The sequence below is a fragment of the Hyla sarda genome, chromosome 7 (assembly GCF_029499605.1).
Source record: "Hyla sarda isolate aHylSar1 chromosome 7, aHylSar1.hap1, whole genome shotgun sequence".
NCBI classification, from domain to species: domain Eukaryota; kingdom Metazoa; phylum Chordata; class Amphibia; order Anura; family Hylidae; genus Hyla; species Hyla sarda.
The window spans coordinates 189,546,854-189,691,032 of NC_079195.1; the positions used below are offsets into that span (position 1 = coordinate 189,546,854).

General features: G+C 42.9%; 1 protein-coding gene and 1 long non-coding RNA gene across 2 annotated transcripts; one reads left to right on the forward strand and one right to left on the reverse strand.

Annotated features, from left to right (window-relative positions):
- The first annotated feature begins 44,144 nt into the window (after positions 1–44,144).
- On the forward strand, positions 44,145–49,176 carry RGS16 (regulator of G protein signaling 16). Its single transcript, XM_056531931.1, has 4 exons — positions 44,145–44,877; positions 46,140–46,201; positions 46,724–46,890; positions 48,209–49,176. Exons 1-4 carry the CDS (start codon positions 44,729–44,731, stop codon positions 48,404–48,406), a joined length of 576 nt encoding a protein of 191 aa, XP_056387906.1. The 5' UTR covers positions 44,145–44,728; the 3' UTR covers positions 48,407–49,176.
- On the reverse strand, positions 45,014–115,595 carry LOC130282931 (uncharacterized). Its single transcript, XR_008846555.1, has 5 exons — positions 115,467–115,595; positions 115,298–115,361; positions 75,759–76,598; positions 58,074–58,160; positions 45,014–45,653 (listed from the first exon to the last, which is right to left on the reverse strand). It is a non-coding gene; the product is annotated as an uncharacterized LOC130282931 (long non-coding RNA).
- Positions 115,596–144,179: the final 28,584 nt, after the last annotated feature.

Here is a 144,179-nt window from a genome sequence, read left to right on the forward strand (position 1 = left end):
TCCACATGGATGTTTTTAAAATGGTATGGTTCCTGCATACATTCAGTTAGAGGCAATATGCCCAAAAGAGATGAGTAGAATGAGCATGTTAGGGACCCATCTGAAGTGAGGTTACCTCCATGTGGGGGATTAGGGACACGTTTGTTAAAAAAAAGTGAGCCAAGAGCTTACTTTTGTGATCAGACATAGAGTGATGCTGCAAATCTTTTTGTGTATTTTTTATTTGCCATAGCACACACACCCATGTGGTTGAAGGTGGTGCTGGCTATCTGTGTGTGAAAAGGGGAAAAAAAGGGGAAAAAAACTAACACAAAAATCTTTAATATAGCTTTAATAATGGCAAAAATAAACAAAGAAAAAATCACAACAACCTATACTACAGTATAAAGCCACCTTGTTTTCCTATCTTTGCTTCTATTTCCTGTTTCTTGCTGTGCTGAAAACTACAAATCCCAGCATGCCACATGCCTTGCTGGTTTGGGGCGGCTCCTTTTTTTTGTTTGTTTGTTCCACCCTTTACCCATCCTACTATTTTCCCGGGTCAGCCCCCTTATACACAGCACACTAATATAATCAGCCTTGGTTGGGATACACTGTTACACACACAAAAGGGACTACAACTCCCAGCATGTGTCATTCAGGAGTTTTCAGTCTGTGGTTTAACACCAGCATGCTGCCTCTGTAGTCTCCTGGGGGTTGTAGTTCACCAAACCTCTATAGGGCATACACCAGTGTTTCCCAACCAGGGTGCCTCCAGGTGTTGCAAAACTACAACTCCCAGCATGCCCTGAAAGCCTTTGGGCATGCTAGGAGTTGTAGTTTTGCAACAGATGAAGGCACACTGGTTGGGAAACACTGGTGTAACATGATGTGCATGCTGAATAGGATAGAAAAGTGCTTCCTGCCCAGTGTGCCTCCAGCTGTTGCAAATCTACAACTCCCAGCATGCCCAAAGTTTGTCAGGGCATGCTGGGAGTTGTAGTTTTGCAACAGCTGGAGGCACACTGGTTTGTAAACACTAGCATACACACACACACAACAGGGACTACAACTCCCAGCATGTTTCATTCAGGTGTACCCCCTCACATATAGAGATCATTCCCAGTATGAGATTTATTCCCCTGCAGTCCATACATCCCCAGCACCTTGTCATCCTCCCCTTCAGATAACACACTTATCTTATCTGTGTTCCTTCTCCTATGCAGACCTGCGTCTTCAGAATACAGAACAGGGGGAGGGGAGGAGCTGTGTACTCACCTGGATGAGATGAGGGGGCGTGGCCTATTTCTCATGCAGACAGAGAAAAAAAAAGCTATGACATCTTGTCCACAGCAGACTCAGAACATGGCCGACTGTGGACAACAGTAAAAGAAAACACTCTGAACTACAGAACTTCCTGCCCAACAAACAGGTAAGCAAATCACACATGCTGCCAAAACATATAACACATGTATATTGCGAAAAAACAAAACTTACAAATAAGAGGCCGTATAGTCAAAAAAATTAACCACCGGAGTACCCCTTTAATCACAGCCTCTGAAGGGCTCATCTTTTGCTACCCCAAATCCAAAGCCTTTTCAAGGCTCATACCTGCACCTGAATAGAACAGTGTTCCTAAACCAGCTACAGTAGCCAGTGAGGTGCAGTGATCTCTGCCACCCACAAAGCGTATTCAAGTGGCACCTATATATGCCTATAGGGCCTGTGAAAACAGTAGTGAATTCAATAGATTTTCGCTAAACTTTCAGTACTCATTGTGCTGTCATCCCTGCCACCCAAACAGTGTTCAAAGTGTTGAAACTTAGATTTGACAAGTAGGTTGGTGAAAATTCACCCAAAAAGCATAAAAGTAACCATAAAAAAACCTGTCTGGAAAAGGAGTTGGTGGACAGGGTAGAATGCAGAAGATCCCCGCTATGTTCTCTGCCATGTTCATGGCAGTACTTGTACAGCTAGTGGCAATGGCAGCCAGGTGTCGTGTTGTAGCCGCATCAGCCTTCGCAAGTTCTGACTGCCTGAAAGAGGTTATGGGGTTTCACAGGATGATCCGGCTTTACTGGAGGAGTTGTGTGGGGACTGTCAAGCTTTGGAGTATGTTGGCTAGCTGGTTGAGGTAGAATCAATGGGGGACTGGTGGTGGTGGGGGACTGGTGGTGGTAGGCGTGGTGGGGATACTGTAAGGTGTCAAGGTGGCTATGCTGAAGGGGATCAAGAAGCCCAAGAAGTCCACGCAGAAAGGAGTAGCATGGACGATGAGGAGTTTGATGTTGACGATTATGTTGTGTTGGACAGGACGTGGGACCCACCAGGGCATGATGTCTTCAGAACAGGATGGTAGGATATGTCAGCAAGGAAAACAGTTGCATTGGCCATGTGATGTCTTTGATATTTCTTTTGGAGCAGACACTGATGGCTATGATGTTAGAAGGAGGGATGGAGGAGACTTCACATCTTGATGTGATGTTTCCCTTCAGGAGGAGGAGTGTGATGAGGAGGTAGTGAGAGCTGAGGAGGAGGATTTGGAGAAGGACTCTATGGAAGAGAGAGGGGACGAGGACCTTACTCAAGGCTAAAGTGATGAAGACGAGGAGGAGCATGACCAGAGGAGGAACAAGCTGGGTCCTCAGAAAAGCTGGCAAGGATGGCTAGGTGAATGGTTTCCTGCTTGCACAATAATAAGAGATGAGTACTGGATAGCCACACTCTTAGACCCTCGGTATAAACCCAAAATGGGGGAATTTTTCTCACCTTCTGAGAAGGAGGCTAAATTGGATTTGCATAAGGAAAGGCTATGCAGCCAGCTTATCACGGCTTTCCAGCAACACACAGCTGCTGAACGGGGCTCCAGTCAACGCTCCATTGCCTCTGCCAGCGTGAGACAGGATCATCAGCAGCAGCTGTGGCGGCAATTTGACGTTTGAGCACATGATGGCGAAGTTTCTGCATCCTGTATGCTCCCCTGAGATGAGTCATTAAACAACCTCAACCTTAACAACCAGGTTGAGGCCTACCTCAGCAGTGCTCTTTCTCTGACAGACACCATGAGCCAAGACCCCACAGACTTCTGGCTCACCAGATAAGACCATTGGCCAGAACTTGCCCAGTTTGCCATGAGTGTTCTGTCTTGTTCACCTTCTACTGTGGCTTTTTTTTTTTTTTTATCAACTGGTGCCAGAAAGTTAAACAGATTTGGAAATTTCTTCTATTTAAAAATCTTAATCCTTCCAGTACTTATGGGCCTCTGTATAATACAGAGGAAGATCTTTTCTTTTTGAATTTCTTTTCTGTCTGTCCACAGTGCTATCTGCTGACACCTCTGTCCATGTCAGGAACTGTCCAGAGCAGGAACAATTCCCCATAGCAAACCTCTCCTCTCTTAACAGTTCCTGACATGGACAGAGGTGTCAGCAGAGAGCACTGTGGACAAACAGAAAAGAAATTCAAAAAGACGAGTACTGATCGATAATGTGGATGGTAATTTATGTTAATTCTGGAAGCTATATAACCTGTGAACTATGCCGTAATAAAATGAGAGAATTGCTTTACCTGTAAAGAGTGTCAGTGTCTGTCATTTCCCTCCGATGCATGCATCAAACTTTACTTTGATATTCAATTTGGACCGGGAACAGATATGCACTGAGTATCTGAAGAAGTCATTCCACTTCACTGCCACAATATTCCTCCAAGGTGAACCACAGGATTAAACAGGCACCAGGTAGTGGTAAGAAGCAGTTAGTTTATTTTACCTACAATGCAATGTGTTTTGCGGTGAAAACGGCTTCATCAGGCATATGCCTGATGAAGCGGTTTTCACCGCGAAACGTGTTGCATTGTGGGTGTAATAAACTAACTGCTTCTTACCACTACCTGGCGCCTGTTTAATCCTGTGGTTCACCTATATGCCTGATGAAGCTGTTTTCACCGCAAAACGCATTGCATTGTGGGTAAAATAAACTAACTGCTTCTTAACACTACCTGGCACCTGTTTAATCCTGTGGTTCACCTTGGAGGAATATTGTGGCTGTTTGCATCTATCCCAGGAGCGGCTGCCGGATCTGAGAATTTCATTTCTCTGTATGTCTTTACCATTGTTGTGCTTGGCTGAGTACAACCATTGCGGGTGAGCACAATCATTACTGTTCATTGTTTCTTTTATATCTACGGTATCATGCTATGGAGCGCTTTCCTTTGTTTTAGCATTCCACTTCAATGGCCCCAGTTGATTTAAAAAAAAATGTTTTCCACCAGAGTACCTCTTTAAACCTCCTGTGCCAGTGATTAGGCAGGACTAACACCATCCCTGCTGGACGCTAATGACATCTGTCCACCATCTCATGCTGTACAATAGTAACATCAGTTAGCCACCAGCCCACCATCAGTATGCCATCTCATGCTGTATACTATTAATATCAGTCAGCCACCACTTGTTGTATACAGGTTACCAGTAGTAACACCAATCCACCATCACCCTACTTCCTGCCAGGCCTACACATACACAACCCATTATCCCCAGAAAAGGGATATCTTTTTTTGGTTTTTCATACAAGAGCTATTTCTTCTTCACTATTTTAGAATGCCAATTCTGTTCCTACTCCCAGAAAGGGATAATTTTTGGAATGCTTAGAAAAATCCATGCCGTCTTCTTCACTTGCTAGACTAAGAACCTGTTGCTAATCCCTAAAAGGGATAATTTTTGGAACGCTGGGATAAAGCCACGGTGTCTTCCCATGCCTCTGTGTTCATATTAAAGGCGTATTCCGGGCAAAAATATTTTATCCCCTATCCAAAGGATAGGGAATAAGATGTCTGATCGCGGGGGGCCCACCACTGGGACCCCCCACGATCTCCCTGCAGCACCCGCATTCTATGTGGGAGCTGCATCTCCAGTTTCGTAAACCTCCGGGTTTCTGGGACTGGGGACGTGACGTCACGCCACGCCCCTCCATTCGGAGGTTTCCGAAACTGGAGACGCAGTTCCCGCATAGAATGCGGATGTTGCAGGAAGATCGCAGGGGGGTCCCAACGGCAGGCCCCCCGCTATCAGACATCTTATCTCCTATCCTTTGCATAAGGGATAAAATATTTTTGCCCGCAATACCCCTTTAACACTGGCAGGCATCTACCAACAACCAGAAATACTTTATGCCTCTTTATTTTGGTGTGAATAAGCCTAAAAAATTGGCGAGCTCTAATAGTTACCATGGGTTACCGCATGTTGGCATAACTGAAAAAGCCTTAAAAACAATTTAAAACTACTTGATTACATTCCCAACAGTGTTAGACAAAGGTTCAGAGCTGTTTGGCAGTGTTATAGAAGTAGGGGCCTATTTCATTACACTATTTCCGAAAAGTTCGGCAAGTCCAGCGAACCAAACTTTTCAAAAGTCCGCCCAACTCTAATTAGCATAGCTGCGCAAAAGAAGTAAAATGTTCCTATCTACCACTGAAATCAATTAAAGTAGAGGTTGGAGTGACACCACATGGTTTTAATGCATACAAATTGGTGCAGTTTCCATTTCAAAAACCATGTGGTTGTAATGTGTGTAAATAGGCTTTAAAACACATTATATATTTTGCAAGGAAAATGTATAAACAATTAAAAAGGGTAAAACAATGTCGTCAGTGATCAGACATTAACAAATGAAAATTAAATCCTGCTCTATAAAAGCAAACTCTTGCACAGATCAATTAATGGAAAAAGTGACATACATATATACATAAAAATTATTATTGACCATCAGAATAAAGGTAATGCATTATTTATACCACAATATGAACATTTAAAACATTAAACAAACAATGTCAGACTTGTCAACCCCCCCCCAGGAAGAGTTATTAAAATTTAATCAAAAAGTATATATCCCCCAAAAGGCCATGGAAAAATGAAACCTACAACACAGGAACGAGCCAATAATTCAAAAATGTGGATGTAAAATCTATTGCCGTCATAGAGTATGATGTCCTTCCAGTTTTTGTGGAACGTGCATTAAGAAGAAAAAGTGTTAACTACTGTTCACAATGGGCTAAGAGTGTTACCTCTTTTCAATATGAATTAAAGTGTCACATCCCTGATACACTACATCTCCCAGTCCTGGGAAAACCAACCTAAATGAATTGTAAAAAGCCGTGCCCACCTCCCAACAAGTGTAAGGGTACCTTCACAGGCACAGGATGTGGTGCATCAAAAAAACAAACTGAACAAAAGAAAAGTGATAAAAATCAAGTGTCAATACACGGATCGTTCAGCCTTAGTTTGCAGTTGATGTCACTTGCTTAAAGAAGCTGTTCTATTACATGGACATGTCACATGGGGGTAGAGGTGTTACGAAGGCTAGGTTCACACTACGGAATTTCCGCCTGCAATTCCGCTTTGAAATTGCAGGCAGAAATTCTGCTTACTAAAATGTATAGTATAGTGAATGGGTTTCCATTCACAAATTTGTACTTCAGAATTTTTGAAGTGTAATTTGTGAACGGAAAATCCGCTTAAAAATTTCCGCCTGAAGAATGGCGTGGCTCATTCTTCAGGCGGAAATACTCGGGGGAACACATTGCAGTCTATTGGTAACTGCGAAAATTTTCTGCCCGGAGAACCTAGCCTAAGAGTTCTTGGAACACAATTCAAAATATGTAACTAGGGGTTTGATTTGGGCTCCTCAGGCAACTGCTATCTCTGCACTCCCTATAACTGTGCCCTATAGCCTGCGGGCTATTTTAATTGTTCAATGTCATGAATCCCTATGTAAAAAGCATTAAATGGGTTCATTTTTTTCCAACTCACTTTTCTGGTCTCTCATTACTGCTATTCTAGTCACTGGGTCCATGCTGATCATCACCTTCTGGTCCTACCTTGACACAAAGAAGAGTCCACTTAGCCAATCATTACCTACAGAGGACAACTAGACAATCCACACCATGACCCCCTATGGCAGTGGTCCCCAACCCAGTTCTCAAGGCCCACGAGCATTTCTGTTTTTTCCAGTTACTCTACTGGAATAGTACTGGAAAAGATTCAAATCCTGGACTATTGGTGGGCCTTAAAGGGGTACTCCGCTGCTCAGCATTTGGAACAAACAGCTCTGAACGCTGGAGCCGGCACCGGGAGCTTGTGACATCATAGCCCCGCCCCCTCCAAACCCAGAGCAGCAGAGTACCCCTTTAAGAACTGGGTTGGGGATCTATGCTCTACGGTGTGGTTTTTACCATAAAAAATTGGGGCAAATTTATAGAGTATCTGTGACCAAATCGTGATAAATAACAAACGTGTAGCTAGATAACAAGGTTGTTTTTGACACAATTGGTGAAAACTCTACAAAAAAACGAATTGCAATTAATGTGGAAAAGATCGAGCATTGCGCCCTGAATGAATTATGTTTTTGACACTTTTTAAAAGCATCTTGTAATAGATACTAGTATAAATGTATGCCAGGCATGTAAAGAAGAGAAAAGTGTTTGCCATGCTTAGTGAGTTACACCATATTTAATGCTCTTCATTTCTTGTATTGTACTTTTCTACAGCATTCAGAAATCTTCCTCAAAGTAAATACTAAAATAACTTCCATATTTGAAGAATCTTGCAAGTTGCCCCTAAAGGTTCCCATACATTTTAGTGAAAAGTTGGTGACCCTGCGTTTTTTCATGAATTGACGTTTCTGGGGGCCTTTTGATTTGTCTCTGACAGATGATGTTGGGGGAGAGAAGGATCCGGCATGTTGGAATTCTGACTGCCCCACCCTATTGTTTTCTGGGAGGTAAGCCGCTGCCAGAGCTGTCCTAGAGTGAAGGGGAGAGATAGCTGTCAATTGACAACTTATTGAAAGTGTATGGGCACATTTAATAGCTATCTCTTTTTGTGCCTTAGGCAAGAACAGAAAATTGCACATCCCAAATCCCCTCCTTTTCTTTTTATCTGGCTCAGACCACCATGAAAATGACCTCCAAACATGACTCTGCAGAATCTGCCAGACAAAAACCAACTTAGGCTCTGCACATACCCCACCTTTTTCTTGCTCCCAGTGCCCTAAATAATGCCTCCATTAGTGCTTTGCATTGTATGAGTGAGTAGATAAGAGTAGGGAAAGGGCACTGGGAATGGGTGTTTGCAGGTAGGTAGTTTCTCCCTATTAGGTAGAAGTCCCCGGTAGGAAGATAGGTAATTACCCCTTCTCTATTAGGTAGAAGCCCCCAGTAGGTAGGTAGGAAGGTAGGTAATTTTTCCTCCTCTATTAGGTATAAGGCCCTAGCAAGTAGGTACGTAGGGACCCCCCCCCCCCCCACTAGGTAGAAGCCCACAGTAGGTAGGTAGCTAATCCTCCCTATTAAGTTGAAGCCCCCAGCAGGTGGGTAGCTAGGGAATCCCCCCTATTAGTTAAATACCCCCAGAAGGTAGGTAGAGAACCCCCAATTAGCTTAAATCCCAAAGTAGGTAGGGAATCCCTGCTATTAGCCTGAATCTCCGATAGCTAGGTAATTCTCCTCCCTTTCCCTATTAGCTAGAAGCCGCCATTGGGTGAATAGATATGAACCCTCCCCATTCTACCTAATTAGGTAGAAGATCCCAGAAGGTAGGTAGGTAATCCCCCTTCCCCAGTAGGTAGTTTCCCACAAATAGATGCTCCCCCCAAAAAAATCTCACTTACTTTCCTCGCCTTCCACGCTGAGTCCAGGTCCTCTTCTTCCACCCGGACTTCTTCTGCAGGCCATGCAATGAAATGACGCCATTAGTGATGAGCAGCAGGGGCTATATTTGAATTTGCGATATTTTGCGAATATATTGACAATTATTCGTTATGTTCGTTCACTTTTTTTTCCAATGTGAAAATTCCCATGGAAAATTTGCATAAAAATGCGCATGTGAAAAACAAACAAACAAAAAACTGTTAATATTCGTCTTTCCGAATATACAGCACTATATTCTAAATATTCGCAAAATTGCAAAGTGACGATATTCGCGATAAGAACTCGTATTACGAATATTCGTACTCAACACTAGACGCCATCACTCGGTCTGCAATGTAAGAACAACACACTGTACAAGTATAGGCCCTGCTTCTGTACATACAATGCGTAGTGTACATTACGTTGCGGACTCCCAGTTCCTGTGCAGCCTCTGCTGCAAGTGAGGGTGTTTGTGTGATTTGCAATAAATCACCAATTTTATTTATTTTTTTAAATGTGGTGCATTTCCAAAGCTTTTTATGGCTGTGGATTAACTCGTCTGTCCCATTTTAATAGATTGAACCCACCATCATACATTGTTGTACGGTATGTATGGTATTGTACAGCTACCAGACTCATCCAAGTGTCTGATCTGCAGGTGGTAAGGAATGGTTTTGATCTATTGAGCCCCTCACATTTGCTTGTTAAATGCCACCAGTTTGGCTTAAAATCCATATGGTTAGTTATATTGGCAAATGTACAAAAGTCTAAACATGATGTGACCATTGTAAAGCTACATTGGGGAGAGAAGTCACAATGTTCTTTTTTTTTTTTTTTATTGAATAGTTTTTAATTTATTTTAGAATTTCATCCATTGTATTATTTGCAGAACTGTATACTTTGCAGGACCATGCTGGCCGTATGACTAACAGAACACTTGTTGCTCAACCAGCGTATGGTCTAGCATATTCTCTGCTATTTCTTGTATTTTTTTTTATTTTAATACATAATTATAAAAGGTAAACATACAACAGATCATTATTTAAATTACGGTATTTATCTTTTCTTCCCCCCCCTCCCACCTCCTCCACAGGCAACACAAATCTTCTCTCTTTTCCTTCTCTTTCTTTCTCCTTATCCTTCTCTCTTTCCTTTTAGATTGTGGAAAACGGGGGATCTGACCAATAACTGTTTCCAATTCTACAATAATATGTAAATTAATATGTACATTATAAGTCACAATGTTCAATCCTGTGCTTCACAACCAGGGTGCCTCCAGCTGTTGCAAAACTACGACTCCCAGCATGCCCGGACAGCCTTTGGCTGTCCGGGCATGCTGGGATTTGTAGTTTTACAACTGCTGTAGGCACACTGGTTGGGAAACACTGCTTTAACCCACTTTATTATCAGAATGCATCTATTATATTCCAGCAGTGTTTCAAAGACCGGTTTCTCTCAAGGGTCTCCTTTTGGTACGTGCATTTTGCTGGGATTCACCAGAAACCCCCATCCTAAAGGTATAAAAAAAAAGGGCTGTCTACTGAGATTTACTATACAACTGTATTCAAAAAAGCCCATAATACAATGGTATACTGGTCTTTTTGGTAGATGTTTGGTTACAGTTGAATACAAGAACCAAAGAAACAAAAGGCGTTTATGAATCAATTGTACACGTTATTAATTTACCATAGTAAAAATAAACATACATTTAAAAATCCATAAAATACATATATGGGGAGAATGAAACTGGTGGAAAACAGAACAAAGGATGGGAGCATATATAGGAAATATGACCACAATGTTGACAAGTACCACAGACAGGATTTCAATCTACATGCTAAGAAATAATAAAGGCAAAAAAATGCCAAAGGTAAAGGCAAAAAGGTGCAAAAAAGTGCTGAGCAAAGTAGATAAATAAAGTAGATAAATAAGCATGTAAAACACAGAGTAAAGGTGTACAATAGATAATAGTAATTAGGCTCTTTTCACACTAGTGATTTTACCGTTATTGAAGTTTCGTCGCCTGTTCCGTCACGATTTTCGGCGAAACGCGGCCGTTACAAAACCCCTGACGGCCGAGATTAAATCGCATTGCAGCCTATGGGATTTTGTAACTGCCCGTTTGCACCCGTATATGCCCGTAATTCATTACGGACGTCATACGTTAGTCTCGGCCGTCAGGGGTTTTGTAACGGCCGCGTTTCGCCGAAAATCGTGACGGAACAGGCGACGGAACTTCAATAACGGTAAAATCACTAGTGTGAAAAGAGGCTTACCAAGTGGACCAGGTACAGACAATACGCTCCCACCACCCGACGTTTCGCTCAAGGCTTCTTGAATACAAACAACAAATAGAGGATTCTAAATGTTTTTAAGCCAAATGCCCCCTACTGAAATAAATAACATCAATGTACCCCCAGGGCTGTGACCATACACTGTGATCAACATTAAAAGCACAGCATGGGGACAGTGTGCATATTATTATAGACACGGAATGTACCACCTGGGTTATACATAGCACAGGTGAGAAGCCAGGGGCTACATGGGCACAGTGTGAACCAGCCCTAAGGGATATTTTATTTTATAAAGATCACACCTCTTTAAATGAACGTTTAGACCTATAGACATAGCCTCTAATTCCTTGCTTGCATACTTTGTTTATTTGGCAGAAACCTGTAGGTTTAATTTCCAGAATTATGGTCATATATATATATATATATATATATATATATATATATATATGTCCACATTCAGGACAGAAGATCTTTTCAGTTACCTTTCTGCTGCCCTACGTTAACCGTAAAAGGAAGACCGCTGGAAGGTGGTGCACGCAGGCACGTCACTGACGTCCCATCCGTGTGCCCAAAGGAACAGAGCAGAGCGAAGCAGGAGGACACACGCATGGTAAGTCACCAGTGGCACATCATCTTCTGTGCTCTGACCACCGCTCCTCCAGTCCCGGGACCTGCTGCTATGGCCTATAGGAGCAGTGGACGGAGCACTGAAGTGGGGCAGTACACAGACATATAGCCTCCAGCCATACACACTGTATATGGCTGAAGGCTGTATGTTTGTCTGCCTACCAAATGTGGGGGAAACTATACTGCCAACCTAATGTGGGGGAACTATACGGCCAACCTAATGTGGGGGAACTATACTGCCAACCTAATGTGGGGGAACTATACTGACAACCTAATGTGGGGGAACTATACTGCCAACCTAATGTGGGGGAACTATACTGCCAACCTAATGTGGGGGAACTATACTGCCAACCTAATGTGGGGGGGGGAACAATACTTCCAACCTAACATGGGGAAAACTATACTGCCCACCTAATGTGGGGGGGACTATACTGCCAACCTAATGTGTTGGGGAACTATACTGCCAACCGAATGTAGGGAAAACTATACTGCCAACCTAATGTGGGGGAACTATACTGACAACTTAATGTGGGGGGAACTGCACTGCCAACCTAATGTGGGGGGAACAATACTGCGAACCTAATTTTTGGGGAACTATACTTGCTGACAACCTGATGTGGGGGAACTATACATCCAACCTAATATGGGGGAACTATGCTGACAACCTAATATGGGGGAAGTATGCTGATAACCTAATGTGGGGGAACTATGCTGACAACCTAATGAGGGGGAACTATGCTGACAACCTAATGTGGGGAACTATGCTGACAACCTAATCTGGGGGAACTATTCTGACAACCTAATGTGGGGGAACTATGCTGATAACCTAATGTGGGGAACTATGCTGACAACCTAATGTGGGGGGAACAATACTGCCAACCTAATTTTTGGGGAACTATACTTGCTGACAACCTGATGTGGGGGAACTATATATCCAACCTAATATGGGGGAACTATGCTGACAACCTAATATGGGGGAACTATGCTGATAACCTAATGTGGGGGAACTATGCTGACAACCTAATGAGGGGGAACTATGCTGACAACCTAATGTGGGGAACTATGCTGACAACCTAATCTGGGGGAACTATACTGCCAACCTAATGTGGGGGAACTATACTGCCAACCTAATGTGGGGGGGGGGGAAACAATACTTCCAACCTAATGTGGGGGAACTATACTGCCAACCTAATGTGGGGGAACCATACTACCAACATAATGTGGGGGAACTATACTGCCAACCTAATGTGGGGGGAACTGTACTGCCAACCTAACATGGGGAAAACTATACTGCCCACCTAATGTGGGGGGGACTATACTGCCAACCTAATGTGTTGGGGAACTATACTGCCAACCGAATGTAGGGAAAACTATACTGCCAACCTAATGTGGGGGAACTATACTGACAACTTAATGTGGGGGGAACTGCACTGCCAACCTAATGTGGGGGGAACAATACTGCGAACCTAATTTTTGGGGAACTATACTTGCTGACAACCTGATGTGGGAGAACTATACATCCAACCTAATATGGGGGAACTATGCTGACAACCTAATATGGGGGAAGTATGCTGATAACCTAATGTGGGGGAACTATGCTGACAACCTAATGAGGGGGAACTATGCTGACAACCTAATGTGGGGAACTATGCTGACAACCTAATCTGGGGGAACTATTCTGACAACCTAATGTGGGGGAACTATGCTGACAACCTAATGTGGGGAACTATGCTGACAACCTAATGTGGGGGGAACAATACTGCCAACCTAATTTTTGGGGAACTATACTTGCTGACAACCTGATGTGGGGGAACTATATATCCAACCTAATATGGGGGAACTATGCTGACAACCTAATATGGGGGAACTATGCTGATAACCTAATGTGGGGGATCTATGCTGACAACCTAATGAGGGGGAACTATGCTGACAACCTAATGTGGGGAACTATGCTGACAACCTAATCTGGGGGAACTATTCTGAAAACCTAATGTGGGGGAACTATGCTGACAACCTAATGTGGGGAACTATGCTGACAACCTAATGTGGGGGGAACTATGCTGACAACCTAATGTTGGTGGAACTATGCTGGCAACCTAATGTGGGGGAACTATGCTAACAACCCAATGTGTTGGAAAACTATGCTGACAACCTAATGTGGGGGGAACTATGCTGACAACCTAATTTTTGGGGAACTACGCTGACAACCTAATGTGGGGGAACTATGCTGACAAACTAATGTGGGGAAGTATGTTGACAACCTAATGTGGGGGAACTATGCTGACAACCTAATTTCTGGGGAACTATGCTGACAACCTAATATGGTGGAACTATGCTGACAACCTAATATGGGGGAACTATGCTGACAACCTAATGTGGGGGAACTATGCTGACAACCTAGTGAGGGGAAACTATGCTGCATACTTAAAGGGGTACTCCACTGCCTCAGCATTTGGAACATTTTGTTCCGAACTCTGAGTGCGGCCTGCAGGGGTTGTGACATCACAACCATGCCCCTTGGGATGTAACACCATGCCCCCTAAATGCAAGTCTATGGGAGGGGGGTGTTTTGACCACCACACAATACTTTGATAGTGCCCCTCCCGAGACTAGACTCTGGATCCACCCCTGATCCCATCCTCATGTCCTGTCTTTCTACGCCAGCCTTTTATCCTGTCCTCATATCTCATCCTCATATCCCATCCTTATATCCTGTCACAATATTCCAACCTCATATCTTGTCCTCATATGCCATCCTCATAGCTCATCTTCATATCTTGTCCTCATATCCTGATCCTCATATCTTGCCCTCATATCCTGACTTCATATATCATTCTCAAATCCCATCCTCATATTCCTTCCTCATTTCCTATCTTTTCAGATCCCATCCTCATATTTCACTTTTATATCCTGTCCTCATACCGCGTCTTCATATCCAAACGTCATATCCTGTCTTTATATCCAAACTAGGGATGTCCCGATACCGATACTATTATCGGTATCTGGGCCGATACCCGGCATTTTCATGGTCTTGGGGACTCGTTTCATGTCCCCAATACCAAGGCCGATACCTGCTGCACTGGCTGCATCCCCGTTCTGCAATCCGCATCCCCATCCTGCCATCCACATCATGGCGTCCTATGGAGGAACATGTGACACACACGTCACTCCACCTCCTCCCCTGCGCCCAGCGTAACGCTACGGAGGAAGGAGGAGTGACGTATATGTCACATGCTCCTCCATAGGAGGCTATGATTCTGACGGCAGAACGGGGATACAGGCAGTGGGGCGGCAACTGCAGGTGAGCAACTACGGGGGGAGGGGAGCTGCTGCTTACAAGGGGGGGCTGCTGCTGTTTACAAGGGGGCACTGTGTACAGGGGGGTCTGCTGCTGCTGTTTACAAGGGGCCACTGTGTACAAGGGGGGGTGCTGCTGTTTACAAGGGGGCACTGTCTACAAGGGGGGGCTGCTCTTTACAAGGGGGCACTGTGTACAAGGGGGGGCTGCTGCCGTTTACAAGGGGGCACTGTCTACAGGGGGGGCTGCTGCTATTTACAAGGGGGCACTGTCTACAAGGGGGGACTGCTGCTATTTACAAGGGGGCACTGTCTACAAGGGGGGGCTGCTGGTATTTACAAGGGGGCACTGTGTACAAGGGGGGGGCTGCTGCTGTTAACAAGGGGGCACTGTCTACAAGGGGGGGCTGCTGCTGTTTACAAGGGGGCACTGTCTACAGGGGGGGCTGCTGCTGTTTACAAGGGAGCACTGTCTACAAAGGGGCACTGTCTACAAGGGGGCACTGTCTACTCGGGGGGGGTCTGCGGTCTACAGGGGGGCTGCAACTATCTATACTACTTACAAGGGTTTCCTACCTACTATTAAAGGCAATCTTACAGTAGGTGACCCGGTTTCTATCGTTGCTCACCATGTGAACATCAGCACAATCGCTCCGGAGACATCGTTCTCGACGCCAATGCAAATTTCCTGTTCTGTCCAATGGAGAAGAGAGAAATCTAGGCTCATACTACAGCAGCCGCCTCCATTGTACACAACAAGGAACCTACATATCATAAGCAGCGCCAGAAACCGCGTCACCCTGCTGTGATATTCCCTTTAATATAAAAGTACTTGTACTTGGTATCGGCGAGTACTAGAATTAAAGCATCGGTACTCGTACTCGGTCTTAAAAAAATGGTATCGGGACATCCCTGATCCAAACCTCACATAACATCCTCATATCCTGTTTTTATATCCAAACCTCATATAACATCCTCATATTCCATCCTCATGGAATATTCGAAGTGCAATTTTTTACCGTGAATATCGGCACTTAACGATTTCGGAAATATTTAGAATATAACGGAATATATTCGTAATGGCGAATATTCGTTTTTGTTTTTTTCCTTCACAGTACACATCACAACAATGATGTGTACTGTGTAAACAAAAAACTGATCATCCCTCCGTGCTTCCAATATTATTTACTGTGTGAGTCGGTGTGGAGCGCAAATATTCGAATATGCAAATATTCACGAATATCGGCACTTCCAGCTGATCCCTCCTTCTTTTAGGTGAAAGATCGAATCGTGCATGCGCTTTATGCGAATTTCATTACGATTTTCACATGACAAAAAAAGTGAATGAACATAATGAATATGCAAATTTTACGAACATAGGACGAATCTTCATCCATATATTCGCGAAATAATGAGAATTCAAATATGGCCCCTGCCGCACATCACTACTCCTCACATCCCGTCCTCATATCTTTCTACCTAAATCTTTTGAGAGAGGAAGAGGAACAATAACTCTCTTGTCTTTTTATACTAACCTGAGATCCCTTCCTCATATCCCATCCTCATACACCTCCAAAACAACCAATACTTTGCCAAAGAAGCTGAAGGTAAAGGTGATGGACTTGCCAAACATGTCTCCAGACCTAAATCCTATTGAGCATCTGTGGGACATCCTCGTATGGAAGGTGATATTGTCATGGAGGTGTAGAAGAGGACTCCAGTGACAACCTGTCAAGCTCTGGTGAACTCAATATCAGAGAGGCTTAAATGGTCACTCTCATTAAAACAAATTTTTGCTATTGCACTCTTTATGGTAAAAAAAAAATATTTCTAGTGTACTTTGTTTAAAAAAATTAAGTTATTCTATGTTTTATTTGTGCTTAAAAAAGCTCAAGAGCACATTTTCCCCCGTCTTATACACAGTCTTTGGACTCAGGACACAGCACAAACACAGGAAGTGCAGCTTGCAGTGCTGAGGGGGGTGGGGTGTCCAGCCTCATCCAATCATCGCTCCTCTCACACTTCTGTTGGTTGGAACCCCCCTCAGCACTCCAGGCTGCACTTCCTGTGTTTGGGCTTCGGTCCGAAGATGGGGGAAAATGTGCTCTTGAGCTTTTTTAAACACAAATAAAACATAGAAAGCTTCATTATTTAAAAAAAAAAAGTATATTAGAAATATTTTTTATTTACCACAAGGAGGACAATAGCAAAAACATTTTTTTTAATGAGAGTTAGCATTTAAGGCAGTGCTGGAAAATAATGCTGGCCACACAAAATATAGACACTTTGGACAACTTAGTGGTGTACTCACTTTTGTTGCCAAGGTTTAGACATTAATGGTTGTGTGTTGAGTTATTTTAATAGGACACAACATTATACACCGTTATACAAACTGTGCACTCTCTAGTGTACATTGTAGCAGGGTGTCATTCCTTCAGTATTGTTACATGTAACGGTATAATAAAATATTTACAAATATGTGAGCGGTGTACTTACTTATGAGAGATGCTACATCACTGCTATAAGGCTCTGGGCAGCTGAACTTGGAGGAAAGACGAGGATTGAACAAGTTGATCCTTTTGTTTGAAAGGGTATCAGGGGCATTAGATTGCAGTTGGTAGTTCCAATGGGTATAGATGCTCCACCCTCAAGAATCTGTTGGTAGAATGAACAGGAGTCCTCTATTGTTTATATTATAATAATAATTACATTATACTTTTAGTATATATTTGGAGAATAGGTACTTAACAGATATTTATTTGAGCTGATCCCCTACCCTAGGCCGCAATTCCCTCCCCCGGTTACTCTGTCTATAGGATATCAACATTGAGCCAATTGTTGGTATCCATTGCTGGCAACATCCCAGCTGACAATTATCTATGTATATGACCAATATGTGCTTTTTGTCACAATATGAAACTGTTGCAAGAAATTTAGATTTTTCTCCAGGTTACCAGTTTTCAGGCTTTTTCGTCATCATTTACAATGCAGGATACAGAATGGTGTATAAAATTGACCAGAACACTGTGTATCTTATCCCAATGACATGAATCCTATGACTAGGATTATTTTCTCAGTTTTTCAATAAAACCATTTTCTAGTGTAATATTTTTACAAGTGCTTTAATGTGATATTGTGTAAAATAAAATGGAACACCGAGGTTTATTTCTCTTGGAACATCTTGGCTATCAATAGTTGTTCAGGAAAACCTGCTCTGAGCACTGCACCATCTATTTATGGAGGATTAGGAGGGTGTTATTAGGAGACATAAATGAGATATCTGATAGACACAATGTACAGTTAGTACGTATTGGTTATACAGGTGGGGACATGTTACACAAACCTTCACACTATTTGGTGAGGATATAGTTTTTCTTTTTTTTTTTGCATACAGCATACACTTGATTGTCATAAGATTAATTTGTCAAGCTGTACCCTTCTTGACTGAAATGTCAAGAAGGGGGGCTCAGCTCAGGATGACATGTGATAAAGAAACAGCCAGAGGGTAATATTGCCTCCTTCTTCTACAAATGATTTAAATAACAAAAAAATGTTGGGCATTCCTTGTACTGATGTAATGGAGTAAAGGTTTTGCAATTGAGGGCCCCTAAAGAGGAGGTGTCCGAACCAGGCTGCCTATTGCATCACTTAATTTAATTCATGGTAAAAATCTGGACAAGGATCTCCTCTTTTACGATCTCACAAACAAGCAGTGGGGAATTAAAGGGGTACTCCGGTGGAAAATAATTATTTTCAAATCAACTGGTGCCAGAAAGTTATACAGATTTGTAAATGATTAAATGAAATCCTTCTAGTACTTATCATTTGCTGTTCTTTTCAGTCTGACTACAGTGCTCTCTGCTGACACCTCTGTCCATGTCAGGAACTGCACAGAGCAGGAGAGAATTGCTATGTGGATTTTCTCCTACTCTAGACAGTTCCTGATACAGACAGGTGTCAGCAGAGAGCACTGTGGTCAGACTGAGAAGAACTACACAACTTCCTCTGTAGTATACAGCAGCTGATAAGTACTGTAAGGATTGAGATTTCTTAATAGAAGTTATTTACAAATCTGCATAACTTTCTGGAACCAATTAATTTAAAAAATATTATTTTTTCTACCCCAGTACCCCTTTAACGCCTTAAGGACCAAGGATGTACCGGTACGTCCTTGGTCCTGCTCCCGTGATATAATGCGGGGTTACACAGTAATCCCGCATCATATCACGGTGGGCCCGGCGTCATAGTGAAGCTGGGACCCGCCGCTAATAGCGCGCAGCGCCGATCATGGCGCCGGGTGCTATTAACCCTTTAGCCTCACGCTCAGAGCTGAGCCGCGCGGCTAAAAGCGAAAGTAAAAAGTGCCGGTTAAGTGCCGGTGAACAGCTTACAGGACAGCAGGAGGGCCCCTACCTGCCTCCCCGCTGTCCGATCGCCGAATGACTGCTCAGTGCCTGAGATTCAGGCATGAGCAGTCAAGCGGCAGAATCATCGATCACTGGTTTCCTATGAGAAACCAGTGATCAATGATGAAGATCAGTGTGTGCAGTGTTATAGCTCCCTATGGGACCTATAACACTGCAAAAAAAAAGTGGAAAAAAAAAAAGTGAATGAATATCATTTAACCCCTCCCCTATTAAAAGTTTGAATCACCCCCCTTTTCCCATAAAAAAAAAAAACACAGTGTAAATAAAAATAAACATATATGGTATCACCGCGTGCGGAAATGTCCGAATTATAAAAATATATTGTTAATTAAACAGCTCGGTCAATGGCATACGCGCCAAAAACTTCCAAAGTCCAAAATAGTGCATTTTTGGTCACTTTTTATATCATTTAAAAATGAATAACAAGCGATCAATAAGTCCTATCAATGCAAAAATGGTACCGTTAAAAACTTCAGATCACGGCGCAAAAAATGAGCCCTCATACCGCCCCATATACGGAAAAATAAAAAGTTATAGGGGTCAGAAGATGACAATTTTAAACGTATTAATTTTCCTGCATGTAGTTATGATTTTTTCCAGAAGTACGACAAAATCAAACCTATATAAGTAGGGTATCATTTTAATTGTATGGACCTACAGAATAAAGATAAGGTGTCATTTTTACCGAGAAATGTACTACGTAGAAACGGAAGCCCCCAAAAGTTACAAAACTGCGTTTTTTTTTTCAATTTTGTCGCACATTGATTTTTTTTCCGTTTCACCGTCGATTTTTGGGCAAAATGACTGACACCATTACAAAGTAGAATTGGTGGCGCAAAAAAATAAGCCATCATATGGATTTTTAGGTGCAAAATTGAAAGAGTTATGATTTTTTAAAGGCAAGGAGCAAAAAGCGAAAATGCAAAAACAGAAAAAAAAAACGGTCCTTAAGGGGTTAAACCCAACGATCATGGAAAGGAGATGTTGCAATCCAGGATCAGAGGAGAACCTTATCGAAGTAAAACTAAAAAGTTTCAGCCATTTTTTAGAGGAAATGTTTTTTTTTTCTCCTTTAAAGGCTGAATATATGGATGACTTCAGCTGTGCGTGTAGCCTAAGACTGTGGTTGGGAAAGAAAAGCTTTACAAAAGTTGGAGAACTGTTGGTTGTAGACCAATGCTGTAAGAGAACATAGGTGCCCTAAAATGACCTTCATAATGCCTTTTGTATACTCAGTTCACATGCAATCCAGTCCGTCTTCTCTTCATTTTTTATTACCCTTAATGTATGTGGAGTAGGAGGCAATAGGAAGGCAGAGATCACATTGTTCTGTCTTCTGCATTCCACTGACATCCCAAGCATGTTTGTACAATCCCTAAAGCAAGTGTTGACTTTGTTTGTTCTCATTCCAGTTGGTGTTTTCATTATTCTATATAATAATGATCTGCTCCTGTACAAGAACAGTATAGCCACGCTTATTCTAGGAGAGTTTATTTATTTTGCAGGGGATGTTCCAGGGAGGATATTTCGAGATGAAGAACAGTACAACAGGTACAAATATGTAAAAAGAACACAGCACCCAAAACCTGTAATTTACTTTGTTATTTTATGCCTAATAAACTGCTGGGAATGAGAACTAAAAACAGTATATTACAGCAGAGTACTAGTAGGGTTCGTGATAGTCTCTCACAATAATAACTCATGTATGAGAACTTAGCTGACAGGGTGGTACTTTACTTATACTGGGAATTTGCCATTGCTGATAGAATTCAGAAGCAATTGTACCACCAAATGTTTGGAGCCTTTGATCAGATCAGATGGATCGTTGTGATGTATTAACAAAAAAAGGTGTATTTCAAATGAAAAAGGCCTAAACTGGCTAAAGGGGTAGACTGGTTCAGAAAATCTTTTTAAAAGTATTCTATTGGGGTCAATCATTTAGGACCCACAAAAGAGCGAGTACAAAGAACCACTGAAAATAGCATCTCTCACTCTGGAGGACTCAAAACACTCATGCAATGAATAGCCTATTGATTTCATTAGAAAATGTGTAATGCTTAATTTGTCTAATGGTGGCGCTACAGGAGGATTAAGTACCTAGTTGGTGAGCGAGGGAATAAGTGCTCACTTGGGGGAGTATAAGTGTCTACTTGGGGGGGGTTAAGTTCCTACTTGAGGGGAGGAGTGCCTACTTAGGATGAGCGCCTACTGGGAGGGGGGGGGATCAATGCCTACTGGGAGGTGAGGATCAATGCCTACTGAGGGGTCTAACTGCCTACTGGGGGGGGGCAACTGACTACTGGGGGGACTACCTGCCTCCTGGGGGTACTGTCTACCTACAGGGCGGCTACGGGGAATGCCGCCTACTGGGGGGCTACAGGAAATGCCTGACTATTGGTAGGGGCAAACTGCCTGCTGTAAGAATTGCCTGTCTACTAGGGGGAGCTACCTGGCTAATTATGGGGATTTTTTATATGCCATCATTTTACTGCAAGAAATAGTCACAATTTGTTTAATCAACTTTACTGTAGCAGCACAACATTTTAAAATACAGTAATCTGATGTACTACAATAGTACAATTGCTTTTATTTTATTACATAGAGAACCTGACCCCTACACTGTCTCCATCTGCAACATCAGCCTACCTCACCTGCCTGCATTCCTGGTGCTTGGCTCCAGGGTGTTTTGGTTTGCTTACCACCACTTGCTTACCAGGACAACTCCTGCAAAAGGGATCTGTTGTCGCCCAACAGCTGAAGTCCAGCTTTTGCATCCTGGAGCAGGTTAAAAAGTAAAAACCAGGAGAATACTTAATCTCCTCCCCTAAGTTTGGCCCAAAATTAAACTTGTAGATGGCACATCGGGTCCACACCCTTTAGGGCATTACAATCTGTCTATAACTGACTTATTCACAAGATTAATATAGATGGTGCCACCTCAATGTTCACATGACCGTTATGTTATTATGTACACAACCACACAGATTTTCTCAAGAAATACTGGTTAAGGATAAATAAATAGGCAGCAATTTCTATGAATTGTCTTGAAAACAGGTTCAATCCTTAGAAATCCAGCTATCACCATTGTTCAAACTGGCAGGATATTGGAATTATCCTGCACACTATGATACAACATAGAAGAGGACCATTGTTTTCAATTCATCTACAGCAGGAGAAAACATGAAAAGCCGATCCTGGCAAAAAGTAGTGGACATAGCTGGAACTGGTCCAGGATATTAGGTGGCCTAGTAAAGCTGCCAGCACTCACCTAATAGATGGTGTCAGCCTTAAGCTGGATTCACACATTGTATTTTGGTCAGCATTTTTTGCCAAAAACCAGGAGTAGAATCAACAGGTTAAAAGACTATAATGAAATGATTTGCCCTTTTTTCTGTCTCTGGACCTACTCCCAAATACTCATCAGAATACTTTGTGTGTACCCAGACTAAGACTGTTCGCATCTATTGGATATAGTTCCTTATGGTGACTATTAGATCTTAAATATGTTTAGAGACAAAATGGGTTTCTTTGGAATTATCATAGAAGATGATCTTAAAGGGTCCTTCTTTTATTATACAGGAAATGGAGGATTCCCTATTAACTGAAATGCAAACATTGCTGTTATCATTCTACACAGATGACGTACTGTATCATTAACTCACTGTCTCTGTTTTGGAATGATGGGAGTTGCCTGTGGGATGGTCAGCAGTGAGTGCTGGAATTTGGGGTTCAAATCCAATCAGGGCAGCAGCTGCATGAAGTCTGTATGCCCTCTTTGTGTTTGTATGGTTTCCTACCACACTCCAAAAAACCACCTGGATTTTTAATAGTATATATTATTAATTTTAAATGAAATTGAACCTATCACTACTTAAATTATCTCAAACCATCTATCCCTCTTCTCTATAAGGTGCCCAAACACTTTATACTAAAGTTGGCCAAACCTCCACCTTTAGCAGCTTTAGCTGACTCTCTAAGGTTCCACGACCTCTCGATTCTTTACAGAAATTTTTCGCTCCTTACCTCCCCATAAACATCAACATTTGTGACAGGAAACGTTTGTGTTTTGTCTATAGGGAGAGGTAAGACAAAGCCAGGCAGCGCTGGCAACTGTCTCACATGTATAGTGGCCTTTCGATTTTCTAGATGATGTCGGTGGAGAGAAGGGTTGGGCAGAAAAAAATCCAATATGCCTAACCCTTCTCTCCACTGACATTATCTGTGTGGAAAACGGAATGCCGCTATGCACCCTAAACAGTGGCCAGCATCAAAGTTGTCTGGTAAAGGCATGGACAACACATAAATGTTCACCCGTGTTGAATGTCAATGTGTATGAGGAGGTTGGGACGATAACTGTCTTACAAACGTAAGTTTAGCAAACATTGAAAGTGTATGAGCACCTTTTAAAGAGGTTTTCAGAGATTTTTACTTTGGATAGGCCATGCACATATGATTGTTGAGATGCCAAGACCAGATATCCTGCCAATCAATTCCAATGCCATGGTGCCCTCATAAAAAACGTGAATAGAGCAGGAAGCAGATAGCACCTTACAATGTGTAGTGGCCAAACTAGGTTACTGCAGCTCTCACGTCAGCACGAGCAGGCAAACAGCTGATCTATGGGGGTGCCGAGTGTCTGACCCCCCTTGATCAGATATTGATGGTCTATTCTAAGGATAGACCTTCAATAAAAAAGCCCCCCAAAAACCCTTTAACCTGTCCAGAACCAAGGGCATACAGGTACGCCCTCAAGCCCTTGTACTTAAGGACCAAGGGCGTACATGTACGCCCTGGTCCCGTTTACCGGGTTTAAACTATTCTCACCAGGGAGAACGGGTTAAATCCGATAGGCCCCGGTTGGTTCGGGCAGCCAAAACCCACGGCTAATGCCGGGCACCGCTGATCGGGCCGATGCCCGGCATTAACCCTTTTGACGCCACGATCAAAGTTGATCGTGGAATCTAAAATGAAATTTGAACTATCCCGGCAGCTCAGCAGAGCTGATCGGGACTATCGCAACAAAATCGTGATGTCCCGATCAACTTACCGGATGACAAGAGGGTCCTCACCTGCTTCTTTGTCGTCTGTTCGGCAATCTGCTGCTCAAAGCCTAAAAATAATCATATGTGGTATCACCGCGTGCGTAAATGTCTGAACAGCACGGTCAATGGCGTACACGTAAAAAAATACCAAAGTCCAAAATTGTGCATTTTTGGTCATTTCATAAACCATAAAAACGAATAAAAAGCGATCAAAAAGTCTCATCAAAACAAAATGATACAAATAAAAACTACAGACCACGGTGCAAAAAATTAGCCCTCATATAGCCCCGTATGCGGAAAAGTAAAAAAGAAGGGGTCAGAAGATGACAATTTTGAACATAAAAATTTTGATGCATGTAGTTAGTATTTTTTAAAAGTAGTAAAATAAAATAAAACCTACATAAATTGGGTATCCTTGTAACCGTATGGACCTACAGAATAAAGATAAGGTGTAAATTTTACCGAAAATTGCACTGTGTAGAAATAGAAGCCCCCAAAATTTACAAAATGGCATTTTATTTTCAATTTCACCCCACAAATATATATTTTTAGATTTTGTGGTACATTTTGTTATTATATGATAGATGTCATCACAAAGTACATTTAGTGGCGCAAAAAAAACAAGACCTTATATTGGTCTGTAGGTGCAAAATTTAAAGCGGTATGATTTTTAGAAGGAGAGGAGGAAAAAAACGAAAGTGAAAAAACAAAAATTGACCTGGTCCTTAAGGTGAAAAATGGCTTGGTCCTTAAGGGATTAAAACAACTGATGAATACTTAAACATGTGCCATGTAGTTACATAATTGTACTACATGTCATTTTACACTGTAGCCAGAAGCAGCAACATCAGGCAGTGTAAGTTCACCTTTTACGGTACATTTCCTTTCATACACAATAGATAATATCTACTTATGTAACACGGATGAACTTTGGCCTGTCCTCCATGGTCTTCATATATTCTATACAAGATTGCATAGGTGGGCGACAATTTTCCACGTATTAGCTGCCTCTGGTTTATACTTCGGAGTAAAACAAAAATTATCACGAAATTGCCAATGATAGATGAGCCTGCAAAAATAAGTATTATTATTATCAAAGTCTATTTTTTACATGTGATTTCTCCGTAAGGCAATAATTTATTTATAGAGGTATAAAGAAACTCCATTGTGCTTTGTTATCATGAAGGATCTTCAGAGCCAAAACGCCTGAAGCAAATGTGCTAAATTGGGGCAAACGATGGCTGCATATGATATTGGTAACAATCTGTATGGCTGCGTGCTCACAGTCTTGGTGCTGAAAAGGACATGGTGTACCAAACCACAGAGACCGCAGATTTACCCCAAATCCATGCTACAGGTGGTTGGTAGTTGCTCAATAAGGTACAACCTCTGAGGCTATAACCATGTTATATAAGTTACGGTAAGTTCTTTAAAATGCATTATTCCCTATTGGCTTTATTTCCTGTTATGAAACATCATGTACAAAACTTTTGCTTCCCTATGAGAGTTCCCACTTTTCTATGGTATGGTCAATTGTAGTACGTGGCATAAGGTTTGGCCACGTAAAGTTTGGTCATGAATTGTGGTGAAATCACAGCTATAACTCAGTCTCTATTGTTCCCTATGTAGAGAAAAGTCTTGGTTGGAATATTGCAAAATGATTTAAAATGTATTTCCCAATAGGAACAACTGATCGTTCTGCAGCTCAAAGAGGTTAATATTAGTCATGCAGAGTAGTAGCCTGTTCCCTATGACGAAAAAAGGACTAGACATGAAACTCTTGGGGCTCAATCCCAAATCTGTAACAGGACTTCCACCTACCATGGTCCGTTTCTGCAGGTATCAGCATGCGCGCTCTGCATCACCCTATAGCTACAAACATGGTTTACGCCCAGCACCAGGGACGTGCACACACATTTTGGGGGGCAGGGCCTGAAGTGAATAAAGGGCGCTTCTCATAATTAATTATTTAAATGCTCACATAATTATGCCCCACTGCCCAGTGTCATAAGGTCAGGGGCTCAAGCCCCCTTTCTTGTCAATGTGTGCATGTCCCTGCCCAGCATATTAAAGATGCTTGGCTGCCAGTGAGGTCATAAACTAAGGCACGGCTTTATGAGCTCAACATAATTTGCTTAACACTGGATATTCTGTAAAAGTATCGTAATATATTGCTTAAATATATTCACCCATTAGGAATAAGTCTAATTTTCAGATTACCCATAGCAAAAAATCCAAATGTCTAATTGTCTTTCATTTATTAGCACACTTCCATGTTCACCTTAATCTTTTAACAAATCTAATATCAGTAACTGTTACACTTTTATGACCTTATAATACTTAAAGGGGTACTCCACTGCCCCAGCGTTCGGAACATTTTGTCATGATGTCATGCCACGCCCCCTCAATGCAAGTGTTTGGGAGGGGTAGATACCACGCCCCCTCCTATAGACTTGCATTGAGGGGCGTGGTGTGACATCATGGGAGGGCATGGCCATGACATTACGATTCCCGCAGCCCACACCCATGTACACTCCTCTACACCCCTCTGTACTCTCCTCTATACCCCTTTGTCACCCATGTACACTCCTCTACACCCCTCTGTCACCCATGTACACTCCTCTACACCTATCTGTCACCCATGTACACTCCTCTACACCCCTCTTTCATTCATGTACACTCCTCTACACCCCTCTGTAACCCATGTCGAGCCTAATAGGTTTGTTTTGTAGGTTTAACGGTGAAGAATTGTGTGTGGAAGAAATCGTAATGATGGCGCGGACCAGATGGAGAAGAGAAGGCAACAAAAGCAAATTGGAGAAGACGTCATTGGTGAGTTGCTGTATAAAGCAGCACTTTAAACTACATACCCACTGATAAATAGATATAGTGCATTGCAATATTTACCATTCCCCAAATTTTCGATTTTCTTTTTTTACGTTAACGACGCTCGCCGTACGGGATCATTAACATTATATATTTATAGTTCAGACATTTACGCACGCGGTGATACAAAATATGTTTATTATTTATTGTATTTTTAAGTTTTTTTGTATTAATATGGGGAAAAGGGATGATTTAAAACTATATTGGGGGAGGGGATTTTTCTAATTTTTTTAAACTTTTTTAAAAACTTTATTTTACATTTATTTTACACTTTTTCAGTACCCATAGGGGACTACTTATAGCAATCATTAGATTGCTAATACTGTTCAGTGCTATGTATAGGCCATAGCACTGATCAGTATTATCGGCGATCTTCTGCTCTGGTCTGTTGAAAGGCAGATCAGTGCAGAAGACTCCAGGAGATGGACGGAGGGAGGTGAGGAGACCTCCATCCGCCATCTTGGCTGATCTGATCCCCGCTGCAGTGCGATCAGATCAGCCATCATAAATGCCGCACTGTCGCAGATGCCCTGATCTGTATTGATCACGGCATCTGAGGGGTTAATGGCAGACATCAGTGCGATCGCTGATGTCTGCCATTACCGGCGGGTCCGCAGCTGCTGACAGCCGCCGGAACCCTCCGGGAATTAAGCGAGCGCATCTCCTGCGCTCGCATCACAGCCGTGCCGTAAATGTACGGCGCTGTGCGCTAAGTGACAGTATACAGTGCCGTACATTTATGGCGCATGTCGTTAAGGGGTTAATGTGCCTATACACTTGGATTTAAGAGGACTTAGGTGGACAATTTCAACCAAAATGATCATCCTTCATGAAATTTAACAATCAACAAATGTTTTAGGCAACCAATGACAAGTTATTGTTACATTATGCGCTCCAGCCCACACGCTGGCCGTGAGCGCATGGTCCCCTTACCTGCTGCTGCCGACGGAGCTGGGACTCACATCGCAGGACGCGCCCGCATGTGAGCCCCAGTCCATCACTCTCCGGGTGTTTCTCCTGTCTCAACCTCTGCCTCTCTACTCCGGCGCGCGTGTCCCTGTCCCCTAGGTCCCCAAGATTTGAAGGGCCAGTATGCTCATTAGTGTAATTCACCTGTGGCTCATTTATAAATTCCTCCACTCTCCTCACTCCCCTGCCGGATCTTTGTTGCCTTGTGCCTTAGAGAAAGCGTTCCTCAGTATTGCCTTGCCGTGTATCTGATCCCTTACTTTGTGACTTTGACCTTGCTTCTCTGCCGCTTGCCTACTGAACTCCTGCTACTTCTTGACTACACCACTGTGCCACCTGCCCTGACCTTCTGCTATCCAAACTACGAGCTGCCTTATCCCTCCTGTGCCTCTCATCTCCTCAGCTGCCTGTGTGGTCAAGCCGTGCCAGGGGTAGCGACCTGGGTGCCGACTGCCACAGCAAATCCATCCCGCTTTGCGCCGGGCTCTGGTGAAAACCAGCGGCACCTTAGACTCCGCTCCCTGGTACGTTCCAAGTCATCTGCCACACAGGTCCAGTGGATCCACATCCACCGGTGTTCCTGTCTTCTGAAACGTGAGTGTTACAATAAGGTCATGGATCCCTTCTGGCTCCCAGCTACGCCTGCATTTACCTCCCAAGTATGATGGGGATTCCAAGTCATGCAGAGGCTTTGCTACACAGTGCTCCATGCACTTGGAGCTCATGTCTGAACTGTTAGCGATGGAACGTACGAAGGTGACCTATGTCATTAGTCTACTGTCCGGAAAAGCTCTGGCTTGGGCTACATCCATTTGGGACTGTGGTGATCCAGTATCCTCCAATTTGTCGGCCTTCTAGGCAGAATTTCCTAGTGTCTTTGAGGAACGGCGTTGCTAAACCTCTATCAAGCGAAGTCTACCATTGGTGACTACGCGGTTCAATTCCGCAATCTAGCCTCTGAACTTGCCTGGAATGATGAGGCCTTTTGTGCCACATTCAAAAAAGGACTGTCAAGCAGGATTAAAGATGCCCTTGCAGCACGTGATCCTCCATCTTCTTTGACAGAACGTATCCACTTGGCCAAATGCATTGATGTTAAGACAACAGGAACTGCGCTTAGAGAGGGAACCTGCCTGCCTGACACCCATGTTTCAACATCCACCACTTCAGTTTCCTGCGCCTCTTGCCAAAGAGGCTATGCAAGTGGATCGTTCCTGTCTAACACAACAGGAGAGATCACGATGAGACAATGAGAATTTGGGTTTGTATTGTGCTAGCCCAGAGCACTTTCTCAAGGACTGTACAGTTCGCCCGCACCTAGGGTGCATGTGAGAGGCATCCCTGGGTCTGAAAACTACCTCTCCATGCTTTACTATTCCGTTGCAAGTCTTCGCTTCAGTCAAGTCTTCCTTCAGAGCTACAGCATTTTTGGATTCTGGATCAGCAGGTGACTTTATTGATGCGGCTTTAGTCCACATGTACCATCTTCCCCTTACTCGGCTTGCCAAGCCCTTGTTCATCTCCACTGTTAATGGACAAAAGAAACATGCTGTCTCTGCCTCCACATCGTCCTTACGACTGCCCTTATTGCTCTTCTGACTGGTACCACTCCTCCTCGTGGAAGGATATACCCTCTATCAGTTCCTGAGACCAAAGCCATGGCTGAGTATATCCAGGAGAATCTCCAAAAATATCCGTAAGTCCTCTTCTCCTGCTGGAGCAGGTTTCTTCTTTGTAGGGAAGAAGGATGGCTCACTCCATCCATGTATTGACTACAGGGGACTTAACAAAATCATGGTCAAGAACCGTTACGCTCTACCTCTTTATCTAAGAACTTTTTGACCGTCTACATGGTGTCAAGGTCTTCTCCAAGTTGGACTTAAGCAGTGCGCATAACCTCATTCGTATCCACAAGGGAGATGAATGGAAAATGGCCTTTAAAACTCGTGACGGACATTTTAAGTGTCTTGTAATGCCTTTTGGTTTCTGCAATGCTCCAGACGTTTTTCAAGAGTTTGTCAATGATATCTTCCGTGATCTTCTCTACACCTGTGTTGTCATATACCTAGATGACATCCTGATCTTCTCTTCCAACCTAGAGGAGCATCGTTCTCATGTTTGTCTGGTTCTTCAGCGACTATGGAAGAACCATCTCTACGCCACGCCAAACTGGAGAAATGCCTGTTCGAAAAATTTTGTCTTCCGTTTCTTGGCTACATTGTCTCTCTTCAGGACCTGCAGATGGATCCAGATAAGTTGTCTGCAGTATTGGATTGGCCTCGTCCTACAGGCCTACGTGCTATTCAACACTTTCTTGGATTCACTAACTATTAGCCCCCATTTTTCATCCTTGGTTGCTCCTATTGTGGCTCTCACTAAGAAGGCATCTAATCCTAAATCTTGGCCTCAAGAGGCTGAAGAGGCCTTCTCCCGTTTAAGTCTGCGTTTGCCTCTGCTCCTGTGCTTACAAGACCTGATCCGGAGAGGCCCTTCGCTTTTGAGGTTGATGCTTCATCTATTGGAGCTGGTGCCATTCTCACTCAGAAAAACCCCAAGGGCAAGAGTGTAACTTGTGGGTTCTTCTCCAGGACATTCTCTCCTGCTGAGAGGAATTACTCCATTGGAGATCATAAACTCCTTGCTATCAAGCTAGCTTTGGAGGAATGGCGACATTTATTGGAAGGTTCTTCTCACCCGGTCAGCATCTACTCCGACCATAAGAATCTTCTATACCTTGAATCTGCTCAGCGTTTGAACCCCCCGCCAGGCAAGATGGTAACTGTTCTTTTCTAGGTTCAACTTCTAGCAGACAAGAACATCAGGGCTGATGCTCTCTCCAGGTCCTCTGACATCATTGGTTTGGACTCCATGCCTAGGCATATTATTCCTCCTGATGGTTCGATTCCTGCCGAGATTCAGCAAGTTCCTCCGGGAAAATCTTTTGTGCCTGCCAGATTGAGACGCAAGGTCCTGAAATGGGGTCATTCCTCCTTGACAGCAGGACATTCTGGAATACACAAGACTCTACTTCTTATTTGCTGGCACTACTGGTGGCTCCATCATGACCGTGATGTTTCTGATTTTGTTCGGTCCTGTGAAACATGTGCCCGTGACAAAACTCCTTGACAGAGACCTGCACGACTCTTACAGCCTTTACCCATTCCAGGGACTCCCTGGTCCCATATCGTCATGGATTTCATCACCGATTTGCCACCATCTCATAATAACACTGTCATCTGTGTCGTTGTAGATCGGTTTTCCTTTCCTCTACCAGGTCTTCCTCCTGCCCTGCAACTGGCGAAGTACTTCTTGTTACATGTCTTTCGTTTACATGGTCTTCCTCAGCATATTGTTTTGGATCGAGGTGTGCAGTTTGTCTCTAAGTTCTGGCAAGCTCTTTGTAACCATCTGGACATCAATCTGGACTTCTCCTCGGCCTACTACCCTCAGTCCAAGAGTCAGGTGGAGAGGGTTAATCAAATCCTTGAGACTTATCTTCGACATTTTGTTTCAGCTCGCCAAGATGATTGGGTCGACCTTCTCCCCTGGGCTGAATTCTCATATAATCATAAGGATTCCGAGTCCACAAGGTCGTCCCCCTTTTTTGTTGTCTACGGACTCCATCTCCGTTCTTTTCTTCCTCTCCCAGTCTCCGCCAGTGTGCCTGCTGTTGATGAGCTGGTCCTTGATTTCTCCACCATCCGCCAACAGACTCGACAGTCATTATCCCAGGCTTCTTCATGCATGAAGGCGCAAGCGGATAAAAGTAGAAGACCTCCTCCGTCCTTCTCTCCTGGTGACATGGTGTGGCTTTCATCCAAGTAAATCCGCTTCAAGATCCCTTGTTACAAGCTCGGTCCCCGCTACCTTGGTCCCTTCCAGATTCTACAAAAAATCCATCCTGTCTCCTACAAACTCCATCTACCTGCTACATTACGTATTCCCAATTCCTTCCATGTCTCTCTCCTCAAGCCTATTGTCATAAACCGGTTCTCTCAGAAGAATTTTGTCCCCACAACTGTCTCCGGCTGTTCTGACATCTACAAAGTTAAACAGATTCTTGCGACAAAAGCTGTGAGAGGCAAACACATTTTTTTTGGTCATCTGGGAGGGTTACGGTCCTGAGGAGAGCCATTGGTCATGTATGGCTGGTGGAAAGACTGTAACAGCGGTTTCATCCAGGCCCAGGAGCCTGAGGGACTCATAAGGGTCTCTCTTTCTTATTAAAGGAGTACTTCAGGAAATGAAAACTTATCCCCTATCCTAGGGGATAAGTTTCAGACCACGGGGGGTCCGACTGCTGCCCCCCCCCCCCCCCCCCGCGAAATATAGTACAGGGCCCTCAGCTTTTTGTTGAAATTGCACGATTCGACCACCAATTGATGCGGCGGCCGACATGCCCCCTCAATACATTTCTATGGCAGAGGTGGAGACTGCCGAATGCAGCACTCCGGGTCTCCCATAGAGATGTATTGAGGGGGCGTGTCGGCTGCCGCTTCATGCGGTGCTCGGACACTTCCCTTGCCACTGACTGCCGGGGCCACATACGGGAGATCGCAAGGGCCCCCAGAGGTCAGACCCCCCGCGGTCTGAAACTTATACCCTATCCTTATCCAAGTACTCCTTTAAGGAGATCAGGACAGTGGTCCCTCAAGTTACAATATCAATTGGTTCCAGGATGACCATTGTATGTTGAAACCATTGTACTGTATGTTGAGACCATAACTCTATGAAAACCTGGTAATTGGTTCTGAAGCCCCAAAATGTCATCCAAAAATAGGAAAAAGTGAGGATTAAAGAAAAATTATAAGAGAAAACTAATCCAGATAAAGCAAGTCATTACATATAAAAGTAAGAAAGATCTGCTGGGAGCTGTAAATCACTGTCTATGTAGAGGACAGGAGCTTCTTCAGAGTCCTGTACAGTACACACAGTGTCCTAAAGTTCTGCAGATCTGGACTGTCCGTAGCATTGTATGTTGAGTCTGGTTTCAAGTTATAATGGTCCAGAAATAACCATTGTATGTTAAAATATTGTAACCTAAGCCATTGTATCATAAATGAATTATTATAGTTGGCAGATTTTGCACTAGAGCCCTGCATCTTCAAGTTACACCTCTGATGGCCAACATGGACATAAATATGTATGGCCATGTCTATGAAACAACGATCGTTCATTCAATGGTTATTGAAGCAGAAATTACATACTTTGCCCTCTATGTGCACTCATCTATAATTGGGGGAGGTAAATTTCACCTTGTGTGACGCCAATTATGCATCTGTATGGAGGATGTGTCACTGCGCACTTTTGCAGTCAGACATCTCCATCATATTAGGACACATTAATGTTATGTAACAGCTGATGTTTCATCCCTTGCTCCATTTACCAGTTTACTTGCATACACAGAGATGGTTTTCAGAGCCGCTGGCCATTGTTAGATAGATAGAGAGATCCCAGACGTCATCAGTTAACAGATCAATTGGAGGCTTAATTACAGGAAAGAGCTTCAGGCTGGATGACCCAAAAACGCACAACTTATTTGGCATTTCATCATTTCTAAGAATGGAAATAGAGATTGTTACACAAACCAAGCAGCACAGTATTCTGTATGTACTGAACATCATTATTCTTCTCATGATTAGACACTTGTTTGATGTCACAAGCTTACAGGTATATGTGACAGCACATTAACACCTTAATGTTCCTTGTGATCCAAATGGATTGAACTGTCATTTTGCAATAATTTTATGATCTGATGATGCAGTTTTGAGCCACTTTAAATATTAAGTCATATGTGGAAGTTGCCTAAGGTAATATCAGGATCGGATTGGCTTGATTTTGCTACAAGACCTATAGGAAATTCCCTGCACTAACAATGAAATGAAGGCTTCATGTCCACCAGTGGTCTGTGGACTAGACTGATACTGGTAGATGTCTGAAGCTAAAGGACAACACTGCAAAAACAACTTCTTCAACTCTACAATCTAGATAGAGAAAATGACTCAAGTTGGTTCAACACACCAATGGGATCTGCTAAGGGCTCGTTCACATGACCGCTGTGCCCTGTTAAATGGAGCTCCATTGGCCAGTCTGTAGGAACTATGGAAGATGAGCGAAGAAAAAAATACTGCATGTGCTATTTTTTTCCTCGCTCAATTCGATAAAATACAATAACATTCTAGATCCCTGATGGACCACGTTCAATGGCATCCATCTGGACCTGCCTGGACCTGATGGTGTCAATTGTGCTCCAAGCCATTCTGGATCCGTTTGGCGGCCCAAAAAAAAAACCAGACCCAGAAAGGGTCAGAACGCAATGCAGTATGAACTTAGTTAAGTATTCCATGTCTAAATAATATAGCAACATTGTGCCTCAGTAGTTAGCATGGTTTCCTTGCAGTACTGAGGTGTTGGGTTCAATAACAACATCTGCATAAGTTTCCTTCAAGCTCCTCCAAAAATGATTGCTCTAGCCTTACTATCAAAAAGTCACCTATGCCTAATAGATAGGAATTTTTGTTCAACCTCTCGAGTGTTTTACATTTATTGAGATAAGCAATAAGAAAATGTATATGTACAGCAATGACAAATGTATCAGCCTGAACATTTGTGGAAATCTATTTAAAGTTATACATAAGAATCCTTTTACATGGGGAGATTGTTATCTATTTACTAGGGACGATCGACTATATACAAATTGATCAGTGTCCTTTAGTCCTGACAGGACCAGTGGCCAATTGTTGGGAGTAAACGGGTGCATCAAAGCTAGTTGGCTTGTGTGGGTGTCCTAATTCATTATTGTTTGCAGTTCATCTCCCATTTTACACTGGGCAATGGGCAGCCGACAAACAGTTGGCTTGAATTACAGATCTATGGTGTGATCACCCCAGTGGCGTATCAAGGGGGGGCATCCCGCCCCGGGTGCCCCTCACAAGGGGGGTGCCAGGGGCGGACTGACCTGCTGCCACTACTGAGGTCCAGGACACTTGTCCCAGATCCCCAGCAAACAGCGCTGCCTTCTCCCGTATGCGCGATACATGCACATACAGGAGAAGGCGTCCCCTCTGTGTGAGCCGCATCTGCAGCTTACACAAAGGAGACGTGACCTCCGCCCCCACGCAGCACGCAGTACAGGCGCCAGTGACGTCACTCATCCGGCGCCTGTACTGTGAAGGGGAGAAGACGCATGCCCCTGCTGCTGAGGAGATCGCTGCGTGGGATATCAGGTGAGCATCCTTTTTTTCCCCTCAACTCTGTATATACCTATGGGGGAGGGGGGGGGGGTTACTCTGCATATATCTGGGGGGGGTATGTTGGGTTACTCTGCATATACCTATGGGGAAGAGGGGGGGGGGGGGTTACTCTGCATATACCTGGGGGAGGTTACTCTGCATATACCTATGGAGAAGAGGGGGGTTACTCTGCATATACCTGGGGGGGGTTACTCTGCATAGGTATTATGGGGAAGAGGGGGGTTTACTCTGCATATACCTATGGGGAAGAGGGGGGTTACTCTGCATATACCTGGGGGGGTTACTCTGCAGAGGTATTATGGGGAAGAGGGGGGGGGTTGCTCTGCATATACTTATGGGGAAGAGGGGGGTTACTCTGCATATACCTATGGGGAAGAGGGGGATACTCTGCATATACCTATGGGAAAGAGGGGGGGTACTCTCCATATACATGTGGGGAAGAGGGGGGTTACTCTGCATATACCTATGGGGAAGAAGGGGGTTACTCTGCATATACCTATGGGGAAGGTGGGGTTACTCTGCATATACCTATGGGGAAGAGGGGGGGTGTAACTCTGCATATACCTATGGGGAAAGAGGGGAGATGTAACTGCATATACCTATGGGAAAGAGGGGGGGGGGTAACTGCATATACCTATGGGAAAGAGTGGGGTGTAACTACATGTACCTATGGGAAAGAGGGGGAGGGGGGTTACTCTGCATATACCTATGGGAAAGAGGGGGGTGTAACTACATATACCTATGGGAAAGAGGGGGAGGGGGGGTTACTCTGCATATACCTATGGGGAAGAGGAGGGTGTAACTCTGCATATACCTATGAGGAAGAGGGGGGTGTAACTCTGCATATACCTATAGGAAAGAGGGGGGCTGTAACTGCATATACCTATGGGAAAGGGGGGGGGGGTAACACTGCATATACCAAAGGGAAAGAGGGGATGGTGTACCTGCTTATACATATGGGAAAGAGGGGGGGCGGTAACTATACCTATGGGGAAAGGGGAGGAAAGGGGGGTGGGGTAACTTTGCCTATGACAGTGGGGAAGATGGGGGGGCTGGTAACTCTGCCTATACCAATGGGGAAGAGGGGGAGGGGAACTCTGCCTATACCTATGGGGAATGGAGGAGGGGGGTGTAATTTTGTCTATACGTATGGGGAAAGGGGTGGGGGGACTCTGCTGCCTATACCTAAAGAGAAAGGGGGGTTAACTCTGTTCCTATACCTATTGGGAAGGGGGTTTAACTCTGCTGCCTATACCTATGGAGAAGGGTGGGGGGGCTAACTCTGCTGCCTATACCTTTAGGGGAGGGGTGTTAATTCTGCTGTCTATACCTACAGGGAAGGGGAGGGGTTAACTCTGCTGCCTATACCTACAGGGAAGGGGGCTACCTAACTTTATACCTGGATGCCTAACGACTTACCTACATACCCAGCTACCTAACTATGTACAAACCTGCCTGATGAAGCAGATAATCTGTGAAACGCGTTGCATGATGGGTGATTAAAGCTGATTTTACACTCCGAGTGTGTCCAACGCCTCCTGATGTCCGCCACCTCCATGGAGGCTCCTTGTTTTCCTTATGTACAAACCTGGCCTTCATACATGGCTGCCGTACTACCTAGCTAGCCCCCTACCTACCTAAAATGTCACCTACCTACATATCTGGCTTCCTGATCTACCTACCTAGTTACCTATTTACCTGGCTACCTACCTACATGCCCTTTTATTGTGCAGGACACCAAGGAGGGCATTATTACAGTTTGTGGGTCTATAGATGGGAAGATTGTGTAGAGGAGGGCACTGAATATATGCAGAGTCTGACATGTTTTTCCTGCAGATGTTATCCGGACAGAGAAGAAAAGGAAAGAGGACGCCGCTGATCAGAAAAGACGTAATTGTGAGTCCCAAAATGTAACTGTAATCGCTTATATGGTATACACATCCTGTGTACAGATGATATCTACCGCCATATGGTCCTGTATATAATCACTTATATTGTATACAGATCCTTTATAGTATAGTGGTCTGTGTATGGTGGTTTTATTCAGTACAGTATGGCGGTATTATCCAGTTATTGAGTGGTGGTATATATTTACTCCTTGTATACCAGTATTATTGGCCATGAAAATTGGTGCCAAATGCTCTAGGTACGCCCCTGGATCACCCAATGTAACTGCATTTTTGCTTCTTTGCACAAGCATTGTGGGTAATAAATGTGCAATACTTTTACCTGGCTCCAAGCACCCTTTGTAATCCAGCCCTTTTCTCTGGAGGTTCTTTGTTTGTTGGCATCGATTTGACAGTGATAAGTCAGCATTCTGTTGACCAGGGTGGCTCCAGCTGTTGCTAAACTGGTATTGGTGTTTTTTTTGCAACAGCTGGAAGCACCCTGGTTGAGAGAGAGAGAGAGAGAGAGAGAGAGAGAGAGAGAGAGAGAGAGAGAGAGAGAGAGATGGTAAATTATCACAGCGTTATTATGTGCTTATGTCTTTCTGTAATTGTATGTGTTGGCTCTCATTGTGATTCTCATTTTGCAGACACAATCTATACAATTCCTCCTAGATATCAGAGACTGGCAGTGGTCTATTGGCAGATCATGTTAGGACATGCCAGATGAGATTGTTTTTCTTGGAGTTTCTTCAACAGACCACCAAGTGGGCTGTCTCTGTTCTCATACACATCGGAGACAAATGCAGGAATGCAAATAAACATGTTCTAAAATAAAGACAAAGTGAAAGGAGGACAAAGGACAAAGGGACTTCCCATTGTCCTTAGCCTTATCTAGTGGCATAAGCTGTTTTTACCTGTTAGCTATGCTAATGGCAGCAGTGGTGAGTACAGTATAACGTCCTTTACATGAGAATGTTGAGTATCAGTGCACCAGTGTGTGCGTCATCCCGAAACATGTAAAATCAATCAGATCAATTTTTCTTAATCCCTTCATGAAAGCGACCACCACTGACCTGCTTACCCTCTGACGTCATTACTATAGACACTGGAGTATTTGATCTGAGTTACCATGATGTGACAATTGTTCAAATGGACGGAACGTTTTAAAAATGAGTTATTCAAATTTTTGACAACTGGGGTTTTACACATTCCTTATGTTTTGGTTTCGTTGCTTTCTTGCAGATAGTAGTCACCATATTTTTGCTGGATTTTTTGATATTGTCATAGTTAGATTTGAAGCCTGCTCTTTGGTATAACTAGTCATTTCTATACTGGTCCCACTAGTTTAGGGACTAGAGAGCCCAATTTCACAGTAGATTATTCTCATCTAGAAATCATCATGGTGATGTCAGATATTACTGATCGAAAACAAAATGTTAGATACAGTGATAGCTTTATGTCTATGCCAACTTACTTACATAATGTAAAATAGTTATGTAATTCTTACAGCAAGACAGCATGCATATGGCTGCATTACAGCCACTATAACTTCGGTGTTGTATGAATCTTTGATGGGGTACATATTTGTATTTTTGGGGCCCTGATGTACCTCTTCAGGACTGTGTATTTTAATTGGTGAAATATACAAATGTATTATTTCTTGTTATATTAGACCTGAGGCCCTGGCCTGGGCAAGGTGACAGATATCAGATCCCCTCAAAGAACATTATGGGCACTTATTATCTTTATATGCATCTTTTTAAGTAAGAGACACTCTGATAAGTGTACATTATAGATCTGTTATACTATATATATTGATGCTAGGCTGTTTTCTTATTGGTCCTCTGATGAACCTATGTTATGTTATTAGAAGAAACGTGTTGAGACCGAAACCCATGTATTTATAAGCACATTTATGGACATTTATCAACGGGTTTAGTCAGGTTTTCTTTACTATAATTGTTGCAAAATTGTCGCAACTGCGACTACGTGATTTTTCGTGCGACATTTTGACTGGAAAGCGAGAAAAGCAAGTTTTCCAAAAATTAACTACGTAGTAATAATTTTAAAATGGACTACGGGTAGTCAGGTATTTATTAACTGCGACAGTTGCAACTGCGCAAAAAAACTGTCGCAACAGGGTTAAAAATTGACTAAATTTACTCCAGCTCAAACATGGAGCAAAAAAAGCTACTACCAAAGTAAAAAAGGAAAAATTGCTTACGTGAAAGAAAATTATCAACAGGCTGAAACCAGTTGATAAATAAGTCACACATAAGCAAAAAAAAAGTAAGGAAAAAATTACTAAAAAAAAGAATACATAAGCAAAACATTGATAAATGTCCCTCATAGTGAAACAATTTTTTTTAGTTAAGTTGTTTTTGTGCAGTTATTTTTTAAGCATTGGGTGGTTGTTTTGGGGTTGTGCAACTTGCCTGTTATAGTACTCCTCAGCAATCATTCATCTTGAATAGATGACTTTATTTAATGGTTTCACTATTGGGATCTGGTCCTTTGCCTATTGGTGATCTATCCGGAATCGTCCTTAGATGGCTGATCGGGGTCAGTGGTCACTATTACCTGGGGCAAAGGTTGCCTTTATTAGGACTTCACCTTTGTTTAGGTCCTAGACTGAGAGTAGGGCATACCAGAGATAGTACAGGCCCCTTACAAATTTAAGCTGTCTACACCTATCTATATTGGCCTTGTACAAGCCCCATATTGCATTTTAATGGAGACAAAAACCAAAGAACACGGAGCGCTCCCTGTGTGAAATCAACGATGAACATGCAGTGGTGGAGATCTTGTAAGAAACTCGCTCACCTGGTTCTGTGGTGCTGTAGAGGCACAACGCTCAGACGGGTGTGAGAGATGTGGTAGACTGGAGCGGCTTCCCACGCTGACCAGCAAGCATAAAGACAATGAAGAACGAAGGTAGAACAGGAAAATGGAAGCTGAAACCGTGCTGTCAAGGAAGGAGGTCAGTAGAACCAAGGCTGTAGTAATGTATACTTTTATTCATAGGACATGTGCACGAAACGTGTTTCGAAACCAATCCAGTTTTTTCATCAGGCGTGATCATACTGGAGCCTGTATAAATTACATCGAGGCTCCAGAATGATCATGCCGGATGAAAAAAATGGATTGGTTTTAAAACGCGTTGTGTTCACATGTCCTATGAATAAAAGTATATGTTACTACAGCCTTGGATCTAGTGACCTCCTTCCTTGACAGCGCGGTTCCAACTTCCATTTTCCTGTTCTACCTTCGTTCCTCATATTGCATTTTGGCTTTGTACAGGCTTTTGATAGAATTTTTTATGTAATTGTAATAATAATTGATTAAGTAAAAAGTTTTCTATGGATATTATGATGTCATGCATCAGCAGGGTGCTCCATGTGCGGTGCTCCTTGTGTGGCATAGCCACAGGGGGTGTAGATATTGCAACTGCACCCAACTGCACAAATATATAGTAACAGTAGACAGGTAATGGAGTATTCCTTTTCATTATACTGATGTAGCTGCTACCAGAGGCATTGTGGTGAAGGAACACTGAGGGCATGCTAACGTTCTGCAACCCAAGCACTCATTCTGAGCCCCAAGTGTATGTGAATGGTGATGCACACACAGTACTGCTTGTGTAACCAATAAAGATTTCTGCTTATAGAGATTTTGCTTATAGTCATCAGTAGCCTCATTTGTCATTTTCTGCTAAAGACTGTCAATACTGACTTATCCACTGTCAAAAATGCCAAAAATGGGCACCAGAACATCAGAACTGAAATACGGAGCAATGTAAGAAAGTGACCCCATGTGACGGGTAATGCTTTCTCATAAATCATGTGGATGGCTGGGTGAGCATGCATCATTTACCTGGGACAGAACCATAATGTACTATGGGAAGAAGACAAGGGGGTGGAGACATTGTAATGCTCTGGATAATATTCTGCTGAAAAAAAACTTGGAACCTGCCATGTAGGTGGATGTTAATGTGGTACGGTACCTACCGAAACATTGTACAGTTTAGGTACACCACTTCTTGGCAATGACACTGGCCTTGGATTTTGGAGCTAGATACCATAAGATGTGTTTTGCTTTCATGCCTTGATGGTTTAGAGCTGGTCTGATGGCACAAGTGAACCTACCTACATAATATTATTTTAATGTTATGGCTGATGGTGGTAGATTGATTGATTGATAGATAGATCGATAATATAGACACAGAACAGGGTATATACTATAGGGGGCTGCAGAAGTAGCAGTTGCACTTGGGCTCTGTTACAATTGGGGGCCAATATCCTTTGTCACATAAGAATACAGTAGTTATATAAATGACACATGGTACAAAAAGGGGTCCTGGTATAGATTTTGCATTGGGGTCCAGGGGTAACAAGTTATGCTTCTAGATAAATAGATAGAAGAGATAGATAGATAGATAGATAGATAGATAGATGGATATGAGATAGATAGATATGGGATAGATAGATAGATAGATAGATAGATAGATATGAGATAGATAGATATGGATGGATAGATTGATAGATATGTGATAGATAGATAGATATAAGATAGATAGATAGATACATATGGGATAGATAGAAGAGAGAGATATGGGATAGATAGATAGATATGGGATAGATAGAAAGATAGATAGATATGGGATAGATAGATAGAAAGATAGATATGAGATAGATAGATAGATAGATATGGATGGATAGATAGATATGTGATAGATATGTTATAGATAGATAGATAGATAGATACAGCAACAGGAGAATACATCAGCACACTGCAAGCACAAAGATATAGATAAAACATGAGTATATATAGATGAAACATGAGTATATAGAAAAAACATGAAAAGCTATACAGCTGTAGTTAAACAAATGAAAATATGAAATTATGAAACAGTGAGGTACTTAGCTTGCAAATTTGGCGGCCAAATAGCTTGGACCGTCCCACCACGGTAAGGTGACCTCATATTGGGACGGACCCTACACTATGAATATGCCTCGTGTGAACAGTACAGCAGGCATTGCAGGATCTGAAACATCCAAGGCACCTTATATACACCTGATAGAGGTGGGTGGGGTGTAAGAGCCAACATGGAGGTAGCCACTCCCCCATATGTGTAAAACAACCAAAGAATAAGTTGGCCAGCACTATTGATTCCTAACTATTATATGGACCTGGCTTACAGGTGCAGGCTGCTGGGCTAAATATACAGCAACAGGAGAATACAGCAGCACACTGCTAGCACAAAGATATAGATAAATCATGATAAAATCTAGATAAACCATAGATACATCTATATACTCATGTTTTATCTATATCTTTGTGCTAGCAGTGTGCTGCTGTATTCTCCTGTTGCTGTATATTTAGCCCAGCAGCCTGCACCTGTAAGCCAGGTCCATATAATAGTTTGGAATCAATAGTGCTGGCCAACTTATTCTTTGGTTGTATTACACATGCGGGGGAGTGGCTACCTCCATGTTGGCTCTTACACCCCACCCACCTCTATCAGGTGTATATAAGGTGCCTTGGATGTTTCAGATCCTGGAATGCCTGCTGAACTGTTCACACAGAGGCATATTCATAGTGTAGGGTCCGTCCCAATATGAGGTCGCCTTACCGTGGTGGAACGGTCCAAGCTATTTGGCCGCCAAATTTGCAAGCTAAGTACCTCACTGTTTCATAATTTCATATTTTCATTTGTTGCACTACAGCTGTATAGCTTTTCATGTTTTATCTATATACTCATGTTTCATCTATATACTCATGTTGTATCTATATCTTTGTGCTTGCAGTGTGCTGCTGTATTCTCCTGTTGCTGTATATTTAGCCCAGCAGCCTGCACCTGTAAGCCAGGTCCATATAATAGTTTGGAATCAATAGTGCTGGCCAACTTATTCTTTGGTTAGATAGATAGATAGATAGATAGATAGATAGATATGAGATAGATAGATATGGGATAGATAGATATATAGATAGATAGGAGATAGATAGATAGATATGGGATAATAGATAGATAGATATGGGATAGATATATTGATATAAGATAGATATTAGATAGATAGATAGATAGATAGATATGGGATAGATAAATAGATAGATATGAGATAGATAGATATGGGATAGATAGATAGATAGATAGATAGATAGATAGATAGATAGATAGGAGATAGATAGATAGATAGATAGATATGGGATAATAGGTAGATATATATGGGATAGATAGATAGATATAAGATAGATATGTGATAGATAGATAGATATGGGATAATAGGTAGATAGATATGGGATAGATAGATAGATAGATAGATAGATAGATAGATATGTGATAGATAGATAGATAGATAGATAGATATGAGATAGATAGATAAAGAGTTAAGTTGTGTAATGATTTTCTATATGTTTTCCCTGATATGATAGAAAGATATGGATGGATAGATAGATGGGTAGATAGATTTATAGATAGATATTGATGAATAGATATATAGATAGATATAAGATAGATAGATAGATAGATAGATATTAAATAGATAGATAGATATGAGATAGATAGATAGATATGTAATAGATAGATTTGAGATAGAAAAATAGATATAAGATAGATAGATAGATATGAGATAGATAGTTAGATAGATATGAGATAGACACATAGATAGATGATATAGATAGATACATGGATAGATATGAGATAGATAGATATGAGATAGACACATAGATAGATGATATAGATAGATAGATATGAGATAGACACATAGATAGATGATATAGATAGATAGATAAAGAGTTAAGTTGTGTAATGATTTTCTATATGTTTTCCCTGATATGATAGCAAGATGTAGATAGATAGATAAATAGATAAATATGAGATAGATAGATTGATAAATAGATATTGATGAATAGATAGATGTGAATTAATAGATAGATAGATTAAAAGTTAAGTTGTGCAATGATTTTCTATATGTTTTTCCCTGATAATGTTTCCCTTTGGCGCCCGCATTCATACGTTCTTATCGTTCAGCGTTGGCCTTTATTCTGCCGATTCTTTTTCTCCGGTTATGTGATGCTCTGATTTTTCTTTTAATAATTCCATCAACAAAAAAAAGCTGCAATAAATGGCGGAAAGTAGGGTATCTGCTCGGTACAATCTGCCCTGGCACAACAGGCGTGGGAGGAGGTTTGAACCTTTTGTGTTTTTTTTTTTTTCCTCCTGTGAATCTTCGGCTCAGATCCTCCTACCAGGGGGCTGAGCCTTGTGCTCACACAGATATAAGGCAGGATCCCTCAGTCAGGGGAACCAGTGGTGCACAAACATGTGCTAGGGATTTACAGGGATACTGAATAGAGAAGACACAGAGCAGTGCCCTGCACAGGACAATGATGTATTTGAACTCCTTTAATCCTGATGCCTTTTTGTGCGATAAAGCCAAAGAACTTCGATCCTCCATTGGCACCTTCATTCACAAAGTAGACGTTGGGCACAAGCTCATGCCAACCAGCTTGTACAAGAAGAAAGACAACAACAGGTAAGGAAATGACTTAAGTGACTCCTACTATGCAAGCAGCAATTTTATTTTATTTTTATTAATTGAGCTAAAAGTGTTTCCCAACCAGGGTGCCTCCAGCTGTTGCGAAACTACAACTTCCAGCATGCCTGGACAGCCGACGGCTGTCCAGGCATGCTGGGAGTTGTAGTTTCGCAACAGCTGGAGGCACCCTGGTTGGGAAACACTAAGCTAAAAGATCCGATCAATAGATGATCCGATCGCCTTGGAAAATTTCTAATTGTTTAGATATTACTATATAAAACATAAAGCAGATAAGCGGCGAAGTTCATTAAGGAAAATTGACATGTTTTATCTATACAATTGTGACGCCATTTTTTTTTTTTAATGCAAGTTAATGTATCATTAAGCCAATATACCGTATAGGTATCAGCTTGACTGCAGTATCATTCTCTATCAGCAGTTACAGACGGAGAGGATTTTATTGTATCACTTCCGTTGAATAGAAATTGCAGATAAAACATAAATATTTGTTTATTTGTTTGTTTGCATTTGTTTGTTTATTTATTTAAGGATTTAGTTATTTATTTATTTTATTCATTCCCATTTGTAAATAGTGCAATGACGTAATGATATACATAGCATTCATTTACAAGATATCTGCTGCTCCCCGGTTTAAAACGTAGCCAATAACTTGTCCGCTCTGCTGTCGATTCTTATCATCCCGTTCTGTTTAGTCCATCGCAATAGTTCTTGTCCATACGCGTCCCAATCTATCTTGCGAGGCGAGATAGAATCTGCAGTAAATTGAATTATTATTGATACATTTATTTATTTATTTTTTATTCCCCTCTGGCGTTTCTCAAGTCCTTTTATGTAAATATATATATATATATATATATATATATATATATATATATATATATACAGGGCTCAAGTCCGGCAGGAACACGTGGGAACGGAGTCCCTGCACTTTTCCACAGCAGGAACACAGTTCCCATTAGTAGTAGTTCTGCAGGGTCGGCCCTTGAGTGGAAATCTTGGGTGAGTTCCTGCACTTTTTTCCTCAGGACTTGACCCCTGTATGTATATATATATATATATATATATATATATATATATATATATATATATATATATATATATATATAATAGTAGGTCTTGTCGAAACAAGTCCTAACCCATCATGCGAGGCCATATAGAATTGGCGGTAAATTGCATTATTATAGATTCCGGGAATTTCCGGCTGTAGACTCAATGCAAACTTCCTTCTCTCTCCGCAGAAACTGTCTGAAAGAAGCCATGAAATGGAAAGAATCTTTTCACCAGCTGCTTAGTAGCAAAGGTGAGATTTACTGTATGCACATTCCTGGGAAATGATAGTATGGTGTTGGGAGGGATAGAATAGTGCCTAGGGGTGATTGTCGGTTTTGTACAGCGCTGCACAGTAGGTTGGCGCACAATCCAGAGTGGAATAAATGATTATAATGACATATTTTTACAGTTTGTTAAAACACTTTAGATATATTACAGTATGCTACATTACATTATGGTATATTATATTACATTATATATATATATATATATATATATATATATATATATATGCACAGGGTAATGTAGTAGTAAAACATACAATTAAAAGGGGATAGAGCAAGGTTTCCCAACCAGGGTGCCTCCAGCAATTGCAAAACTACAACTCCCAGCATGCCCAGACAGCCAGAGGCTGTCTGGGCATGCTGGGAGTTGTAGTTTTGCAACAGCTGGAGGCACACAGGTTGGAAAATGCTGGGCTAGGGAGTCATACAAGAAGGAAATGTACAGTGAAAGTCACTGTCTTAATGTCTGCCCTTTGTCTGTCCTATAGATGGGCTGTCAGCCTTTCGCACTTTCCTAAAGACAGAATTCAGCGAGGAGAACCTGGAGTTCTGGATAGCCTGCGAAGACTACAAAAAGACGCCATTGGGAAACAAACTTTCTGGCAAAGCTCAGTGCATATTTCAGGAATTCCTGCAGACCGGAGCCCCTCGAGAGGTAACATACTCTGCTATATTTAGAATCACGATAACGAAAAAAAAAAAAAAAAAAAAAAAAAAACAGGCAGTCTAGGCTATTACTATTCATGTAAAAAAAACTATTTTTTTTTTTTAATATCAAATGGCTCCAGATAGTTGAACAGATTTGTAAATTATTTCTATAAAAAATCTTAATCCTTCCAGTACTTTTCAGCTGCTGAAGTTGAGTTGTCCTTATCTGTCTGACCACAGTGCTCTCTGCTAACACCTCTGTCAGTCTCAGGAACTGTCCAGAGTAGGAACAAATCCCCTATAGCAAACCTCTCCTGCTCTAGACAGTTCTTGAGACCGACAGAGGTGTCAGCAGAGAGCACTGTTGTCAGACAGAAAAGAACAACTCAACTTCAGCAGCTGATAAGTACCGGAAGGATTAAGATTTTTTAATAGAAGTAATTTACAAATCTGTTTAACTTTCCGAAGCCAGTTGATATGAAAAAAAAAAAATAATAATAATTTTTTTTACTGGAATACCCCTTTAATCCTCTCCATACAGTATAAGATAGACACAGCCTAAGGCAATGTTCCTCAACCCGCAGCTCTCCAGCTGGTGCAAAAACTACAACTCCCAGCATGAGGGGGATTGTCGTCTAGCAATAGCTGGAGAGCCACGCAATTTGTCCACAAAAGCAATGCATTTAGCAAATAATTTTTTTTAACTACATTCTTTACAACCGTTGTTTGTGTTTGGTTACATTTGTAGCATGCACTGTTGCAAAACTACAACTCTCAGCATGCCCGGACAGCCAATGGCTGTCCGGGCATGCTGGCAGTTGTAGTTTTGCAACAGCTGATGGCACCCTGGTTGGGAACCATTGTCCTAGATACACTACCCACTGCCTCGGCTCTGCTATGCTATGGAACTGCTGCAATGTTCTGTTATGCACATGCCTAATGATATCATTAGGTAGGTTAAAAAAGAATTGCAAGTAAGCCTACTGCATTGCCTTTAAAAGGTTATCCAGAATTCAACAAACAGCTGATTTCTTGAAAAAAAAAAAAAGAAAAAACAGCACCACTCCTGTCATCAGGTTGTGTGCGGTATTGCAGCCCAGTTCTTTTGAAGTCAATGGAGCAAAGCTGTAATACCACATACAACCTGACAGGTGCGGTGCTGTTTTGGTACGAAATTAGATCTGCTTTTCCACTCTGCACAAATCATCCTTCAGTGACAAACTCAGCTCTGTAACATCTATAACCATCACCAAACCGATGCAGAATTCTTTGCTTTGCTTGGGTTCGACAACAAAGACTCACGTCTTGTCTTTTCTTCCCCGTAGGTCAATATTGATCACCAGACCAGAGAACACACTCGCCAGCAGGTAGCGGTCGTCTGTCGCAATTGTTTCGACGCGGCGCAGGAACAGACTAGAATACTAATGGAAAAGGACTCCTACCCCCGATTCTTGAAATCCCCCTTTTACCAGCAACTCCTAGCACAGTCGTCTATTAGGAAATTAAAATTAACTTTTACATGAAAGGGGCATGAAGGACGCAATATGGAAGTGACATCGCTGAGATACTGAGCTCAGTAGAGTAACCTAGAGCCGGGTTCATGATATCCCACACCATGTATTCTGGGGACTGGGCATTGACTGAAGAACGAAGGCTTCCAAGTAGAGTCCACCATGTTGGTGACCCGAATACTGTAGAGCCAGTGAAGAGAGAGAATCCAATGGGTATAGGAATCCCGTGGCACCTAATCCTTATTCCCAACCGGCCATGATATGGCGGCGCCTACATTAACAAATGCCTGTAATCTTTTATTTGCATGTGGGATATTGCCATGACTGACACCATCTTTTCCAGGAGACTAGAAGTCTCGCTGTGATCCCTATCTTTTGTGTTCATGTTTGTACAATGTGTCTGGGCTGCTAAGTGTCACATCCTCCCCCACGTCCGGTTGACTATTTTCCTACTGCCAGGAAAGAAAATGTTGTTATTTTTTCTTTTCAATGGCGGTCGAGATGAGTAATTGGTCGATCATCTGGAAATGGTTTTCACCTGGGACTCGATGGCTGCCAAGTATTTGAGCTGTTGCCGCTAGTAATAATGTTATCCAGTTACTAAAGAGAAAACAATGTGAGGAAATAGGAAACGATGTATAATGTGTGACACATTCCTGGACGCCGTTTTTTCCCCCCGGAAAACAGGAATTAGGGAAACCTGTTGAATTTGAATGGAGTGTGGGCAGCAACCCAATATCTTTGTCTGACTATATATATATATATATATATATATATATATATATATATATATATATATATATATGTATATGTGTGTGATTCACAAATCTTGTCGTACCAGCATATGGACGTGTTGTATTTCTGGTAAATGCATCTGTGTTATGTATACTATACTGTTATTTAAATTTAACAAATTTTTATAAATTAATAAAAAATTTTTATATAAATATGTACTCAGCTTCATTTTTTGTTTGCAATGCTATTGGGGGGCGGTGGTTTGGTGTTACTGTTAAAAAAAACACTTCTTGTCCAGCTGTCCTGACATTAAAGTGACATTCCCACCTAAAACATATAGCATAAGTGTCTGGGAATTCTATGTCCTCTCGAGAATGGAGAGGCGAGTCCTTTTCACCTATGTGTAATACGGCACATGTTTAAGTACGATCTACAGACCTAAGGCTAGGTTCACACTACGGAATTTCCGCCTGCAATTCCGCTTTGAAATTGCAGGCAGAAATTCCGCTTGTTAAAATGTAGAGTGTAGTGAATGGGTTTCCGTTCACAAATTCACACTTCGCAATTTGTGAACGGAAAATCCGCTTGGAAATTTCCACCTGAAGAATGGCGTTGCAGCCTATTGGAGACTGTAGTATCCGCGCGGTCCTGGTGCCGACAGATTCAGTCGGCGCTGGCCGCACTTGGAATCTCTGAGCAGAAATTTTCTGCCCGGAGATTCCGTAGTCTGAACGTAGCCTAAGGGTCTATTCCCACTCCAGAATTTCAGCTTGTGAAATTCTGCCTCAAATTAAAGCCCATAGACTTATATGAAATTCCGTACTCCCATTCACACTTCTGAATTTCCGCTTGCGGAAATTCAGAAGTGTGAATGGGAGTGCGGAATCCCATAGAAGTCTATGGGCTTTAATTAGAGGCGGAATTCTGCAAGCGGTAAGGTTAGGTTCAGACTACGGAATCTCCGGGCAGAAAATTTCCGCCCGGAGATTCTGAGTTCCGCCTGCGCCGACTGAATAAGGACCGCGCGGACACTGCAGTCTCCCATAGACTGCAATGTGTTCCGCGAGGAATTCCACCTGAAGAAAGAGTTCTTCAGGCAGAAAATTCTAAGCGGATTTACTAAGTGGATTTTCCGCTTCACAAATTCCAAAGTGTGAATTTGTGAACGGAAAACCATTCACTACACTAGACATTTTAGCAAGCGGAATTTCTGACGGAAATTTTACGACTGAATTTCTGTCGGAAATTCCGTAGTCTGAACCTAGCCTTATTCTGCTGTCTGAATAGACCCTAAGGCTGGGTCCACACTGTGGAATTTCTGGGCAGAATTTCTGCCGGAGATCAAGCCAGCTGCACTAGGACCACGCGGACTGCATTGCCGTCCCCATAGATGTCAATGCATTTCTGAAAAGATCTCCCAAAAGATCTACCCAGAAATGCATTGCCGTTTATGGTGACGGCAATGCAGTCCATGCGGTCTTAGTGCCGCCGGCTAAATCTCTGGCAGAAATTCTGCCCAGAGATTCCGTTGTGTGAACCTAGCCTAAGGGTTGTCCCGGCCCTACTCCTAGAGACCTAAAGTGAAAGCTTCATAGTGAAAGCTGCCATAATCATATAACAATGAGATGCCATGTGGCTAAATATCCTCCTCCCATATTTCCATTCTTCATGCCCTGTTTCTTCCCAGCTGTCATTGACCCTTTATCAAGGACTGGGCCTTCTCTACATTTAAAAGACACAATAAGCCTCCTGCATAAAAAAAGGTGTTATAATAAAAATTAGTGTTGCCCATGGCAACCATCAGACGACTCCTTTCGTTTTTGGTAATCTATCCTATCTATGGGTAACCCTAAAAATGTACAGATTTTTATACATTGCCCTATGTTGCAATATCTGTGGTCATTGTTAGTTGCCAGTTGGAGTATTTCCTATAAAAAATGTCTAGGTGGTTCAACGTGGAACTACTGATGCCAGGGACAGCACAGGCTTGACCTGCAAAAAGACGACAGCGAGGGATCTCTGGCATGGCTCCTGAAACTCAGGGGCCTGCAGAGATCTTTTAAGGGGATTAATTAAAACCTGGGCAGAAGAAAAGTTGCCAGTTGCCCATAGCAACCAATCAGATAGCTTCTTTTATTTTCAAAAAGGCCTCTGAAAAATAAAAGAAGATATCTGATTGGTTGCCATGGGCAACTGGTCAATTTTACATTTGCACTGTTTCTGATCTTCCCCCATAGCTCTGTCCTAATAAAAAAAAAAAGATGGCAATTTGCTTGAAAACCAGCCAGGAACTGAAAGTGCCTTTTACTTGGTATCTCCTGCAAGATCGTGGACATTGGGACGTGTCCTTGGCTTAATAATGACTTAGGCGTACTCAGACTGCTGCTTGGTCTGAAGACTGAAGGATTCCCTAGACATCTGAGTTAAGATGTAATACATCCAGGGGCCAAGTCCTGGGAAAAAAGTGTGGGAACTCACCCAAGATTTCCACTCAAGGGCTGATCCTGCAGGATTCCTGCTAATGGGAACGGTGTTCCTGCTGTGAAAAAAGTGCAGGAACTCAGTTCCTATGTGTTCCTGCAGGACTTTGAATACATCTCCAAATAAAATATCATGATATCACTATGGGTTGTGCCAAAAACTACCCCCTACTATCAGAGAAGTAACTTGTTGCTTCTGGGCCCCGACGCGAAATCTGCAACAGGACCCCATGTGCCAATTATAATACTGGTCACTTATGGGGCAGATGTGCTATTATATCTGTGGCAGTTTATGTTATATGCTTTAAAGGGGTACTCCGGTGCTTAGACATCTTATGCCCTATCCAAAGGATAGGGGATAAGATGCCTGATCTTGCACGCCGCACCCCGTTAAAATCAGTCCCCGGAGCGTTTCACTCCGGGTCTGATTACTGCCGATCACGGGGCCGGAGCGTTGTGACGTCAAGGCTCCGCCCCGTGTGATGTCATGTCACGCCCCCTCCCATAGGCTTGCATTGAGGGGGCGGAGCGTGATGTCACACGGGGTGGAGCCTTGACGTCACAACGCTCCGGCCCCGTGATCGAGAGTAATCAGACCCGGAGCGAACACGCTCGGGGGACTGATTTTAACGGGGTGCGGCGTGCAAGATAACGGGGGTCCCCAGCAGCGGGACCCCTGCAATCAGGCATCTTATCCCCTATCCTTTGGATAGGGCATACGATGTCTAAGCGCCGGAGTAACCCTTTAAGGGCTGGACTGTCCATCTGGCAATTCTGGCAAATTCTAGATGGGCCAGTATCGTCAGTGGACCTTTCTTCCTAAGTAGACTGCCATACCCCCGTAGGCTGCACTCCCCCTACTACAACCCCTCTACAATCACTGCCTATAGTATGCTATATGGTGCAATGAGTTCACTGTGCAGCAGCAGACGGCAATATCTTCCCTCTCAGAGTCCCTAGCAGGCCTCGCCCCTTCATCTTCTCTACGGGGAGTCCTCCACACATAATCTTGCAGCTTCTTGTTCTAGTTTCTCAGCACTGTGTGGGCATGTTTCCCCCCCGCCGCCCGCCCATGTCCTTTATCCTGAGTGACAGAGCGTTGGCGTGATCAGCTCGAACAAGGCAAGGGGCCTGAAAAACTTGAAAATTTCATTTTATGTGTTACCTTCTTAAAGGGGTATCAGCATCTTCTGAAATGTTGGCATATCACTATGCCATCATATTATGATCAGAGCTCTCTGGCCTCTAGGACCCCCATGGATCCTGAGAATGAAGCAGCATAGTCCTGAGGTGGGGCTGTGCAGGGGAAAAACATTGGAAGGTACGTAGCACTATACCAGTGCTGCTGCATCCCCTCAATCTCATAATCAATATTGTATAGTTAGGGGCCTGACTCTTGATATTGCCACCATTTAGATTTTTAAAAGGGTCACAGCCCACCCGTTATTTAAATAGAAGTAATTTACAAATCTGTTTAACTTTCTTGAACCAGTTAATTTGAAAGCATTTTTTTTTAATCTTCCGGAGTACCCCTATAAAGGAAAACGGTCACCCGTCCACCCACACTAAATACGATACACCGGGTTATAATGCGGGTGAACAGGAGACGAATGCGGGGTTTCTGACCAATATACGTACCTGTAGTCCAGTGCCCAGTCCCTCTAAAGTTCGGCTTCTTCCAGCGCTAAATTGCATGCTGGAGGCGGGCCCGTCTGCTGGATTTGAATATTCATGAACACTGGTCATGTGAGCGCTTGTGCCTACTGAGCGCTCACATGACCAGCGTTCATGAATATTCATATCCAACCGACGTGCCCGCCTCCAGAGCGCAATTTAGCGCTGGAAGAAGCTGAACTTAAGAGGGACTGGGCACTGGACTACAGGTACGTATGTAGGTCACAAACCCTGCATCGATCAACTGTTCACCCGCACTATAGCCTGGTGTATCGGGTTTAGTGTGGGTGACCGATTTCCTTTAACCCCTTAAGGACCAAGGGCGTACAGGTACGCCTTTGCTCCCTGGTACTTAAGGACCAAGGGCGTACCTGTACGCCCGTGGGAATTTCGGTCCCCGCCGCGCGCCGGGCGGGGATCGCGCCGGGGTGACTGCTGATATCTATCAGCAGGCACCCCGCGCAAATGCCCAGGGGGGTCATTAGACCCCCCCATGTCGGCGATCGGCGCAAATCGCAAGTGAATTCACACTTGCGATTTGCGCCGATTCCGGGTCATACGGGTCTATGGTGACCCGGTGACCCGGAATAGAAGGGGGATCGCGGGTGTCCTAGACACCCACGATCCCCCTGTAGCGATAGGAGTGAGGTGGCAGGGTTGCCACCCCTCCTATCTCTGCTATTGGTGGTCTAGACGCGACCACCAATAGCAGATCGGGGGCGGAGGGGTTTACTTTCGGTTTCCCCGTCCTGCCCTCCCACAATAGGCGGGGCAGGACGGGGAAACCGACAGGGACCGGCGCCGAAGATCCACTTACCCATCGGCGACGGCAGCGGCGACGATCAGCGGCGGCAGCGGGCGACGATCGGCGGAAGAAGAGGACCGCGACGCAGCTCCCTGGATCCAACGGAAGCCGGTGAGTTACTTAGCAACATCTGGAGGGCTACAGTCTGAGACCACTATAGTGGTCTCTAAACTGTAACCCTCCAGATGTGGCAAAACTACAACTCCCAGCATGCCCAGAGAGCTGTTTAGGCTTGCTGGGAGTTGCAGTTTTGCAACAGCTGGAGGTCTACAGTCTGAGACCACTGCAAAGTGATCTCTATACTGTGCACCTCCAGATCTTGCAAAACTACAACTCCCAGCATGCCCAGACAGCAGTTTGCTGTCTGGGCATGCTGGGAGTTGTAGTTTTGCAACATCTGGAGGTCCACAGTTTGGAGACCACTATGCAGTGGTCTCTAAACTATAGCTCTACAGATGTTGCAAAACTGCAACTCCCAGCAAGCCTAAACAGCAAACAGCTGTCTCTGCATGCTGGGAGTTGTAGTTGCGATCCCTCCAGCTGTTGCCTAACTACATCTCCCAGCATGCCTTTCGGCGATCAGTACATGCTGGGAGTTGAAGTTTTGCAACAGCTGGAGGCACACTGGTTGGAAAATACTGAGTTAGGTAACAGAACCTAACTGAAGGTTTTCCAACCAGTGTACCTCCAGCTGTTGCAAAAGTACAACTCCCAGCATGCACGGTCTGTCAGTACATGCTGGGAGTTGTAGTTTTGAAACAGCTGGAGGTTGGCCCCCCCCCCCCCCCATGTGAACGTACAGGGTACATTCACACTGGCGGGTTTACAATAAGTTTTCTGCTTCAAGTTTGGGCTGTGGCAAATTTTTCACCGCAGCGCAAACTCCTAGCCGTAAATTCACTGTAAACGCCCGCCAGTGTGAATGTACCCTAAAAACACTACACTTACACATAATAAAGGGTAAAACACTACACATACACCCCCTTACACTGTCCCCCTAATAAAAACTAAAAAACATATTGTACGGCAGTGTTTCCAAAACAGAGCCTCCAGCTGTTGCAAAACAACAACTCCCAGCATTTCCGGACAGCCACTGACTGTCCAGGCATGCTGGGAGTTTAGCAACAGCTGGAGGCACCCTGTTTGGGAATCACTGGCGTAGAATACCCCTATGTCCACCCCTGTGCAATCCCTAATTTAGTCCTCAAATGCGCATGGCGCTCTCTCACTTTGGAGCCCTGTCGTATTTCAAGGAAACAGTTTAGTGCCACATATGGGGTATCTCCGTACTCGGGAGAAATTGCGTTACTAATTTTGGGGGCTTTTTTTTCCTTTTACCCCTTATGAAAAAGAAAAGTTGGGGTCTACACCAGCCTGTTAGTGTAAAAAAAAATTTTTTTTTACACTAACATGCTGGTGTTGTCCTTTACTTTTTATTTTCACGGGAGGTAAAAGGAAAAAAAGACCACCAAAATTTGTAACGCAATTTCTCCTGAGTACGGAGATACCCCATATGTGGGCGTAAAATGCTCTGCGGACGCACAACAAGGCTCAGGAGTGAGAGCGCACCATGTACATTTGAGGCCTAAATTGGTGATTTGCACAGGGGTGGCTGATTTTACAGTGGTTCTGACATAAACACAAAACAATAAATACAGACATGTGACCCCATTTTGGAAACGACACCCCTCACGGAACGTAACAAGGGGTATAGTGAGCCTGAACACCCCACAAATTTTCATTAAAGTTGGATGGGAAAGTGAAAAAAAAAATTTTTTCACTAAAATGCTGGTGTCACCCTAAATTTTTCATTTTCACAAGGGAAAATAAAAAAAAGCCCCCCAAAATTTGTAACCCAATTTCTTCTGAGTAAGAGCATACCCCATATGTGGATGTAAAGTGCTCTGCGGGTGCACTACAATGCTCAGAAGAGAAGGAGCGCCATTGGGATTTTGAAGAGAAAATTTGTCCGGAATTGAAGGCCACTTGTGTTTACAAAGCCCCCATGGTACCAGAACAATGGACCCCCCCATATGTGACCCCATTTTGGAAACTACACCCCTCATGTAATGTAATAAGGGGTGCAGTGAGCATTTACGCCCCACAGGTGTCTGACAGATTTTTGGAACAGTGATCCGTGAAAATGAAAAATGTAATTTTCCATTTGCACAGCCCACTGTCCCAAAGATCTGTCAAACGCCAGTGGGGTGTAAATGCTCACTGCACCACTTATTAAATTCTGTGAGGGGTGTAGTTTCCAAAATGGGGTCACATGTGGGGGGGGTCCACTGTTCTGGCACCATGGGGGGCTTTGTAAATGCACATGGCCCCTGACTACCATTCCAAACGAATTCTCTTTCCAAAAGCTCAATGGTGCTCCTCCTCTTCTGAGCATTGTAGTTCGCACGTAGTGCACTTCAGGTCCACTTATGGGGTACCTCCATACTCAGAAGAGATGGGGTTACAAATTTTGGGGGGTATTTTCTGCTATTAACCCTTGCAAAAATTTGAAATTTGGGGGGAAACACATATTTTAGTGAAAAAAATATATATATTTTTTTACATATGCAAAAGTCGTGAAACCCGTGTGGGGTATTAAGGCTCACTTTATTCCTTGTTACGTTCCTCAAGGGGTCTAGTTTCCAAAATGGTATGCCATGTGTTTTTTTTTGCTGTTCTGGCACCATAGGGGCTTCCTAAATGCGACATGCCCCCTGAGCAAAATTTGCTCTCAAAAAGTCAAATATCACTCCTTCTCTTCGGAGCATTGTAGTTCGCCCGTAATGCACTTCATGACAACTTATGGGGTACCTCCATACTCAGAAGAGATGGGGTTACAAATTTTGGGGGGTATTTTCTGCTATTAACCCTTGCAAAAATGTGAAATTTGGGGGGAAACACACATTTTAGTGGAAAAAAAAAATATTTTTTTTACATATGCAAAAGTCGTGAAACACCTGTGGGGTATTAAGGCTCACTTTATTCCTTGTTACGTTCCCCAAGGGGTCTAGTTTCCAAAATGGTATGCCATGTGGGTTATTTTTGCTGTTCTGGCACCATAGGGGCTTCCTAAATGCAACATGCCCCCCAAAAACCATTTCTGAAAAACGTACTCTCCAAAATCCCCTTGTCGCTCCTTCGCTTCTGACCCTCTACTGCGCCCGCCGAACAATTTACATAGACATATGAGGTATGTGCTTACTCGAGAGAAATTGGGCTACAAATATAAGTATACATTTTCTCCTTTTACCCCTTGTAAAAATTCAAAAATTGGGTTTACAAGAACATGTGAGTGTAAAAAATAAAGATTGTGAATTTTCTCCTTCACTTTGCTGCTATTCCTGTGAAACACCTAAAGGGTTAAAACACTTACTGATTGTCATTTTGAATACTTTGGGGGGTGTAGTTTTTATAATGGGGTCATTTGTGGGGTATTTCTAATGGGAAGACCCTTCAAATTCACTTCAAACCTGAACTGGTCTCTGAAAAAAAGCGAGGTTCAAAATTTTGTGAAAAATTGGAAAATTGCTGCTGAACTTTGAAGCCCTCTGGTGTCTTCCAAAAGTAAAAACACGTCAATTTTATGATGCAAACATAAAGTAGACATATTGGAAATGTGAATAAAATAAAAAAATATTTTGAATATCCATTTTCCTTACAAGCAGAGAGCTTCAAAGTTAGAAAAATGCTAAATTTTCAAATTTTTCATCAAATTTGGGGATTTTTCACCAAGAAAGGATGCAAGTTACCACAAAATTTTACCACTATGTTAAAGTAGAATATGTCACGAAAAAACAATCTCGGAATCAGATTGATAACTAAAAGCATTCCAGAGTTATTAATGTTTAAAGTGACAGTGGTCAGATGTGCAAAAAACGCTCTGGTCCTAAGGTGTAAAATGGCCTGGTCCTTAAGGGGTTAAAAAAGGTTATCCCATTTAAATAAATGGGACTGGGCTGTTCCAGTATAGTAATGCTGCACTCACCGTGCGTTCTTGAAACCTACAAACATGCAGCAGGTGAGTCCATGTGCTTTCTAGGGCCCGGGTCCAAATCTCAGTCCCAGTCCGGTCCTGTATTAAAGAAGGGAAGGAAAATTCTTAAAATGGATGAGACGCATAACACACCTGACCTAGTGATTAATGCAGTGTTTCCCAACCAGGGTTCCTTCAGGTGTTACAAAAATACAACTCCCAGCATGCCCGGACAGCCTTTGGCTGTCCGGGCATGCTGAGAGTTGTAGTTTTGCAGCAGCTAGAGGCACCCTGTTGGGAAACCCTGGATTAGTAATATGCTTTTAGAATAGTTTCACATAGTAATCCTCCAAATACTGCTATTCGGAATAGAATGTAACAAATCTGCTGCATGTGAACAGTTCCTTATTAGGTTCACATCCTAATTCTAATCTCATCCTATTATTTTATGTTATCTCATGGACTATTGTTAGGGGGGCTGGGGGTAAAGGTGTTAGTCCTGCTTTAGAAAGGATAAAGCCCATGATGGTCCACACTGAGGTCATCTCCTGCTGTAATGACACAATGGAAACTGAAGCGCAGAGGTGAGAAGTAGGCATTGTGACCAGGAAGACATCTAATCTGTTGTATAATTAGGTCACTTTCACACAACAGTATTTATAATAGTCAAATAAGGCAAAACTTAGGTGTGGGTAAAAACCAGGGTTTCCCGAGCACGGTCCTCAAGTTCCCCCAACAGGTCATGTTTTTAGGTTTTCACAGATGATATGACTATGAACAGTGCATCAGGCATTAGCAAAATTATACCCCCTTGTGAAAGACTAAGACAACGTTCAGACTATGGAATGTCCGCGTGGAGAATCTCCGTGCGGGCACTCCGCAAACTAGGACCGCACAATAATGCGCCATCTCATAGACAGCTATGCATTCCGTGCGGAACATGTTCATTCTTCTTTGTGCAGACGCGGAAATTGGAATTTGCGTACAGGAAACATCTGACACAGAAATTCCGCCGCAGATTCCCCTTGAATTCAATAAGATTCTGCTGCGAAATGTCTGTGTGGAATTAATCTGCGGAATCCGGCACAGAAATTCTGCCGTGTGAACATGGCCTCATGCTTTGCAGGACCTGCGGGTCATGTGACTAGGTGAACTCTATGGTATTAAGCTTAAGGACCTTTGGAGGCCCTGTGATGTAAGCAATCCCATTACTCTCTGTAATGGTGAATGACAGATGTTCGGACCAATCGGATTCACCCCGCCCCCTGCCCATATAAGGGAGCGGCGGCCATGTTTCTCTTTCTTACCTCGTGGGCTGTCATGAGAGAAGGATCTGCGCAGCAACTAACGCAGTGAGTTAGGCCCGAGCCTTGCTGAAATGGCTGAAAAATTCTAAGTCTAGAGTGTATCAATCCCCAGACACTCTGCATCATCACCGGACCTAATAATACCCCTAAATCCGGACAGATCTGCAAATATCTACCCTAAATTCAGAGACTGTATGACTAGCTCAAGGTCCGCAACAACTGCCAGTCACTAAGCAAGATAAGGACTGTTTATATGAGACTGTTACTGTGCCTTGGATACTGCAAGCACTTAAGTAAAGTTGTTCAAGTTCAAGTTCAATCTCTTTGTGGACCTTCAGTCATTTCATGCACCTATCGTTACTGGGAAGGGCAGCGATAGGCCGGAGCATTGACTCAGCATACCAGCCCTCAGCCTGGCATCACGAACTATAGGGTTAACATTAACCCCTCCTTTACCGATACCATACCACCACTACCATACACCCCCCAAGGGCTACCACACTGCTATAAACCATGGACCAGAAACAAGTCTTTCCAGTCTGGACCTACTCTCATAGGGGGACGTTTACCAAAGCATTTAGTATTTTTTATATTTTTTTGCTTAACCTCTTCAGGACACAGGGCGTATGGATACGCCCTGCATTCCGAGTCCTTAAGGACCGAGGGCGTATCCATACGCCCGTGGGAAATCCGCTAGCAGGTTGGGGACCGGAGCCGGATGCCTGCTGAAATCATTCAGCAGGCACCCTGGCACATCGCCCAGGGGGGTCCTGAGACCCCCCCCCCATGTCGGCGATCGGAGAAAATCGCATGTCAATTCAGACATGCGATTTTCTCCAATTCCGGGCTGATCGGCTCTCTGGTGACCCGATCACCCGGAAAATAGGGCTGATCGGAGCTGCCAGCAACAGCCCCGATCAGCCTAAAGGATAGGAGTGAGGTCGCAAAGCTGCGATCTCCTCCTATCCCCTGCCATTACTCAGAACGGAGTTCTGACCAATGACAGCGCAGGACAGGGGGTTGCTCAGGTAGGGAATCGACAGTGGGGGGGGGGGGGGTAATTGAAAGGGAAAGTAAATCGATCTTTACTGTGGTAACCACTAGGGGGGCCAAACTGCAACTCCCAGCATGCCCAGTCTGGGCATGCTGGGAGTTGTAGTTCTGCCACATCTGGAGGGTCACAGTTAGGAGACCACTGTTACAGTGGTGCCCAAACAGTAGCCCTCCAGATGTTGCCAAACTACACCTCTCAGCATGCCTCGACTGCCCAGGCATGCTGGGAGTTGTAGTTCTGTAGCATCTGTCCCTTCAGATTTAGCAATTTTCATGACATTTTTGAAAATTGCTGCTCTACTTTGAAGCCCTCTAATTTTTTCAAAAAGCAAAAGCATGTCCATTTTATGATGTCAACATAAAGTGGACATATTGTATTTGTGAAGAAAAATGAAATTTATTTGGAATATCCATTTTCCTTACAATTAGAGAGCTTCAAAGTTAGAAAAATGCAAAATTTTAAAAATTTTCATGAAATTTGGGGATTTTTCACCAAAAAAGGATGCAATTAACGCCAAAAATTTACCACCTAAATAAAGTAGAATATGTCACGAAAAAACAATCTCAGAATCAGAATATTCGGTAAAAGCGTTTTTGCGTTATTAATTCGTAAAGTGACGGTGGTCAGAATTGTGAAAAAGGGCTCAGTCCTTAAGGTGAAAAAGGGCTGCGTCCTTAAGGGGTTAAAATTGTCGCAATTTTGACAACTCTGTTTTTTGATTGTGCAGTGCCCTAAGCATAAAAAAAAGAATTTTACTTACGAAAGCAAAAAGTGATTTTTGACTTGCAGTGGTCAGAGATTTATCAATTGCGAAAAGTCGCAAAAAAGTTGCATTGCATGAAAAAAACCTACTAAATTTACTCCAGCTCAGACATGGAGCAGAAAAAGCCACTACCAAAGCAACAAAAAAAAAAAAAAAAATAATTGCTTATGTGAAAGAAATTTATCAACAGGCTGAAACCAGTTGATTAATAAATCACACATAAGCAAAAAAAATTTAAGAAAAAAAAAAGCTAAAAAAAGAAATACATAAGCAAACATTGATGAATGTGTTCCATAGAGATTGTAGTCGCTGAAAACAGTTGTACATGAGGACCTTGAAGACTTCCTGACCCTCAAACAATTCCACAACCTCAAAATCCGGTAATGGCTAGCACCATGGATTTTTTCCTAACTGGAAAGTGACCTGTCGACCTTGTCTCCTTATTCATACATTTTCCCTTGGGCTCCCAGCAAAGCAGTCAGGTTGGCACAGCCAATAGTGTTTTCAGGATGAACTATGAATAACTGACCGCTCCCGCCAATCCAAGGCACTGAGCTGGCGCTGATCACACAGAGGGGTGCCAGGAGAAGTAGCGACTGAGTGGCTAAATTTCGCTTCCTGTGAAGATATAGCTCCTTCTATAAGCTGACTGTTAGTAAGTAAAGCTGACAAGAGTAATTAGTGAGAGTAAATTGGAAAAGGCGGTCTTGGATAGTGTTGAGCGGCATAGGCCATATTCGAATTCGCGAATATTCGCGAATATATGGACGAATATTCCTCATATATTCACGATTATTCGCATATTCGTTATATTCTCGTTTTATTTTCGCATATGCGAACATTCGTGTATCTGAAAATTAACATATGTGAAAATTAACATATACAAAATTCGGATATGCGAAGATTTGCATATGCTAATTTTCGCATATGCGCATTTTCGCACGCCAGTCTCACACAGTAGTATTAAAGCCTTCTTTACATCACACAAGCTGGAAGCAGAGAGGGGTGATCACTGTGATGTGTACTGTGAAGAAAAAAAAAAAGAAAAAAACGAATATTCGTAATTACGAATATATAACGCTATATTCGCGAAATTCGCGAATTCGCGAATATGCGATATTTGCGAATAATATTCGAATTGCGAATATTCGCGAGCAACACTAGTCTTGGAGGCGCTGCTCAGACCATGCCGGCACCGCTACACAGGCAGGATCCCTACCAGCACACTTTTAAAGGCACCTACTCCAAAAAAGTGTACTGCCAAATTGGACCTGAGGAAGGCACACTTGAGTGCCGAAATGCTTTGTCCGTATTACTCATTCAAATAATTATTGTCCTGTGCCGGTCTGCGTCCACTTTATTGAGAACAACCCTGAGCAGTGCCTCCAAGACCGCCTTTTCCAATTTACTCTCACATTTCCAAGCTGGGCCCACATTGGGAACCCAGAATCGGTCCAAGTGAAGCAGCTCTACTTTTATCCAACCCAGTGAACCTCGATCACCACGACCCACAACAGCCATTGAATCATAACATCATCACCTTATAGGTGAGTATATCACTTAGATGCGGTGGAGGGATCACACCGAGTCGATATACGCTACTAGGGAGCGCCCCCTATCTCTCTCTTTTTTTATCTCTCCCATCCTCGTCATGAATAATAAGTGGCACTCTGCAGACATTATAAATGTAATAATGTTGTTAACTTATATACTCTATGACAGTTGATACTGTTAATGTGGCTACTTTACATAATGGGACCACTCTGTGTGTTCTTATGGCATTGTGCAGAATATTTACAAACCAGAAACCCCTTAAAGGGGTACTCTGCTGCCCCAGTGTTTGAAACATTTTGTTCAGAATGCTTGGAGCGGGCGGCGGGGGTTGTGACATCACGCCATGCCCCCTAGTGATGTCACACCACGCCCCCTAAGAGCAAGTCTATGGGAGGTGGCGTGGCAGTTGCCACGCCCCCTCCCATAGACTTGCATTGAGGGGACATGGCATGACATAACGATGGGCGTGGCCGTGACATCATGACTAGTGTTGCTCACGAATATTGGCAATACGAATTTTATTCGCGAATATCGCATATTCGCGAATTCGCGAATATTCACGAATATAGCGCTATATATTCGTAATTACGAATATTCTTTTTTTTTTTTTTTTTTTTTCACAGTACACATCACAGTGATCACCCCTCTCTGCTTCCAGCTTGTGTGGTGTAAAGAAGGCTCTAATACTACTGTGTGAGACTGGTGTGCGAATTTTCGCATATGCGAAAATTAGCATATGCTAACTTTCGCATATGTGAATTTTTAGTATGCTAATTTTGTATTTGCAAATTTTCACATATGTTATTTTCGCATATGCGAAAATAAAACGAGAATATTACGAATATGCGAATATTCGCGATTATTATATGACGAATATTCGTCCATATATTCGCGAATATTCGCGAATTCGAATATGGCCTATGCCGCTCAACATTAATCATGACCCCCGCCGCCCGCACCTAGCGTTCTAAACGAAAGCCAGGTGAAGCACAGAGATCGCGGGGGTCCCAGGTGTGGGACCCCCATGATCGGGCATCTAATCCCCTATCCTTTGGATAGGGGATAAGATGTCTAGGGGTGGAGTACCCCTTTAAATTTGTGTAATCAAGAGTAGACATCTTTGTCTAAAAACGAATGCACACTTATGAAATGGAATGCTTTCTTGTGTGGAATGCTTTTTTCCCTAAAAATGCTATACATGAAACTAGTCTAATATGAGTACAGAAATAACTAATTTTACTCTAGAGAATTAGTGGGAAACTATTAGTTTTTCCAGCTTAACAAATTAGGTGTGATACAGTATATCCAAAACCCCACAAGTAAGTCACATAGGGTCTCATGATATTTGTTGTAATATAGCTACTATATAATTGGCATTTTCCAAGAAAATGATATCAGTTATTGTAATGCCTCAATGGATGTGGACCTGCTAGGCCACCTACTGGTTTGACTTTGGGCCAAACTTGGGAGCAGAGTCTAAGAATTTCCCTTCTGCTGCTGGGAAGATACCATGTCGCTTCTGCTTGAGTAGTTCCTTTAAGTGGCAGCTGGCCTGGTTGTTGAGAGCACATAGTTGCCAAGCACCAGGGATTCGGGCAGGAGGCGTGAGATGACACTGTAGGTGGCAGTAACGAAGCAAAGCAGAATAAAAAGTAGCAGAGCTTAATAGGGGCTATAACTTAGCTCAGATGCAACCATGTGGATCAGGCTTAAAGGGGTGCTCTGCTGGAAAACATTTTCTTTTAAATCAACTGGTGCCAGAAAGTTAAACACATTTGTAAATTACTTCTATTAAAAAAACTTAATCCTTCCAACACTTATCAGCTGCTGGATATTACAGAGGAAGTTCTTTTCTTTTTGAATTTTCTTTCTGTCTGACCACAAGTGCTCTCTGCTAACACCTCTGTCCATTTCAGGAACTGTCCAGAGCAAAAAAGGTTTGCTATGGGGATTTGCTCCTAATCTGGTCAGTTCCTGACATGGACAGAGGTGTCAGCAGAGAGCAGTGTGGTTAGGCAGAAAGGAAATAAAAAAAAAAGAACTTCCTCTGTAGCATACAGCAGCTGATAAGTACCAGAAGGGATAACATTTTTTAAATAGAAGTCATTTACAAATCTGTTCAACTTTCTGGCACCAGTTGATTTAAAAAAAAAATGTTTTCCAGTGGAGTACCCCTTTAATGAGAGCATAATCGTAGTTAACAGTCCAGGTCATACACTGAAGTATCAGCAAGGCAGCAAGTGATCAGACAAAATCAGGGTCAGAATATCAGGCTCAGGATTTTAGGATCACAGCAACAGACAAGCAGACACCTTTGCTATAGTAATACACAATATTGCTCAGGCACCAGAGGATGGATGAAGCACAGTTGTATAGGTGGTGTCGGGCAGGCATTGGCAGGGAAGGGAATCAGGAGCATGCATTGGCTCTATAAGAGGAGGCTCATGTATGTGTGTGGCCTTTACTGGACATGCCATTGCAGGAGATAAGATTATTCGGAGTCTACAACGAGGCAGGATACACAGCATGGTACTCGTAAGCAGTGGTACATGCCTTTGTTCGTCAGCATTACAGTTATACTGAAAGCTAAATCTAATACAGGTTTTTCCTGGTTAAATATATAAAGCTGGTCATACACAGTGAGTTGTCTAACCGATGCCCATCGTTGGTGAAACCTCTCACTTTTTCAGATGACAACCCCCACTTTTAAGGTACTGACTAGTGAGCCCTTCAGCATTCAGAGGATGGAGGAGTGAAGTCAGGCCCGTCGCTAAAAGCCAGGCAAACCAAGCAATTGCTTGGGGCCCTAAGCTGGCCCGGGGGCCCCAAGCAGAGCCGGTGCTTGTTGTGCTTCCTATAAGGCTGCAGCCGCCTGAGCACTCTATAGAGAGCCTCAGGCGGCTGCAGCACTCCTGGTCACCTCCCGAGTTCCTCCCCTTCCCTTTAGCGTGGCCATGCTCCTCTTCCTCCTGGGGAAGACTATGTCAGGTCAGCATAAGACCTGGAGAAGGTAATTTTTACTAATTTATTTATTTTTGGCAAGAGGGCACCTATTTAACTACAAGGGACACCAATCTAACTAAATGGGCAACACAGTTATATCTACTGAGGGCATCTATCTACCTAAATAAGCATCAGCCCATTTACTGAAGTACCTAATTATCTAGGGGCCAGTGGCATAATTATAGAGGTTGCAATGGTCGCCATGGCGACCGGGCCTCATTGTCTGCCACTCTCCCACATGTATAGGCCCTGGAAGATAAGGGAAGGGCCTCATGTGATGGGTCGCCCCCCCCCCCCCCCCCCCACGGTGGTTATGAGAGTTAGGAATTAATGTGTTAGTGGCAATATGAATAAAAAAATCAATATACAGTACTTAAAGAGTTAGCAAAATTACTTAGGCTGGGTTCACACCACGTTTTTCAAATACGGTTACCATATACGGTTTTCCGCTTAAAAACATATGGCAAAAACCATATGCAACGTTTTTGCCAATGGTTTTGCTATTTTGTTGGAATTAGTTTTCCAGCAATTTAATAAAGTTACTATTGTTCTATTGAAATTCCAATCTGCGCATGTGTCAACTCCAAAAACGGATTAGAAAAACCGTGTGCAACCGTATTCTGAAATTCTGTGTACGGTTCTCATAGACAACAATATTAAAAGAACCGCATATGGTTCGCATACGGTTTTCCAACCGGAGGCAAAAACATGGTCGACAGCGTTTTTGCCTACGGTTGAAAAATCGGCAAAACCGTATCCGAGGCAAAACAGATGCAACCGTACACAACATTTGGCATACGGTTTACAATGCATTCTCTATGCATACGGTTTCGGATACGGTCTTATAAGTTTTTTTGCAGAAAACCTTATACGGTTACCGTATTTGAAAAACGTGGTGTGAACCCAGCCTTACTTGTGGCGGAGCTTCTCTCATAGGTCGTCGGTTGTTGCTGGGCAGAATGGAAGATGAAGCTGATTGGCCAGCACAATCAACGGGGGGAACCCTGAAGGATATTTAAGATCCAGCTGGACAGAGTGGGCTGCTATTCAGAAGATATACCTGAAGTAAGAACAGCGGTTAGAAGAGTTGCTAGTATGCTGAGGGTGTCTGAGGAAGGTCGGTCCGGAGGTCTGGGGGCTTCAGTTAATGAATTGTACCTGCTCCTGCTAAACAAGGCCTCCGGCCCGGGAGGTGAAGCGTGGCTGCGTCGCTGCCTGTCCGAAGCTGGAGCCGAGCCGAGGGAAGAAGGTGAGCTGCCTCCATCCTCACCGGAGCCCATTCAACACAGAGTGCCGGCAGCCGAAAGTGGGAGCGCGTCAGCGGAAGTCGACTTGGGTGACGCAGGAGTAGCCGCGTCCACATCCCGTGAAGTCATCGACGTGAGTCAAGTCCTGGAAACGGAAGTCACCGGTCAGCTGGAGGCCGAGGATCTGGTGGAGCAGCCTTGTCGGTCCCTGAGAAGCGCCAGCAGGCCAAAAAGAAGAGCTACTCACCGGAGATTTCCCAAGCCAGCCGGGCGTCCAGTAAGAAGATCCCCGTCCCGCACCCCCGAGCTTCAAGATCGGGATCTCCGGCCAGAAGAGCAGAAGAAGGTCCGGTTCCAGCAAGGAGTGCATCGATCGGTGAGTATGATGCCGCTCAGTCTTTATTACATATTAGTGAGGTGGCCGGGTGGGCAAATTCAGCTCATGGGCAAAGTATCCTGGCGGGCATGGCGGCCTTCTTTAACATGTTCGCTGCAATGCCGGCGAGGGAACAGGTTACCCCCCCTAACAACCCCCTCCATCAGTGGTCCCAGCGGTCCCCGGTGAACCTCAGAAACATGTTGCCGTTTCTAAACAGGTATCCAGACTGCCGGAAAGCTAACTTATTAATAGAAGGGTTTTTGATTGGGTTTTTTGTACCTGAATTTACTGGGGAAGGGTGTTTGTGGGTTGAAAATTTGAGGTCGGTAGATCAGCATGCTGAGGTGGTTAGAAAGAAAGTTGAAAAAGAAGTACATGAAGGTAGGGTGGAAGGTCCGTTTGATGTTCCCCCATTTAAAAATTTTAGATTGTCAACTCTGGGCATTATTCCAAAAAAAGAGTCGGGGGAATTTAGATTGATTCATCATTTATCTTACCCTGAGAAATTGTCACTGAATGATTCTGTGAATAGTGTGGATTTTGCTGTAGAATATGCGTCATTTGATTCCGCATTAGCCAAGCTGAGGATAACGGGTCAAGGAACATTATTGGCTAAGGCGGACATCAAAGCGGCATTTAGATTATTGCCTGTGAGAGAGTCAGGTTTTAGGCTGTCAATGGGTTTTAGGCTGTCCTGTTTTTACTTTGAAGCATTTTCCTCTTTTTAGAATGGGCAGTAAGGCAGGTGTGTCCAAAAGGAGAGAAAGTTCATTATTTGGACGATTTTTTTATTTTTGGGTTCTGAGGGTAGCGATGATGTACATTGTTTAGTCAAAGCATTCAGGGAGATATGTTATGATTTTGGGGTTCCATTTGCTGAAGAGAAAACGGTTTGGCCATGTCAAAAGTTAGTGTTTTTAGGTATAGAAATTGATTCGTTTTATATGTTGTTCTGTTTGCCAAAGGAAAAAATACTTGATATGTTAAGTATGATAGAGGGTTTTATGGTGAAAAAGAAAGTTACTTTAAGAGAATTGCAGAGACTGTTGGGTTTATTGATTTTTGCTTCCAGAGTTATCCCTATGGGAAGAGTGTTTTCTAGAAGGTTATACCTAGCTACCAGCGGCATTAAGTCAGCTAGATGTCATATAAAATTGGATAGATCCCTTAAGGATGATTTGTCGCTGTGGGCAGAGTTTCTCAATAACTTTAATGGTGCATCAGTTTGGCAAGCCGATTTTGCAGTGTGGTCTGAGCTAGGCATAGTCACAGATGCATCGGGTGCTTTTGGTTATGGAGCATTTTTTAAAGGGCAATGGTCTGCTGAGTCTTGGCCGGTTGCATGGAGAGAGGCAGGGGTGACTAACAATATAGTGCTGGTAGAACTATTTGCAGTGGTAGTATCTTTAGCTATTTGGGGCCATACATTTGGTAACAGAAGGATTATTGTGCATACTGATAACAAAGGGGTGGAGTTTGCTATTAACTGTTTATCTTCCAGATCTGTTGAAGTTTTAAAAGTGCTCCGTCATGTAGTGTTACTTTGTTTACGGTTAAATACATGGCTTAAGGCTTCTTACATTAAAGGTGTAACTAATAGCATTGCTGACGCACTTTCACGGGGACAGTTTTGCAGGTTCCATCAGTTGTGCTCCGAAGCGGCAAAGGAAGGGATACAGTGTCCACCTCAACTATGGCACTTGATTTGGGAGTAGTTCATCAATATTTAAGAATATCGGTGTCAGACAAAACTTATGCAGAATATAGCAAGTTTTGGTCATTTTGGTGGGCTTTCTGCAAAGACAAGGGTTATGTTGATGATGAGTCTGATGTGGAACATGCTCTGGAGTTTTTGTCTTCCTTGTTAAGTAAAAAATTTTCACCAAGTTATGTATCCAATGTGCTAGCTGGGATTTCCTTTTTTCAAAAATGGTTGGGGGTACAGCATATTAATTCGCTATATCAAGTTAAATAAGTTTTAAAGGGTTACCGCAGCACAAGAATTTGTAAGGATCATAGACCCCCAATAGTCTTTAATAGATTAGTGAAGTTATATAAAGTTTGTGGAACGGTTTATTCAGATATATATGAGTCAAGCCTATTTCAGACAGCCTTTGTCCTGGCATTTTTTGGAGCTATGAGAGTGGGGGAGTTCACGGCAGTGACCAGACAGTCTACTTCCCCATTGGCAATAGGGGACATTCAGATCACAAGTGAGACATTGATTGTTTGCATTAGAAGATCTAAAACGGATCCCATGGGGAAGGGTAAAACGCTACACATCTCAAATTTGCCTGGTAACGAGTTATGCCCAGTGAAAGTGATGATGGATTACCGTATGTAAGAATTAGGCCGACTATTTCCACTCACTTATTAGTACATAAGGATGGGTCACCTCTCACCATTTTTCAGTTTAAAAGTATTTAAAATAAATTTAATGAGCGATTGGGTATCGGCAGTTCAGGAGTTAGCCCACATTCCTTCAGAATCGGGGCGGCAACTGAAGCTGCGTTAGCTGGCTTGTCAGCAGAGGAGATTAAAAGATTGGGGAGATGGCAATCTGACCATTATAAAATTTATATACGCCCTGAGCTTCTCATTAATTAACAATGTTCTTTTGCAGAGGAGAGAACCAAGATCATTTGGATTCTGGGGCACTCCTTCGTACATTGGGCCAGGAGACGGGCGGTAAACAGGCCATATGGTCTGAACCTAAGTTTTCCTGATGATAAGGTCTGTGTATTCTGAGGAGGCAAGAGAGGTTTAAAGTGGACTGATTTATTCGATTTACTTTTAAGCAAGGCTGCAATATGGCCAAAACCAGACGTTTTAATTATACATGCTGGAGGGAATGATATAGGTATGTTCAATACTTCCTTGTTGTTTCAAGGTTTTAAACAAACAATCTTTGCAATGAAAGACACCTTTCCTGCAGCCACGGTGGTGTTCTCTGAGATAATACCTAGATTGATTCGGGATGTTAAGAATGAAAGATTCAAAGATAAAATTCGCAAGAGGCTGAACAGAAGCATGGAGAAATTTATGGTAAATGTGAAAGGGTTTTCTTATAGACATATAGGGGGAGATTTATCAAAACCTGTGCAGAGGAAAACTTGCCCAGTTGCCCATAGCAACCAATCAGATTGCTTCTTTTATTTTTCACAGGCCTTCATAAAAATGAAAGAAGCGATCTGATTGGTTGCTATGGGCAACTGGGCAAGTTTTCCTCTGCACTGGTTTTGATAAATCTCCCCCTATATAGACCTGGAAGGTTTCATTCCAGGGTTATATTGGTCAGACAAGGTACATTTGTCTGTAATTGGTGCGGATATTTTAAATTTGGGGCTGCAAAATATAATTGAGAAGGCCACTGTTATGGGGTAGGCATGCTTGTTTCAAGCATGCGTATGGGGGTGTCACCTAGATTTCCTGGCAGGACAGCTGTGGTGAATGAGTTCACTGGTGTTTACATGTTGGAAGATGGTTTATCTGGTTATTTATTTATGAATTAAATTATTGGTTATTTATTAATAAATGATTACCCTAATTACCCTCAATAAACGTCCGTGGCCTTTTACCCCAATTTGAGTACGGTGTGGCTATTTCTCTGAGGTAAAGTTGGGGGGTGTGGGGCGGTCCCTATCCCATGTATAGGCCCTGGAAGATAAGGGAAGGGCCTCATGGGATGGGTCGCCCCCCCCCCCCCCCCCCCCACGGTGGTTATGAGAGTTAGGAATTAATGTGATAGCGGCAATATGAATAAAAAATCAAAATCAGTACTTAAAAAGTTAACAAAATTACTTACTTGTGGCGGAGCTTCTCTCATAGGTCATCGGTTGTTGCTGGGCAGAATGGAAGATGAAGCTGATTAGCCAGCACAAGCAACGGCGGGAACCCTGAAGGATATTTAAGATCCAGCTGGACAGAGTGGGCTGCTATTCAGAAGATCTACCTGAAGTAAGAATAGGGGCCCATCCCTCCCTCCCTGTCACGGCTGTTTTTGAGGGTGTCACCTATGGTGGACAGCGTTATAGTTATAGATGTTATGGTTTAAAAGGGGGTGTCACCCAGATTTCCTGGGTGGACAGCTGTGGTGAATGAGTTCACTGGTGTTTACATGTTGGAAGATGGCTTATCTGGTTATTTATTTATGAATTAAATTATTGGTTATTTATTAATAAATTCTTACCCTAATTACCCTCAATAAACGGCCATGGCCTTTTACCCCAATTTGAGTATGGTGTGGTTATTTCTCTGAGGTAAAGTTGGGGTGGGGGGGGGCGGTCTCTATCCCATGTTACTGCAACAGACCGGGCACTGCCCAAGATGATGAGAGGTGCAGGGGGGTTATGGGGGTGATGAGACGTGCAGAGGGGGTTATGGGGGTGATGAGAGGTGCAATGGGTGCTTATGTTAGGTGCAGGGGGGTTATGGGGGTGATGAGAGGTGCAGGGGGTTATGGGAGTGATGAGAGGTGCAGGGGGTTATGGGGGTGATGAGAGGTGCAGGGGGGATATGGGGGTGATGAAAGGTGCAGGGGGTTATGGGGGTGATGAGTGGTGCAGGAGGGGTTATTGGGGTGATGAGAGGTGCAGGGGGGTTATGGGGGTGATGAGAGGTGCAGGGGGGTTATGGGGGTGATGAGAGGTGCAGGGGGGTTATGGGGGGGATGAGAGGTGCAGGGGGGTTATGGGGGTGATAAGAGGTGCAGGGGGTTATGGGGGTGATGAGGGGTGATGAGAGGTGCAGGGGGGTTATGGGGGTGATGAGATGTGCAGGGGGGTTACGGGGTGATGAGATGTGCAGGAGGGGTTATGGGGGTGATGAGAGGTGCAGGGGGGTTATGGGGTGATGAGAGGTTCAGGGCGGTTATGGAGGTTATCAGAGGTGCAGGAGGGGTTAAGTGGGTGATGAGGAGAGGTGCAGGTGGTTATGGGGGTTTTGAGAGGTGCAGGGGGGTTATGGGAATGATGAGAGGTGCAGTTTTTTTTTATTTATATAAAGTGTGAGTGAACTAAACTGTATGGCTATGCTGTGGTTCCTGTAGGCTTTGCTCCATGTCTATTTTGCTTGGGGCCCCTAAATTCCATCAAACAGCCCTGAGCGAAGTCGTTCAGTTGGTAAGCATTCAGCAGTCATACAGGTGCGCAGGGTGAAATATCTGTGCTGTCAGTTCTCCTTTGCCTGGATACAATGATTTATGGGTAACACAATGGCAAATAACAGAATACATGTAGGAAGGAAGTGTTCTGGAATTCAGCCGCCTTCTCATTCTTCCACATTATAGCTGTCGCTGTGTGAGAGCAGAAGCTGAACCCACTGCATGGCTCATAGTCCCCCTACACAGCAGATGTTTTTTTTTTTCTTCACACCTGATTTTAACCTTTTACAGACCAGATTTATCCCTTAAGAACAAAAGAATTTATTTATTTTTAGTTTTGCCTCTTTGCATTCCGACAATCATTGCATTTGACATAGCTGCGTGATGAGGATATGGGCATACCAAATATGTCTATGTAATTTCTTCCATACTATTTGCCTTTGCTTTTAAAGGTGTATTGAAATTATAATATGAGCTGTACGTACCCTTGTAAAAGAGTGGCACAATTTCTGGGAAAAAGAAGGCAAAAAGCCTTTTTTTCTTAATCCTGGACAACTTTTAAGGGGTGGCTTGGTGAAAAAAAATGATCCTCTAATCCGGTGTTTCCCAACCAGTGTGAGGTAGGGATATGAGGATGGGATATGAAGATGGGATATAAGGATGGGATATAGGGATGGGATATGAAGATGGGATATCAGGATGGGATATAAGGATGAGATATAAGGATGGGATATGAGGATGGGATATGAGGATGGGATATGAGGATGGGATATGAGGATGGGATATGAGGATGGGATATGAGGTTGGGATATAAGGATCGAGAGAGGGAGAAAAAAGCAGAAGTGGCGCTGATAGTGCGGTTAATCCCAGATGATATGGGATGCAAGTTAGGGTTTAGGTAGATTTTGCTCGCTTTCATGTGTTGTGCGGGCAGGCACAACACTGATTAGCGCTTCTAAAAGTATTCCAGTGTTGGGAGACAGTCGGCCGTCGGTCCCGCTGAGGCAGTGGTGTAGCTGCAGGGGGAACAGCTGGAAGGAAGGCAGCCTGGCAGGGCTGACTTCTGGACCAGGGTTAAAATCTAATTTTTTGGCTCAATAGGCACACTCCCGGAGACTTGAGATTCTAAATCAGTGCCATGCTGTATACTGCAATTTTTAACCCAATAAAGACAGCACTGATTTACAATCTCAAGTCTCCGGGAGTGCGCTTATCGAGCCAAAAAATCGGATTTTCCCCCTGGTCCAGAAGTCAGCCCTGCCAGGCTGCCTTCCATCCAGCTGTTCCCTCCTGGGATATAAGGATGGGATATAAAGATGGGATATGAGGATAGGATATGAGGATAGGATATGAGGTTGGGATATAAGGATGGGATATGAGGATAGGATATGAGGTTGGGATATACGGATAGGATATGAGGTTGGAATATGAGAAGGGGATATGAGGACAGGATATAAGGATGGGATATAAAGATGGGATATGAGGATAGGATATGAGGATAGGATATGAGGTTGGGATATAAGGATGGGATATGAGGATGGGATATGAGGATAGGATATGAATTTGGAATATGAGAAGGGGATATGAGGACAGAATATAAGAATGGGATATGGGGACAGGATATGAGGATGGGATATGAGAACTGGATATGAGGCCGGGATATGAGGATAGGATATGAGGTTGGGATATAAGGATGGGATATGAGGATAAGGATATAAGGACAAGAGTGTTGTTTTTCCGCTCCCACAATATAAAGGTATCAAGACTGGGAAAGGTTAATAATAATTAAAAAAAAGTCCCTTCGATTAATCTATAAATATTAGATGGTAACTCCACCAGAAAAACAAGGAAATTCCCAATGTAATTGGGATTCCTTCTCACTTGTTTAAAATGAAAGGGATTTACCAGTTGTAGCTTCTCTGTATAAGATGTATGTGTGTGTGTGTGTGTGTGTGTGTGTGTGTATATATATATATATATATATATATATATACAGTGACCCCCCGACTTATGATGGCCCCGACATATGATCATTTCAACATAAGATGGCCTCTCAGAGGCCATCGTATGTTGAAGGCAGTATCGACATATGATGCTGCTGTGTGTCGGGGCCATCGTACAAACAGCTATCTGACAGCGCTGACAACTTCAGCAACTGACAGATAGTTGTTTAATGTGCCCCGTTCTGCCCCCTGTTACTCACATGCTGTCCTGCTAACTCACGCAGGCTTCCACTGTGAGCTCCGTGTAAGCTCCGCCCCCCAGTGCAGCCATAGCCAATAGCCTGCAGAATCTTGCTGCAGGCATCCAATGAGCTGCTGGCTGCTCTCCCCTTCCTTTCCTATAGAGCTGTAGTCGGCAGGATCGTAATGCAGGACATTCTGTCCCCCCTGAAGGTATTTAAAGAACTGTACAGTACTGTATGCGATGTCACACATCACATACAATACATATACACACTATACACCCCATACATCAATGTTTCCCTATCAGTGTGCCTCCAACTGTTGCAAAACTATAACTCCCAGCATGCCCAGACAGTCAGTGGCTGTACATGCATGCTGGGAGTTGTAGTTGTGCAACAGCTGGAGGCACCCTGGTTTGTTAAACACTCCCCATACACTCCACATACAATGGCCATCCCAGAACCAATTAGCAGTTTCCCATAGAGATATGTATTCAACATACAATGGTTCCAAGGCCCCAGAACCAATTACCATTTTTACATAGACATATGTACTCGACATATGATGGTTTCAACATATGATGGTTCTCCTGGAACCAATTAATATCATATGTTGAGGGACCACTGTATATATATATATATATATATATATGTATCCAATAGAAACAGCACATCGAGAAGAAAATGGAAGAAAAGAAGGAGTGCACACATGTTCTGAACCCACTGGTTCTTCAATTGATCAAATTGTCAAAATGCAGGCAGCACACCAAGAGTAGAATTCAAAAAAGGTGGATTTATTCCATGATGTGAGAGAGACTACGTTTCTCCAGCCTCATGCTGGCTTTCTCAAGTGCTTAACAAGTGACATGTTTAGGGCTTTTATAAGCCAACCAATTACATAATTATGAAATCATCAAACAACAATTAACAAATGTAAACAATACAGAAATATCATATGAACAAGGCATCCCATGTATCAGGATGCAGATCAGTGTCACCTCTGCGTACACTACGTGCACATGCTCTACGGTGCATCACCCGATCGTGCCGTGCAGTAAGTGTCCATGATATAAAAGTGTCCATAGTTCAATGTACATAGATTACCTCCTGAGCCGCTACCATGACACCCTCCTTCCGGGATGCCGAATACACATGGTTTCAGCCTCACACAGTGATAAAAAATCGACTTCCGGTGTTCAGACTCCGTCACAGAGCGTCCATAGCAACCTATGTGTTGCCGCATCTAGCATCGTTCTTCGTGCATGCTCACTTTTAGCAAGAGAGCATTCTTAGAGACGCACAGCAGAAGGGCAATTCCGCATAGAGACAAGCGTCCTTAGCAACGGGATTAGTATAGCATCTTTGGTTAAATGAAGTACATCGGTGCTTCAGTTGCAAGATTTGCTCAGCAGGTAAATTGATTTTCAGCCATATTGAAATATGCATATCAAGAGAAATAGTGTCGCCACTGATCCATACAGAGCATACACTCCGGGGCAGAGACATAGCAGTCCCCTGTGTATAGGGTATATATAATTGGTGTACATCATATACATGGATAACACCAGCACCGGATAGGGGATGTTCCAGTGACGAAGACCAGATATCATCACCCACATTCCATAATCCCTTACCCACACAGTTAAAGGGAAATTTCACCAATATACCCCTATTGCACATATGTGAATAACATGCATATTTGTGACAGTGACAATGTTCCTCCTGAATGAACTGAAGTAAAGCATATTATCAGTACCTCCAGAAATAGAAGAAGAAATGGCTCCTGTTGTGGCAAACATAATTCCAGGTTGCTATGGGTGACGGCAAAAATTAAAGGGATGAAACAATAGATTATATTCTTGGTTGTGACGATTTTCCTATGATGAAGGATGGACGGTCCTGGTAGGAGTGGCATCATGGGCGGTCTCAGGTACAGATGAAGTACTAGAATACAATAGAAACAACATTTTATATTACATATCACAATACCACATACAGCAAGATATTCGTGACCGCATTTAGGGCTCAATCTGTCAACGCTTCATCATTTTGGGTAGGACAGTGAATTCAACATTTAATCCATTAGGCTTTAAACTATTGAGTAAAAAAATACACTTAAGTTCCCCTGTCTGTAATTGGGTTAATCTGTAATATGTAATATTAAACTTTGTTTCTATTGTATTCTAGTACTTCATCTGTACCTGAGACCGCCCATGATGCCACTCCTACCAGGACCGTTCATCCTTCATCATAGGAAAATCATCCCAACCAAGAATATAATCTATTATTTCATCCCTCTAATTTTTGCCGTCACCCAGAGCAACCCGGAATTATGTTTGCCACAACAGGAGCTGTTACTCACGTATGTGCAATAGGGGTAAATTGGTGACATTTCCCTTTAACTGTGTGGGTAAGGGATTATGGAATGTGGGTGATGATATCTGGTCTTGGTCACCGGAACATCCCCTATCCAGTGCTGGTGTTATCCATGTATATGATGTACACCAATTGAGCACCTCCCTGTATACCCTATACACAGGGGACTGCTATGTCTCTGCCCCGGAGTGTATGCTCTGTATGGATCAGTGGCGACACTATTTCTCTTGATATGAATTTTTCAATATGGCTGGAAATCAATTTACATACTGAGCAAATCTTGCAACTGAAGCACTGATGTACTTCATTTAACCGAAGATGCTATACTAATCCCGTTGCTAAGGATGCTTGTCTCTTTGCGGAATTGCCCTTCTGCTGTGCGTCTCTAAGAACGCTCTCTTGCTACCAGTGAGCATGCACGAACAACTATGCTGGATGCGGCAACACATAAGTTGCTATGGATGCTTTCTGATGTAGTCTACGCGAAGAACGGCGCTAGATGCGGCAACACATAGGTTGCTATGGACTCTCTGTGAGGGAGTCTGAACACTGGAAGTCGATTGTAATCTATGTACATTGAACTATGGACACTTTTATGTCATGGACACTTACTGCACGGCACAATCTGGTGATTAGTGTTGCTCGCGAATATTCGCAATACGAATTTTATTCGTGAATATCGCATATTTGCGAATTCGCGAATATAGCACTATATATTCGTAATGACGAATATTCGTTTTTTTTTTTTTTTTTATAAAATTTTTCTTTCACAGTACACATAACAGTGATCATCCCTCTCTGCTTCCAGCTTGTGTAGTGTAAAGAAGGCTCTAATACTACTGTGTGAGACTGGCGTGCGAATTTTCGCATATGCGAATATGTACATATGCTAATTTTCGCATATGCGAATTGTTGCATATGCAAATGTTCGCATATACGAATTGTTGTATATGCAAATTTTCGCATGTGTAAATTTTTGCGCATGCGAATATTTGCATATGCGAAAATAAAGCGCGAATATTCGCGAATATATGACGAATATTCGTCCATATATTCGCGAATATTCGCGAATTCGAATATGGCCTATGCCGCTCAACACTACTGGTGATGCACCGTAGAGCATATGCACGTAGTGACACTGATCTGCATCCTGATACATGGGATGCCATGTTTATATGATATTTCTGTATTGTTTACATTTGTTAATTGTTGTTTGATGATTTCATAATTATGTAATTGGTTGGCTTATAAAAGCCCTAAACATGTCACTTGTTAAGCACTTGAGAAAGCCAGCATGAGGCTGGAGAAACGTAGTCTCTCTCACATTATGGAAGAAATCCACCTTTTTTTTTTATTCTACTCGTGGTGTGCTGCCTGCATTTCGTCTATATATATATATATATATATATATATATATATATATAGACAAAGAATAAGTCAGCCAGCACTTTAGTTGATACCAAACTATTATATGGACCTGGCCTACAGGTGCATGCTACTAGGCTAGATATACAGCAACAGAAGAATGCAGCAGCAGCTGGCTGACTTATTCTTTGTCTGTATTGCACATACGGGGGAGTGGCTACCTCCATGTTGGCCTTGCACCCCACCCACCTCTATCAGGTGTGTATATAAGGTGGCTTGGATGTTCCAGATCCTGCCATGCTTACTGAACTGTTCACACAGAGGCATATTCACAGTGTAGGGTCCGTCCCAGGAGGCTACCTTATCGCGGTGGGACGGTCCAAGCTATTTGACCGCCGGCGGAGACAAATTTGCGAGCTAAGTGCCTCATTATTTCATAGTTTCACATTTGCATCTATTACACCATAGCTGTATAGCTCTCCATGTTTTAACTGCATATTCATGTTGCACCTATATCCTTGTGCTGGCAGTGTGCTGCTGCATTCTTCTGTTGCTGTGTATATATATATATATATATATATATATATATATATATATATATATATATATACTATTAGATATCAATCTGAGGACAAAAAACCATTACAGATCAGATTTGTTTCCTAAATTGTTTGGATGTATGAAAGCTGTGCAGGGACTGAGATATGATATGGTATACCAGACCAGTTTATGTCCTCTGGGCCACTGTATATTTACATTATAGACATATGACATACATTTGTGCACAGAATAGGAACTAACAGAGAGATGTTCTCATCCCTGCATAACTATGGACATATCCTCATCATTACACTCATACATAGCTTCTACACTGATCAGACGATTCATCATGTTGAGTCATTCCACCCACAGGTGCAGTGCGGCGATGACAAATTCGGCCATGCGGCTGACACCCAGAGCTCAGGACTACATCTATTAACTGCTTATTTGGGCACAGGGCAATTTATAGAATATAAGGGGGATATCTGCCACATTCAAGAAGCTGAGATAAGGCAATTGCCTTTAGGCCCTTCATCCCTTGTTTAGAAATCCTAAGCAAATAATGCTCTCAAAATGTAATAAAAAATATCTTTTTATTAAATTACTACAGACAACAGAGAAGGGGGAAATTGTCAAGTGTTGTGTCTTAAATAATCCCCCGCCAGTGCACGGACACAATAAATGTCGAGGTGCCCACATAAACCCTGCTGTAACAGAAGCTGCCTGTGCCACTTAAAGGGGTACTCCTGCCCTAAGACATCTTATCCCCTATCCAAAGGATAGGGGATAAGATCTCTGATCGTGGGGGTCCCACCGCTAGGGAAACCCACAAACTCTCATGCAGCACGCCAGCACTGGAGGCCCCGAGTCTGAAGACTCCCGACTACGAGGCCGGAGTATCAGCCACCACGATCAGAGATCAGATGATTAGACATCTTATCCCCTATCCTTTGGGTCAGAGTACCCCTTTAACACTTCGATAGCAGCTGGAAGTGTCAAAAAGAAGCTAGATTTTATGAGATTCTATGTTCAGCTCTGTAAGGCTTTATTCACACAGCAGAATTTCAGGGCAGAATCCAGCAAAAACATCAGCAGCTGAAATACCGTTTCCGACACAGAAAGAATCCACTCAGAAATGCATTGCTCTCTATGAAGATGGCGTATTTCCGAGCAGCCCTAGCACTGGCAGGTTCTGCCAGCACCACTCTGTGTGGAATGTCCGGCCTGAAATTTTCACCATGTGAACATTCCCTTAGGGTGCGTCCATCAGAGAAAGTTTTTACATAAAGAGGACACTGTAATAAAAAAAAATTTCTAGGCTCTACATTCAGCTTTCCCTTGTTTTCATAGTTTTCACCAGAGCAAAGAAAGCTGAATGTGCCACTCCCTCTCCCTCCTGCTGTCTCGTGCATCTTTGTGTAATGCAGACATGTCAAAAAGTTTTGACTGGTTGAGGTCTTAGTGCTGAGACCTCCACTTATTGCTAGATATATTTGGCTGAAACATACAGCAGTGAGCGTCTCCCCCCGGCTCTCATTGTGGAAGACAGCATGTAATATAGTCTATAGAGCTGTTAACTGAAAAGTAATGAAGTTGGGGAGTAAAAGGCACTGCCACGCGCCTCACTCTGTATCTAGTGAACATCTCGATGCTGAGACCCCTGCCAACTTATACTTATGACATGTCAAAAGTGTTTATATTTTTAGATAAATGCACATATCGCAAATCTACAGGGTGGGCCATTTATATGGATACACCTTAAAGGGTACCTCTCATCAAATAAACTTTTGATATATTTTAGATTAATGAATGTTGAATACCTTTCCAATAGCATGTTAATGAAAAATATGCTTCTTTCTATTGTATTTTTCCTGATCAGTCCTGGCAGCAAGCATTTCTGACTCATGCTGGAGTCCTAAACACTCAGAGCTGCCAGCCTGCTTTGTTCACAGCCAAACAGGAACAAAGCAGACTGGCAGCTTGTAGTGTTTAGGACTCCAGCATGAGTCTGAAATGCTTGCTGCCAGGACTGGTAGGGAGACCCCTAGTGGTAATTTCTTCAAAGTGGAAAATTAAATAGAAAGAAGCATATTTTTTAATAACATGCAATTGTAAAGTTATTCTGCATACATTAATCTATAATATATCAAAAGTTTTTTTGATGAGAGGTACCCTTTAATAAAATGGGAATGGTTGGTGATATTAACTTCCTGTTTGTGGCACATTAGTATATGTGAGGGGGGAAACTTTTCAAGATGGGTGGTGACCATGGTGGCCATTTTGAAGTCGACCATTTTGAATCCAACTTTTGTTTTTTCAATAGGAAGAGGGTCATGTGACACATCATACTTATTGGGAATGTCACAAGAAAAACAATGATGTGCTTGTTTTTAACGTAACTTTATTCTTTCATGAGTTATTTACAAGTTTCTGACCACTTATAAAATGTGTTCAATGTGCTGCCCATTGTGTTGGATTGTCAATGCAACCCTCTTCTCCCACTCTTCACACACTGATAGCAACACCGCAGGAGAAATGCTAGCACAGGCTTCCAGTATCCGTAGTTTCAGGTGCTGCACATCTCGTATCTTCACAGCATAGACAATTGCCTTCAGATGTCCCCCAAAGATAAAAGTCTAAGGGGGTCAGATCGGGAGACCTTGGGGGCCATTCAACTGGCCCACGACGACCAATCCACTTTCCAGGAAACTGTTCGGACCTGACACCCATAATGTGGTGGTGCACCATTTTGCTGGAAAAACTCAGGGAACGTGCAAGCTTCAGTGCATAAAGAGGGAAACACATCATCATGTAGCAATTTTGCATATCCATTGACCTTGAGGTTTTCATTGATGAAGAATGGCCCCACTATCTTTGTACCCCATATACCACACCATACCATGAATTTTTGTGTTCCAACAGTCTTGGAGGGATCTATCCAATGTGGGTTAGTGTCAGACCAATAACAGTGGTTTTGTTTGTTAACTTCACCATTCACATAAAAGTTTCCTCATCACTGAACAAAATCTTCTGCGTAAACTGAGGGTCCTGTTCCAATTTTAGTTTTGCCCATTTTGCAGCACCTGAAACTACGGATACTGGAAGCCTGTGCTAGCATTTCTCCTGCGGTGTATATAGTAGTATATAGCAGTGTATACGTATACTGTAAGCCTGTGCTAGCATTTCTCCTGCGGTGTTGCTATCAGTGTGTGAAGAGTGGGAGAAGAGGGTTGCATTGACAATCCAACACAATTAGCAGCACATTGAACACATTTTATAAGTGGTCAGAAACTTGTAAGTAACTCATGATAGAATAAAGTTACGTTAAAACCAAGCACATCATTGTTTTTCTTGTGAAATTCCCAATAAGTTTGATATGTCACATGACCCTCTTCCTATTGAGAAAACAAAAGTTGGATTCAAAATGTCCGACTTCAAAATGGCCGCCAGGGTCACCACCCATCTTGAAAAGTTTCCCCCCTCACATATACTAATGTGCCACAAACAGGAAGTTAATATCACCAACCACTCCCATTTTATTAGTTACATAGTTACATAGTTAGTACGGTTGAAAAAAGACATACGTCCATCAAGTTCAACCAGGGAATTGAAGGGTAGGGGTCTGGCGCAATATTGGGGAAGGGATGGGATATTAAGGTGTATCCATATAAATGGCCCACCCTGTACATGAAGTTTTGCCATTCGTGTTGCTGTTTTTTGGGGGGGATTTGTTGTAGAAGTGTTGTATCAATCGGATCTGCCACCACTTATGAAGGTTTGACAATGAGTAGAGATACTGGGAGTGAAGAGGCTACATTGCTGGCTCCGGATCACTGGCTGTGTATGGCACTGTAATATGGCCCCATCATCTGTTGGACATGGAGCCACATACTTGGATTGGGAATGGGCTTTTTCCATAAGTATGTTTTGGTATATCATAAAGTGCAATGAAATGTTCCCTCTACTGTCAAAAACATAGGTCCTGGCACCAAATTGATGTGCTGACCAGTATATTTCTATAAGTTTCATTGATTTCAATGGAGAGATCTCCCTACTGAACCCAGTTATTTTTTAAATGAGTTGAATGAGTCGTGTGCCCATTTCACATGCCATCTGATAAAGATAATTAACTAGGATAGCCCTTTTAAGGCCACGTGCCTCACATGGCGTCTTTATATTAAAAGTGCTGCCAACCCAGCAACATAACAGCCCTTCAGTGCAGATTGTACAGTGATTGTATCCTGCAATTATTTCATTAAACACAGGACTGCCAGGCTGGCATACTCGCTCTAAACAGACCATTTTTAGAAACAGACAGTCGAATGGCAAATGCTAAGCTTGTAATGTTGCCAGCTAAGGCCTGGAGGCTTGTGTGTATGTGTAGGCATTTTTGCTTGCTTTCCCATATGCTTCAGGGACTAAGGACAAACAAGTATATGTGTTATTAAAGATATTCATTTATAGACTAAGCATGAGTGTTCTTGGCTCTCTGCAGCCTGTCACTATGGTTTATACACATTGTCAGTGTTTACAGGCGAGGGTATTTCCAGATGTGGTTGAACTTTAAAGTCCGTCATACCCTGGCAGTTTATACAATCGGCCATTATGATGTCATGGTTTTTGCTCCCATATATTTCCCTGTCCTTTTACTCCTTTGCAGCCTCCTCATGTGACGGCAGTGTTGCCATGACAACTCGAAACGCATCATATATCTATACTTAATAATAAATGCCCACTCTGCCACTGATATTTTCCATTATTTTTCAGACTTTGGAAATTTATGATCATAAGAGTGTTCTGTAATCTATTTTACTACATTTTATTCACTGCCGTTGGCTCAGTATGAGGATGTTAAAAAGTGTTCCTGTCCCTAAAAAAAACTTATGACATGTAACAAAGACAAAAAGTTTCAATCGGTCGTGGTCAAATTTTATTACCTCATCTATCAGGATATCGAGCAGGGAGAAACACGGTAGAGAGCTTCACTCCCCAGCTCACAGCTATCTCCGTCCTGCGGCCCCATTACAAGTCTGTGTGACATGCCAAGTTTATTTTTTACATGACAGGGATACTTTAAAGGCTATTAAGAGCATGGGGGGCCTTGCGTTTCTGAAGTCCTCATTAACACAAGGACAGATAGACTAGGAGTCCCCTTTAACTTTTTAACAACCAAGCTAGAACACCACTTTATTCAATATACCGTAGCAGCAGCATCGTGATGTTTTGCAGTATTTTTTCCCCAGAAACTGTATTTTTTTGTTTTAATAACATATGTTACATTTCGTGACCTATATTGTAATAAATGGGGAAAAGATCAACAAAATCAGAGGTGATAACAATACAATCAAAAGAGATGTAGAAAGAAGAAAGAACATCACAATATGCCACATGACAAAGAGGTAAAATATGAAAGGAAAATCACAAACATATCACAGAACACATAACAGTGAATGACTATTCATTCTATTGTAAGATAAGAAAATGTCACAACAAAACAATGTTTATTTCATATTGTAATAAGAGATTTCACAGTCAGGGCTTATTCACAATACAGAATTTACATATCACATATACTGTATATGACATCACAATGTCTATATCACAATGAATATCACAATACTAGGATTAAGAAATAAAAGTAGACGTACCAATGTGCAAAAATAGAAAAATTAAGATAAAGCTCAAGGCTTTAAAGTGATTATATGAAAATGAAACCTATTTCAACTGTCTAATAAAGGAATCTATAATGTGAAGTAAAGTTTTTTTTACAACCTTTCTGCGGCTTCCTGTTCTGTCTGTACACTCTTCAGACAACACTATTTTCCTTCCACTACACCTTTTTGACTATAAAACTGTCTACTATGATGAGAGAGAGACAGAGTTGGCTGAATTCCCAGATAGAGTGTATGACAGAAACAGGAAGTCTGTTATAGGATGTACACCAGCCAGGAAGTGGGCCAATGAAGACCACAGAGCTGACAGTTTGCACCAGAAACAGTAGGAAAGCATCAAAGACCACATAACCTAATACATTTTCATTAATAAGAAAGATGAAAGTAGGTCATTGGAAATCCCCTTTAAGTCTCAATGACAATGTGTTGAGATATAATAAATTATAGCACCTTTAAGGGTCTATTCACGTACAGTATTCTGTGCAGATTTGATGCGCAGGATTTCAAGCTTGCAGAAAATACTGCTAATCCAAATCTGTGGAGAATACTGTACGTGGGAATAGACCATTAAGGTAAAAGCACATAGCTTATACCTCATACACTTAAAAATGTCAGTAAAACCTGCTGATTTTGGAGGGACCAGCCAACTGTCTAATGTTTATGGGGACGATTCTCCAATTTTTCACTAATCTTGTTGGGGGAGAAAAGGATTAGGCATGTTGCATTTCAACTGCCAAATCCTTTCATATTCTGTGAGATAAGCCGCTGACAGAGGGGACTGGCGGCAAGTGTGGCGTATTCCCCAGGGGAAGTAGGATTTGACCTTCACAGTTTTTCTCAAGTTTTGCCTCCACAGCAGTGCTCCTGGCTACTTGTTCTGCAGGGAACTTTCAACAATGAGTCATTTAAGTGAAAAGAAATGGGCTGCAGGTTTGGTGAATGGGGCAAAATCTGCATAATTGCCCTTGGAGGGTGAAGGGTTGGGATCCTGAAGGGGAGACTACACTTCCTATTATTATATCAGAAGTTACTAATTGAAAAACAGATTTTCTAAACCACATGTCGATTTTAACATTGACATGTAAAATATAACAAAAAACATCACAAAGTGTGTGTATTCATTTATCATGATATTACAATTAATTAAAGGGGTTATCTGAGATTAATAGAACATGACACCATTTTGTCTGGTATTACAGCTCAGCCCCATCCATTGCCAAGACAGTGCAATTTCTTAAAGATGCATCCATGTTTCTCTTGTCTCATATAAACCCTTTAGGTCGTGAAAGACTATGGAAGAGTAAACCAGTGGATAATAATTGGATATAGGGTCCAAAAAGGGTTTAACTATTCATCAATTTTCGTAGTCCCCCAAAAAAACTATATAACAATGCATATACCACAATGCATAATGGAGGGAAGGATGACATGACAAGGGCGACATGGATAAGATTACAGACATCACAAGGGGGACATAGATAAGAATGCAGTTAATGATGTGACAATGGAGAGACATGAATAACAACATCTTATATCACTCTGGTGGATTTAACAATAGTGATACCATTGTGATATCATTGTATCCATTGTGATGTAATCATTTGTGATTGTAAATATATTGTGCTATCTTTTACTGCACAATGAATCTACTTATGAATGAAACAATTTTTACAGTTTCGGTTAACACCTTTATAATATCTGCAGGGGATGTCTACTGTATAATACAAAGGAATCCCTGATGCTATGAACAGGATCAGAAGTAACTAAGATGCCATGGTCAATAGCGACTATAACATTAGCTCCTTCTCTCACCTCATTGGCTCCCTGAGATGCAATTGCAGGGTGCCGATGGGTTTCTATAGCAGCTGACACCCTAAGAGTATCCTTAGTTCTGCCATCTGAGTATGGCTATAGGGTACTGCTAAAGCAAAATTTCCCAACTAGTGTGTCTTATGCTCTTGCAAAACTACAACTGCTAACATGCCCAGACAGCCTTTGGCATGCTGGGAGTTGTAGTTTTGCTACAGCTAGAGACATACTGCTAGGTAAAAACTGTGCTAGGTTTTTTTTCTGCCTTTTTTTTAACAAAAAACACCAAAAAAAATGTCAGAAAAACTTCCACGGATTTTTCCTGCATTTTGGCGTTTTTTCTGTCATTTTTGGTTTTGAGATTTCATTTTTTGCCCCTTTGGAATTTTTCTCAAAATTTGGGATGGAAAATTTTTTTATTTAATGACATTTATATTTTTTATAACAACAGTTTTATACATTTTTAAACAGGGATCAATTTATGTGGGTGGACAGAGAACTAAAAATGTAGCCGGCAATAATTAAAATGTAGAAAGGGGCCATTTAAATGTAAAAATAATATATTGTTTAGAATAAATTTTGTTAAACTTTTTATTAGTAACGTAACTTAATAATGTGTTTAATAAAGTGTGTGTGTTTTTAAATCTTTTCTTAATTTTTTAAATTTTTTAGGTAGTACTACTAGTCCCAGCATGGAAAACACTGTTAAAAAGGTATCTCCATCCCTTTTTTGCATCGCTAAAGTCCAAAAAGAATAAAAACTGCCTGCAAAAACACCAAAGTTAAAACCCACATGGTGTTTTTTCACTCCCATAGACTTCTATGGGAGAAAAAAATCAAGATTTTTCCGAAAAAAACACCAAAGTCTCAACAAGAGGTCGTTTTTGAAGAACTTCCAAGGAGCCAAAAATGCCAAAAAGATTTAAAAAATCGCCAAACTGAAAAATGCCAAGTGTATATGGCATTTTGCAGTTCCCTACTGTTACAGATAACATCTGCCCGCAGCATTTTTTCACCAAAAAATTGGTGCTTTTATTGGCGTTTTTGCAAAAATAAAATAAACTAGCGGAAACCTAGCCTTAGGGCATAATAGGCTGACAGATATCATACACTAGATGCGCTTTTTGTGTGTTTTTTTTTTTTTTTTTTTTAAACAAAGAAACAGAAAAAAACAAAGCACAAACATGTGCCATTACCAATCTTGGACCTGACGAAGAGGGGGGTCCCGCCCCTCGAAACGCGTTGTCCATAACTATCTGTTACCAAATAAACCTTTTTTATTTTATCTGTTTGAAACACGGTTAAAATTATTTATCCACTCTGGAGAACGCCTAAAGACATCCTCTTCTAGCTGTGTTTACAGCGCTTCTTGACTGCTAGATATCATACACTTCTATACAAGGTATTGCCGTGTAATCTAGATGCAATCATGTGATTGCATGGAGTAGTCACTTAGTGGTAACATAATTTTTTTTTAAATTTAGTAAGATGTCAGCATCTTATGTCGATGTCAGCATCGACATACAATGCTTTTATATGTCGGGGCCATCGCATTAACTGCTATCCGACAGCGCAAAATGCTTAAGCTGCTGTTGGATAGCAGTTTAAGCATCCCGGACAGGTTCACTTACCTATTCCCGCTGCTCCACTTTGCGATCCTCCGGCTTCTTCTGCATCTTCTCCAGGGTCCGGGCCTCGCTTTCCGGCGTCGTTATTACGTCGCTGCGCACGCCGTCCCGGCGCACACCGTCCCGGCGCAGCAAAGTAATAACATCACCAGAAAGCGAGGCCCGGACAGCGGAGAAGATGCGGAAGAAGCCGGAGGATCCCGAAGAAGACGCCGGAGCAGCGGTACAGCATCGGGAGCCCCAGCATCGGGAGCAGAGGACGCGGTCCGGAGCGGTGGGGACAGGTGAGTATTAAATGCACTTTTTACATTGCACGAATCCCTCAACATATGGATTCAACAAACGATGGGTCTTTTGGAATGAATTACCATCGTATGTTGAGGGACCACTGTATATATAACACCTATCACTGCAACCATAATAATCCATACTATTAAGTTAACATGTTGTTTATCCCACATAGAGAACACAATCATAACAAAGTAACAAAACAGGGCAAGTAAAGGAATAAAAAGAATAAAAATAAAGCTTGTTTTACGAGAATTAAAAAACATCTCTCAAATAGATATGTTATGTTTTTTTTTAACACCAGTGTTAACCCTTACTTCTTGAGATATATATATATATATATATATATATATATATATATATATATATATGAGAGCTTCTCCACATTTTTGCACTATATAAAAAACCTTTGTTTACATCTGAATAGTACTTTTTGCCCAATTTCTTTTGTATTCTAATATACTTGTACATTTCCCTTCTCTGTAGACCATTATCCTTCCACTAATGCTTCCCCCGCTCTGAAGTATTGCTCCAATAACTCCTGGATTGCTGCTAATCCATTAATCCTTCCTGCACTCCCTGCACCAGCACCGTTATTTTTCCCAATAGACTATTCCTCCAATAACCCTGACTCTGAAGTATCATGTGCTCTCCTAATGAAATCCTTCTGTCAGATAAACTCTATCTAAGGACCCTTCTCAATTTTAGTTTATGTTTTAGTTTATGTTAGGTGCTGCACCCCCAGGGGAGCACTCTTCTACTAATCCCTATAATGATCTAAAGTATGTTGTTTTCTAGTGTCTCGAGAGTTCTAGTTCACTAATCCCATATGTAAAATGTCTTCCGACTACATTTGGGAGGAAATAACTGTATTTGGATTGACCGGTTTTCATTGGTGTCAATGGTTGGCTGCAATGGCAGCTGTCAATAAAGCTTTGTCTCCCAAAAGAGAATCTAAGGTACCTCAAGACTTTGGTGAATTGTTTTGTTTGGTTAAAGGGGTACTCCAGTGCAAAAAAAAATGCCTCAGATGCCGGCCACGGACCGTATCGCTCCCACTAGCGCTTCGTCAGGCCGTTTACACAGTTTATGGTGTAAACGGCCGTTTATGTTTACAGTGTATCACACACGTCAGGCCGTTTATGTTTACAGTGTATCACACACGTAGAGCACCTCCAGACACTATAGCTCCCTCCGATCCATCTTCTAATCCCAGGTGTAATACCCTAACCTAACGGTCAGCATACCGCAGGTCAGTGTTCACATTACACGAGAAGGGTAGAGTACTTGTGTCGTTTCCTCCCCTTTTGGGTATTATTTGAGATTTGGACTGCATTCATTTGAATATTTATTGTCGCTGGTCACGTGACTCCACCAGGACGTGGAGTCCCAAACAATGAATACTTAAATTGAGCTGGTGGTGCCCACCTCCAGCACGGAATTCAGAGAAGATAGAAGGGGATCTTCAGTGGAATATATTTCCGGACTAAGGGGGAAATTTATCAAAATCTTTGCAAAAGGAAAAGTTGCCCAGTTCCCATGGCAACCAATTATATTTCTTCTTTCATTTTTAACAAGGCCTCTGCAAAATGAAAGAAGCGATCTGATTGGTTGCTATGGGCAACTGGGCAATTTTTCCATTGCACAGGTTTTGATAAATCTCCCCCTAATAGTATGTATTTTAGTCAGTGATCCCTCATCGGTCTCCTGTTCACCCACACTATAACCCAATGTATTTGGTTTAGTGTGGATGAACAGCATGACTCTGCTTTCAGTCATAATTCTCGAGTAGGGTGAGACCCCTTACATTTGGGTTCTAGTCCGGATTACGTAAACAGGGTAACCCTGTTAATCTTAAAGCAAAATAGATTCCTGAGTATAATTCCACTATTAGCATAATGCCTACTGGAAATTTACCTTAAATGCCTATAAATAAAATCCATTTAAATGAGCATGTTAATAAAGTATTATTCCACTGAGTGCACCACATGTCTGGAGTACTTTTCCTCTGGATAAATAAAATCTGTAAAAAAAAAAAAAGTTCCATGTTGTTCAGTGATGCTCCTACTGTACATTGCAATCCCTGATGCGGAAAAGTAACTTTTCTTCTCACAAGATAAGGTATGTGGGAGGTCAACTAATAACTATTATTAGGTTTATTATTAAAAGCTTGGTACAAATAACAGCACCTTATTCTTGGGCAGTGCCCTGCTAAAAAAACAAAAACAAAAAAAAACATCATGTTCTGTGGAGTTTGGCTCCATAGCAAAGCTAGACTTTGTCAGCAAACATTACACTCTCTTGGGATAGTGACCTCCGAAATGTTTTCTGTAACATTCTGTAAAAACACTAAATATTAGAATGTTACATTCGCTCTCTAAGGACATAGGTGTACAGACGTAGATAAAGGAACAAATGGATAAATCAATGTGTAACCATTACTGAAAAACAACATACAAAGTAACGAATTCCAGCACTCCAAAGGAGGATAAGGCTGGGTTCACACTATGTTTATCACATACGGGGACCAGATCCAGCTGGTAGATGGGAAAACCTGGCGCTCCCGTATCCCAGCCGGGCTTGGCCCATATCTCATTCATTTGAATGAGCCAACAGGAGTCAGATAGTGACTCCGGTCTGCTAATTTTTTCCCTGTATCCGGTATACTCCAGTTTTAGGTCTGGTCATAAAACCGGATACGGGGCAAAAATGAGCCGACCGGAGTCACTATCTGACTCCGGTTGGCTCATTCAAATGAATGAGATATGGACCGGGTCCGGTTGGGTCCGGTTGGCATACAGGAGCGCCACGTTTTCCCATCTCTCAGCCGGATCTGGTCCCCATATGTGTTAAACATAGTGTGAACCCAGCCTAAAAGTAGCTTCGTTTATTTACACCGACAAAGAGACAGGTACAATAAGAAAGGAAGTAGTTAATGCGGTCTGGTGAAGTGTCTTGTAAAGAAGGCCCTTTGGTGAAGTGCATGTACTAGTTATATTCCTGTTTTTCTTGTCTCCATGTCATTCTGAATAAAGGAAAATACTTTTATCCTCCTTTCGAGAGCTGGAATTTGTTATTTGTATGTTGGACTTGCTTATGACCCACAGCTGCCCAAGCACCAGTAGCAATAGATGACCACGGAGAAGCTGACCGTATTTGTTATTTTGGGTCAGTTCACATGAGCGAATTTTGTGTGGATTCTTCGCTGGATTTTGTTACCATTTTAATGGGTTAGCAGTAATTCTGCAATAGTGGCAGATTTGCAGACCCATTGAAGTCAATGGTAGGAAACCCGTGTGAATGGACTCTTACAATTAATGAAGAACATCTTGTAAATGTACCGAGACAGGCAAGAAATATTTACACTTATGTTTATATTTACCATTCTGTATATTGTATTTTATGTGTTCTAGAGTTAGATACAGTAGACAATACCAAAACATGCAAATTTTAAGAGTGCATGACTGTTATGACCACAAGGTCCCTGTCTGCCAAATAGGAGGAAGAAGGGCATTGATCATGTTTCTCTTGCACTTCTGCTTACTAAAAAAAATCTGTATTTTTACAGATATGTCACGAGTGATTTGTCCCTGAACTATTCTTCCCCTAAAATAGTTCTGTTAAAGAGTAATAAAATAAAATTGTCCACCCAGTAGGTCTGCAAGTTAACCACATTGTGATTCAGTGAATGCAATTCAGTAGTGTCTACTTCCACAGCAGTCTGTAAAAAAATATTCTGATGAGTAAAATTTATCTGCCATAAACATCTTGGTAAGTGTCCCAATGCCAGGGCCCCATCCAATTGGAAGACTGACTTCTGTGTTTGAATTAGTACTATTGGTACAATTTGTACGAATAGAATCCCTCACAACAGAACAGCAGCGGAAAATTCCCAGAGAATATCTTGAAAATCCATTAGCAGAAAATGGACACTTATTAAAACCTTTTAGCCTTAAAGGGGTATTCTACCGATAACATACCCATCATCCTATAACACTTACTCCCTATTCTATAACACTTATTCCCATCCTATGACATCTAGCCCCATCCTATAACACATACCACCTATCCTATAACATATCCTCTATCCTATAACACTTATACCCATTCCTATAACACTTATCCCCATACCTATAACACTTAGCCCCTATCCTATAACATTAACCCCATATCCTTTAACACTTTTTCTCCTTTTACTACTTTGTTCCAATGGGAGATTCAAACTCTAAATTGGGGTGTCCCAGCGATTGGTCTCTGAACAATCACTTATCCCCTATTGTTTGAGTAGGTCATGAGTTTTGTAGGCTGCCATTTGACAATTTAACCCCTTAAGGACCAGGCCCATTTGGCCTTAAGGAACAGACCAATTTTATTTTTGCATTTTCGTTTTTTCCTCCTCACCTTCTAAAAATCATAACCCTCTTATATTTCCATCCACAGACCCATATGAGGGCTTGTTTTTTGCTTCACCAATTGTACTTTGTAATTACAATACTTATTTTACCATAAAATGTACGGCGCAACCAAACAAATATTAGTTCTGTTGGAAAATTAAAAAGAATACCGCAATTTAGCAAATTTTGGAAGGTTTTGTTTTCACGCTGTACACTTTCTGGTAAAAATGACATGTTTTATTTATTCTGTGGGTCAATACGATTAAAATGATACCCATGTTATATGCCTTTTTATAATTTTCCCGCTTAAAAAAAATCTCAAACCATTTTAACAAAATTAGTGTCTTTGAAATTGCCCTATTTTGACTATCTATAACTTTCTCATTTTTCCATAAAATGGGGCAGTATGAGGGCTAATTTTTGTGCCATGATCTGTAGTTTTTATCACTATCACTTTTGCTCAGGTTTAACTTTTTACAAATTTTTAATAAAAATTTTTTTGGAATAAAATGTGACAAAAAAGAAACTATTTGGAGTTTTTTTTAATTTTTTTTACGTTTACGCCGTTCACCGTACGGGATTATTAACAATATATTTTAATAGTTCAGCCTTTTATGCACGCGGCGATACCAAATATGTGTATTAATTTCTTTTTACACTTTTTTGGGGATAAAATGGGAAAAACGGACGTTTTACTTTTTTTATTGGGGGAAGGGATTTTTCACATTTTTTAACTTTTTCATTTTACATTTTTTAACTTTTTTTTTTTTACACTTTTTATGTCCCCATAGGAGACTATTCATTGCAATCAGTTGATTGCTAATACTGTGCAGTGCTATGCATAGGACACAGCACTGCTCAGTATTATCAGTGATCTTCTGCTCTGGTCTGCTCGATCTCAGACCAGAGCAGAAGACCCCGGGAGACGGCCGGAGCCAGGTGAGGGGACCTCCGGCCGCCATGCCGGATGATCGGATCCCCGCGGCAGCGCCGGGGGCGATCCGATCAGAGTACCGCAATGCCGCAGATGCCGTGATCTGTATTGATCATGGCATTGGAGGGGTTAATGGTGGACATCTGCGCGATCGCACATGTCCGCCATTACCGGCGGGTCCCGGCCGGGCATGACGCGAGCACCGATCATGTCGGCGCGTAAATGTACGTCATGGTGCGTTAAGTACCACGTCACCATGACGTACATTTACGTCCATTGTCATTAAGGGGTTAAAGGAAACCTGCCATCACTTTTATGCTTTCTGAATCGCAACACATCGGGGGGGTCCCCAGTTGCTTTCCCCCCTTCCCCGCCAGCCTTGATTGATAGATCGCTCCCTGTTTTGGCATAGGGAGAAAGCTATCAATCAAGGCTAGTTGGGTGCCGAGAAGCGGCTGGGGACTGCCCTAGTGATTCATGGGTCAGGCAGTATAAGAGTAATGACAGAATTCCAATTAATGTGTTTGGAGCTTCCCATACACTTTTGTTCTCAGTAAAATAAGATGCGATAGATGAGTCTGACAGTGGCCTACCCCCTTTCTCCATTGAAAACACATGCATGCTCAGCCATATTATGCATACATGTGTACGGGGAAATCAGGAGAGATAGATGTTGAAAGAATACATGTGGCAGTTATCTAACGTATGGCCAGCTTGGCAATTGATTCTGTTGATAAGCATTATGGGGAGGTTATGGGGGAGGTTAAAGGGGTACTTCCACAATAGACATCTTATCCCCTAATTAAAGGATGGGGGATAAGTTGTCTGATCGCGGGGTTCCCACCACTGGGGACCCCCACAATCTCTGCTGGGGCACCCCAGATATCTGGTGCACGGAGCAAACTTCGCTCCATGCCGGATGACTGACCATGTGCGGCGGAGACTCGTGATGTCATGGTCCCGCTCCCCTTGTGATGTCATGGCCACGCCCCCTCAATTCAAGTCTATGGACCCCTGTGATCAGACATCTTATCCCCTCTCCTTTGGATAGGGAATAAGATGTCTAGGGGCGGAGTACTCCTTTAAGCTTCCTCTGTGCCTTAGCATGTACCTGATCAGCATTAGCATTAGGCTGAGCCCTCCACTCTTACGCTAGGTTTTGTGACTCAGAATTAAAAGGTCTGGTGTTTGTTTTGGCCTTCACTCAATTTTCATCACACTTGCATCAATTTTCCACTTATTGTCAAATGTTGAGAAAAATAGATAGATAAAAAAATAAATTGTATTAAAATTGTTTATTTCAGCTACATACGATTCATAAAGATATGTAACTTAACATAGAAATATCACAATCATCACAACTTACATACAAAATAAATATTAAGCGGAGGCGAGGGATGGACATATAGATTCATATCCCTGCTCTCTTTTACAATTGGCAGGGCTTTGGCTAAGCAGGAAACAGTAAAAGAGAGAAAACAAAAGAGCGCATCCTGGTAAAGATGGGCAGCCGGCAGCAGCTCACTTGTGGAAGGCATGTGATGCCGACAGCAACGTTGAATGCTTCAGATGACCTGCCACTGTCCCTTTGCGGTGTTGACTTCACTGGCACAAGAGTGGAAAGGATGAATTTTAAAGCGCATGTGCCCTCGCTTGACCTACTTCTGTGTCAACGACCATGGTTACAAGGACACTGACAGGACAGAACTGTAGAAGACCATAGAAAACATTCCAAACTAAGGTTCTGAGAAGAGCGCCTAAGATATTTGGTGCAGGCCACTATGTGTACAGAAATACTCACTCCACTTAGTAGGCATGGGATCCTAATTCATATCAACACCCTTCTGGGTATGCCACCAGGTACATCAATGGTAGAGAATATCTAATACCACCAGTTGTCCAAAACCAATAGTTACTTCTTTAAAGGGGTATTCTGGTGGGAATTTTTTTTTTTTTCCAAATCAGCCGGTGCCAGAAAGTTAAACAGATTTGTAATTTTCTTCCATTTAAAAATCTTAATCCTTCCAGTACTTATCAGCTGCTGTATGCTCCACAGGAAGTCTGACCACAGTGCTCTCTGCTGACATCTCTGTCCATGTCAGGAACTGTTGAGAGCATGACAGTTTCCAATTCAGGACACAACATTGTGAAAATAAAGTATAAATGACATAAGAGGTCCAGTTCACTGGTATTTATAACTTAAACCAAGACTTTCAGATGATTTCTCTTCTCAGTTTGTTAATAATTGTTCAGTTAAATCATGATTCGGCTTTAGTTGTTTGGTGATTAATAGATGTAGGTGTCATCATAGGACATGAGAACAGAACATAGAGACCCATTCTAATACAGACTGTACTATTACTGTCTGCACCCATTACCAGTTACCATGGCTGGATAAAAAGAGAAAGCTTTCAGAAGAGCGTGCGATTCTGGATGAGTCTTGGAAGGAGACATTTCCAGGAATTTATGTTGTTTATTTGTTTAAATGGAAATTAAAGCCTTAATATTGATATCAGGTAGCATTCAACTTAAAGCCCTACATTATAGGGATCCTATACACTTACCGTAATGCAATGTTCTGTCACATGTGACTCTCCATGTGTTGCAAAATCACATCTCCCAGTGATTCTAAGTACTCTCAAGGTTTCCACCCTTCATCCTGCTCCATTATGTGAAAGATGAACCTTGCTGCTAGAGAGTATCAGATCCCTTCTCATGAATGGTCGCAGTGTGGGTAGGGGTTTGTCCACCCAATTAAAAGACACGGGGGTGGGTTACCGAAAGGCCATGTAAGACAGGTCAAAGTCGAGGCAAGGGTTGTGAGCTGGGACATGGTAACATAGTCATCTACAGGCAGGAGTGTTGTGGCAGGCAGCACAGATGAAGGGTCAGCAATCTGGGTTAGGCAAAGAAGAGTCTTTACAGTACACAGGGGTCAGTCAGAAGCAGAGTCAGGTAATAATGCACAGGTAAATATACAGGATACGAGGAGGGTAACATCTTCTCAATAGACACAGAAAACCACAATATTGCTCAGGCAAAGGTTGAGTGCATGTGACTGCCTTATATAGGGGATGACCTGTGGTTAAATTTCCAAATCTTTGATGATCCCCAGGAGCAGCATCAAATCTATAATAACCAAATGGAAAGAACATGGAACAGCAGCAAACCTGCCAAGAGAAGGCCTCCCACCAAAACTCACGGACTAGACAAGTAGGGCATTAATCAGAGAGGCATCACAGAGACCTAAGGTAACCCTGGAGGAGCTGCAGAGTTCCACAGCAGAGACTGTAGTATCTGTACATAGGACGACAATAAGCCGTACGCTCCATAGAGTTGGGCTTTATTGCAGAAGAAAGCCATTACTTTCAGCTAAAAACAAAAAGGCACGGTTTGAGTTTGCGAAAAGGCATATGGGAGACTCCCAAAATGTATGAAGGAAGGTGCTCTGGTTTGATGAGACAAAAATTTAACTTTTCAGCCATCAAAGAAAACGCTATGTCTGGCGCAAACCCAACACATCACATCATCCAAAGAACACCATCCTTGCTGTGGGGATGTTTTTCAGCAGCCGGGACTGGAAAACTGGTCAGAGTTGAGGGAAAGATGGATGGTGCTAAATACAGGGATATTCTTGAGCAAAACTTGTACCACTTTGTGCATAATTTGAGGCTAAGACGGAGGTTCACCTTCCAGCAGGACAATGACCCCAAACACACTGCTAAAGCAACACTTGAGTGGTTTAAGGGGAAGGTCAAAGCCCAGATCTCAATCCAATCGAAAATCTGTGGTCAGAGTTAAAGATTGCTGTTCACAAGCGCAATCCATCTTACTTGAAGGAGCTTGAGCAGTTTTGCAATGAGGAATGGGCAAAAATACCAGTGGTAAGATGTGACAAGCTCACAGAAACTTATCCAAAGGGACTTGGAGCTGTGATTGCCCCGAAAGGTGGCTCTAGAAAGTATTGACTTTCTGTTCTTTTGTCCTATTTGTTGCTTGCTTAACAATAAATAAAAAAATAAATAAATATATATATATATATATATATATATATATATATATATATATATATATCTTCAAAGTTGTGGGTATGTTCTGTAAATGAAATGATAAATCCTCAAACAATCCGTGTTAATTCCAGGTTGTGAGGCACCAAAATACAAAAAAAATCAAGGGGGTTGTTACGCCGAGCGCTCCAGGTCCCTGCTCCTCCCCGGAGCGCTCGCGGCGTTCTCCTCTATGCAGCGCCCCGGTCGGGCCCGCTGACCGGGAGCGCTGCACTGACATTCATGATGGGGATGCGATTCGCATAGCGGGACGCGCCCGCTCGCGAATCGCATCCCAAGCCACTTACCCGTCCCGGTCCCCGGCTATCATGTTCTGGCACGCACGGCTCCGCTCTCTAGGGCGCGCGCGCGCCAGCTCTCTGAGATTTAAAGGGCCAGTGCACTAATGATTGGTGCCTGGCCCAATCAGCCTAATTAGCTTCCACCTGCTACCTGTCTATATAACCTCACTTTCCCTTTCCTTCCTTGCCGGATCTTGTTGCCTTAGTGCCTAGAGAAAGCTTCTACTGTGTTTACCATTACTGTGTTCCTGACCTCCTGCTATTACTATTGACTACTAACCTTGCCGCCTGCCCCGACCTTCTGCTACGTCTGACCTTGCTTCTGCCTAGTCCTTCTGTCCTATGCCTTCTCAGCAGTCAGCGTGGTTGAGCCGTTGCCGGTGGATACGACCTGGTTGCTACCGCCGCAGCAAGACCATCCCGCTTTGCGGCGGGCTCTGGTGAAAACCAGTAGCAACTCTAGAACCGGTCCACCGACACGGTCCACGCCAATCCCTCGCTGACACAGAGGATCCACATCCAGCTAGCCGAATCATAACAGGGGTGAATACTTTTGCAAAGCACTGTATGAACAGCTCACACTCTAGCCACCTCACATACCCTATGCTGGGCTATGTCTCGCGAAACAGAATGCAGCTATCCATTAATCACCACGTAAGCTGATACCTAGTACTGAGAAGCTGTGTTAATCATGACCAAACTGAAATAAAAAGAACCGTCACTGAACCAGACCCGCTTCTGTACATATTTAAAAATTTACCTCCATTAACACAGCAAGAAGGAAACTGTTAAATGCTTGCCAGGCATCAACGTGTTGTCCCTGCCATTCCCTGCCATTAAGAGGCAAAAATATCTTGTTAGACCAATTATAAAACCTGACGACATGACAGACCTTTGAAGACCTTGTGAAGCAAGTTCACCTGTAGATTAAATGAGACTCATGTAACAGTTTACCTGAGGATGAGATACCCTTAGCTGTGAGACCTGAAGTAGTGTCAGTTGTAACCTAGGTAGTGAATCCCCCTGCAGATGTGTCTGGCACTACATATATGAAAGCACTTGATATCGAGATGTTGTGTTTTGAATCAACATGTCAGTTACAAAACCTGTGTGGTGCATCCCCCTGCAAATATGGCAGGCATAACGGGTAAACAACCACCTATCTGTCGGCATGTTATTGCTCTAAAAGGCGTGTCGATAACAATAACCTGCATGGTGTACTCCCCTACTGATGTGGCAGACATAACGGGTAAACAACCCCTATGTGTAGTAAAGTTAATACTCTGAAGGTGTGTCAGGAACAATAACCTATGTGGTGTATTCCCTTGGAAGGCATAACGGGTAAACCACCACCTATGTGTAGTAATGTTATTGCTCTGAAAGCGTGTATGCAAAAATAACCTGCGTTGTGTGTCCCTTTGCCGAAGTGGCAGGCATGATGGGTAAACAACCACCTGTGTGTCGTAATGTTATTGCTCTGAAGGTGTGTCAGTAACAATACCTGCGTGGTGTATCCCCCTGCAGTCGTGGCAGGCATAACAAAGTAATCAGCCACCTATGTGTTATAATGTTACTACACTGAAGGCGTGTCAGTAACAATAACCTGCGTGGTGTATCCCCCTGCAGACATAGCAGATCCTGCATGGTGCCTCCCCCTGCAGACGTGGCAAGCATAACGGGTAAACAACCATCTATGGGTTGTAATGTTATTGCTCTGAAGCCGTGTCAGTAACATTAACCTGTGTGGTGCCTCCCCCTGCAGACGTGGCAGACCACCTATGTAAGTATGTCATTGCTTTGTGTTAGTCATTGGGCATCCCCTGGCGCCAAGGTAGATCTGACGGGTACACAACCATCTATGTGTCACAACCCAATTGCTGTGAAATGTATCAGTGACAATAACTATGCAGCGCACCCTCCCCCCTGAGAAGACATGTTAGACATGAAAGGTAACAACCGCATGTGTGTTATGAGGATATTGCTTGTGCAGACGTGTTAGCAACAATAACTAAATAGTACCGCCCATACAGGCATGGTAGGCATGCCATGTATGCTCCATGATGCCTAAAGCATAGTGAGAACATTATGGAAAGATACTATCAACACTTGCCCCGTATTTAATGCTGTAATGTATGTGGGGTAAACTAGACAATACGCCCCAGATAAATACAAAACATACATAATTAATATGACCAAAGCATCGAATACATGGTAAGCACAGATCACCTCCTGCAAGCATGAGAACAGACAAGTGCCAGCCGTACGTGTAGAAATAACTATAACGTAAGCCCGAAGCGTGAGCACAGTGTAAACTATAAGCGTATGAGCCGTATAAATGGTATGAGTGTGTGTATGATATACATGCATGCACCGCATAGAAGCAATCACTATGTAAAGTAAATACTATGAGCGTATGCACTGCAGAAACACCACGAGTGCACCAATGCCATGCAACTTCGTATGGCACCAACGCCACAAGCGTCCGAACAGCACAAACGCCAGGAGCGCATGAAACACAAAGGCCATGAGCACATGAGCAGCACAAAAAAAGCCACAGGCATATGAAAACAAATGCCAAAAGTGCATGCACAGCACAAACGCCATAGACGCATGAACACCACGCCACGAACGCATTCGCAGCACAAACACCATGAGCGCACAACCAGTACAAACGTCAAGAGTGCATGTGCAGCATAAATGCAATGGATGTATGAACAACGAGAGCGAATGATCAGCAAAAAAGCCATGTGTACAAACAGTATAACTGCAATTAGCTTATGAACAGTAGGATAGGGGATAGGGGATAAGATGTCTGATTTCAGGGGTCCCGCAGCTGGGACCCCGCGATCTCTGTGCAGCACCCGAAGTTGGTTTAGAATGCTAGGTGCGGGCGGCTGTGTTCGTGACATCATGGCCATGCCCCTTGTGATGTCATGCCGTGCCCCCTCAATGGAAGTCTATGGGAGGGGGCATGGCAGGTGCCCGGTGTTCGTTTCAAATGCTGGGTGATGGCGGCGGTGTTTGTGATGCTATGCCCCTCATGATGTCAGGCCACACACCCTCAATGGAAGTCTATAGGAGAGGGCATGGAAGGTGCCACGCCCCCTCCCATAGACTTCCATTGAGGGTGTGTGGCCGTGATGTCACATCCCTCGCCACCTGCTCCAAGTGTTCAGAACAAAATGTTCTGAAAGTTGGGACAGCAGAGTACCCCTTTAGGACTGAATAGTTTGTGTAGTGTTAGTTTGATATATACTTCTAAAGGATATTGCAGTGTAAAGAGAGCCATGAGCGTATGAACAGTTTAAAAGCCATGGGCGAATGAAACAGTATGAATGCCATGAGCGTATGACCAGTATATATGTTATGAGCTTATGAACAGTAAAAAACGCCATGGGCATATAGACAGTAAAACCCATGGGCATATGAACAGTATGAATAATACGAGCATATGACCAGTATGAATGCCATAAGCGAATGAGCAGTGTGAATTCCATGAACGTATGCAGTACATAAATGGCAAGAGCGTAAGAACAGTATAAATACTACGGGCTTATGACCAGTGTGAATGTCACATGCATATTAACAGTATATATTCCATAAGCGAATGAATACCTTGAGCACCTAAACAGTATATATGCCATGAACGTACGGACAGTATAAATGCCATGAGCGTATGAAAAGTGAAAAAAAGAAAACGCCATGAGTGTATGAACGGTATAAATGATATTGAACGTATGACCAATATCGATGGCATGAGCGTAAGAACAGCATGAATACTATGTGCCCATGACCAGTATAAGTGCCACAAGCACATAAACAATATAAATGTCATGAATGAACGAATAGTATCAATGCCATGAAAGTATGAACAGTATGAAACAGTATGGATGTCCTGAGCATACAAACAGAATATATGCCATGAGCATATGAACAATATAAACACCACAGTGCATGAACAGTGCGAAAATTAGCATATGCAAATTTTCGAATATACAAATTTTCGTTTAAACGCGAATATTACGAATATGGGAATTTAACGAATATATGACGAATATTCATCCATATATTCGCCAAATATCGCGAATTCGAATATGGCCTATGCCGCTCAACACTAATGAACAGTATAAATATTCCATGAGCGTATGAACAGTATGAATGCCATGAAGGCCGTGCCATATGCGTGTAAACAGTAATTAACAAAATTTATCTTGTTTTTTACATATGTTTGTGATATGCGGCAGAAAATGTGTGTGAAAAGTGCCCTAATGTGGCTATCTTGATCTGCTTGAGCGGAATGGATTGATGTATGCTACCACACTATGCCATTCCAACATTAAACATACTGTAATGCAGTACATCACATATAGTCAAGATGCACTGATTTGGGCCATTGACTTAAATAGGCACACTACAGTACAGTATACATCAGAATGCCGTTTTAGCTGGTTACACAACAAGCACCTGTCTTTGATATAAACCTATGGAACAAAGATGGAGGACGTAATGGGACATTGCTCTTAGCATATATGACAGGAGTGACAGCCTTCACGCTACCATAGTTAATTGCTCTCCTCGCATCATGAGTCACGCAGAAATGCTAGTTATTTACTCCTACAGGGACCCTACACCCTTCAGCCAGGCTCTGTACTCTAAAAAGTTATCTGCATACCCCAGCCGCACCATCCAAGCTCTGTTACCCACCCAATCGCCAGAAAGAATGCTGCTCCCTGGAAAAGGGAGGATGTGCACAACAACCACGGGTCTCCGGTGTCTCGCTGTGAATGCTCTGGCTGTGGGGTTGGATCTGCAAAATGTTACTTACCAGTCCAAAGCAGACCCAACTCGGATATTTTACAATGTAGAAGATGGGCAACCCAGCATCCCACTATGAGGCAGCGAGTAGGCCAAAAGAGACGCCCTGACACCTAACATTAATTCAGACACAGCAAAGCTCCAGTGCAGTGTGCAGGTGCCGGAGTTTGAAAAGTGGCGGGAGATTCAAACGGTGGATGCAGTTTCTTCCTCAAAACGCCACGCCTTAGGGTACTAGAGGTGGAGGGGTGTTCAATACTCATGCCCCTCGCACAAATACAGCCTTAACAGGCTTAATACAAATCCAGCAGTGAAGTGCATAAACATGGATATACTTGTTAAACTACATGTTTCAAGCTTGCATATGGCTCTTAATCATGGTCTAGACTAGTGTTGAGCGGCATAGGCCATGTTCGAATTTGCGATATTTCGCGAATATATGGACGAATATTCGTCATATATTCACAAAATTCGCATATTCGTAATATTCACGTTTATTTTCGCATATGTGAACATTCGCATATGCGAAAATTCGCGCATGCAAAAATTTGCATATGCGAAAATTAGCACATGTGAAAATTAGCATATGCGAAAATTCGCATAATGGAACATTAGCATATGCAAATTTTCGTATATGCGAAAATTCGTATGCCAGTCTCACACAGTAGTATTAGAGCCTTCTTTACACCACACAAGCTGGAAGCAGAGAGGGAAGATCACTGTCATGTGTACTGTGAAAAAAAAAAAAGAATTTTCGAATTGCGAATATATAGTGCTATATTCGCGAATATTCGCAAATTCACGAATATGCGAAATTGGCGAATAAAATTTTCATTGCGAATATTCGCAAGCAACACTGGTCTAGACCCAAGAGCCGTATGCAGGCTTGAAACGTGTAGGCTTGCCGCTTGCTACAAGTGTATTTTTCCATCACCATGTTTATGCACTTCACTGCTGGATTTATGGATTTTATATTTTTGCACTTAATAAATGAAGAATTTTACTCTGGACCAACCAGTGCTGAACCTTTTTCTTTGTTCTACTTGGCAAAAATAGTTTATATATTTTGGGATGTCAATGATAATTTCCACGAACAGGTCAATACTTGTAGCCATTAAGAAAACGTCATTTTCTTTAGCAGTCAATAATTATCCATGTGTTACGAAAAAGTCAACTAGGTTTTCTGCTATTCTACAGCAGACCCTTGTACATCTACAACAGACCCTCGTACATTTACAACAGACCCTTGTACATCTATAGCAGACCCTTGTACATCTACAGCAGACCCTTGTACATCTACAACAGACCCTCGTACATCTACAGCAGACCCTCGTACATCTACAGCAGACCCTTGTACATCTATAGCAGACCCTTGTACATCTATAGCAGACCCTTGTACATCTATAGCAGACCCTTGTACATCTATAGCAGACCCTTGTACATCTACAACAGACCCTCGTACATCTACAACAGACCCTCGTACATTTACAACAGACCCTTGTACATCTATAGCAGACCCTTGTACATCTACAGCAGACCCTTGTACATCTACAACAGACCCTCGTACATCTACAGCAGACCCTCGTACATCTACAGCAGACCCTTGTACATCTATAGCAGACCCTTGTACATCTACAGCAGACCCTTGTACATCTACAACAGACCCTGGTACATCTATAGCAGACCCTTGTACATCTACAGCAGACCCTTGTACATCTACAGCAGACCCTTGTACATCTACAACAGACTCTTGTACATCTACAACAGACCCTTGTACTTCTACAGCAGACCCTCGTACATCTACAGGAGACCCTGGTACATCAACAGCAGACCCTGGTACTTCTACAGCAGACCATTGTACATCTACAGCAGACCCTTGTACATCTACAACAGACCCTTGTACATCTACAGCAGACTCTTGTACATCTACAGCAGACCCTTGTACATCTACAGCAGACCCTTGTACATCTACAGCAGACCCTTGTACATCTACAGCAGACCCTTGTACATCTATAGCAGACCCTTGTACATCTACAGCAGACCCTTGTACATCTACAGCAGACCCTTGTACATCTACAACAGACCCTTGTACATCTACAGCAGACCCTTGTACATCTACAACAGACCCTTGTACATCTACAACAGACCCTTGTACTCCTACAGCAGACCCTCGTACATCTACAGCAGACCCTTGTACATCAACAGCAGACCCTTGTACTTCTACAGCAGACCCTTGTACATTGATAAGTAGACAGTAGAAAAAGCTCATGGCACTCTGTGTAGCATAAACAAAAAATTTTTATTATAAGTATCCAAAAAAGTAGAAAAAGTGCAGGATGATATAAACAGCAGATGCCCATGTAGACTGGTTAAGACAACGTAGTGCTAGCAATCATTCACCTTATCTTACTTCACTTATGACTTGTACATTGATCCTGTCACCATACACTATTCATTGTCTCCCAATGTTGGCAGCAACTTTTACATATTATACAGCTCCTAATAAAAACAGGTTCCTCATAATCCATCACTGGGATGGTTACTTGACACACCCATTTACACACTGGACACTTTTATTACTAGTGGTACTGGACGGTAAATGTGTCCCTCACCTATAAAGGACCAGTATTCTTGTACCCCATAGTGCAAAAATGATGCTGTTCCTATTAAAATCAACCAAATCAACCATATTCATTTCTGCATTGGAACCACACAGTCCTGCATTAGCCAATGGAGGTCAAAAGTTAAATTTTTCAGGTAGTTTACATAGGGGGTTTAAATTTATTTGCTCTATACATTTTAAAGGGGTACTCCGCCCCTAGACATCTTATCCCCCTTTCCAAAGGATAGGGATAAGATGTCTGATTGCAGGGGTCCCGCAGCTGGGATCCCCGCAATCTCTGTGCATCACCCGGTGTTTGTTTGGAACGCTGGGTGCGGACGACTGTGTTCGTGACGTCATGGCCATGCCCCTTGTGATGTCATGCCATGCCCCCTGAATGGAAGTCTATGGGACGGGGCGTGGCGGGCGCCCGGTGTTTGTTTAGAATGCTGGGTGAGGGTGGCGGCGTTCGTGATGCCATGCCCCTCGTGATGTCATGTCACACACCCTCAATGGAAGTACCAGTGAAGTGTTTGGAACAAAATGTTCTGAAAGCTGGGAGAGCAGAGTGTCCCTTTAGGACTGAGTAGTTGGTGTAGTGATAGTTTGATAAATACTTCTGAAGGACATTGCAGTGTAAAAAGAGCCTCATACAATTTGTCACCTACAACACATTAGGTGACCATCATTTCTCTGCAGACACACGTGTTGCCTATCGTACATCCCAGTAGACATCCTGGTACTCATTCTGCACCTCAGTATCAATATTAACCCATATGCACAAGTTTTTTTTAAGAACTCCCATACACGCGTACATACACACGTGCAAATACACACACATATACACACATAAACAGGCATATTTGGCTGCGGCCCCTGACCACATACACATATATTCTGTCTAACACAAGCAGGCGTTTTACCTGAGATAAGAGTAATAAAGCTATAGGTTTGTTCTATATAAACACGTGCAGAAATCCAGCACAGATGATGAAAATATGAACATTTTCATCGACATAAATAATTCCTTCCCACACATACCACATGCCTTTTGTCTTGCATAAACACATCCTCCAATCATTCTGTGCCACAACATAGATTTTGTTACAGAAATGTTCTAACACATTTAACCCTATTTATAACCTAATCTAAATACACGTGCTCAACATCATATACACATTCATTAGCTGCACACATATCAGAATATATATATATATATATATTTTTTTTTTCTTTGCTGTGCAAATTTGGGGGGAGTGGCTCCCTCTGTAGCCGTGCATCCCCTCCCCTATTTTCACAGGAGGTGGTTTGGATCGTTAGTGGATCCAACATGTCACCCAGCCTGAGGTAGGTGAGTGTTTAGGGACCCATCCGATAAGAGGCCACCTCCGCGTGGTGGATGGGGGACACGTTTTGATCAAAAAGTGCGCTAAGAGCCTCCATTTTGTTGACCAAGTGTGCTGCTGCCATTTTCTTTTTTTACAACTTTTTTTTCTTTTTTTACATATATATATATATATATATATATATATATACGGTATATATATATATATATATATATATATATATATATATATATGTACTGCATAACAAAAAATAAATAAAAAGATAATAACAAGAGGCTCTCCTTGGCAGTGGCCCAGTGCATTCACATATATTGAAGTACTATTGGTAATTTAGCATCAATATTTAGTAATTCTGCCCTAGTGCATATCTGTATAGGAGATACTTGTGTTTGATTTCTCAAAATTGCGACTAGACTACACTTAAAAAGGGAAAATCCATCCCAACGATATCTAGTTAATAGGACAACACTGGGTGAAATTTACTGCAGTGTCCCGGTACCATCTCCCAGCCGCTGTAGTCTAAGGTTGTCATGTGGCTGAGGAGTTTCTCTCCAGGCTACCAAATCTTTGTCTGGGTATAGTGAGTCTGAATTGCATAACTTGTCAATTTGTGTGCAAGGGTTAATATTTTGCTTTCTGTGGGCTGGAACCAGTCTAAGCTAGTTACTTGGCCCTAGCCATAGAAGTGTGACCTATTTGTCAGACTGTGTCCTGGTAGGCCACGTGAGAAGAGGAAGTTTAGGCCTAGTCCAGTTTCTTTTTCTAGCTGCGCCTTATGTGAAACAAGTTCGTCAAGTCCTGGCTCTGCCTAGTAAACCTACATCCAGTTCCAGTTGCTAAATTTACCTTAGTCAGCTCAGGGTCAGTACAGATGATCACAGCACCTTGTATTATTTTGGGAGGTTTGCCTAAGACTGTCTCCAGTCCATGCTGAGAGAGCAATAATTTCTACTATTCAGTTTCTGCTCCAAGAGGGAAAATCCCCTAGCTAGACAGGGGAATTACTGTACAAGGACTCCTCTGCAAACACTTTACTGTTTGTGGCTTTCGGCAAGAGTTAGAGTTGTGTGTACAAGTAATTGTGAGTACAAGCCTTTTCAAGAGTATATTCACCACAGTCGGCCAAGCAGTGTAGGCCTTTCTTAGTAGAGAATTATCTTATTGAACTGCATATATCTCCACTACTTATTCAGCATATTCAGAGACTTTTCTCACAGTGTTACTGCAATCAAACTAAAAAAAAAGGGAACTGTGACCAAATTTCAAAAGACTGTAACGTCATCACCCTGTTTTATAAAATAACACCTCACTGATGTGAACGCTTTCAGCCCCAATTTTACAAGAAAGGCATGAAGATTTAAAAATTACAATAAAAAAAATTAAAAAACCTTTGTGTGTCACAATAACAATGCACAGTGACCCCCCCCGACCTACGATGGCCCCGACATACGATAATTTCAACATGCGATGGCCTCTCAGAGGCCATCGCATGTTGAAGGCAGCATCAACATACGATGCTTTTGTATGTCGGGGCCATCGCATAAACGGCTATCCCTATCCAGACTGCTTCAGCTGCCACCAGATAGCCGTTTACGGTGCCGTGTGGTCCGATGAAGATCACTTACCTGTCCTCAGTGCTCCGGTGCGTCCTCTTCGGGATTCCCTCCATCGTCAGCGCTCTCCATCGTCGTCATCACGTCGCTGCGCACGCCGTCCGTCATCCAATAAGAGTGGCATGCGTAGCGACGTGATGGCGGCGACGGAGAGCGAAGATGCCGGGGAAGCAGAGGCCTTGCCGGAGCGTCGGGGACACCTCGGGGACGCGGCAACAGAGATGGAAGGCGACATCCAGGGCAGCGGTGACCAGCGGTGACGGTCCGGAGCGGCGGGGAAAGGTGAGTACAACTTCCTATACCTGTGGTCTTCAACCTGCGGACCTCCAGATGTTGCAAAACTACAACTCCCAGCATGCCCGGACAGTCAACGGCTGTCCGGGCATGCTGGGTGTTGTAGTTTTGCAACATCTGGAGGTCCGCAGGTTGTAGAACACTGCCCTATACTTTACATTGCACGGATCCCTCAACATACGATGGTTTCAACAAACGATGGTCCATTTGGAACGGATTACCATCATATGTTGAGGGACCACTGTATTCATACATAAAGACAGAGATCTGTCCAATGATCTATTTACTCCCAAAAATGTATCTATATTAGTTTCTATCCTGTATGTCTAGACAAAGGAAGTTTTTTACATCATCAACTTCCCTTTACTGTAAGAGAAGTAAAACTATGGAACTCTCTGCCAGGGGAAGTGGTCATAGTGAAGTCACTACAACTGTTTAAAAGTGGTCTGGATGTTTTTTCGGGGTTATAATAATATTATAGATAAAATAGGGTGGTGGCTGTGCTTATATTTTAAGTTGCACGTCACAGTGTTGCCATTGCGGCAGGCTGCAGCGCCGCTAAAACATTTTCAGTTTATCAGACAGGGGTTTCCCTACTGGTCATTCTATATCTTTTAAGCAACACTCTGACACTTATTTTTTAACTAATCTAGTGGGAATATTTTATTATATACTAATAAAAATTATATTTTAGGGGATTATTTAAAGAGGGGAGTTAGTGACTCCTGGGCTTCGGCCCTGGGGTTTGTAGTTATTGTGTCTCAGGACCCCTCATTCCCCTTTGGGGTGTTTTTTGAGTTTGTTAAGCCCCAAAACAAGCACGGATCCTTGTCTGGCAGGTAAATACTAAAATCACCTTATGGTGGATAACCCCTTTAACCCCTTAACGACATAGGACGTATATTTACATCCTGCGCCGGCTCCTGTGATATGAAGCATCACATCGCGTTGGTCCCGGCGCTCATCAACGGCCGGGACCCACGGCTAATACCACACATAGCCGATCGTGGCAATGTGCGGTATTAACCCTTTAGAAGCGGCGGTCAAAGCTGACCGCCGCTTCTAAAGTGAAAGTGAAACTATCCCGGCTAGTCAGTCGGGCTGTTCGGGACCGCTGCAGTGAAATTGCGGCATCCCGAACAGCTAACAGGACACCGGGAGGGCTCTTACCTGCCTCCTCGGTGTCCGATCAACGAATGACTGCTCCGTGCCTGAGATCCAGGCAGGAGCAGTCAAGCGCCAATAACACTGATCACAGGCGTGTTAATACACGCCAGTGATAAGCATGAGAGATCATGTAAAAAAATAAAAGTGTTAATAAAGGTCATTTAACCCCTTCCCTAATAAAAGTTTGAATCACCCCCCTTTTCCCATAAAAAAATAAAACAGTGTAAATAAAAAAAAAAATAACATATATGGTATCGCCGCATGCGTAAATGTCCGAACTATAAAAATATATCATTAATTAAACCGCACGGTCAATGGCGTACGTGCAAAAAAATTCCAAAGTCCAAAAAAGCTTATTTTTGGTAACTTTTTATACCATTAAAAAATGAATACAAAATTATCAAAAAGTCCGATCAAAACAAAAATCATACCGATAAAAACTTCAGATCACGGCGCAAACAATGAGTCCTCATACTGCCCTGTACATGGAAAAATAAAAAAGTTATAGGGGTCAGAAGATGACATTTTTAAACGTATACATTTTCCCGCATGTAGTTATAATTTTTCCAGAAGTACGACAAAATCAAACCTATATAATTAGGGTATAATTTTAACCGTATGGACCTACAGAATAATGATAAGGTGTCATTTTTACCGAAATAGGCACTGCGTAGAAACGGAAGCCCCCAAAACTTACAAAATGGCGTTTTTTCTTCGATTTTGTTGCACAATGATTTTTTTTTCCGCTTCGCCGTGCATTTTTGGGCAAAATGACTAATGTCACTGCAAAGTAGAATTGGTGACGCAAAAAATAAGCCATAATATGGATTTTTAGGTGTAAAATTGAAAGGGTTATGATTTTTTAAAGGTAAGGAGGAAAAAACGAAAGTGCAAAAACTGAAAAACCCTGAGTCCTTAAGGGGTTAATTACCCCCTATGTCACCTTTCCATAAACATAGAAATGTATTACCACCAAAGATGGATTCACCACCTATTAGGAAAAGTGCAAGGCGCCTCTACCTTGGCAGGTCCTCTACTCCAAATAGACCCTCATAGCAGTAAATGAGACTATGTATGGTACATCTACCCATGATGTAGACAGTATGGGAGGAACTTATCAAGGCTTATATATATATATTGTATGCACCTTTGTGGTGAAAAAAGTCAGAAAAAATTTCACAAGCTTCATTTTGCTAGAAGTTTGCAAATCTTATGTGTTTTAGTCACTTTTGTACCTCAGGTAAATGGGAAAGCCAAAGACATTTCTGCATCAAAGCTTCCTTGTTTGAATATACTATCAGACAGCTGACCAAGCAGAACTTACCAAATGTATATCTCATTATATGAGTGGAGAGAATTTGGGTTGGGTTACAGCAAATATTAGGGAATTTTTCCATCTTCAGGTGTGTATTGAGGAGCAGAGCATGTATTATACTGTACATGTGATGAGATTATATACAGTAGCTATACATTTACTTGTCCAACCAGTTTACCTTCCTTAGACAACTTTTCTTGGAAGGAAAAGATGCTTCCTGAATCCATCAATCCTCTGTGCTTAAAAATAACTTGTACTACCATCAGCCAAGACAGAAATAGCTAGTCCCTTGTAAATTCTGTCATTGGTTGAGATTTACTATAGTGATTTCCTATGGATCCTTCATGTGTTTTTTTTTTTTTTTTTGCCTATTAAGCATTTGCATGTCATCCCTGTCAGATATATCAAGAGTTCCCACCCATCAGAATTTTAATAAACTACACAGTCAACTCTCCACAGAATCATGACAATGAGGGCTGGTGTTGGTGTTTCTTACTCTCCTGTTAGATTTATGGTGAGTGTACTTTGCATTCAATATATAAGCATAAGAGGAGCAGAGAGGAATCTTTGCCCTAAAAAACAAAATGCAAAACGTGCTATGGAAGGAATTTTTTCTAAACAAAACAGGAAAATATTGACATTTTAAGTGGCAGCTGGTGCCACGGCTACTTTAAGTCCATAAGCAGTGGCAGCCAGTACGTGTGACGGATGACGCCCATGACTTTGCACTGCAAGAAGCAGAGCAGGAGGACATCAGGAGAGCGCAAGTCTGGACCCCGTTGTGGACCCTGGAGCAGGCACTAGGATGACAACTAAACTACCAGCCACATCAGCTACAGTGCTCCACTGCTCCTTCGGTCCAGGGACCTACTGCTATGGCTCCAGCTATAGCATGAGGTCCCGACCCTAGCCATTGAAGGCAAGTGCAGCCCCCCTAAAGCAGCTGGTAAGTATGGCTGGGCTGCTGAGGGCAGTATGTCTGTGTGGGCTGCCTACCTACTAATATATATATATATATATATATATATTTATATATATATAGGGACATAGAGGAGAGAGGGCCTACAACTATATGGGGGCACAGAGGAGCGTACATATGGGGGAAGTATAGGGGCCTAAAACTATATATGGGGGAAGTATAGGAGTCTACAACCATATATGGGGGCAGTATTGAAGCCTACAACTATACATGGGGGAAGTATGGGAGCCTACTACTGTATATGGGGGCAGTATAGAAGCCTACAATTATATATAGCCCCCCCCCCCTTCTCTTTGAGCTTCCCCAGTGTCCCATTTTTGTCTCCAGGTAATATGGTCAGCCTATACATATAAATCTGGGCCAGTGGATAAGATAAAGAAATTGATGGAAGGTCTGCCTGTTAAGTAAGTATGCATTTGTAAAACTATAGTGTCTACTGTTTATTACCATTTTGCATCATATCACGATGGATATCAAAGATTAAAAAAATAAAAAATAGTTGTAAAAGTCTTTCCAAAGTTACTGAAGGCTCCAGGATTAAGGGCAAGTATTCTGCTGCAGGCACATGGGGGGCACCCCTGCAGCTCAGCAATTCAAGGAAATACAGTTCTCAGCGTGACTTTACTACAGGCGTGGATTATCACAGCTGGAGAACACATTCTGTACATTGATATCCGGCAGTAAAAACCACTTGGAGAAATCTCTCTATCATTAGTACAGTGATTCCCGGCCAGTGTTCTAGGACACACTTTTGTCAGGCAGGATGGGTCACAATTTTGGGAATAATGGATGGAATTAGATGAATTCTTTGAAGTAAAGGCTTTGACTGATTTCCTTTATACTTTTAATGAGTTGGTTAAAAAAAATCCCCAAATAACAGTTTCTTTTGTGCACAGTGATACTTCTGATATGGCGCTGAACATGTGACTGACAGCTCCATTACCTTCAGTACATAGAGTGACAGCATATATACAAAATATCTGTCAGTAGCCTATGAGTTATATTGTACCAAGGTTGGCGGAAGAGCCGTGAGCCATGAGCTCCTTTGTTCTAATAATCACTAGTGCCTTTATCCCTGCCAGGACCACAAACCATCCAATAGTTCCAACTCTAGTGGTGAAGTAATGTAATGTGCTTGTCTTCACCACCAGAATTCACCGGCATGATTTTTTTGAATTGAGATCTTCGTGTGTTGTTAGACAATGTGGAAATGTTGTCACAAGGAGGCAGAGGTGCTATAATAAGGGGCAAAGTTGTAACGTGTAACTTCTGGGCCTCAATGCAAAATCTGTAACAGGGTCCCATGTCTACCAAAAGCCATATATAATAGGCACAAGGCCCCAATGTGACTGCCACCTCCTATAGTTCCTCCCCTAATAATAGGGGCATCTCTAGCAGGGGCACAAATCAGGCACCTTGAATGAACTTTTGATATGATGTACATTAAGCCTTTTCTTAACAAGTCTCTAAATATATCTTATTTAAAAAAAATGCATACTTTCATGTGTAATTTATGTTTAGAGAAACCACCACTAAGGGTCTCCCTGCATAAGCCAGCAGCTAGTCTCTGCTAGACTTCGGATTCATGCTGGCCGAAATCTCAGACTGCAGCCGGCACACATGACGAGCTCAGCGCTGCTCCCTGCCTGTCAATCAAAAAGGTGGGAGCGAGCGCTGTTTTTGCAGCACAGTAGGGCAAGCTCCTGACAAGGCTGGCCCTGTCATCAGGCTCCGCCTTCTGAGCAGGAGAGCCGATGTGCGCTGGTTAAATGTCAGTGCAGAGCTGCCCTGCATGAAGATAGGATCAGGTTTGCCTTCCAATAGCTCTGATCGAGGTCTTCTATTGCTAAAAAAAAAACCTGCTAGTAAGTATTTATTATTGTAGTGTACATGGGCATGGGATCACAGAGGAAGAAGGGCGGAAGTGAGCCCTGGCAGGCATCAAATGATGTCCTGCCCTGTTCCTCCCCTCAAACACGGCAGGAGACCGAGCTGCCGCACAGGATCTAAAAAAAGTAGTTATATGGGGTTTTCAGAAAAAATAATGACAGGGATAGAGTCAGTGAGAGTCAGGGACAGATGGGTGGTGGTGGTGGGGGGGGGTTAGGGATAGTTTAGATGATGATAGGTACTCTTTAAAAAAGGCTTGTCTAAGAGGCATTTCCAAGTCTAGAGAAAATAGACTTGGAAATACCTTCTTGGCACTAAAGAGAGCACCTGTATCAGAGGTACTAAAGGAACATCTGTAGTAGAGGCAATAGAGTGGGAAACTGTTGCAATGGCATTAGCTAGTGTACACATAGCAGACATGGTAAACATCTGTAGTAAAGGCTACAACATTAGCAAAAGTGGTACTTAAGGTGGCACCTGTAGCAAAGGGACTTAAGGAACATCTGTAGTAGAGGTAATAGAGTGGGCAAATGTGGTTAAAAAGGGCACCTGTATCAGGCACTGTACTAGATACCTTTGATAGAGGCAGCTGTGGTATTAAAGAAGCATGTGTACTAGAGACTATAGCAAAGGCAAACATGGCAGTGGTACTAAAGAGGGCACCTGTGGCAGAGGTACTAAAAAAGCATTTGTTGTAGTGCTAATAGAGTGGGAAAATGTGGCAGTGACACCAAGGAGAGCACCTATGGCAGAAGAACTGAAGGAGTATCTGTAGTGGCCCAAAATAAAATACCTGTGACAAAGGATTTAATGGAGGGCTAAAGTGTCAGTGGAATCAAAAAGGCTCTTGGGGCATAATGGTGGATAACGGTGGCAGAGGTATTAAAGTAGACACACGTGGCAGAACTACTAAAGTGGGCACCCTGTGTGCTAAAGGGTACAACAAAGCAAATCTATAATATTTTAAGAGATAGAGATTTGCTTAGAAACTTACACCCTTAATTCCATTTGTTTGTCTTATTTATAGTCTTGTGTTTTTTTTTTTTTTTTTTACTATATTATTTATAGAACATTTTTGTCACTATTTCAACATCCTACAGTTTGGAAATCAAAGCTTCTAAGTATCAATTTGTGCGTTGGACCTTCCCATGTGTTTCCTGCAAGTGCTAATAATATTTCACGATCGCTATAGAATCTATTTTTATGAGTGACACAGGCTCGGCTGACTAGTTGTACGAGTTGTCCTCGCCTTGTAATGGGCCACTTACATGCTTTGTGGAGTCAGCCAGACGCTGGTTGGAGGAGTGTGCAGTTTCCAAGGAGACAGATGATCTGCGAATTGGGATAAAAATAGAAGGTCTATATTTGAGCGGAGCTGTTGCTATGATTTGGCCAGTGTTTTATATGCAGCGCACAGTATATTCTCTGAGTCATTACCTGTTTTATGTCTCTCAGGCAGATTTGGCAGCAAAAGTTGGATTCTTTTGGAGAGAGTGCAGCTCAGGATGGGGATGTCATCCATCAAGATAGGAGAGTGTTAGTCAAAATGGCAGGTAGATAGAAAAATTGGAAAATGTCATTCAGAACAAAACGTGACTGTGTTGTAGAACAGGTGTTTTTCCCGGATGGGAACACATGATGCACTGTTCTGCTGCCATCTACAGGCTTCTTTGAGTACAACTCTTCTGTGATTTTATACCTTATGGCAACATAGTGGGCACGTTTCTAATACATTTAACAACAGCATTACATCCAGAATAACACAGCAGATTTTAATGTCCTCCTGTGAAACATGAAGGGGGACATTTTCTAAAGCTTCTGCACCTGTAAACATAGTGAGAACGGCCAATGTAGAGAATCTACATTCGTCACATTTATTGTACGAGTTTTGAAAAGCACACCTTCTATTCCACAGGGCGTGTTTGTGGGGCGCCAGCTTCCCAGACCTGATCAGAGTCCATAGAACATGGCAAACAATGGCGCAGCAGTTCAACTTCAAGTCTAAGAAATGTGTGGTTTATTTAATGTCAGATTATGAATCAAATAAGTAGCTTTATTTTTAGCAACAGGTGTGCGACGTTTCAGTCACCTCACGTTACCTTTGTCAAGCAATATAATGAACATCGTGGCTGATTTAAATAGAGGGCATCATTTCCTCTGACATCATGGTGTAATTAGCATATATAAATAAACATAGTAGAAATGGGGTAAACAGAAATACCGTGATCGAATATATAATGTGATGACTCGCTCTTGCAGACAGTTGCGTTTGCAGTATATAGGCATGGAAACAACACTTTTCAAATCAAAGTTCAGTGTTTTATTCACACTTGGCAGACAGCAAACAGTCTTAAATGCAGAACAACGGAAAAAGTAACAAAAGTCCACCTGCATTCCTTAGGTGCTTGTACACACCTGAGTCCATGCCATTCAGCATCAAGCAGGTCTTTTCCAAGTCCCCAAGAAGTCTGCTCACCAGCTTCCACACTCTCAAGGAAGATCTTTACACACAGCTCTCTCTGGCAGTGTGAGCTGCAACATGCGAATCCCCCTCAGCTGATGAGGCAGCCTAGCTTTAAGGCCAAAAAAAGACAGCCTGGATTGTGGGGAATGGCCACCACCCTACACTTGACCATGCCCAGTAAGAGCCATCCCGGATTGGCCTTCCAGCCATACTATGGCCACAGTGTCAGTCGGCATTGCAGCACAGACACTGAACAAATACCGGCTCTTACTTCACCAAGGCCAGGAGCCTTGGTGACACATATCGCCCATCAACCACCATGCCCTTCACCTTCTCACATACCCCCCCTTGTTCAACCCTGAGGGGGTAAGCACTTGTCTTGTGCAAAAGTGGACTCGTGATAGGGCATCAGCATTGCCTAGCAATTGACCCACCCTGTGTTCAACTCTAAACTTGAAATTCTGTAATGACAGAAACCACCTGCCCTGGCATTTTTGTCCTTGCCTTGGCACATCCACTTAAGGGGGGAATGATCCGTCACAAGACGAAACTTCCTCCCCAACAGATAATAGCGGAGAGACCCGAGTGCCCACTTAATGGCCAGGCACTCTCTCTCCACTATACTATACTATACCTGGTCTCAGCCGTGGTCAGTTTGCGGCTGAGAAATACAACGGGATGCTCTTCCCCATTGACTTCCTGGGAGAGTACAGCACCGAGACCTACCTCAGAGGCATCGGTCTGTACCACAAATTCCCTAGTGAAGTCGGGTGTCACCAACACGGGAGACCCACATAGGGCCGACTACAAAGCAGAAAACGCCTGCCCGGGCTGTTCGTTCCAACGCACTATTACGGACTTGCATCCTTTCAGAGCTCTGTGCAGCCACTGTAGCAAAATGGGGGATAAATCTCATATAGCAACCCACCATTCCTAGGAATTACTTCACCTGTCGGGGAGTGACAGGTCGGGGCCAATTCCGGGTTGGCTTCACTTTTGTTTACATTGGGGCTTGACAACTCCACGCCCAATGACATACTCCAGGTACTTGGTCACATATTTTGGGGTTAGCAGTTAACCCGGCCTTCCTAAGGGAGTCTACCACAGCCTGCACTTTTGGAAGGTGATTTTCCCAGTCTGTACTGTGAATGATGATATTGTCCAGATAAGCTGAGGCATATCGATGATGTGGCCGAAGTAAAATATCCATTAGCCTTTGAAATGTAGCGGGAGCACCATGTAAACCAAAGGGTGACACCTTGTACTGAAATAAACCTATTCCTCCGGATCGTTTGATTCCTGGTCCTCCAGGAAAAACTTTTGTGCCCGCCAGATTGAGACGCAAGGTTCTGAAACGGGGTCATTCATCATTGTTGGCAGGTCAGCCCAGACTTCACAAGACCATACTTTTAATCTCACGGCACTACTCGTGGCCGCATCTTGAACATGATGTTTCAGATTTTGTCCATTCCTGTGTAACCTGTGTCCGTGACAAAACTCCTCGGCAGAGAACTGTGGGACTCTTAAAGCCTCTACCCATTCCGGAGACTCCCTGGTCTCACATCGCTATGGACTTTATTTCCGATCTGCCTCCATCTTGTAATAACACAGTACTTTGCGTGGTGGTTGATAGGTTTTCCAAGATGGCTCACTTTTTTCCTCTACTTGGTCTCCCATCTGCTCCAAAGCTGGCAAAGCACTTCCTGCAACATATCTTTCGTTTGCATGGTCTACCAAATCATATCGTCTTGGATCGAGGAGTTCAGTTCGTTTCTAAGTTTTGGTGAGCTCTCTGTTCCTGTCTTGACATTAACCTGGACTTTTTCCTCTGCCTATCACCCTCAGTCCAATGGCCAGGTGGAGAGGGTTAACCAAATTCTGGAGACTTATTTATGTAATTTTGTCTCAGCTCGTAAGGACGATTTTAGTAGAAGCAAGGCAGGAAAAAACCCTTGAAGTCGGTGCTGCTGACTCTTGTAAGATAAGGCAATGCCAGTGATGACAGATATGACAATGCCAGAGAGGTGAAAAAGTCCTCAGCAGGACATTGTATTGAAAGAAAATAAAAAACCGACAGGATTACGCATTTCGGGAGGATCCCTCCTTACCACCCACTTACTCCAGCCGGAGGAATTATCCCTCTAGAGCTACTCCACCAACCCTATTTTCCCATAAATCCAGATGTACTACCACCCCGAAAAATGCACAATCTAATCCATCCAATATACAAAATTCCACTACTCACCACCAGCCTTCCCTAGCCTCAACCAGACCCGCTATCATCACCCAGCAGATCAACCACCTCCACCCACCCCCCAATACGGCTTCTCTCGCTTTACCCCCACAAGAATTGATTGATTTTATCAACTCATGCTCCACTCATCTACCCACCAATGAAACCACCAGTCGCCTTCCTTCAGGCCATTTTTCTGCATCTGATCCTGAGTCTTTCCTTGAAAACTCCCTCCCCACCGTTCATATCACCACCCCGTCAGGTACGAGTGACCAAAGACATCTATATTTTACTCCTCTTGAACATCTCTCCTCAAACCCACAACATGTGTCTACTTTAACCATTCCAAATATGGATCAATCTTTACCCTACAACCAGCACAACAACACTGTTTTTTTAAACCTCCCACGCAAGATCCAGAAAACACCACCGCCATTGAACACAGTGGTTACTATGGAACTAGTAGAAATTATCCTCTCTTAACAACAATACCTGGGGGCTTCATTTTACGCACAGTGTTTTTAATGACAATGCTGAATTTTTAGATGTTGTTGTTTTCCACAATGGCCAGGGATCCCCTTAACACCAAAACCTTTTTTTTTTTTTTTTTTTAAAGTAGACAGTAATAGCTACCTTGATTTTACCAGCTCACATTACAAAAAATGGCTCATAAATGTCCCTTACGGACAATTTAAACGTATTAGGCGCTATTGTTCCAATACTAGTGATTTTCAAGAGCAAAGTAACATCTTAAAAAGGTTTTAGGTGAAAAAATATCCTAAGGCCATTGTGGATTCTTCTTTTAAAAGGGCAAGTAATTTATCTCAACATGAGTGTCTGACCAAGGTACAAGAAACCACGAAAAATAAAAAAAGATTGGTCCATTAACTTAATTATGACTTTTACCAGGGAACACAAACTTATTAAAGAGGTCTTGCATAAACATTGGCCGATCCTAAAGAGCGACCCCTTCTTACGTCATACACTTCCTCAAAGACCTGGTTTTACATACAGGAGAGGCAAAACACTCCGCAATATCGTAGCCCCCAGCAGACTAAAAACTCCCAACCAGTGAGTTTCCTCTCTACTACTGGTTCCTATAGATGTGGGCATGTTCGCTGCAAATGTTGTGCCAATTTAAAACGCCGGGCCAGAAAATTCTCATCCAGAACCATGGGAGAAACCTTTTCCATCAAAACACTGTTAAACTGTTCCTCCCAGTATGTTATTTATCTACCTGAATGTCAATGTGGTGTACAATATGTGGGGAGGACCATTAGATGTCTACGGGAGAGGATCACAAAGCACATAAATAATGCCACCAATGGTTTTCTCCTACATAGCGTCTCCAGACACGTAACCGAACACCATAACCAAAACATCAATGTAATTTCCATCACCCCAATAGAAAGTACCGTATTTATCGGGGTATACCACGCACCGGCCTATAACACGCACCCTCATTTTACCAAGGATATTTGGGTAAAAAAAGTTTTTTACTCAAATATCCATGATAAAATGAGGGTGCGTGTGTGCGCGTGTATACCCCGATATACCCCCAGGAAAGGCAGGGGGAGAGAGCCCGCTTCTCTCCCCCTGCCTTTCCTGGGGTCTAGAGCGCTGCTGTCGGCCCTTTTCACCCCCTGGTTATCGGCGCCGCTGCCCGTTCTGTCCCCCTGACTATCGGTGCCGGCGCCGATAGCCAGGGGGAGAGAAGCGGCGCCGACAGCCAGGAGGAGAGAAGGGGCAGCGGCACCAATTGCCGGCGCCGCTGCCCCGTTGCCTCCCCACATCCCCGGTGGCATAATTATCTGAGTCGGGTCCGCGCTGCTCCAGGCCTCCGTCGTGCGTCCCCAGCGTCGTTGCTATGCACGGCGCGGCGCTCTGACGTCATGTGCCGCGCCGTTCAGCGCATAGCAATGACGCCGGGGACGCACGACGGAGGCCTGGAGCAGCGCGGACCGGACTCAGGTAATTATGCCACCGGGGATGGGGGGAGGCAACTGGGCAGCGGCGCCGGCAATGGGTGCCGCTGCCCCTTCTCTCCCCTGGCTGTCGGCGCCGCTTCTCTCTCCCTGGCTATCGGCGCCGGCACCGATAGTCAGGGGGACAGAACGGGCAGCGGCGCCGATAACCAGGGGGTGAAAAGGGCCGACAGCAGCGCTCTAGACCCCAGGAAAGGCAGGGGGAGAGAAGCGGGCAGCGACGGCTTCTCTCCCCCTGCCTTTCCTGGGGGTGTATCGGCGTATAACACGCACACAGACTTTAGGCTAAAAATTTTAGCCTAAAAAGTGCGTGTTATACGCCGATAAATACGGTATATCCAAAGAAAGGTTTAATACCCTCCGGAAGAGAGAAAACTAATGGATAAATAAACTACAACCCTGGTCGCTTCAGGCCTCAGTGAGATGATTGAATGTTCTCTATAACCACCTCACTGGCCCATATGTTTCTCTATCGATATTTGATATGCATATATACCATTTTATACTTTTTTTTTATTACCATTTTTTACACTTTTATGCATGTACTTTGGTTTTTGTCCAATTTTATACCACATAGAACCTGTTTAATATGTAAGCTCTCATACTATACCTTCCACCTGACCCTGGGTTCCCCCAATTGACGGCTCTACACAATCTGTATTCTAATAATAACCCCTTTATACAATTGTGTTGTTCTGATCCCTGTGTATTTCTATACACTTCTTTAAATTATTTTAAATATATACCTCACCTCATATAATATCTATACATTAATTTTATACCCACTGGACTCCCTCATTAGATTACTTCACTTATATATACTATACATAGATTAGGACCTGCAGTCACTTAGACCCTGTTGCCCCACTACTATACATGATTCATAGCACTGTGGCTCCAGGCAGGAGCAGTCGAGTGGCGATAACACTGATCAAGGCCATGTTAATGCATGGCAGTGAACAATGTAAGAGATCAGTGTGTGCAATGTTATAGTCCCCTATAGGGGGCTATAACATTGCAAGATAGAGTGAAAAAAAAGTGTTAATAAATGTGATTTAACCCCTTTACTAATAAAAGTCAGAATCATCCCCTTTTCGCATAAAAAACTATGTAAATAAAAATAAATATAAACATATGTGGTATTGCCATGTAAATGTCCAAACTATAAAAATATATCATTAATTAAACCGCATGGTCAATGGCGTACACGTAAACGAAAAAAAGGCCAAAATAGCGTATTTTTGGTCACCTTTTATACCATTAAAAAAACGAATAAAAATTGATCAAAAATTCCAATCAAAACAATAGCATTGATAAAAACTTCAGATCACGGCGCAAAAAATGAGCCCTCATACATCCCCATATGCGGAAAAATTCAAAAGTTATAGGGGTCAGAAAAGGACATTTTTAAATGTATACATTTTCCTACATGTAGTTATGATTTTTTCCAGAAGTAAGACAAAATCAAACCTATATAAGTAGGGTATCATTTTAATCATATGGACCTACAGAATAATGATAAGGTTTCATTTTTGCCAAAAAATTCACTGCATAGAAACGGAAGCCGCCAAAATTTACAAAATGGAGTTTTTTCTTCAATATTGTCACACAATGATTTTTTTCCCCGTTTCGCCGGGGATTTTTGGGTAAAATGATTAATGTCACTGCAAAGTAGAATTGTTGGCTCAATAAATAAGCCATAATATGGATTTTTAGGTGGAAAATTGAAAGGGTTATGATTTTAATAGGTTAGGAGGAAAAAATGAAAATGCAAAAACTGAAAAACGCTTGGTCCTTAAGGGGTTAAATATATAAAAAAAATTATGGTCAAACTCAGTTGAAAAAATTTTATGATAAAGTAGGTCTGATAAATATTTGGAGAAGCCGGAACCCAGAAAAAAAAACATACAATGGAATAAGACCTGTAAAACAATGTCTCGTATAGATTTGTGTCTTGGAGACGAACGAGGGAGAATAAGGATTAAGGGGATACATTTTTGTACCCGTTGTATTTCTGACAACTCTCCGTTATGTATTAAGATTGACACGAGGCTGGAAAATCTAGGGGGCATAAATAGAATAAATGCATATTGGTTTGAATTGCTAGACAATGGGCCTCATTTACTAAAAGTTTCGGGTTTTTACTAGTGGGAAAAGTTGTTTCAGACATGCAGGATTCCTCTCTATTCACTATTGGGAAAAGTCGGGAAAATTTTCTGACCAGCTTTTTCTAGGTCGATATTTCCAGCCATTTACCCACAGGATTTTCTGTGAATGCCATAGTAAATTGGTCGGGTTGCGAAACCACGCCCTTTGACTGACCACGCCCCCTTTGTGGCAGACCACGCCCCCTTTTCGGGTTTGTCGGATTTTTCAGGCGCACACTGGCGCAGACATGTCTCAGATATGTCTCAGACAAAATAACCAGACAAAAACTGGTCGGTTTAAGCTTAGTAAATGAGGCCCAATGAGTTAATAAAACAACATTTGATAGAATTTTTCGATAGGAACTGGGATACCGCTTTAGAACAAACGTGGGAAACAATAAAAGTGGGAAACAATAAAAGCATTTTTACGGGGTGAATGATTGTGGGCAATTGAAAAAAAGAAAAAAAGGGTACAATAGGATAGAAAAAAATCTAACAGAAGCAGTAAAAAAAGCAGAGGAAAAATGTATAAAGGACTTACTCAGAAGAAAATAAAAAGGATCAACAAAAAATTAGAAACATATTTAATTGATAAAAACTAAAAAAAAAAAGCAAGTTTTAAGGGTCAGCAGAAATTTATGGAGATGGGAAAACCTAATAAAAGATGAATGGCCCTTATTAATAACCAACAGGGAAAGACAACAATTAAAGCTATTAAAAACAGGAAGGGGGAGTTTCAGAATAATCCTGAAAACATAATTGAAGAATTTGATAGATATTTTGAGTTATTGTATAAATCTGAGTCTAAATTTAATGAGGAGGAATTGAAAAGCTATCTGAACGGAAAAGTGCTACCTAGAATCCCAGAGGAAGAACTAGAGGCATTGAATGGACCACTGTCAGTTGGGGAAGTATATAGAGCAAAAGGAACAATAAAGGGTAACACGACCCCAGGAGGGGATGGCCTCCTCTTTGAAATGTACCAAAGATATGGGGAAATCCTTGTACCAGCCCTAGTAAGACTTATCAATAGCTCACTGAAAAATGGAACATAACCAAAATCAATGTGGGAGGCAAGTATCATATTGTTGTTAAAACCAGACAAGAAGGAGGAGGAAATAGAGTTGTATAGACCGATATAATTATTAAATATTACTAGTACAGACAATGATTTTGGGGGTTATAAATAAGGATCAATGTGGGTTTATGCCTGGAAGAACAACGAAGGAAAACATCCATAGAGTGCTCACGAATATACAGTTAAGTGATAGAGGGGGGTCCCACTCCATCTTGTCTCTTGATGCAGTTAAAGCATTTGACAGGATGGAGTGGGACTTCCTTTGGGGAATATTGGGAAAATATGGAATGGGAGTTGAATTGATAAAAATGATTAAATTGATGTACTCTGTGGCCACGGCAAAGATAAACATAGATGGCAGGAGCTCGAGAGGTTTCAAATTGTTTAGAGGAACAAGGCAGGGTTGTCCCCTCTCTTCCCTGCTTTTTGCAATGGTCATAGAACCACTGGCTAGCATTATTAGAGAGGATCCAGTGATAGCGGGATTTGGAGTGGGGAAGAGAGGGGATAAGATCACAATGTATGCAGATGACATTTTGTTGTTCCTTGAGGACCCTAAAAGATCCTTGCCGAGAGTAATGAAATAATAAGTAGATATGGTAATTTTTCAGGATTAATTGGTCAAAGTTGGTCATTATGCCGTTAGGAGAAGAGAATATAGAACAAACAGTTGGATTAAAAATGATAAAAAAGAGGAGAAACATTTAAATATTTGGGGGTATATCTGTCGAATGAGATTATCATCAGATAAATACTCTAAAAGTTATCAAGAAAACGGAAAAGAAAGCAAATATATGGCATGATTTAAATTTATCTAAAGAAAAAAAAAATAATGAAATCAGTTTTGATGCCAACGATTCTGTATTTATTTGGATCGACCCCAACTTGGTGTAAGACTAAAATGTTTAAAAAGATCATCTCAATATTTAAAGGGGTATTCCAGGATTTTTTATTTATTTGACTATGCTACAGGGGCTGTAAAGTTAGTGTGTGATTTTCACCCCACTATTAATTTTTACCAGCATACAAAATGACTGTTGTCTCAGATTTTTCCCAGGTTGTAATGCGGCTGAGACCTGACTCACTAGTCAGCGGATGACAGGGAGCCTGTCTGCTTCAATGGGTGGAGCGATCACTTGGAGGGAGAGAGATCAATCTGCAACTAATGCAACACCTGTAGGCACCCTGATTGAAAGCCACAGGTCTTTTGTTTCAATGGGTGGGGTGGCTGATGTGTGGGAGGGAGAAAAATAGCATTATGGGATTTGTAGTAAAAAAAACATAAGTCAAAAAGGAAATACATGTTCACAAAAAGCTAGCCCCAGTATTATGGTAATCTCACAGTATAGCCATTTAGCCCCAAGACAAGCACAGATCCTTCCTAAGTATGTCCATTACTGCCTGCCAGGTACGTACTAAAATCACCTTATGGTGAATAACCCCTTTAACACATTAATCTGGGGTAGAAAAAGAACAAGGATCAAGTTGGAGTACCTATGTCATACTAAGGGGAATGGTGGAATAGAATTTCCAGACATATATACCGTAAGTATTTCTTGGCGGGACACATTTATTTTCTGATTGAATGGAAGAAATTTGCCCTCTTCGAATTACTGATGTCCTCTACTGATGGGGAAATTACGGATATTTTTCAATTGTTGGAATCAGGGAAGTTGGAAGAGGAGAAATGGAAGAAAGTTTTAATGGTTAAAAATCTGGTTAAAACATGGAGGCTGTTTAGGAAAGAGATGAATGTAAAAGGAATAATGGATGTGGTATTTGTGATGGACAACAGAAATATACCAGAGATGAGCAAATTGGGGAAAATGTATCTATTTAAAAATAAAGGAGGTGTAAGAATAAAAGATGTTTAGGTTAGAGGTAAATTCAAGGAATGGATAGTATTGAAAGAGGAATTTAATCTAAAAGAGGTACGATGGTTGGAATATAATAGTATAAAAAGAACTTTCCTTGAGTTGGAGTGGAAAAAATACAGGCTGTGTATCCTGAAGTTTTGAAGAAAATCATGGGAGGTAATATAACAAAAAAACATCTCACATGTTTATACAGATATGGTAAGGTCACCCAAGAATAAATGAGTACATAGGAGTTTCCAACAGTGGCAGGAGGGGGTCGGACATATAGGAGAGAAGGGGTGGGATGTAGTATTGAAGAATATTAATTATGTATCCCCAAATATGAATCATGAGATAATACAATTTAATATTGTATATAGGCCGTTTTTTTTTTTTTTTTTTTTTTTTTAATAGGAACAAGGAAGGATAGTAAATGTCATAGGTGTAAAATAGAAAACGCAGGATACATACCGTATATACTCGAGTATAAGCCGACCCGAATATAAGCCGAGGCCCCTAATTTCACCCCAAAATCCCAGGAAAAGTTATTGACTCGAGTATAAGGATGGGAAATACATCATCCCCCCTGTCATCATCCAGACCCTCGTCATTAACACCCTCATCATCATCACCCTGTCATCATCACCCTGTCATCATCCCCCCTTCACCATCCCCCCTTCATCATCACCGCCTGTCATCATCCCCCCTTCATCATCACCGACTGTCATCATCCCAAACCCCCCCTTCATCATCCCCTTGTCATCATCCCCTTGTCATCATCCCACACCCCCCCTTCATCATCCCCTTGTCATCATCCCCTTGTCATCATCCCACACCCCCCCTTCATCATCCCCTTGTCATCATCCCCTTGTCATCATCCCCACCCCCCTTCATCATCCCCTTGTCATCATCCCCTTGTCATCATCCCCACCCCCCTTCATCATCCCCTTGTCATCATCCCCTTGTCATCATCCCACACCCCCCTTCATCATCCCCTTGTCATCATCCCCTTGTCATCATCTCCTTGTCATCATCCCCACCCCCTTCATCATCCCCTTGTCATCATCCTCTTGTCATCATCCCACACCTTCATCATCCCCCTGTCATCATCCCACACCCCCCTTCATCATCCCCTTGTCATAATCCCCCCCCCCTTCATCATCCCCTTGTTATCATCACCACATGTCATCATCATCACCGCTTGTCAATGTCTGATACAGTGGTCTTCAACCTGCGGACCTCCAGAAGTTACAAAACTACAACTCCCAGTAGGGAGTTGTAGTTTTAAAACCTCTGGAGGTCCGCAGGTTGAAGACCACTGCGGCCTTCGACATCATCCAGCCCCCTCTCACCCCCTTTAGTTCTGTACTCACCTCCGCTCGGCGCTGGTCCGGTGCTGCAGGACTGTCCGGTGGGGAAGTCATCCGGTGGGATAGTGGTTCCTGGCTGCCATCTTCACCGGGGGGCCTCTTCTCCGCCGGAATAGAGGCGTTGCCTTGATGATGACGCAGAGGGACGTTGGTAATGAATATACCTCTGTGTCGTCGTCAAGGCAACGTGACTTTTCCGGGGCCGGGCCCGAAGCACGGAGAAGAGGCCCCCCCCATTGAAGATGGCAGCCCGGAACCACTATTCCACCGGACGACCTCCCCACCGGACAGTCCTGCAGCACCGGACCAGCGCCGAGCGGAGGTGAGTACTGTACAGAACTAAAGGGGATGAGAGGGGGGGGGGGCTGGATGATGTCGAAGGCCGCAGTGGTCTTCAACCTGCGGACCTCCAGACGTTTCAAAACTACAGCTCCCAGCAAGCCCGGACAGCCGATGGCTGCCCGGGCTTGCTGGGAGTTGTAGTTTTGAAACCTCTAGAGGTCCGCAGGTTGAAGACCACTGAGGGCGGAGAGTTCACTCGAGTATAAGCTGAGGGGGGTGTTTTCAGCACGAAAAATCGTGCTGGAAAACTCGGCTTATACTCGAGTATATACGGTACATATATTTTTGGAGCTGTTCTGAGATTATTGAATATTGAAAAGAAGTATTTAGTAAAATTGCAGAGATAACTGGTATATGTATGGAGTTCTCCCCCAGAATAGCAATTTTGATGGATGATACAACATTGAAAATGAGAAAACAAATAAAAATAAGATGTTTGAGAATGCTTTTTTATGTCCGTTTGTTGTTTGTTAAAAAATTTATATCCCCTATATGCCCCAGTAGTATTGAATGGTATAATAATATGCGGAGAGTGGAAGAATATATAATGCGGGGAGATAGGGAGGGAGAGAGAGAGGGTTAGGATTTATTTTTTTATTGTCAAAAGGGAAAAGGAAAGAAAGGGAAAGGAAGAAAGGGAAAAAAAAGTAGAGAGAGAGAGGGTTAGGATTTTTTTTTATTGTGAAAAGGGAAAAGGAAAGAAAGGGAAAGAAAAAGGGAAAGAAAGAAAGGGAAAAAAAAAAAAAAAGAAACCCAGTGGATCTTTCGTCTTCAAACACAATCACCAAAGGATCTTAACGAGTAACTCAGTTATGCCTGTTTTCTTTAACCCACCATAATTGTCGTCTTCCATCCCCCCTCCCCCACTCAACTATCATCTCAATGTCTCCATTTTATCCCTCTGGTCCCATGTCATATCATTCCAACTTCTATAAACCCACAGTTATCCCCCATGGGATCTCATCTGTATTTCATGCTCTATTTCTTATGCTTTTTTTCCTCTTATATCATACATAATTACAGTTTATTATCCCTTTATTGTCATTTATGTCTCTTTAAATTCTTGCACTTGTTCACCATCTCATCGGTAGCACAGTTAACCCTGCCAGTCTCCGCTGTAAAAACCTGTTGCTTTACACTAGTTGCAGGGTGACATCCTGGCGCTGCCTACCAACGTTGGACGCTCCGCTCCTGCCTCTGACGTGCCCCTGGATATGATGCTGGCACCCGGACGTGACGTTTCATTCTCTAATAAGCTCTGATTGGTTGCTATGGGCAACAAAGACAGTCATACTATTAGACAGTCAACACATATGACCTTTCAAAAGTTCATAGAATGAAGGATGAATGTATGGTCTGAAAATTAGACAGGGGCAGTATTCGAATTTTCAATATTTAGCGATTATATGGACGAATATTCGTCGCATAATTGCTAAATTTGCACATTCGTTATGTTCGTTCCCTTTTTTTTTCATGCGAAAATTCATAATGAGATTCGCGTAGCGCGAATCTCATTATGAAGTCAGGGTTCAGTGTCCTCTGGAAGCACTGATATTCGCGAATATTTGCATATTTGCATATACAAAATATTTTTTAACTCTTTCTTAAAAATAAAATGTAAAAACGGCAGCAAAAAATGCCAATGCAAAACCTACATTGTGCTTTAATGGCGTTTTTTCTTTCACCATAGACTTCTATCGGAGAGAAAAATGATGCCATAATCTCAACATGCTGCAATTGAGCCAAAAAATGCAGAAAAATGCCAAAGAGGAATGAAACACATGCCAAAGACAAAAATACCAAGCGGGTATGGTATTTCATCGATCCCTATTGACCTGCAGCTAACATCTGGCCGCAGCGTTTCTTTCACCAAAAATACGATGTGCGGCAATTTGGGTGTTTTTGTCGCATTTTTGCTGTGGAAACTTAGAAAAGTGAAAACGGAATGCATTTAACTGTTGCCTAAGAAATGCGAAAGAGAAAACTTTTATTGCATTGTATGAACACTAGGTGGCACCTTATCCTCGGTTTACTTGAGTAATAGTTTGTCAAAAGTGAGTACAGCAACAAAAAAACAAACAAAAAATAAATAAATAATCTATGTAAGAAAAGTTAAAAATACTTAGCAATACTTTTATAGGCAAGAAACATTTTACCTATTTTTAAAGAATAAAGGCCCCTTCATGATTTCTTAATGTACAACTGGGAGAAGAGAACATATACAGAGCTGTCACAAGATCATCGTTGAGATATAGGTGCATTCACTAACTTAACAAATACCCCCTAGAGGGTCTACGGGCACTTAATTATTAAACAACAACTTTGGGGATATATGTCCCCTCAGGGAAACCCTGAATAGAGACCCTCTGTGGTCTAAAACTTAACTTTTAATACATTTCAAAATAATAATTTTTGTGCTCAAAATTACCACTAGGTGGCAGTGTGTGCTTTAAAATTACAGTCCCTATTTGTAATGACTTTTATCGCATTCATAGAATGCGATAAAAACCATTACAAATAGGGACTGTCATTTTAAAGCCCACACTGCCACCTAGTGGTAATTTTGAGCACAAAAATTATTATTTTGAAATGTATTAAAAGTTAAGTTTTAGACCACAGAGGGTCTCTATTCAGGGTTTCCCTGAGGGGACATATATCCCCAAGGTTGTTGTTTAATAGGTGTATTCACATCACGTTTTGGGGATATTGCACCTGGGAGAATTTAAATAACCGTCCGCTGCTATATCCCTGCTAGACACGTGCCGTATCCTATTCATTTCAATGTTCCGGACGGAGTCGGACCAGGGTTTTAAGTCCAGCAAGAAAATCGGATACAGTCGAAATAAATGAGCCGACCAGAGTCACTAGTTGACTTAATTCGGCTCATTCAAATGAATACGGTGCGGCACAGATCTAGCAGGAATACGGAAGTGGACGGTTTTCAAATTCTCTGGCTATTCCCGAAATGTGATGTGAATGAGCCCTAAGTCAAATGATGACGCTTTTGTTAGGATGGGTTCAGACATTACAAATTTGCCAGATTCTTCACAGCTAATTCACAGCACAATACATTTGGATAGGGCAGTGTTTTCCAAAAACAGTTTGCCTCCAGTTGTTGCAAAACTACAACTACCAGCATGCCCGGACAGCCAAAGGCTGTCCGGGCAAGCTGAGAGTTGTAGTTTGGCAACAGCTGGAAACGCACTGTTTGGAAAACACTCGGATGAGGCTTTGGAAATGCCATCCACATGTAATAAAACATTTTTGCTCAATAAAAACAAGGATGCTGTAGATATTCTGGAAAAAAGTGACCTGTCAAGTCTTGACAAATGTGAGTAGACAACAAGATACTTTGTTTCCTTTAAAATATTTTTAAATCCCTATGAATGCTCCCAACACACAAGAGCATCCATGATTCCTGTCCTCCTCCAATCCCTGCCAGGCACTGCCTATATGAGAGCACTCCTCTCTTCCTTTGGTGCCAGAGCAATAGTATAGCTTATGTACAGTGAAGGTGTCTGATATGTTCCAGTCCTGAGTATTTGTGTTGACCAAGCCTGTTACCTGACTCTGCCTTTAGCCTGATCCTAAACCTGTCTGCTTGGTCATTGCATCCGAATTGTCAACTACACCTCTGGCTCCTGATCTAGCCTACTCCAATTGGCTGCATCTGAGATTCACAGCTCTACAGTTCTAACAGCTCCAGCTCAAATAATACCAAGTCAGCCCTGCTTCATTTTGACCACAGCTTGCCCCACCTGCCTGTATTCCTAGTGCTTGGCAACAGCGCATTCTGGCCTGCCTGGCCAGCTTTCACTTAACCGGGACCACTCTTGTGGTAGCGACCTGGTGTCTCCCCTATGGTCCAGCTTTCGCCACCTGGAGTGAGGTAAAGAGTTAAAACCAGGGAAACATTTAGGCCAGGTTCACATAGAAAACATGGGCGGAGATTACGCACATTTGAATAATCCTCTTTGGAATTTGGAGTCTATTCTTTCTGCGGACGATGGAATCGGGATGTTTCTGCCACAGAAATTCCAGCGGGTGAACAGTGCAGCAAAATCCTATTGAAATCAATGGGACTGCAGTGAATTGTCCATGCAGAATTTTACTGCGGACATTCTGCAGTGTGAAGTTCTATGAACATAACCAACTTTGGCCCAAAGCCAAGCCGATAAGGCCATGTTTACACGTCGGAATTTCTGTACGGAATGCCGCTTGGAATGTCCACATGAAAATTCCACTGCAGCAGAGTCCCGTTGAATTCAACGGAGTTCTGCTGTGCTGTGCACACGGCAGAATTTCCATGCCAGGTGTTTCTAGCATGGAAATTCTGTTTTCCTTTTCCACAGAAAGAATAAACACATTCATTCTTTCTGCGGACACCTCACAGAATGCATAGCTGTCTATGAGATGGTGCATTCCTGTGTGGTCCTAGTGCTGGCATGTTTATGCCGGCACCCACAGTTTGTGGAAAGTCCGCATGGAGAACCATTCTGTAGTGTGAACATAGCTTTAGGTTAGGGTCACATGGAACGGATCTGCATCGTATTTTACACTGCGGATCCGCCAATGACCCAACCCTAAATTGCGTCTCCAGCTGTTCCCACTGTGTGCTGCTCACAGCGGCAATGCGCTGCTCCGAGCAGCCACATGGGACTGCAAGTCACCGTGCATACTGCGCATGTGCGCAATGATTCGCAAGTCCTTGTGGGGCTGCTCAGAGCAGTGCATTGCTGCTACGAGCAGCACACAGGGGGGAACAGCTGGAGACACAATTTAGGGTCGGGTCATTGGCAGATCTGCAGCGTAAAATATGATGCGGATCCGTTCCATGTGACCCTACTCTTTTGGCTTAAAATTTTATAATTGAGCTATTGCTGAATCTCACCCAATACGCAATTTCCATAGATTTATCTGCCATAAATGCTATGTCCAGTGTTGAAGATTTTACCACTGCAAACTATACACCAGTGTTCCCCATTTTGTGGCTCTCCAGCTGTTGTAAAACTACAACTCCCATCGTGCCCTGACAGCCTTGTTTAAAATTGCAGCTATGCCACAAGTTGGGGTGCATTGCTATATATCAGGGTTTCCCAACCAGGGTTCCCCTGGCTGTTGTAAAACTACAACTCCCAGCATGCCCGGACAGCCTTCGGCTGTCCGGGCATGCTGGAAGTTGTAGTTTTGCAACAGCTGAATGCGTCTTGGTTGGGATACACTGCTACATATGAGTAATGTTACCGTCAGCAGATGGCACCATTGTGCCTATATGCGACACAACCTATTGCTTCAGCCCCTTCACCCTATCACCTATTGTTAATATGCGATGTTTACAGCGCTTGCTATTTTTAGAAACCAGAAGGATATTTTTTTTTTCACGGAAAACATCTTTCTGCAATAATGAATAATAAGTGACCTGGTAAAAATGTCCCAGCTGCTCGGCTATTTTTCACATTAAACAAGATCATGTCTGTAAATGCCTCATGTGAAGATATCACATTTCGCCTGCTCACCGTTCCTTCTCAAGGCTAAGTTTGGCCTTTTTGGGTGTTGGCGTTCTTTTTTTTCCCTCATCATGGATGTTTTTCTGCGGTTTTTGGCTCGGTGGCAGTGTTGAAAAATAGCAGCTTGCTGAGACTATGGGTTTTTTCAGGCAAAAACCTCATAGTTTCACCATATACTGAGGTAAGTTGTGGTGCACAGCATCCCTACTTATCTCCGCCAGCCATACAATATACAGTGCACTAAGTGACACTGTCGTCTTTGTAGCTGGGGTGGTGTACTATTAGGAAAAGGAAAGCCTAAAGTCATGAGGAAATGGGCATCCATAACAGTGATCCAGAGGCGTAGCGTGGGGGGTGTAGGGGGGTCCGGCCGCACCGGGCGCAACATCTGGGGGGGCGCGCTCTCCGGGATAGGAATACTTCTTTTTATGTGCCCGGGCCGGCTCCCGTGTGTGGCTGCAGGCGGGGGCCGACCAGAGCATATAAAAACTAATACTGTATACTAAAAACCAAGGGGCCTCCAGCTGTTGTGAAACTACAACTCCCAGCATGCCCGGACCGGCAAAGGCTGTCCGGGCATGCTGGGAGTTGTAGTTTCACAACAGCTGGAGGCCCCCTGGTTTTTAGTATACAGTATTAGTTTTTATATGCTCTGGTCGGCCCCCGCCTGCAGCCACACACAGGAGCCGGCCCGGGCACATAAAAAGAAGTATTCCTATCCCGGACATCCCTGCGTCCCGAAAAATCTTTTCGGGACATAAGGATGTCTGCCGGTCACTCACCATTCCCCGACCAGCGCGCGTCCTCCTTCGGTCCTTCGCTTCTCCGCCTCTATGGTTGTACGCACGGGACGTCACTGACGTCCCGTGCGTACAACCATAGAGACACAGGAGGACCGCAGGATCATCACAGGAGGACGCGCGCTGGCTGGGGCCTGGTAAGTGACCGGCGGCGCATCATCTTCTTCAGTGTTGTGGTCACCGCTCCCCCGGTCCCGGCACCTACTGCTATGATTCATAGCAGTAGATGTGACCCCGGGCCGGAGGAGCGGTGACTGGATCACTGTGGGGGCAGCAGTACAGACATACAGCCTCCAGCCATACACTGTATATGGCTGGAAGCTGTATGTCTGTGGGGTGGGGGGAAGCTGCCTACTATTGTGGGGGAACTGCCTACTATTGTGGGGGAACTGCCTACTATTGTGGGGAACCTCCCTACTATTGTGGGGGAAATGCTGACCTAATGTGGGGGAGCTGCCTACTATTGTGGGGGAACTGCTACTATTGTGGGGGAGCTGCCTACTATTGTTGGGGAGCTGCCTATTAATGTGGGGGAACTCCCGACCGAATGTGGGGGAGCTGGCAATCTAATGTGGGGGAACTGCAACCTAATGTGGGGGAACTATACTGCCTACCTAATGTGGGGGGAACTATACTGCCTACCTAATGTGGGGGGAACTATACTGCCAACCTAATGTGGGGGAACTATACTGCCTACCTAATGTGGGGGAACTATACTGCCTACCTAATGTGGGGGAACTATACTGCCAACCTAATGTGGGGGAACTTTACTGCCTACCTAATTATATACAGATTGATATCTTGCACTTCTATCAAAGAATTACAATTAGAGGTACAGAATTGAGGAAGTTGGCTCCATCTAGCCCAGTCTTGGATCATCTCCAGGGTTTGGTTCCATTTTGATGTTTAGTTTTTGTTCTTGATATTTTTTGTCATTTACGATGGATGGTTGTGAGACGACATAGAATAGCATGGCCCATGCCAGGTTACTACATTTCTAGATTTGTATTCATAGACCTGCTGAAAATGTGGAGAATGTGTAATGCATGTTCGCACTCAATAAAGTGTTTGAAAATAAACTTGTATTTAGATGCATTTTACTTTAATTACATCAGTATTTTCACAACAAACAATACATGTGCTTAGGGGGTAAGGGTTTCTTTAACTAATCTAGTGGAAGAGACTCGAGTGCTAAAATCCACGGGTTAGGGGGCGCAAATTACTTGCCTTGCCCCGGGTGCTGACAACCCACACTACACCACTGCAGTGATCTGCAACTTGTGGCTCTGACGTTAATGTACAACTATAAATCCCAGCATGCCCTCACTATCTCCCAGCATGTTGCACTATAACCTATACTATACTTCCACATAGTGCAACATGCTGGGAAATGTAGTTTCGGTTTGTGTAAGCTGCAGAGCTATAGTCTGTGATAAGGCATGCTGGAAATTATGGTACTAGTTTTGGGTCAGCTGCAGTGCCTGTAGCTGATCCCAAACTAGCAGAACTCCCAGCATGCCTTGACGCAGTCTATGGCTCTGCAGCTTACACAAACCGAAATTACAACTCCCAGCATGTTGCACTATAAAGTAGTATAGTATAGGTTGTAGTACAACGTGGTGGGAGTTGTAGTCAGGACTGGTGCAAGGATTTTTGCCACCCTAGGCGAAAGCTAATTTTGACACCTCCCATTGGCTCTGCCCTTACTACTGGGGTGACACACTGTAACAAACCTCCTCCTCATGTAATCACCTTACTACTGGGGTAACAAACTCCCTCCCCGCGCAACAACGGTTCTGGCTGTGCAGGTGCTTCGGGTGAGCGGCAGGTGCTTCAGATGCTGGCAGGCTACTAACTTTCTTGCAGCGTGCAGAGCGGCGCCCCCAATAAAGAGGGTGCACTAGGTGGCAGTCTATTTTGCCTATAGGCAGAACCGGCCCTGGTCCAATTGCAGAGCGATAGACTGTGTCAGTGCATTCTGGGAGTTCTAGTTAGTTAGTAACTAACTGCAATTCCCAGAATGTCCTGACACAGCCTATAGGTCTGTAGCTGACCCAAAACTAGTGCTACATTTTATAGGCAAGTTATGTTCGGTTTATAGTTTTGGCCCAAAATCTTAATTTTGGTGCACCACTATCCATTAAAAGGGTACTCCACTGGCAAGCGTTTGGAACATTTAGTTCCGAACACTGTGTGTGCGCAGTGGGGATTGGTCATGCCCCCTCCCACAGACTTACATTAAGGAGGCGTGGCTGACCCCCGCAGCGTGTACTCAGCATTCGGAACTAAATGTACCAGTGGCCAGTGGAATACCCCTTTAATATAATTAAGCTCACACCCATCTGACTTATTCCTTGAATTGTCAGACAAACTATAAACCCTCATATCTCAGGAACAGAAGGGTGTATCAAGAAAGTGTAAAAAGATGTGTGATCAGGATACCCCAAGCTATTTAACCTTTTAAGGACGCCGGCCGCTCTGCCCACCCCTTTATGTCGAGGGGAACGTGGGGAGAAGATGGAGGCCGGTACCTGGAGGAGAAGATGCCTGGGGACCCCCGATCGTTGCTGGAGACTGCAAAGATCCTGGCTCAGGTAGGGAAATTACAGTGGGGGGGGGGGGGCGTATGAAAGTGAAAGTAAGGGGATCTTTACTGTGGCAACCACTAGGAAGGCCAAACTGCAACTCCCAGCATGCCTAGACATCTGGACATGCTGGGAGTTGTAGTTTTGCAACATCTGGAGGGTCACAGTTTGGAGACCACTGTTACAGTGGAGCCCAAACGGTAGCCCTCCAGATGTTGCCAAACTACAACTCTCAGCATGCCTAGACTGCCCAGGCATGCTGGGAATTGTAGTTCTGTAACATCTGTCCCTTCAGATTTTGCAATTTTCATGACATTTTTGAAAATTGCTGCTCTAATTTGAAGCCCTCTAATGTTTTCAAAAAGCAAAAATATGTCCATTTTATGATGCCAACATAAAGTGGACATATTGTATCTGTGAATAAAAATAAAATTTATTTGGAATATCCATTTTCCTTACAAGTAGAGAGCTTCAAAGTTAGAAAAATGCCAAATTTTCTAAATTTTCATGAAATTTGGGGATTTTTCACCAAAAAAGGATGCAAGTAATGCCGAAAATTTACCACCAAAATAAAGTAGAATATGTCACGAAAAAACACTCTCAGAATCAGAATATTCGGTAAAAGCGTTTTCGTGTTATTAATTCGTAAAGTGATGGCGGTCAGAATTGCGAAAAAGGGCTGCATCCTTAAGGGGTTAATGGGTGTATGTTTTAGGGCCTTTAGGTTTACACTACGGAATTTCTGTTGGAATTTAGATTCTGGTGCAGCAGTCTCCCATTGCCCTCCCATTGCAGTCTCCCAGAATTTCTGTGAGGACATTTTTAACTTCACAAATGAATGAATAAGTTCATTCTTTCGGTGGAATTCCGCCTGCAACTGCATCGCCGTCAATAGGCACAGCACAAGTCCCCGCGGCCATAGCGCCAATGCATATCTTGGTTTATGACTTTTATGGGCCTCTATCAGGGCACTGAACTTTTTACAATTTACACATACATTTTTACATATTGTAACGACCATTTACTATTAGCACTTCCTATGATCATCAGATGCAGGGCTAGAATATAAAGAGGAAACAATATCACCAAGGAGGAAGTAGGGGCTTCCTAGCTATCCAGCTGGTATTGAAGAGGTTGTGTCTGGATAGAGAACAGGGAGCTCTGGAGGGCAGCAGGTGCAGGCAGGGCTGTATTAACCAGTAGGCACCTGTGGGCCTGTGCCTAGGGCGGCAGTATTGAGGGGGGCAGCACTTAAGAGTACTTTGCTGACAGGCATCTTATCCTCTATCCACAGGATAAGTAAGTGTCTGATTGCGCAGGGGCGGCTGCAGGGACTCTGTGCAAGCTCCTGCATAGTACCCTGTTAATCCACATAATCGTGCTGGATTATGAGAGACTACAGCCCGAAGCTGTGGCCAACATGAGTCATCCATTTATCTCTATGGAAGATATGAAGATATACCCATAGACATGAATGAAGAGGGCATGAGGACCATGGCCGCCCGAAGCCTAGCACAGTTGGTGTTCTAAGAACGCGATCAGACATCTTATCCTCTATCCAAAGGAATAGAGGACTAGAATAAGATGGGACCGGAGTTTCCCCTTTAAGTGAGTAAAAAACAAAAAAAAATTATCCACAGTGAATCTGCAACAAAATCCACTTGTAATGTAAGAAGTGTTTGCTGTGTATATTTTGACACATCTGCATAAAAAAAAATCTGAAACTTGTGAAATCATCCTATTGGGGACTGTTCACTCAAAGGGGGAGATTTATCACTGCTTTTAGAGCATTTTTATTGTCTATGTTTAGGCGCAGTTCAGGCCCAAGCAGCATATTTTGAGATTTTTATGCGTCTTTTGTTATAGACAGTTTCACTCTCTTTGCCTACCCATAGAACTTTTTCTTTTTGACCATGCAGTGGTCACGTATTTATCAAGTTGCTATTTTGTGCGCAAAGGTACTTTTTTAAGCGCAAAGCTACATCACCTACCAGTAGGCGTGAGAATAATTTATACCTTCCACAATTTAACCTTTAACCCCTTCCCGCAGAATCCCGTCTATAGACAGCAAATTGCGCAGGTCCTTCGCGCATTCCGCTGTCTAAAGACGGCATTCAGTTAACCCGGCGATGCGGGGTATCGCACAGGTTAACTGGCAGAAGTCCTGCTGTTACCAGTGGGGGACAACTTCTGCTATCCCCCCAGGACCATCTGTGGACCAATCACAGTGTCTCAGCTGACGCGGGGTTAAAGTTCAGATCCCCCGCTGTGCCCTCCCCTAGACGTCGGGCCGAGCGGGTGAAGAGGACCCCGAGAGCTGCGGGGGAACCGCGGCACATACCTTCGGGGGGACCGGCACGGCAGTGGGGACTGGGGACCGGCGGCAGGCACACGTGCAGGCAAGTGGAGGAGGCGGCATCGGCATCAGAGGCAGCAGTGAAGATCGTCACTAATCTTTTCTGCTGCTTCTAGGAGTTTCAAAACTACAACTCCCACCATGCCCAGACAGCCTTTGGCTGTCTGGACATGCTGGGAGTTGTAGTTTTGCAACATCTGGAGGGCCACAGTTTGGAGACCATTGTGCAGTGGTCTCCAATCTGTGCTCTTCTAAATGTTGCAAAACTAGAACTCTCAGCATGCCCAGACAGTCCAGGCATGCTGGAAGTTGTAGTTCTGTAACATCTGGCCCTGCAGATGTTACTGAACTACAACTCCCAGCATGCCTAGGCAATCTGGGCATTCTTGGAGTTGAAGTTTTGCAACATCTGGAGGGCCACAGTTTGGAGAACATTACACAGTGGTCCCCAATCTGTTCTCCTCCAGTTGTTGCAAAACTAAAACTCCCAGCATGCCCTTCGGCTGTCTGGGCATGCTGGGAGTTGTACTTTTGCAACAACTGTAGGCACACTGTCTGGGAAACATTATCTGTTTTCTAACTCAGTGTTTCCCAACCCGTGTGCCTCCAGCTGTTGCAAAACTATAACTCCCAGCATGCACTGACAGACCATGTATGCTGGGAGCTTTTGTTTTGAGTTATGTAACAAACTCTGTGTTTTGCAACCAGTGTGCCTCCAGCTGTTGCATAACTACAACCCCCAGCATGCATGGACAGCCAAAGGGCATGCTGAAAGTTATAGTGGTGTGCCTCTAGCTGTTGCATAACTACAAGTCCCAGCATGCCCTTCTGTCACTGCATGCTGAGAATTGTAGTTTTGCAACAGCTGGAGGTTTGCCCGGCTATGCGCTGACAAGTATTTGCCAGTGCATGGCCAGTATTTGTCGGCGCTTTCGCATACCAACGCTCAACCCGTGGCTTACCCCTATGGGTACATGTACCACGGGTTGAGAACCCAGGCCTCTGGTTGTTTTTTTAGAAAAGGTTTATGTTAGACAACTTTTCACGCTAAAGGAGAGCTGCGCCTTATTCATCATTACGCTGCGCATTATTGAGGAATAAGAGGCACGCTAGTCAAAGTATAGACAAAAAAATTTGATCTAAAAAATTTGGAAATTTGATCTAAAATAGAAATTCCTTGATAAATCTCCCCCAAAGTGTCTACGGCAGCACCAGCTGTGAATACCGTCCTGAGCAGCTGAGTGCAATTTTTACAATGTTTTGCTGCCACCCTGAATGCTTCTAAGGCAGGGATGCCACAACATTTTTGTGTAACATTGAAAGAATACCACGAAAAACTGCCCCCCCAATGTTCCCCTTCTAAGATGCAGTTTTTGTGGGGTTTTCTGTCAATATGTTTTTCAACTTCTTAAAGGGGTTCTCCGGTGCTTACACATCTTATCCCCTATCAGCTATCACGCCCCCTCCCGTGGGCTTGCATTGAGGGGCGGAGCGTGACGTCACACGGGGGCGGAGGCGTGAGGTCACACGCCGCAGGCCCGGTGGTCACCCGTAATCAGACCCGGAGCGAACACGCTCCGGGGATTGATTACAAACGGAGTGCCGCGTGCAAGATCACGGGGGTCCCCAGCGGCGGGACTCCTGCGATCAGGCATCTTATCCCCTATCCTTTGAATAGGGGATAAGATGTGTAAGCACCGGAGAACCCCTTTAAGGTCACAGATCGTTTATATTTTTTTAATTAGCATTTTTCCTCCTTGTTTCCTAAGAGTCATATTTTATACACCATTTATTTTAACATGAAATATAATGTGAAATTAAACTGCTGCAGCAGCTCACAATAATCAGTCCACACTGTGGTGTAATGGTCATAAGAACATAGTAAAAGACTGACAAAGTACTTTAATTACTCAGGGCTCGCTTTTTCTCTGCAGCACAGCTATAAATATATCTGACAACCCCCTGCTCTGAATAACAAGAAGGTGACTGGTCTCAACAACTTCCGCGAGCCCTCCATTACTAACAGACTGTCTGTAACATAATGGCCCTCATTTACTATTCTAAACCCGACTTCTTTTGTCGGGTTTTTTTGCCGCATCTTTGTCTGCGCCATGTTGCAGACATTGTGCGCCAGTCTGCGACACAATGCGACATTTTTTCCCGACGGACCCGATGTGGATTCTCCCAAACCCAAAAATGGGGCGTAACCCGACAATTCTGAGCTTTCCCACGTATTTATAAAGGTTTCCAACCCGAATTTGTTGAATTGTTGTGGACTTTTTCCCGACAACTCAGAGGAGTTGGAAACCAAAACCAACAAAACCCACGTGCGACAAACAGGATGCGACATAATAATAAATACCAGGGGAAAAAAGCAGTCGGGTAAGAAAGCAACATAGACTTACAACCCGATTTTCTAAGTAAATGAGGGCCAATATATCTGAGGCATCCCAAGCCTATTATCCTCAGAAAGTTGCATCTCTTTATAGTAAACCACTGGTCCACCTAACTAAACTACACCCAGACTTGTGTGCTTACATATAGCACATCATTGGATTTGCCTAAATATCCTGCACTCAAACTCTGCTCCTCTATATAGGCATTACTAAACCTGCATGAATTGTTTGCACTTAGGTCTTTGTACTTCTATATAGTGCATCATTGAATGTGCCAGAATAGCTTGTACTCAGGACTTTGTACTTCTATAGAATACCTTATTGAAGCTACCGGAACAGTCCACACTCAGGACTTTATGGGATATTTATAATACATAAAATCACACATTGAAACACCAATATTGATACATACCCCCCAATGTCCTGATCGGGGAAAACATGGGGAAATTGCTTATAGCACAGCATAGGGCACAAACGTAGGTCACTTATCTTGCTTCCTTCCGTCTGATCGGCGCTCCAACTATGCAGACAGTCTCAGCCAGTGCAGGTTGAGTATCGATAACACTTATCAGTGCTGTGCTATAGAACAGCCTTGTTCAATGTTTGCACTGGGGACTAAATATTAGTAAAAAAAAATAATAATAATAATAATAATGTATGTATAAAAAAATGTTTAAGAAATGTGAATAAGCCCCTTCCCTAATAAAAGTTTGAATCACTCCATTTTTTTAAAATAAAATAATGCTAACAAAAATAAATAAAACACATTTGGTATTGCCACGTGCCAAATGGCTGAACTATTAAAATATTAAGTTAAAGAAATTGCACGTTCAATGGCATAAATGTAAGAAAAAAGTCCAAAATTGCTGACTTTTGGTTATTTCATATAGCACAAAAAAAAATTCTATAAAAAGCAGTCAGAATCCCATACAAAAAAATTATAATTGTATAAAAATTATAGATTACGGTGCAAAAAAGGCATACAGCCCTGTATACTGAAAAATAAGAGTTATAGGAGCAAGAAAAGGACAATTTTAAAGAGTTACTCCACTCCCCAGTGTATGGAACATTGAGTTTCGAATGCTGTGTGCGGGCTTCCGTGTACATGCCCGCCCCCTCGTGACTTCACAGCAATCACGCCCCCTCCCATAGACTTGCATTGAGGGGGAGGGACGTGACGTCACGTGACAGGGCGTGATGTCACAAGCTGGATGCTGGGTAGTTGAATAACCGTTTTGGGGTGCGTTCACACGCGCGGATTTACAGCGTATTTTACGCTGCAAATCCGCTGGTGAAGGCCCGCTCTATGCTATCTTTACATGTGCCTGCTCGTAGTGGCAATACGCCGCTACGAGCAGACGCACTGCGATGTGCGAGTCGCAGTATACTCGCACATCGCGGGAGCTCTCTGCCTAGCTCCGAGCAGGGAGTGCGGCTGCGATGTGCAGGTACGACACGCACATCGCTGCACTGTGTTTGCTGGTAGCAGCGTATTGCCACTACCAGCAGGCACAAGTGAAGCCAGCATAGAGCGGGGCCTTCAACAGCGGACCCGCAGCTAAGTACGCTGCGAAAATCCGCCCGTGTGAACGTACCCTAAGCGTACAAATTTTCCTACAAAAAGGAAAATTTTTTAAAAAGTTGTAAAATAAAGCAAAACCTATATAAATTTCATTGTGATAATATGAACCTACAAAATGAAAATTGTGTCATTATTTGGCTAGGTTTCCACTTTTTTTTTTTTTTTGGGGGGGGGGCAAAAACATTGATAAAAAAGCCCATTCTGCCGCATGACGTTTTTTTTGTGAAAAAATGCTGCGGCCAGATGTTAACTTCAAGTCAATAGGGAGCTGAAAAATGTCATATCCCCTTGGTGTTTTTCAGTTTGGAATTTTTTAAATCCTTTTGGTGTTTTTCAGCTATTTTTGGCTCCTTGGAAGTTTTTTTAAAAATGACCTCTTGTTGAGACTTTGGTGTTTTTTAAGGAAAATATTGGTGTTTACCTCCCATTGAAGTCTATGGGAGTGAAAAAGCGCCAAGAAAAACGCCATGTGGGTTTTAACTTTGGCATTTTTGCCGGCGTTTTTTATTCTTTTTTGGACTTTAGCGATCCAAAAAAGTAATGGAGATCTTTTTTATAACAACATTTTTATAAATTTTTAAACAGGGATCAATTTATGTGTGCGGACACTAAAAATGTAGCCGACAGTAATAAAAATGTAGTGTGTGTGTTTTTTTTACTTTTTTTCCTTTCTTTCATTTTTTAGGTAGTACTACTACTCCCAGCATGGAACACACTGTTCCATAATGGGAGTAGCAGTACCTGTACTAATTGACAGATCGCCCTGGGTCCATTGCGATTCTTCTGTATCATTTATAGATGTGGCCGGCCTCTCTTCTATGGTCCCCTGCACTGCCGCATATATATACCTATTCATATTTCCCGCAGAGAGGTGTCATTGGTCAGATGGTTCCAGCCAATCACAACTCTCTGTGGGAAATATGATTAGGTGTACATATACATCAGTACAGGGGACCATAGAAGAGCGGCCGCCCGTATCTGTACATTATACTGAATGATCGCATCAGGTGTCAGAAGTGACACTCACTGTGATCTGTCTATTAATGCAGGTACTACAACTCCCAGCATGGAGCAGGGTGTACTCCATGTTGGGAGTAATACTACCTGCAGTTAAGGACAGATCACAGCGGGTGTCACTCCTGACACCTGATGCGATCATCCTGTCTATTGCAGAGATGCGGAGTGCTCTATACAGCGCTCACATCTCTGCACTATACTCCAGCCGGCCAGTGATGTGAATAGAACATCACTCATTCATATTTCCCTCTGAGAGCTGTGATTGGCTGCAACCATCTGGCTAATCCCCACTCTGGGCGGAAAATATGACTATCTATTCACATCACGGAGTACAGAGCAGAGATGTGAGCGCTGTATAGAGTCGCTCCAAATTTCTGCAAAAGATAGGACGATCGCATCGGGTGACACCCGAGGGCGATCTTTCTATTAGTA

Coding starts and splice junctions, on each gene's coding strand:
- RGS16 (XM_056531931.1), top strand. CDS start 44,729: ATGATGTATTTGAACTCCTTTAATCCTGATGCCTTTTTGTGCGATAAA. Junction 44,878..46,139: donor AAGAAGAAAGACAACAACAG/GTAAGGAAATGA, acceptor CTCTCTCCGCAG/AAACTGTCTGAAAGAAGCCA. Junction 46,202..46,723: donor CCAGCTGCTTAGTAGCAAAG/GTGAGATTTACT, acceptor TCTGTCCTATAG/ATGGGCTGTCAGCCTTTCGC.